At 45.5% G+C, this 144179-nt stretch overlaps 2 protein-coding genes and 1 long non-coding RNA gene across 4 annotated transcripts in view; all 3 read right to left on the minus strand.

Moving 5' to 3' along the window:
• Positions 1 to 53952: 53952 nt before the first annotated feature.
• LOC311236982 lies at positions 53953 to 88789 on the minus strand. Its single transcript, XR_014620270.1, has 4 exons — positions 88473 to 88789; positions 73972 to 74050; positions 61793 to 61848; positions 53953 to 58731 (listed from the first exon to the last, which is right to left on the minus strand). It is a non-coding gene; the product is annotated as an uncharacterized lncRNA (long non-coding RNA).
• A 14678-nt stretch (positions 88790 to 103467) lies between these two features.
• stard4 (StAR related lipid transfer domain containing 4) lies at positions 103468 to 117669 on the minus strand. The gene is made up of 6 exons (XM_084324207.1): positions 117616 to 117669; positions 116357 to 116475; positions 116029 to 116078; positions 111725 to 111851; positions 108525 to 108639; positions 103468 to 108117 (listed from the first exon to the last, which is right to left on the minus strand). Exons 2-6 carry the CDS (start codon positions 116459 to 116461, stop codon positions 107894 to 107896), a joined length of 621 nt encoding a protein of 206 aa, XP_084180333.1. The 5' UTR covers positions 116462 to 116475; positions 117616 to 117669; the 3' UTR covers positions 103468 to 107893.
• Positions 117670 to 135978: 18309 nt separating this feature from the next.
• The window catches only part of LOC311236540 (uncharacterized protein), a 14882-nt gene continuing 6681 nt past the window's right edge, over positions 135979 to 144179 (minus strand). The window contains exons 2-4 of one of the 2 annotated variants that reach the window (XM_084324222.1): positions 141293 to 141433; positions 139410 to 139667; positions 135979 to 136410 (exon numbers count right to left, since the gene is read on the minus strand). In XM_084324222.1, coding sequence (XP_084180348.1) covers positions 139443 to 139667; positions 141293 to 141433 — 366 coding nt within the window. In that variant the 3' untranslated portion in view covers positions 135979 to 136410; positions 139410 to 139442. Of the gene's footprint in view, positions 136411 to 137428; positions 139668 to 141292; positions 141434 to 144179 lie in introns of those variants that run through there. The other variant, XM_084324221.1, reaches the window with a different exon arrangement.

Genomic DNA, 144179 nt, shown 5'->3' on the forward strand with positions numbered 1-144179 from the left:
ACCACAGGCCTTGCTAAGCACACATGACAGCAACCAAACCAATTTCCCTTTAGGAAATAAGTTTCTCCAGCAGATTTAGCACAACCTCAGCAATCAAGCTGAGAGTTACATCGTATCCCTACCACACAAAAGACACAATTAATGCACAACATGTCTGATAGGAGGTGATAAAGTCCCCAGGGAACCGGGGGGGGAAACACAATCCTCCTATTTTACCCTCAATACGGCCAGTTAAAACAGGAAAACCTGTTAATGTGTGAACTCACTGTTCATTGTCATTACAGTCTGAGAAAGAACATTCTTTTACTCACTCGTCACCAAGCATAGCTTCATAGGTTAGTTGCCTTAGTAGTGAGTACACGGTACACATAAACACCATGATGTTTCTCACACAACAACCAGATCAATACATCACGACCTGCACGGAGAAGCTACCTGCCAGTGACAAAAACAGCTCACACACAACCCGCAACGTATCTCAAATGCATTGCAACAACACACGTTTTGGGAAAAAACACCGTTATTCACAATACATTTAGCAAGGTAAAACCAGAAGACGTGTTATGAGGTCTGGCCAACCCCGTACCTGCCCGGAACGCAGATCAGCGAAGTGCAGTCACAAGCCACCGTAGAACACAGCCGTCCCGTGTTGTTCGATCCGGGCAGCGTCGCCGCTCCACCAGTCGCTACAGTCCTCTTTGTTGACGCAATCCCCGTCTAGGCTCAGGCAGGGTCGACGAACATCCCCTGTCAAGGATGACGTCGTGGTCAAGAGTGTAAAACATGTTAAAAATCAAAGCACGTTCAACAGAATAGCATCAAGCTAACGGCTGCTCCAACCGTTCGGGTGCTATTGCTTCCGCTCGCGGGACGCCGATCTACGACGCACGCGATCAGGAGCGAGCTCCCGGCGGCGCGCGAGAAGCCAAGCTACCCCGCGCCAGGCCACCGACCGGCTAACCGTAAGCTATGAACATGTAAACAATGACATAACACTCACCCAGACAGGCCGCCGTTCTGAACCCTCCTCACTTTTTAAGAGAAAAGAGAAAACAAGACGTCAACACCGCTTCACAACGGTGACATTAACACGTCCGGCGGAATCAGCACAGTACCAACTGGTCTGTATAGCTGACTTTGAACATGAATCTGCCGCTATCGCACATTACATGCACATATCCCCTCGTGAAGGAATACTCTCATTTGGATATGAAAGATGGGGTCTTAACACGGTGACAGAGAGAATCCACTCGTCCAGAACACACAGGGATCACCAGTGTCAATGGTCGCGGCCCACTAGTTAAAACTATAATGGTCGCCAGACCAAGGCCTTCTGTCGCCTAGACGGCTAAACAAAGGACCCTAGCCTGGGGCCGGTTTCCATAAACTTTGTCAAGTAGCCCCCATAGCACTAACAGACAAGTGGAGCCCGCCAGCAAACACTACTCACCCAACCTGGAACGCACCGCTCCTCACAACAGCGGCATGTCCGACAGTTCAGCTGTGGCCTGACAGGTTTCACCCCAACAAACACAGCAAAGAACTGCAGTTGAGAAGCATGCAGCGGCGTGCTCCCAATACGAAAACCGGTGGAGGGTTTGTAGAATGATCATCATCTTCTAGACACTCCAGTACGAAGACAATATCGCCGTATTTTCTCGAAAATAGTGAGAGAGAAAATAAAGATATGATGTCAACGTATCCTTGTTTCCCAAGCTGTTCCTAATCCAATTTCTTCCATCATGGTGTCAAGTGTGGGGATCTACCGAGGCACCTCTTCCTTGTGGTGAAAGCGAGAAGGAGGAGAGCAGGTGACCACACACCTGCTTATGAAGGTAAGCTGATGAGGGGTGTGGTCAGACTAATACTGGTATTAGAGGTACATTTGTGGTTTATTCAGTACGCGTGCACGTACGCGAGATAGTGCAGTAGCGATGCCAAGCTAAGCCACTAACGATACAGAACTGATCACTATGACTTTATTGCTTTTATCGTTATATATGCCTATAATTGTGTACAGCACTTTGAGCTACATGACATGTATGAAAGGTGCTTTATAAATACTTACTTACTTACTTACTTACTTACTCTCTCTCTCTCTCTCTCTCTCTCTCTCTCTCTCTCTCTCTCTCTCTCTCTCTCTCTCTCTCTCTCTCTCTCTCTCTCTCTCTCTCTCTCTCTCTCTCTCTAATTATGGTCAATTATGGTCTCTCTCAGTGGGACGCTCATAACCCCCCCTCACTCTACTCTTGTCACGTGGGGACCAATCAGAAACTCACTTTGGGTCCCGACCCATAGTTTAAGAAACCTTTCATTACACCAACCCCTGTATGAATGGAAAGTACCAGAACTCCTAACTTCTGTCTTGTCTTCACTTGTAATGACAGTTCTCTAAAATAAGTTTATAGCAGGATTAGCCCAGAAACCAAAAATAAAAATCCATCTCAGCCAGAACTGATCTTTTAATTGAAGGCTAAACATTAAAAACAAAAGAAAAGAACACGTCAGATATGGTTCCTAGTTGGGCCTATGACACTAAAGCTTATTCAATCCATCTGTGGATTGAACACACACACACACACACACACACACACACACACACACACACACGCGCACACACACACACACACACACACACACACACACACACACACACACACACACACACACACACACACACACACACACACACACACACACACACACACACACACACACACACACACACACACACACACACACACACACACCTGGGAACTGCCCAAAACTTCTACTGTTGGCCATCTAGCAGATCCACTCCAATGTCCTCTCTCTGTGTTCAGTAGAAAGCCATCCGGCTTGGGGCGCCCTCGTGGCGCATACCATAGTGCCTTGTGCACCTACGCGGCCGACCCGGGTTCGATCCCAGCTCCCATCGTTATTTGTCGCATGTCCTCCCCACCTCTCCTCCCATTCGCCCTCTCCTCTGTCGGTCCTGCGTGACCAATAAAGCTGTAAAAATGCTAAAAGATTATTAAAAAAAGAAAAGAAAAGAAAAAGAAAAAGAAAGCCATCCAGCTGCAAGCTAGCCTAGCTTAGCACAAATTAATGGAAGCTGATACAGACCACTAGCCTAGCTGTTGGCCAAAAACACCTCTCCCAGAGTTTTAAGCTAGGCTAATGTAGCTTTCAGCCATAGAGCTTTCTACTGAACGCACAGAGAGGAAATTGGTATTTATCTTCTTGTCTGACTCTGGAGAAGACAGTAAGATCCCATAATATTGGCTTGTTTCTTTAACCTTTAGGCCACCACCTTGAATTGTACTTTGAGCTCTCTGCTCATCTCAAACATGCTTGCATAACTTGATTTTTTGTAATGTCAGTTAAAAAATGAAGTACTCCCACTTTTCTGAAAATTGTTGGTGTTAAATCTGACATTACAAAAAATCCATCAAAATCTGTGTTGCTGCTAATCATGACACATGTCTATAGCCTGTAATAATCCCCCCCAGATTTTTTTGTGTTTTTTTAACAATAATTTGTGATGCCATCACACAAACTGGCATTTAAAGGGTAAACATTCAGAAATGTATTGAATATGTGTTTTCTTTTCTTTTTTACAATAATTTGTGATGCCCATCACAAACACTGGCATTTAAAGGGTAAAATTTCAAAAATTCCTGCACCAGAATGCAGGAAATTAAGTTTTTGTAACAAAATAATTGTGTGTGTGTGTGTGTGTGTGTGTGTGTGTGTGTGTGTGTGTGTGTGTGTGTGTGTGTGTGTGTGTGTGTGTGTGTGTGTGTGTGTGTGTGTGTGTGTGTGTGTGAGTGTGTGTGTGTGTGTGTGTGTGTGTGTGTGTGTGTGTGTGTGTGTGTGTGTGTGTGTGTGTGTGTGTGTGTGTGTGTGTGTGTGTGTGTGTGTGTGTGTGTGTGTGTGTGTGTGTGTGTGTGTGTGTGTGTGTGTGTGTGAGAGAATGACGGACAATTGCTTGCTGTGTGAGAGAGAGAGAGAGAGAGATAGAGAGAGAATTAAGTACATTTGCTGAAATACAGTTGTTCTTAATTTTCTCACTTGCTATGTGAGAATGTTAGTTATTATGTTCTCAATGCCCCTTGCATTGTATGAGTTGTGTGGAAGCGTTTGCTAGTTCTAGTGCTATCCCTTGCCTTTGTACATTGTGGCTGTGTCTGACAAAAGTTAACAATAAATAATGGTATTAGGAATACATTTGCCTCCTGCGTGAACTGTGCATAGCTGAATAGACTGTATTTTAACGCCGGCCATATGGTGGTACTTGGAGAGCCAGCTACGTTCTCAGGTGGTACTTGGTGTAAAAAGTTTGAGAACCACTGCCCTAAAGAGAACAATCATATAGGAACAAATAAAACTCGATTTACCTTCTTATTGCAAGTGGCTGACCTGTCTACGAATGAAATTCCCTGTGGATTAGTCATGCATGACTGCACAGTCCCCGAACCAGACATGAGCCGAAACACAGAACAAAGAGAATAATATAACCAAGTGCAGAACAAGTAGACTTGTGGGCACACACACACACACAATCACATCCTCTTGCTCTTTATCGCCACATCTCTCTCTCTCTCTCTCACTCTCTCTCTCTCACAAACACACAATTGCATCCTCTTCCTTTTTATCACCACATGTCTATTTCTATCTGTCTCACACACACACACACACACACACACACACACACACACACACACACACACACACACACACACACACACACACACACACACACACACACACACACACAATGAGGTGACCTCAGACATGTTTATTGTACGTAAACCCGCATGTTTGCATGTGTTAAGTACACTGAAGAACCAGCATTCTAAAGAGCAGCCATGAGATGACTCTACATCATGAGTCAACTGGCTGTGACTAAGGCCTGTTGTACACAGACCAGAATCTGCTGTTTCAACTCTTTCTGCTGTTGTTTCATAGTCGTCTAAACAAGCAAACGTCAGCTTGCATGTATTTTCTCCCTGTGTAGACACTACAGACATGAGGACATCTGCCAGGCGAAGCGGAGCCTCATATCTCCTTTGGCCAAGAGGGAGCTTTCCCCCGATTTTTGGCTTCTCACTTGTCTCTGACCAGTAGGGGCTTCCTTCTGAAGTCAAGTGTTCCTTTATTAATCCTCTTGGTGAAATTCAGGTGTCATAGCAGCATGGGGAGGGGGGAGGGGAGATACAAACAGAACATATGATAATATAAATAAAATAGTAATAATAATAGAGTAGAACATAGCAATAATAGCAGAATTCAATCAGTAATAATAATGATGACAATAATAGTATACATGCTATATATAGTAGTAGTAGCACACTGTGCCAGAGTCTGTGCAGTGTTTACTATTATTATTATTATTATTATTATTATTATTATTATTATTATTATTATTATTATTATTATTATTATTATTATTATTATTATTATTATTATTATTATTATTATTATTATTATTATTATTATTACTATTGACTAAGAGTCAGACAGTCCTAACAGTTCTCAAGTTCTCCAGCCGTTAGTTCTCCAACTATTGACAGCAGTCCATGCCCACGGTTGTGGAGCCTGATGGCTACTGGCACAAAGGACTTGCTGAGGCAGTAGGTAGGTGTTGTAGTTGTCCACCATCTACACACACCCTCCACCCTCTTTTCTTGATCCTCCAATCACAACTGTTGCTTTCCTCTGAGGAAACACACAAACATACACACAATGAGGTGACCTCAGACACATTTACCTAAACATCTGTTTGAGTGTGTGTTAAGTACACTGAAGACCCTGCTTCACCCTGAAGACCAGCCATGAGATGACTCAAATGAGTCACCTGGCTGTGGCTGTATCCTTCCTGCAGTGCCGTAGGGGTTCTCTGACCTGTAAGGGATTCTCTTCCCAGGCAGGAGGTCCAGGTGGGAACCCAGGACATGTGTTTCACCACAGAGAGTAAAACATCAGACCTCTGTGCTCGTACTCGTCAGTCAACCAACCAACCAACCAGTCAACCAGTCAGTCAACCAAACAGTCAAACATCCCGTTTACATTCGAAGACAACAGCCAGCAACAGTTGACCTCAAATGAACAGGAAAACGTCCCCCTGTTGCTTCCTTCCCTCCTCTCTCCCTCTACCCTTTTTTTTGCCCCCCCTCCTCCTCTCCCCCTCAGCTCTATTCAGGTCATAATGCGGATGCCTGTGTAGCCTGAGGAAAACAATGACTAATAACAACCTTCATGGAGAATTTTAATGTCAGAGAATATAAATCACAACATAGACCTATTATTATTATTAGTCCCCATACATGGCTATTATCAAGCCTGCACAAATCCAACACAAAATTGGACTAACAAGTAGGTACAGTAGTCTAATTAAACAGTGTTCTGTATGAAACAACCCTTTGAAAGGAAAATGCTACCATTTATGATGCAGAGATTCCATGTAATTCCATGTTGCCCATGTCTCCAATGAAAATAAAAAAAACAAGGAATATGGGAGTACTGCTGGGATAGACATAATAAAACATCAACATTAAACTCCAAAACAAGGACCAAGGCACTCTTAGGCAGGGTTCTGTTGCGTCACAGTTCTTTCAATAAAAAAAGTTATTTTGAATCCAATGCGACTACTTGTGTTGTGGCGCTTGAAAATAAATACCTTTTGGAATTCAATACAACTACGTCATACTAACTAAGATTCTCTCTTCTTTTAACACCCATGGAATTCAATACAACTACGTCATACTAACTAAGATTCTCTCTTCTTTTTGTGAGGTTTTGTCCGCTGCTCACCTACTCGCTCTGTTCCTTTAAGCCTGTTGCTCACCTACTCGCTCGGTTCCTTTAAGCCTACTGTTAATCAATTGCATTCTCCTCACCTCACTAGCCCCCACCCTCGCGTTCGTTTGCTCTTCAGCAACCACACCCTTGGACTACCTGTCATTATGTGTTTGATTGGTCTGGTGCCGAACACACACTTTTAGTTTCAAGTATCAATTACCTTCACGCACCTGTGGTGCATTCTAATTAGTTCCCCTGTGGGCTTTAAGTACCTCGCTCTCCCCTCTGTCCCTTGTCGGGTCGTGCCGTTTCATTCCGTATCATATTCTCTATCACCAAGACTCCTTCGGGAGGTCCTCTGTCTGTTTATGCTGTTTTCATCTCCGGCGTGAGATGCGCTCCAGCCTTCGCCTCCTGTCGCCGTTGCCTGAGGGAGACACTGGACTGCGCTCTCTAAACTTCCACGGGAGGTATCCCAGTGTTCCACTTCAGACCTCCGCGCAGCAGACGTCCTGACGCGCATCCAGACCTCCGCGCAGCAGACGCCCAGACGCGCATCCAGACCTCCGCGCAGCAGACGCGCTATTCACTCCAGACGCGCATCGCTTCCTAATACTCTACGGGAGGATGCATCTCTCCGAGCCGGCGCGCTCTTCCGCGCAGACGCGCTCTTCACTCCTGATGCGCATTCAGACGCCCTCCAGATGCGTCCTCCGTACCGGCGCGTACTCCAAGCAGACGCGCACCACTCAGACCTCCGCGCCAGATGCGCCCTCCTTACCGGCGCGTACTCCAAGCAGACGCGCACCACTCAGACCTCCGCGCCAGATGCGCCCTCCGTACCGGCGCGCACTCCAAGCAGTCGCGCACCACTCAGACCTCCGCGCCAGATGCGCCCTTCGTACCGGCGCGTACTCCAAGCTGTCGCGCACCACTCAGTCCTCCGCTTGGACAACCCGTTTCCCGTGGCGACGCGCTCGCCCCGTTTTGTTCCAACGCTCTTTACGCACAGCGCCTGGTCTGCAGAGCGGCTCTGACGTCATCGTCTGCTTCCCCAGACTACCATCCCGGGAGAAGCTGCAGAGCAGCAACATTCAGTAATGCTCTTGTTCCAAGGCCTTACCCTGTTTTCTCTGTCCCAGTATGCAGCTCCAGCCCTCGCCCTGTTCCAAGGCCTTACCCTGTTTTTCTCTAGTCCTCCTAATCCTCCCTGTCTAGTCCTTCCAGTCCTCCCTCTCCCCAGCCCGCCTCCGCGGGCCTCTGTCCCTGTTTCCCCACTCTAGTCCTCCTAGTCCTCCCTGTCCCCAGCCCGCCTCCGCGGGCCTCTGTCCCTGGTTTTCTCCTCCTAGTCCTCCTAGTCCTCCCTGTCCAGTCCTCCTAGTCCTCCCTGTTTACTTCCTTGTCCCTTGCCCCGGCCCTGTTCCGTTAGCCCTTCCGTTAGCCTTCCCTTAGCCTTCCCCTTAGCCAGCTCGCCTCTTAAAGGCACTGTACCTTTCCCTTCTTGTTATCCAGTAATTTGTGTTCTCCCTTAAAGGGACAGTGCCGTTTTTCTTTGTTATTCAATAAATGCCCAGTTCTTGGCTTACTCTCATACCTGTCTTGTGTTGTGCGATTGGGGTCGGTTACAAACCATAACACTTTTAACACCCATGGAATTCAATACAACTACGTCATACTAACTCCTTCTGATTTCTGATTAAATTCTCTGTTGCTAGTGAGTGACCTCCTCTTCTGTATTGACCAACAACAGAGAAACTCTTCAGGTTATGCTGGTGTAGGGTGACCATATTTTCAAAACCAAAAACCGGGACACTTCTTAAAAAAAAATAAGGAAAACTTTCACTTTCACTTTCAACGGGTAACTGAATATTTTTTTACGAAGGTATTCTATTCTATCAGAAAGAGAGCCCATGCGCAAAGCGTCTACAGCAAATACTGGAGCAACAGCCTGACAACGACATTGATTAACATCAATTGTTGAATTCAGAAGCGTGGTGTGTTTTTGATGTTTTTCTATTGGTTAAAGCCAGGACAATTTGGTATTGAATGTTGAAAACTGGGACATATTGGCGTTTTACAGATATTTCCCAGGATATTTGTCAAATAGAGGATAAAACCTTGCTTACATCTCTGCGGCTGGGTGGCATAGCGGTCTAAGCGCTCGTCACCCTCAGCGGGAGGGGAGTCGATGTGTGGTAATCTGGTCGTTGTAAACAGCGACTCCTACAGGTCGGTCAGGGCGCCTGCACAGCAAGGACAGGAGATGTCGAGGGTAGTGTGACCCTCCCACACGTTACACCTCACCAATGAGAGTCCGCGCTGGCAGGTGAAAAGAAGTGGCTGGCTGACTCCGCATGTATCGGAGAGGACATGCGATAGATTCTTCAACCCTCCCTACGACCGACCAGTCGGGGGGCACATGCGAGCAATGATCAAGACAGGGGAGGGGGGAATTGGCACGACTAAATTGGGATGGGAGAAAAAAACTGAAAAAAAAGGAGAAAAAGTGAGAAAAAAAAATTAAAACCTTGCTTACATCTTGTGTTGCCCAACAGCCACCCTTTGCTGTAAGATCACATTTTGTTCCTTTCTAACTCTGTGTACAAAGATTATCTTCATGCTAAGAAGCTTTCAGGAAACTGGACCCCAGTGTTGGACTCGGTTCCAAGGGTTTCCTGCTGACTGATCTGCAGGTATTTAAATTTTAGAACAAGTCTTGCCTTGGTTTTCGTTTTTTTTTCGTCCACCCATATAATAAAGTCTTCAGACTCTTAGAAATCAGAGCGACAAGACAATGTCATCAGGAACAAACGCATCCTGGTGCTCCAATGGCAATGAATAGGAGATAATTTTATTTTTTTAACTTTTTTTTTTAACTTTATTTTTTAGCGTTTATCGCTTTTCTGGTCAAGCATGACCGACAGAAACAGGTTGAAATGGGATGTAGAGCAGGGGAAGACATTCTGAGAAATGACGGCGGGTCCGGGAATCGAACTCGTGTCCCCCAGATCCGTGACGCGCACGGTTTTCCCCGACGCAGAAATGGCGCCGAGATATGCGGTGAGCTACAGGAGCTCCCCAGGAGATCATTTTTGCAGTGTTCAATCCCCCGTTATCTATTGCTGCATGAGTTACTCGTGCTCATAAATACTGATTGAACTGTCCAAAGTCACAATAATATATTTAACATACATCAGCACTGTCTTGTGAAAACATCCTATATGTCCAAAAAGGAATTGACAAAAACTGTCTGGTTTACCTACTGACTGACAACCAAGCATTTTCTTTAAACAACATGTATGAAACTAAAGAATGATCATGGTCATCAATCATCACATAATGAAACAGCCTATAATAAAGGTTGGTATTACTGTAACAAGTTGACACAACAGCAGCGAGCGCTAACTGTTTCTAGGCTTGACTTTAAAGGAACACTCCAACATTTTTGGGGAAATACACTCATTTATAGTCAGACAAGAAGATTTATAGCAGTTTCATCCCTGTGTATCCAGTAGCCCCATGGGGAGATCCAGGTGCATGCTAGCCTAGCTTAGCACAAGGACTGGAAGCAGTAAGGAGCAGCTAGCCTAGCTCTGTCAAAAATACAACTTCCAACAACTCCAGAAATGACGTACAGAAGTTTATATCAATATTCTCGTCTGGGTCTGGGGAAAATGGCAAATGAGCATGTTCCTTTATCACCAGTCATATTCATGTTCAAACAAGTCAATTCGGCACATCCTTTATGGAGATTATCTTTGTCCTGAGATACATGTTGCATCCGGTCTTAATGCCTCGAAGGAAACTGGACCAAGGCCGCTGCTCTGCAGGTATTTCCACTTTCAGTGTTGGATGACAGCGAGAGGCTCAGATCCAGTGTTGCCGGAGACACTTGGGGCATTGAAACCCCATTAGGGAGCAAAGTGGAGAACCAAGGGAGCTTTATGCCATTAGCAGCAACACAAGTTTGATGTGATACTGCAGACGCCCAGGGTATGGATGGCTGTCCTTCCTCGGGTGTATGAGAGAGGGAGTCCGTGTGTGTGTGTGTGTGTGTGTGTGTGTGTGTGTGTGTGTGTGTGTGTGTGTGTGTGTGTGTGTGTGTGTGTGTGTGTGTGTGTGTGTGTGTGTGTGTGTGTGTGTGTGTGAGAGAGATAGTGCATGCATCTGTCAAGGCCAAGCTATGGGAAGTTGTGGTCCAGGGGGATCAAAACCTTTTATAGCCACCACCCTGTGCATGCGTGGAGACAGACACACACACACATACACACACACACACACACACACACACACACACACACACACACACACACACACACACACACACACACACACACACACACACACACACACACACACACACACACACACACACACACACACACACACACACACACACACACACACATTAAATGCTTTATTGATGTCCAGTCCACATAAATACAATGTACATTAACTCATTGGACGCCGACAACGCTTATATAGGTGTTTGTCCGACAACCGCTGAACGCCAACCACGTATATATACGTTATTTGATAATTATTTCTTTTATTCGATATTTCCATTTATTATCCATGTGCGTCGATGAAATGCCTCTAGGCGCTCTTTTCTACTAACCTGAACCTAGGGCTTCACCCGATCGCATTGAATCGTTTTCGGGACCCCCGATTCATTATGCTGTGGTAGGTTATGTCGTGGGCCAAATGGACATACGATCTACAAGATGGCAATCAAATAATTGGAATATTCTTTTTGGAATCCCACCGACCACAGGTAAGAGCAATTTAACGTCAATTTCAGCTTGATTGTGCCTTGTTTTCATAGCCATCGCCCTGATCAGCGTATGTTGTTGTACTAACGAATGCCGTTATTGACAATCAATTAATCAGAATCGACCCCCCCCCCCCCCCCCCCTTTCATGCATTCATGATGGAACATAATACCGATCATATGCATTTGAATTTTTTATTGTAGCGTGTGTAGGGATGAAATGCCAATGGATTTAGTATAATATACGTCGCGGACTATTACTAGCCTCCCAGGAATTACCATGGACCGCTCTAAAACCATACTTATATTCACCACGGTATAAAACGGGAATGAATGAATGTATGGATGGAATTTTTTTTTCTTTTTCACATATTGATCGATAGATACTCAATGTCAAATGGGCCATAGTATTGCATCCATAGCTATAATATAGAATATAGTTATATCCCTGCAAACAAGGTGACGGACTCCATTGGTTTAATGCGTGGCAGCGCATAGCCATATCCTGGAAACAGCGTGGCAGCCAATGAGTTAAGGACATAAACACTAACAGTGCAATTAGCTCATTGGGAGTCATTCAGTTACGTTTTTGTGACTGTGCAGCAACCATCATACACATACAATATTAGCACAGAGAATGTTTCAAATGTGGGTTAACAGATACAATAGCATTACCGTAAAACTATATCTACTATCGATTTATTTCTATATCAAGTCCACAATTCTGTCGTGCCTACAAATGTAAGCCATTTTCCATTTGGCAACCATTTAGGATGTGCGACATTGTTTCACACATGGCCATGGTGTATACAGTGAGGGCTATGACTGTCAGGAAGCCAGATGGAAAGATTCAGCTTAGTTGGTAAAACCTGCAGTCTAGCTTTTAGAGTGAAGATGATAATACTCTCATCGAGAGTTACACTCTTAAACACTGCATGTGAGACGTATTGATCAGCAGCAGGGAGACAGGCAAGCTTCCCTTGTAATTGCAGCTCAGTCCAGTGCTGACGTTGACGTTGCTGCTGCGCCGACATGAGACGACCACGGCCATTGATTGATTGATTGATTGAAAACTTTATTAACAGATTGCAGAATGGGTACAGTACAGTACAGCTCAATACATACAATTGTTAAGGGGATGCAGACCGGGAGAAAGACTTTCGTCTTGTTTACATCAGGGTCCCCCATTTTCAATTCATCGTAACATGACATACATGACATTCAGATAGGACAGTACTGCTACATCTATACATTTATGACATACCAGATTTGCAAATACAGTACTGTTTGTGATACAAAAAGAGTCCAGAAAAAAGAGTATATACATTTGACGTAGAAATGTACATTGGATTGGGTAGGTGGGGGGGGTGGGGGGGACTGTACATTGGAGGTGGTTGGGTGGGGGGGGGGGGGGGGGGGGGGTTGGGTAGGAGTGGGGGGGGAGGTTGGGTAGGAGGGGTGGGTGGGGGACACTGTACAACTGTACAAACAAAACTGTACATTGGAATATTGACAAGACCATACTTGGTAATTTACTGTACATTGGAGGGGGTTGTGTTCGGACATTTACAGGGGCCAGTTTCGAGTTGCAGTCTCCCTTAGGTGTTTTTTGAGAGTGTTTTTGAAAGTGGGTAGTGATTCACATTCCTTTACAGCTTTGGGTAGGGCGTTCCACATTGATGTGGCATAATTGCGAAACGTGTTTAGTCCCTTGTTTGAGCCGAATCTGGGTTTAACATGATTTGTGGAGCTCCCTCTGGTGTTGTGATCGTGGTATTCACTGATCTTTGGGAAGTATTTTGACATGTACATGGGTACCTTGGTCGTGTAGTGTATCTTGTAGACCAGGCCCATTGCAAGTTGCTGTACTCTGTCGTCTACTCTAAGCCATCCTAGGTTGTCAAAGTGGGCAGGGGTGAGGTGGGTTCTAGGAGTAAGGTCAAGCAGTAGTCTGACCAGTTTGTTTTGAGATGTTTGTAATTTTGTTTTTAGCGCCTTTGAGGTGCTTTGGTACCATGAGGTGCAAGCATAGTCGTAGTACCCTTGAATGAGTGCTCCTGCCAGAGTCTTCAGGGTATTCTTGTTTACCAGTGAGGAGATCCGGTACAAGAAACGAGTTCGTTGGTTGACTTTTTTTATTACATTGGATGCCATTTTGTCACAGGAAAGATTTGCCTCTAGGATGGAACCCAGGTAGGTAATATCTTCTTTCCTTGTGACAATATTGTCACCCACTGTAACTGAGAAGCCGTCGGTCTTGCTGAGTTTGTTATTTGAACCGAAGAGAATGGACTCTGTTTTGCCCATGTGTAATGATAGTTTGTTATCAGCGAGCCATATGCAGATTTTGCCTAGTTCTGAGCTGAGAGTTTTTTTAACCTGTAACTTGTTCTTGTCAGAGACCAGCAGGGCTGAGTCGTCCGCAAACAGGAACAAGTTGCAGTCACATGCTGACGACATGTCATTTGCATAAATTAGGAACAGTAGCGGACCTAGTATGCTTCCTTGTGGAACACCACAGCTTACTGTGAGGGGGGGGGGGGGGGGGGGTAGGGTACCGTTTACCTCCACCATCTGCTCTCTCCCCTCCAGGTAGGATTGCATCCAGCTCACTGATAGACTATCAAAACCAATTGCTTTTAGCTTGTCAATCAGAATGGTGTGATTGACAGTGTCGAAGGCCTTTTGTAGGTCCAGCATGACCATGCCGCAATATTTGCCATTGGTAGGTGGGAGTTCATGCTCTGTTCCACAGATGTTGATGGTTGCCCTCACAGATACGTTAGGGTCAGAGATGATCTCTTCAGAGACATTCACAGTCTCTGAATTTGGCCCCACCCACTCCAGGGCCACATTGCATAGGTCATTCAAGTCCAGCCAGTCAGACCACACACTGAAACCTGGGGAGCGACTGTCCAGCTTCCCGCTGGGTTTCCTCCTGTAGCCCAGGAAGCGTGGGTCCAACCCCCGTGCCAGGGGGACCTTGCGCCTCTGCAGGTCCAGGAACAGAGAGCCTCTGGCCTGCTCTCTGACATGCTGGTCGTCACTGTTCAGCATGTTGAGAATATAGCTGAACCTTGTAGCAATGTAAGTCCATTCAAAGTTGAGAACCCTCCCCCCCCCCCCCTCCTGCTTGGTGTGAAATAAGATATCCTGTGTGGTATGAGTGTTTAGTTCAGTCCATTGTCTCACCGTGCGTACAGTCTTTATGATTCATTTCACAAAGAAACTTGCGAGGATGTTTTGAGACAGAACAGATGTTCATTCATGCCTTGCCTGTTAACACTTTCCGTGCCGGCCGTGTTTTCCTTTTTACCCCCTTGAATGCCGCCACCCACTTCAATGATAGCGCTCTCATATTTGTGAATGCATAATCTATGTCTTAAATTATGGCTGTGTCTAATCTGGCCGTCGCTTATCAATGACTTGTTTGCAGTCAACATTGTCGAAACGGATTGTTTTTTAATCGGTTCATTTCCGTTTGATAGCATTTTGAAAACCGCTCGTTTTTTTTGGAAAGTTTCAGGAAAATATAAAGATTCCGTGATAAACAGCCTTTACTGGAATATTCTGGAATACACAAAAAACGTTGTCATTTTTCGGCCTATTTATGAATCGTTTTCAAATAAACACTAGATTTTCGATATGTGTACTTATGCACGCTAGAGAAGCGAGCTGAAAAATCGAATCTCTCATTTCCTGATCAGCACATACACACACACACACACACACACATAGGGCAAACGCTGATATCTCTGTGAAAACAGCTCTGATTATCCCAAGACTGGTAAAATAGATTCCTTACCTCAGATCAGATGCTCCCCAAAAAGATTATTCCAATTCCTGATCGCCATTCCAAATATCGATCGCGTTTATTGATCCAACGCTGCGTACTGGAAATATGTATTCCACGCTGTTCTGATAGTCCACAATGAGTCCGATGGGCTCGGATTACTTGCCTGAGAAGTAAAATGTGGATTCCGGATTTTTCTTTTCTCATCAATTTTCATTGAGTCCATTCCAAAAGGGTGCATTACCATCCGGGAGACGATAGGGGGCGGTATTTTCCCAATGGAGCTCCGAGAGAGTTTGCAGCACTGACGTGGTACTAGATTGATGAAATATGAATTAAAATCGCTAATAAATAAAAGAAAACGCTATATCGCGTCGTTGGCAATAAACGGTCGGCATGAACAAACGACATATAGCGTTGTTGGCAATGAAAGTGTTAATGTAGGCCTTTTGCTTAGGACAGGGGTCAGCAATCTTTACTATCAAAAGAGCCACTTTTCCCTCGTCCCACAAAATAAAATGCTCAGGGAGCCGCACAACCTATTTACCCTTAAAATGAAGATAACACAGTGTATAATGTTTTATATATCCCCAAGCATACCCCACATTTAGCATAAAACGCCTGACAATTGCATACCCAAACTAATTTGCGATTTATTATACTTTATACTTATAGCACACAGTTTGTTGCATTAATGGGATTATAAAGCAACAAAAAGAAAAATTGTGACTTTTTAATTGCTGTTTTTACCTGTTATAACAAAGGAAAACCTCAAACTCTTATGAAGAGGAGAAAAAATACTGGCTGTGTAGACCTATTTTTTAATAAAACACAGAAGAGGAGAAAAACACTGGCATCTGTAGACCTACTTTGAAATAAAACCCTGAACTATGCAGCTCTATTAGAGTCCTTCCCTTATTTGTGGAAAATCTATAAAATAAAAAGTAAAATTTTCGTTGTTCGCAGATTTCGCACCACATATCAGGCATACAGGTAAGCCTTTTGTTGACTAAATATCTTAGTTGATGAAATATTTTTTCATTTCAGTGTCACAGTATGACAGCAATCTCCAAAATAAGATTTTTATTTTTATTTTATTATTATTTTTGGCCAGGGAGCCGCAGCTGATTGGCTAAAGAGCCGCATGCGGCCTCGAGGCCGCAGGTTGCCGACCCCTGGCTTAGGAGAAAGGATGTTTTCATCTACTAGCCAAGGCAAAACACGGGCAAGAATGCATTTCATAAACACCTTGTAGATGGTGGGAAGGAGTGAAATGTCTCTCCAGGTTGATGGGTTGTATTGTCCTTTTTGGGGATTCTGTGAACAAGGGCACCCTTCCATGAGTCAGGCACTCCTTTATTCTCCAAGCAGGTATTAAAGATACCTGGCTGCGTGGTTTTGAGAGACTCATAAGTAACGCTGTCCATGCCACTTGATTTATGGTTGGGGAGAGCACACATCACACACTCTACCTCAGCCTGCGTAAAATGCGCGGTGTCTGGGAGACAGGCTGGCTGTGTGGGGTGCAGCATGGTGCCATGGAGGTGGTGGGAGACAGGCTGGCTCTGTGTGGGGTGCAGCATGGTGCCATGGAGGTGGTGGGAGGAGTTCATCAATAGACGTCTCCCCCCGGCACTTTTGCTGATAATATAACTGCACTTGTTCACAGTTACTGGGGCACGGAGGGGGGTTGGGATATTCACTGTTGTTCAAAATAATCTCTATGGCTTTCGATCGTTTGCATTGCCAGAGGTAGGACAGCTTGTTTCGACTCACCTTCTCCTCTGTTGGTCGCCTCCCCTTGATGTTATGGACGGCTGCACTGTCGCACAGAGGAACCGCAATTGCGATTCAATCCAGGCCGTGGCCAGTGCTGGTGTTGGTGCCTCTCTGGGAATGGTTCTTTCACCGGGAACTTTTTCAGAACCCGAGCGACATATTTCAGGAGAGGGAAGCCAAGCGAGTGTCCACAGTGATTCACTGTTGTAAAGTGAAAAATATTCCATTCAGGAGAGTTATGAGTTGGATCCAGCTTCTAGAATCTAGGGTCTCCGGATGAAGCGTAGTGGCGTTTCTCATTGCGGTGTTCTGAATCCAAGCTTTTCCTGAAAGCTCTCTCACAGGCCTGGAAATTAGACCACTGCTTCTCATTCAGGGGCCGTGTCAAAGACATCTGTGTAGGGCGGCGCCTCCATACCCAACAGGAGGTTCAGCGTTGGGTCGTAGGGAATCCATTGTTGTTGGTAAACTCTCCCACTTTGGTGCTCGTTTGTAGGCACATAGTCCAGAATAATCTCCACAAGTGCATCTTGCACATGACTACAATTACGGTGGCAGTTACGACGGGTGTGTGGTTGTTTAATTGATATAAAACAACACACCCACACACACACACACACATACACGTACACATACTGACAGCATATCAAATTACAGCCCACGGAAAGATCTCTATGGGCTACATTGTAGAACAGCCATGTAAAAGTAATTTTTAGCAGAACCAGATAGAGAGACGTTGGAAAATAATCACTAAGTGTACCATGCCAAGAAGAAGAAGATCCGTGTGGTGTTCGACTGTGGGGCATCATTCCAAGGCACCACCTTGAACAACCAGCTGCTACAGGGGCCGGATCTAACAAGTACTCTCCTGGGAGTCGTCACTAGATTCAGGCAAGAGGAGGTGTGCATGGACAGGACCTTGAGATCCGAGCTGGAGCTCCACCTAAACAAATCTGTGTTCTGGTCCGACAGCACCACTGTGCTCAAATACATCGCAAACAGAGCCAGTAGGTTTCGCGCCTTTGTGGCGAATCGAGTGGAGACCATCTTGAAGCTGTCAGAAGTGGGACAGTGGCGGTATGTAGATACTGCAACAAATCCTGCTGACCACGCGTCGAGAGGACTCAATGTGGAATCATTCCTGCGCAATGAGACTTGGATACAGGGGCCGGAATTCCTCACAAAGCCCAAAGAGGAATGGCCTCGGAACCCAGAACACCGTGGGGACCTAACCCACGGAGGAACCAGAGGTAAAGAACGCCGTGGTCAGCGCTACTGCAGCTGAAGAGCAGTTCGACACAGTTCAGCGGTTCCTGACCAGCACGGGCTCGTGCGCCGGGTCCGTGTCAAGACGAAGACGACCACTTTGGATAGTCCTATCACTGAGATCTGTCTTCTCCAAGAGGCTGCATGAGGCGGTGGTAAAGACCGTCCTCCTACGGTGTGCCATGTACTAGTGACCTCTGGCACCGGGTATTGGTTGTCCAGCAGCAGAGACACTTATCAGTTAAAATAGTGTTTGGTTTAGCTCCTTGTTTTTTAGTTGTTAGTAATTGTCCTTAGATTAGAAGTACAATTAGGGGCCGGTGTAGGAGCCAAAGCTATATATTTAGGTTATTGTATTATATGAATGTTTATATGTTTATGTGTATAACCTTACATTGAAACAGCATTAGGAATATTGATTGGATTTAGATAAAGTCATTGAACCATCTTATTTGTCATAATAGAACATTCTAGAACATTAATGTCACAGTATGATGTCATAATCAAACATTCTATAACATGCTGCTGTGCAGTACTGAACAGGTAGACTAAACAACATAGACTGAAGCCTGCATTTCTCAACCAAGGTGCCAAGCCTACCGTTTTGCTGTGGAAAGAGCCGGCAAGTTGATTTACGGCTTTCCAGTGTGGAGGAATTTTCATGTGTCGAGTCGGCTGTGATTTTGGAGACTGGGAAAATACAGTTTTCTTACCTTGTAGTAGTGACGTGAATATTTAGGAAAATAGCTTTAGGACCACTTCTGTAAAGAAAGACTTCGCTGTGGAAGAGAAATAAACCATTTGGATATCTTTGTTTTACACTGGAGCGGCTGTGGACATTATTTTTCTTTATCAACGAACGTACTACTAATTAATTCATGTTATGCGTGTGTGGTACTCTCAAGAATTATGTGCATATAGGAAGGAGCGGAATCAGAATTAGGCTAAAAAGTTCTGCTTACCGACCGGCGATTCCATCCATTTTACTGGCAAATGTACGTTCGCTGGAAAATAAGATGGACGATCTTCGGGCGAGGGTTCGATTCCAGCGAGAGGTGAGGGACTGTAACATCATGTGCTTCACAGAGACTTGGCTGAAACCAGCGACTCCGGATCACAGCGTCTCTCCTTCGGACTCCTTCTCCGTCTTCCGAGCGGACCGTACAGTAGCCTCCGGTAAGAGCTCTGGAGGGGGTGTCTGTCTTCTCACAAACAGCGGCTGGGTAAGCCCAAAGGAGATTAAGATACTCTCCAGTTCATGCTCCCCGGACCTGGAACATCTTTCCATTCAATGTCGACCGTTTCATCTCCCCCGAGAATTCACCGCCATTATCATGACGGCGGTGTACATCCCTCCACAAGCAAATACCGCCAGGGCTCTGGCGGAGCTACAGGGACATCTCAACATCCACCAGATCAAACATCCGGACGCAGCCATGATCATAGCCGGCGATTTCAATCAGGCGAATCTGAAGAAAGTGATGCCAACCTTTTTTCAGCACATCGCTTGCTCCACCAGGGGAGGAAATACGCTGGATCATTGCTACACCCCGTTCAGAGCCGGGTACAAGGCAATACCGGCTCCGCCATTAGCGGGAGCTACAAGCACATCGGATCATGACTCCATATTGCTCATTCCTGCTTACAGGCAGAGATCACGTGACACTGTCGTGTCACGTGAGGTAAAGAAGTGGTCCGACGAATCAGAGGCAGCGCTACAGGACGCACTTGATGACGTCGACTGGGAAATGTTCCAGGGAAGCGCCAGTGACGTCAGCGAGTTCGCGGATACTGTTGTTAGCATTATAGCAATATTAGCTGATAGCATTGTCCCCACAAAGAAGGTGCAGGTTTTCCCAAACCAGAAACCGTGGGTTGACAGTACTATCCAAGCAGCTCTGAAAACTCGCACCACTGCTTACAACCTGGGCAGAGAGTCAGGAAACATGGAGGAGTATAAGGCTACAGTCTATACTCTGCGTAAGGTTGTAAAGCTTGCTAAGAGGTCGTAAAATCTTCTGTGAATATTGATTTTATTATGTACAGTTTACATTTGTACAATCGTCGTTTCTGTAAATGAGGGAAACCTCAGAAGCATGCGATTTTAAATAAAGGTTGAAATCAAAATAAGCTGACAAGATGGAGGCACAAATGGCACAGAATGACACAAGAGGCTTATGGCGAGGGCTACAGACGATAACTGACTACAAAGTCAGCGCCCCCTAAATGGGGAGTGCCGACGCCTCTCTCGTGGGCCAGCTCAACTCCTTTTACGCTCGGTTTGGTGCAGACAGTAGCGACGCTAGCTCACCGGCTAACGACGTCACTGACGTGCCGGTCGTCGGGGGGGCGAGTCCGCCTACAGGAGGGAGATCGAGAGGCTGCTGAGCTGGTGCAGCTGCAACAACCTGGACCTCAACGCCCAGAAAACAGTGGAGATGGTAGTGGACTTCAGGCGGAAGGCAGCCCCCCCCCACCCCGATCATTCTGGGAGGCATCCCGGTGGCCTCTGTGGAGTCCTGCCGCTTCCTCGGCATGACAATCTCCCGGGACCTGAAATGGGAGCTGAACACCATCGCTCTCAATAAAAAGGCCCGGAAGAGGATGTTCTTCCTACGTCAGCTGAGGAAGTTTAGGCTGCCGAGGACTATGATGGTCCAGTTCTACACTGCCATCATCCAGTCCATCCTCACCCTTTCCATCATCACCTGGTTCCCTGCAGCCATGGTCAGGGACAAGGCCAAGCTGCAGCGGGTGATACGATCAGCGGAGAGGGTGATCAGCTGCCCCCTTCCCTCCCTCGAGTCCCTACATTCCTCCAGGGCCTTGAGGAGGGCGAGGAAGATCATGGCAGACCCCGCCCACCCGGGTCACGACCTCTTCACCATGCTCCCTCACTGCAGGCGGCTACGGCTGCCCAACATTAAAGTCCCGCCATAGACTCAGCTTCTTCTCCTCAGCAGCTCGCCTGGTAAATGAGTCAGGTGTCCCCCTGCTCCCCCCCCTCCCCCCCTCTATGGCGAGGTGCTAGGGCTGGACCTCTGGACTTGAACTCTGCTGCACTGTTTCCATGTCCCCTACCACTGCACTTTACTGTCTTATTGTTGTCTCACTGTTCTGTCCTGTTTTGCACTTACTTATTTATTTATCATTATTATTATCATGTTGTTCCTATTTGTGAAAATATCAATCATGTAATCACTGTAATGTCAAATCACGTTCCATTTTGTACCTGTACAAAATGGCGAATAAAGAAATCTGAATCTGAATCTGAATCCGCGGGGGCGGGGGCACTCTCTCATTGACGGAACACAGTGTGAGAAGAGCATTTATGCGGGTGAACACCAGAAAGGCAGCTGGGCCAGATGGGATATCAGGACGTATACTTAAGTCCTGTGCTAACCAGCTAGCCCCAGTGTTCACCACCATATTTAATCTATCCCTGGTGGAATCCATGGTCCCTGCCTGTTTCAAGGTGTCTACTATAATCCCGGTACCAAAGAAATCCTCCCCAACAGGTCTTAATGACTACAGACCGGTGGCACTCACCTCTGTGGCCATGAAATGTTTTGAGAGGCTGGTTAAGGATTACATTTGTGCCTCCCTCCCCAGCAATATGGACCCTATGCAATTTGCATACAGGCCAAACAGGTCCACTGACGATGCGGTCTCCCAAGTACTGCACAGCACCCTCTCTCACCTAGACTGCCAGAAGGGGGGCTATGTGAGACTGTTGTTCATTGACTATAGCTCAGCGTTCAACACCATAGTCCCCACCAGACTGGTGGACAAGCTGATCGAGCTGGGTCTGAGCTCCGCTCTGAGCGCCTGGATACTGGACTTTTTGAGTGAAAGGCCCCAGGCGGTCAGGGTGGGGGGTCAGACCTCCAACACCATCACCCTGAGTATCGGTTCCCCCCAGGGCGGTGTCCTGAGCCCCCTGCTGTATTCACTATACACACATGATTGTGTGGCAAAGTTCAGCTCCAACTCCATAGTGAAGTTTGCGGACGACACAGTGGTGGTGGGGCTGATCTCTGACAACGACGAGAAGGTCTACCGGGAGGAGGTTGAGGTACTGGAACGCTGGTGCCAGGACAACAGCCTGCTCCTGAACATTGGTAAAACCAAGGAGCTGATCGTGGATTTTAGGAGAACACAGCAGGACACACACACACCACTGAGGATAAACGGGGCTACCGTGGACAGGGTGAGCAGCTTCAAGTACCTGGGGGTCCACATATCAGAGGATCTGACATGGACAACACACAGACTCAGTCGTAAAGAAGGCAAAGCAGCGCCTCTACCACCTGAGACAGTTAAGGAAGTTCAGAGTATCGGGGAAGATACTCCAGTCCTTCTACTCTGGAGCTGTAGAGAGCATCTTGACTGGAAACATCACTGCCTGTGTTAACAGAATTCGGCTATAGGGCGACAATAATGTGGTCAAGTGGCATGGTTTCTATCTTGAGCCTTAACTGGCGTGGTTTATTTATTCACATGAAGAGCAGCAGTTCTACAGGTCTTCTCTCACTGAGAGACATGTGGGGAGAGAAAGAAGTGGGAGGAGACAAAGCTACTTATACTCGCCACCTGGTAGTACTCCTGAGTGTCTCCGCCTAGGGCGCCCTCTAGTGGACACAGTTATGTATGCAGGTAGACAGTTAATAGTATGAACAGTTATATATGCAGTTAGACAGTTACTAACAATCCTACACAGAACCTCTGCCTTCAACACTCCCACTTAGGGTGTAGCATACTGGCTGACTTCTTAGAAAAACATTTTTACAAAGGAAATAATATAATCCCAAAAACATCAACAGGGTATGACAGTCAATATCTTCACATTAAACATAACCCTTGCAAATCCCTTCAATTTTCCCTTCTCTGATGACATACCTGATGAGATGATATTTCCTATAATGGCATGTTTACATCTATGTTGACACATTGGGTTCCTAGCAATCACAATGGTCCCCTGGTTGTCCTCATAAACAACAGTCTCCATATATACACAATGTCCATCATTTAAAAACGGTTTTGACAGAACGCCCATTCATCAAAAACACCATATTCGGTATAGAGCAGACCTGGGCATTGTACGGCCCCGGATACGGCCCGCGGGATGATTCTGACCGGCCCGCGAAATATTACATGATAATTAAAAAAGAATTAAAAAAGAATTAAAAAAAAATCTTTTAATATTTTTTTTTTTTTTTTTTTACTTTTTTCTTTTCATGTCAACGTTCACACGCACAATATACGCTTACCTAGGATTTGACTTGATTCAACAACAAAGCAGTCAGGGCAAGCCGAAAACGGTCGAAAGTGTGGTTATTTGAAGTTTGGATTTCTTTTTTCACAACTGAGGTACTGTAGGTAGATTACATTTTTTGAGACTAAAGTACAGAAAAAAGGTACCGTTGGGTACCGGTATCGATTCACAGGTACCGGTACCGTATCGGTTCAAATGTGAACGGTACCCATCCCTACTGAACACACAACTGCAGGGCAAGGGCATTTTTGCTCATGAAATGCATAGCCATGTGAAAGCCTTCATGACAAAGTTGTAATTAATTTCAAGGCAACTAGGCAGCAACAATCTCAAACACATGAAAACCCTGAAATAAGTCAAACCATCAGCTGATCACCGGCACAAGTACTCATCCATGTTGGGAGCACTGCATGATGAATTTTCAAGGCGTTTTCAAGATTTCAAAAAGGTTGAGGATGAAATGCAGCTGGTTTCCTCTCCCTTTACCTGCAGTGTTGATAGTGCACCCACTGATGTTCAGCTTGAACTCATTGACCTGCAGTCTGATTCACTACTGAAAGAGCACTTTAAGTCAGCATCACTGCTAGAGTTCTACTCTGCTCTCAAGGAGGAGAACTTTCCAAACATGAGGAGACATGCTCAGAAGATGTTGGTTCTCTTTGGATCCACCTATATGTGAACAGACATTCTCAGTCATGACGTTTACCAAGTCCAGGTACAGATCCTCTCTCACTGATGAACATCTGGCAGCTGTGCTTCGCATCTCCACCTCAGACATGCAACCTGACTTTGATGGACTTGTTAAAGCTCAACAGAGACTGTATTTATCACACTGAATGAAAAAAAAAAGAGCTGAAGAACACTAAAATGTGGAAATATAACAAGTGAAATGGGACACTTGATCTTTTTTCTTTCTTTTTTTTGCACAGTTCTGAAAACATTAAATGTTTAATATAGGCATGTAAAGTAAAAAAGGCTACTGGGACACTTTTCTTTACACAGTTCAGTGACATGTCTTGTTTATTTTGGCTATAAGATGATGTGATGTCTTTAGAAAGCTAAGAAAATCCTTGTTTCAATAGTATATGAAACTCAAAATAATAACTTTATTTGTATAGCATGTAGTAAATTCCCACAGAACCCTACAATAATCTGAGGTTATTGTAGTACAGTACAAATGAGATTGCTTATCTGGAAGGAGGAGAAAGGGGTCATATTGATAGAATTGTTGATCTCTTCATCTGACTTAAAGCAGATGAAGAATTAAACGTGTAGCCAGACAAAACCATGAACTATAGTCCAATTCAACATTTATTTGATCAGAGCCAGAGGCCAAGGTGAATAAGACAAAAGATTATCAGAAAACATTAACAGGGCTGTCTGTGTACAGAAATCACAATCAGGTTTGCATTCTCAAACCTCAATATGTACATAAACAGTCACTTGGTAACATAATTTGAACATACATTGACCATACTGCACACATTATACATGAGTAAATCTGGTTTCAGATATTAAGGATTACACTAAACTTAAACAACAAATGGTGTTTCCCATGTATTTACTCACATAAAATGCAAACAGCACAGCATCAGTCAGTCTCTCGGTGGTGGAGCGGTGGAGCCGCAGACCCCTGGGGTTGGTTTGGTCTGGGCTCCAGAACTACCATTTTGTATCCCCTTATATACTATAATTTCTAGCCAATAATGGTACATTTTACTAATACAGTTGATCCAATCAGGCGTCTTCTGTGGGCGATCTCCTGTGGGGGCTGGCAGCCCCCACCTCTGGGTTTCTCTGTGGGGGGGGGCCGGCTGCCCCCACCTCCTTGATCTCCTGTGTGTTCCTGTTGGGTCTTGTCTCACGGGTGGGGGCTGGCATGATGTCATCTGGTGGGGTGGTGTGAATACTCTTTGACCCTTTGGGCCATATTACCATACAGTACTAACCATGATTACATAGTGGGGGTGGAGAATGGCTCTCTGTCACCCCTGTTCCATCCATATTTAGCACTGAAAACCCACTCTGCTAGTTGACAGAGTAGCTGTGATGACTTCTTTAACAAGAGTGTAATCACCCTTCAAACCTTATTTCTAATATTATGGTTTACTCTTTTGATACTAAACAGTTGATTAATAGATCCATGACTCTTCAGCATGTAATCAGCATTTACATACAGTCAGTTTGAGTGAGGGCTTTGTGACCTGTAACTATTCCATTTGGGTAAGCAGCCTTCTCATGAGAGGGGGTTGGTGTGGAATGTCTGTCTCTCCTACATTATGACTCTCTAATTATTCACACATATTATTTATGAAATTCAACGTCAATATTTACCATATTTCCCCATTTTGACGATTCTTATCGTCACATATGATATATTGACTTGATTTTCTATACATACTAACCATACATTTAAATAATAAAATTCATTTTTTCCAAAATTAAAATTCACTTCTTCATATTTTTCCCTTTTCTCTTTTTCCATTTTTCTTTGGTACATATCATCAATTAGCTTTTGCTCCTCATGGCTCCTAGCCAGAGGCCTACTTTTTAAACAACAACTTTTGGGCTTGTTGAAAACAATAAAACAATTTAATCTAATCATTATTGTTGTGAAGGGCCAGATTAAACCGAATATATATATTTATTTATATATATATATTTAATTGTATTTGTATATTCTCTAATATTCCCTGATATCCCTTGTATATTCCTTGTACAATATGCATTGAATATCCATTCTAGCCTACTGAACATCCCATAATAGTCTCCATTCTACTATTGGTCGAGACCTTGGTGCCAGGCTGCCATACCCCTCAGACCCAGTTCAAACGTACCGCTCGACATGTACGAACAAGTCCTAGTTCCGCGTAGGAATTTGGCTACCGCACCACTAATGGGACTATTTGTTCATAGTGCGTATATATACTGCGCTACTAAAGTAGGACTTTCTTTTCAGTCCAGTTTCTTACCCTCCAATAGAGTCACAGACGTAAAGCCTCCCCGCGACGCCACGTGTGGGAGTAAGGCCAAGTTCGCCTACCATCGGTATTGAGACATCGTGTATATTAATATTTGAATAGTCATATTTGGCACTATATCGTCGAGTTGGACGTAGTCTATTAAGCTAATAATAGTCTGTTAATATATAGTGCTTCGTGCGGTGAGAATACTACCGTAGTCAGTACCCCATCGTTTCGGGCAGAGAACTGGCTGCTTACCCAGGGTGGTTGACCCTATGTGAAGCTGCACCCGAGGAGCCCCAGAGCCGACGAGTGAGTGGACCTGTATACCGGATTATTCTACCGACGACAGCCCGCCTTCCCAGGCACGGATTATGCTTTGGATACTTTGATTATTCCATGGATAAAGACCCCCGACACTGCCGTGTGTTGGAACCCCCCCCCCCTGGAGAGGACGCAAGGTGAGGAGATGCTCTGCAAGACGAGGTCGCTTCACGTCTCTCCCCCGTGGACCGGAGAGAGCCGGCCCACAAAGAGTCCACCTGCTTTCATCTGTGGTCCAAGGATCGCCGGCGCATTGAACGGCACTACAGTGGGTTCACCTGGGATACCCTTGGCCGGACGAGGCAGCCGGATTCTACCCTCCCCCCCCTCCTACTCCTGTCGGCTTACAAGCGACCGGATTAACCCCCTCTAGTGTATCTAGTATAATCATTAAAGTATCATTGCTGTTATTCCTTAACTATTCCAGGTCGTATATTTACCACCTGCGCCTTCAGAGATTGGACATTCTCTATTGATATACCGACGAATACTCCTTGCCATAAAAGTGCATACTATTTCAATTCATAAATGTAATTAAGTGATTAAGTGCTTATTCTACACACCATCGCTGTGTAGAAATAAAGACCTGTTTCTAATTCGTACATTTGTGTTGGATCCGTTTCTTCTACGTGAGAGTGTTCATGATAATATATTTATGCCGTGTACTGGGTGGCCGAATATTAAGTACAAAGGTAGTGGTAGTAAGTATCATATCTAGTAATACAGTCAGGGAATTGTACCCCTCAGTTACAATTGGTCCTTCGAGCCGGAGGGTAATTAGTGTAATATTAATATAGTGTTATTAATATTGAAATGGCCTATGATGAACACTCCACGAAACGATCCTCCTAACCAACGCCCGCAGCGCGAACGACGGCTCCCTCAGTACTTAGAGGCTTACGCTGTCAGTCAACAACCTAGTCTTCTACTAACAGTAAACGCGGTAAAACTAGAAAGTAAAAGTATGTCTAACCCCAACGCCCAGACTACCCCGACCATAGAGGCCCCTACGGGCTCTAATGTAACTGACCAAGTTCACGGTGGGGACCAGTGGGAACCAGACATGACTTCACACCCCGCCAGTACTGAAGAAGTAGTCCCCGATGAGTCCCGGGAGGAATACAACGCTACCGAGAGAGAACTCGGCACGGAAGAAGACGGGGAGAGCACCGTGGAGATAGAGCTCCATTGCTCCGCAAGGAGTACCCCGAGGGAAGGCTCCCCTATACAACCGCCTTCTCCCAGCGAGGCAGAGAGGACCCTACAGCAGGCCTTCCTCATCAGCCTGAACGCCGCTGCTGAACGCGACCGACTGCAGATCCAGCAGCGAAGCGAACACGAGCAGATACGTCTAGAAATAAGACGCATTCAGATGGAAGAGAATGTGGCCCGAGAACGAGCCGGTGCTCAACGGGACGCAGCGCGCGACAGACAGCAGTCGCAACTAATAGAACAGCTGATCAGACGGACAACACCCTCTCCCTCCGCCAGAGGCTCCAGGAACTCGTCTAGACACACCTCCAGGGCGGCATCCCCTAGCCGAGTAAACAACCCTGAACTTGACCAACAGACGAGGTCTATACCCCCCACAGACCACCTCCCCCCACCGGTCCAAGCGAGACCTATAGCAACCGGGAAGGAGCAGCATATCCTGTGGAGAGGCTAAACCAGAGACTACAAGCACTGGATGACCTAACTGAAGACGAAGAGGAAGAGGAGGAGAACCACGCCCGAAGACAGCACAGTACTCTACCGGACCAGGAGGCCCGGTACAGCCCAGGCTATACTCCCGCGGAGCTGCGCTACAGACCCCCGACTCTATACACGGGTGAGCACGACGCACGACCCGCACCGAGGAACAGCACCTGGACAAGCGGGCCATGGTACACTACCGGTACCAGCCCATACCAAGGAGCGGGAGGAGACTCGCCTAGGAGGCCTCTCCCCCAACGCTCGCCGATGTATCCACAGTCAGCGTCATACATTGGCACGCCTATGGTACCCGACTTCACCCAAGAGAACCGGGCCCAGTATACAGAACTCCGCATGTGTCTGGAGACCATGTTGGTGGATGTATTGGATGAACGCCACAAATACGCCATCCTACTGAAGCACTTAAAGGTACCCCGCGCACATAATATAGCGCTCGCCTACGCGACTTCCACCACCCCATACACAGCAGCGCTGGTAGCATTGGACCAGAGGTATGGGCGCATATGGGATTACGTGATCCAGGAGATCCGACACATCGACCGCTTACCCCCAGCAATAGACAATCGAGCACTGGACGACCTGTCCATCAGAGTGCAGTCCCTGGTAGGGATGTTGGGAGCGCAAAGAGAGAAGGGGAGGCATGAACTTTACGCCAACTCAAATGTGGAAAGGATCCTGGAGAAGCTGCCGCCCGCTCGTCAGGAGCGCTTTAGCAGAGGGACCACAGAGACCCGAATGGCCCCGAACCGAACCTCCTCGATCTGGCGGACTTCCTGGCGAGAGAAGTCAGCAGCCTACGGCTAGATACATTCGGACGGAGCACCCCTGGCTCCAGAGAAGGAACCAGACGACTAAATGATGGAAGAAGATCGGTGACTGTGATGCACCAATCGGAGTCAGTACCGAGCAGCAGGAGCCACAGTACCCCCTCCAGAACGGAGAAGTGGAAGATAGTGTGCCCCTACTGTGAGAAAGAACACTGGCTAGCGCAATGTGACTCCTTCCCCAAGCTGAACGCGGAGGAAGCAGGTCAATGGATAAAGTCCAACAAGCGCTGTTTTCGCTGTGCGCGCTCACACATGGCAGCCGAATGCCGCTTAAAGAAAAGGTGCACCAAGTGCGATGGAGCCCATCTGGACATACTTCACGACAGTAACAGACGGCGCCCTTCACCTGCACCATCCAGCCGCAAAGCGAGCGTCATGTACATCGATCCCGCCAGCAGCAGTGGAGCCCGAGTACTCCTAAAAGTAGTGCGTGTGACACTAAGCTACCAGAATAAAGTCCTGGACACTTACGCCGTCCTCGATGACGGGTCAGAGAAGACCCTGCTGCTCGCCTCCGCTGCGGCCCAGCTAGGGCTGCGGGGAAGCGAAACCCAAATGACAATTCGGACAATAAGACGAGATTTGAAGACGATAAAGGGCGAGAATGTCTCATTCTCTATCGCAGCAAGCGGCCAGCCTGAGCGACGGTACCAGATTGCAGACGCTTTCACCAGCCAAGAAATAGGACTGTCGCGGTACACATACCCCGTCGCCAAGCTGATGGAGAAATATGCACATCTGCGCAAGTTACCGATCCCGCTCATAGACAATGCTATGCCGACCCTGTTGATAGGCTCCGACCATGCAGACCTCATTGTCCCGATAGACCGGGTTCATACCGGACCCCGAGGCTGTCCTGCAGCAGTCGAGACCCGTTTGGGATGGACTCTCCAAGGCCCGCTCGCCAAATCTCTCAACCGAAGTACAGCCACTAGATGTCTCCACTCCCGAGTCACAGAGGGAGAAACCGCACTCCTGCAACACGTAGAGCGGCTATGGACCTTGGAACAAACGCCCTTTAAGAACGGAAAGAAAGACATTCGCTCTAAAGATGACATTTACGCAATTCACCTCCTCGAGACAGGGACCAAGAGAGTCCCGGTCAACGGCGTGTTGAGATACGCCACGCCACTCCTGCGGCGAGAAGGAATGCCTACTTTCCACGCCAAGACAGACGCCACAGAACGGTACCTGCTGAACACGGAGCGGCGCTTAGCCAAGAACCCCGCTCAAGAGAGTGTATACCGCGCTGAGATTGAGAAGCTCATCACAGCGGGACACGTCACAAAGATGGACATTAAAGAGGCTGACCAGACCACTGAATCGTGGTACGTGCCCCACCACAAGGTCCATCACAACGGTAAAGACCGCATAGTATTTAACTGCAGCTACCAGATCGGATCCCAAAATCTGAATAAAGAGTTACTGCCCGGTCCCACACTCGGCCCCTCCCTACTCGGCGTTCTACTCCGCTTCCGCCAGGAAAAGGTGGCCATCAGCGGGGACATTAAAGGAATGTTCCTGCAGGTGAGATTAGTAGAGGCGGACAAGCCCCTGTTACGGTTCCTATGGAGAGAGAAGCCAGGAGATGAGCACCCAGCCATCTACCAATGGGAAGTCCTCCCCTTCGGAACGACGTGCAGCCCCTGCTGTGCGACATTTGCACTACAGAAACATGTAGCAGAGGACCCAGCAGCGGACGAAGAGGTCCGACACAGCGTAAAGAACAGCTTCTACGTAGACAACTGTCTACAAAGCCTTTCAACCCAGGAAGAAGCCGAGGCTCTCCTGATTAAACTCCGCGCCTCATTGATCAAAGGCGGCTTTGATCTCAGGCAGTGGGCCAGCAGCGATCCGCAAGTACTGCGCAGCCTCTCCTCCGAGGACAAGGCAGCCAGCAGCGAGACCTGGATGGCTACAATCCCGGGAGAAGCCCAGGAGATGACCCTGGGATTGGTGTGGCGATTCAAAACAGATTCGCTTCACTACAGACACAAGCCCCTGACTACGGAGCAGGGAAGGCCGGCGGCGGCGCCGACCACCAGACGGAGTGTGTACACAACACTCGCTCGACAATATGACCCGCTAGGATGTATTCTACCGTACACCACCAGGGCAAAAATGATTGTACGAGCATTGTGGGACAAGGACCAGGGCTAGGACGACCCCATTCCCGCACACCTTGCATCCACCTGGAGAGAGTGGGAGATGGAGCTCCACTCACTCCCAGGCGTTAATATGCGCCGAAGCTACTTCCCACCCACGGTGAGGCCAGAGACATGTAAAATGGACTTACACGTCTTCAGTGACGCCTCAGAGGTCGCATACGGATCAGTAGCCTACTTGCGGGCCCAAGACCAGGGGGGAGAGATCTACACAGCATTTGTCCTCGCCCGCTCGAGAATAGCCCCACGCAAGCAACAATCTATCCCACGTCTAGAGCTCTGCGCAGCCCTAGCCGGAGCGCACCTAGCCACGCTCATCCAACGTGAGCTCACCATACCGGTGTCTAGAACAATCCTGTGGTCAGATTCCACGACGGTACTCGCCTGGATCAAATCGGACTCATGCAAGTACAAAGTCTTCGTGGGAGTCAGAGTCACCGAGATTCAAGACTTAACCGAAGAGTTAACCGGAGAAACAGAGTGGCGCTACGTTGATACAAAACAGAACCCAGCTGACGTCATCACCCGGGGGATGCCCCTGGATGACCTCACTTGTCGCAATGTCTACAGTGACGGCCCCGCATTCCTAAGACTCCCGGAAGGACAGTGGCCCATGCCTATCCCGAGGGAAGCAAGTCCAGAGGAGGTGGAAATTAAGAAGTCTGTGTTCTGTGGATTGAGCACCGTAGCCTCCACCGACCCTAACATAGACGATTGCACGTCCATAGAGAGTGCACAACAAAGAACATTCCTGCGGTACCACCCGGAGTGCAAGTCCCCCGCTGATATGTCAGCAGCTAACTACGAGGAAGCAGAATTGCTTCTACTGCAGCGAGCCCAGAGAGACTCGTTCCCCGATGAATTGGCCTGTCTACAGGGAGGAAAGCCCGTCCCATCCGACAGCAGATTAATTCATCTGGCCCCCGAGAGCGACGCTCATACCCTCATCAGAGTGGGTGGTCGCCTACGCAGAGCCCCCAATCTACCGGATGACATTAAGCACTACCTACCGTCTCTACAGACCCGCCAGAAGTGGGTAAAGGAGAGAGACAATTTGACAGAAGGAACAGTCGTCATGATTATTGATCAATCACTGCCCAGAGCTATGTGGCCGGCCGGCCGCGTAAGCAAAGTGATCACCGGTGCCGACGGCAAGGTCCGAGCAGCTGAAGTGCTCGTCCAGGGTCGCACTTACACCCGTCCCGTGGCAAGGCTCATAGAACTGCCTCGACTCCCAGACACAATCGATGATGACCATGACCCTACAACCCTATGACTTTGTGAAGTTGACTGACCCCTACAGCAAACCCTTATGTGTAAATAGACAACGCGATTAATCTGTCTCTGTTTAACTGATTAGGTCTGGGACCTATTCAGGGGGTGGCTGTTGTGAAGGGCCAGATTAAACCGAATATATATATTTATTTATATATATATATTTAATTGTATTTGTATATTCTCTAATATTCCCTGATATCCCTTGTATATTCCTTGTACAATATGCATTGAATATCCATTCTAGCCTACTGAACATCCCATAATAGTCTCCATTCTACTATTGGTCGAGACCTTGGTGCCAGGCTGCCATACCCCTCAGACCCAGTTCAAACGTACCGCTCGACATGTACGAACAAGTCCTAGTTCCGCGTAGGAATTTGGCTACCGCACCACTAATGGGACTATTTGTTCATAGTGCGTATATATACTGCGCTACTAAAGTAGGACTTTCTTTTCAGTCCAGTTTCTTACCCTCCAATAGAGTCACAGACGTAAAGCCTCCCCGCGACGCCACGTGTGGGAGTAAGGCCAAGTTCGCCTACCATCGGTATTGAGACATCGTGTATATTAATATTTGAATAGTCATATTTGGCACTATATCGTCGAGTTGGACGTAGTCTATTAAGCTAATAATAGTCTGTTAATATATAGTGCTTCGTGCGGTGAGAATACTACCGTAGTCAGTACCCCATCGTTTCGGGCAGAGAACTGGCTGCTTACCCAGGGTGGTTGACCCTATGTGAAGCTGCACCCGAGGAGCCCCAGAGCCGACGAGCGAGTGGACCTGTATACCGGATTATTCTACCGACGACAGCCCGCCTTCCCAGGCACGGATTATGCTTTGGATACTTTGATTATTCCATGGATAAAGACCCCCGACACTGCCGTGTGTTGGAACCCCCCCCCCCTGGAGAGGACGCAAGGTGAGGAGACGCTCTGCAAGACGAGGTCGCTTCACGTCTCTCCCCCGTGGACCGGAGAGAGCCGGCCCACAAAGAGTCCACCTGCTTTCATCTGTGGTCCAAGGATCGCCGGCGCATTGAACGGCACTACAGTGGGTTCACCTGGGATACCCTTGGCCGGACGAGGCAGCCGGATTCTACCCTCCCCCCTCCTACTCCTGTCGGCTTACAAGCGACCGGATTAACCCCCTCTAGTGTATCTAGTATAATCATTAAAGTATCATTGCTGTTATTCCTTAACTATTCCAGGTCGTATATTTACCACCTGCGCCTTCAGAGATTGGACATTCTCTATTGATATACCGACGAATACTCCTTGCCATAAAAGTGCATACTATTTCAATTCATAAATGTAATTAAGTGATTAAGTGCTTATTCTACACACCATCGCTGTGTAGAAATAAAGACCTGTTTCTAATTCGTACATTTGTGTTGGATCCGTTTCTTCTACGTGAGAGTGTTCATGATAATATATTTATGCCGTGTACTGGGTGGCCGAATATTAAGTACAAAGGTAGTGGTAGTAAGTATCATATCTAGTAATACAGTCAGGGAATTGTACCCCTCAGTTACAATTATACCTTTAAATAAAACACAATTTTTAAAAACCCATTTTTCTTAAGTTACAGCACTTTTGATTCTCCATTCTTTCATAAGATCTGAGGAAAACACAGAAATTAGTATTCATTTTTACATACATTTAGCTTTTTCTCTCTTGTTAATTCCTTTTCCAAGACAGCACAATCACATCTGCATAATCAACTCAGTTGGTCTTCTCACCTCTCCCCCCTTTATGAACATACCATGGACATAATACCTACCACCTCGGCGCACAGTCGGGCAGGGAAGGCGGAGCATCACTCAAGGAATTTTTTTTTTTCACCACCTCATTTTGGCCATAATCTACGCCTAATATTCTACCTATGTGCATGTGTTTAGTACTCCTGCGTTGTGTCATAATCTATACCAGTCGTTACCGTTCAGTCACCTCCCGTTCAACATACCAATCACGCCACATCCCACAGAGGCCCTTGCTCAACTCCTTGCACAGTCTCTGACCGTTTTCGCCCCCCTCCACCCCATGCTGGCCACTGTTTGTAGGCCTGCGACCTCGTCATATTTTGACCCATGACTGTACTTCCTTGGATCTACAGACGACTCTGTCAGCCTGGCGGTTTGTCCCAAACCTCTGGCCACTGTTCTTGGGGCTATTTTGAAGCAGGGGCCAGCGTCCACAAGCGACCTCTCTTCACAATCCAACAATCTCCCACAGGAAATGACTGAACGGGTTCACACCATTGTGTCATAATCTAATGAAATGTATTCCTACACATCTTCCATGATCCCTCTACCTGTGACGGTCCGTCCTCCCCCCTCGACTGAAACTGCGAGGGAACAAAACACAAAACAAATTTTCTTTACATAATATGTCAAATATCCTCAAGAGAAGCCAAATGTTAATCATTATGCAAACGTGATACTTAGCTCTTGTCGACACTCTGTTGACGTTTCGACACCACTTCCTCCAGCCTCCAGCTTTCTCCACTCACTCAGACCATGACAGATGAGAATATAAGAAACAAAAGGCAAATAATCAAAAAAAAACATTCCAACAGACCTCACATGTAGACCACCTCAATGGTTATTTAAAAAGAAAAGAAAAGAAACCTAAAACCCTACATCTAAACCTCATCACACCTATCATTGTGATTTTGACACCTTTCAAGCCAGCACAGTCACCCCCTACAGGCTACATTCACACCCATTCAGGCCACACAATCATAGATTAAAAATAGAAAAGAAATCTAAAAATTTAAATTCAATACCTCATCCATACAAAACATTCAAAAGAAATCAAATCAAATGAAAGTAATAAAATAAACTCCTTCAGTAAAACAAATGATATGAAACAAATGACAAGCGACAATAATTCCCAGGTCTATTTGTGGTATAACCCAAGTGGTTTGATATCCTTCTTATCCTGATAGACAAGATAACAGCCTTACTACTCATTAACGTCATTATTGTCTTATTTTACCTAGATATGACTTATACTAAAAGTGGTCTGCTGGCTCACCCAGCTGACATCTGATCCCGACACAAGATCTAACATCCTGTCTATTGTTAGGCCTTACTAGATAACAGAATCGGTTTACGATGTCATCAACAGCTCAATCATTCACTGAAATCAAAAGGACATAGACAAATACTCTTAAACTCTCTCTCATACACTCGTTAATCAACCACAGACAGACAAACAATGTTAGTTTGTTTCTCCCTTTCCTGCTCTTAACTTTTCTGCTCTCAACCTTTCTGCTTTTAACCTCAGGCTACTACAGCCTCTCCTCACATCAGCTCCTCTACTCTCACTTCAAAGACGGACTGGAGTCCATCTTTAATTCAGACCTATCCATGCCCTCCAGTGCACAGACAGACCCAAATATTCCCTTATCAAAACAGTTAACATTCATAAGTCATAACCCCAAATGAATGCCTACTTTCCTGATTGTCTCACTCACTCACCCAGCTGTTCCCTGACAAACCTTCCCCTGTCTCACCTTCCTGTCACTTCCTGGCCCCCTGGCCCATTACCCCCACTTCCTGTCCTCTACTCTAAAAATAACTCCATCTGTTATCTCACTTTGACTGTTCTCTCCTATCTCCACCTGTGACCTCTTGCGTCTAATCTTACCAGGCCTGCTTCGTCATCCTGTCATAAAACCAACAGCCATTGTAACAGCTGTCCTCCTTGCCCCCGCCTGAGCATACAACGTTATCACCTTCCTGCTGTAAAGATCTATTCGAGGTCCCTCTCATGAGCTGTAACAGCGATCATAAATAACAGGCGCTACCACCATATGCAGGCCCCCTGCAACTTCATCAAAAGGTTAATCATTTCATATACCTCACCCTGGGGGCAAGCCGCCCCCCCAGGTTTGAATAAAACACACATTCCTACTGCCACCAGGGGAGGCTAAATCCCTTCCCCCCAGAGGTCAAGTAGCACATATTTGCAATTTCACCTAGTCACAGACAGTGTCCTAAGTACAGATAACCACGGAATAAAAACAATCATTTCAATCCCTGTAAACACAACCATATCAAAATTTGCCATTGCAGCAATAAAAGTGTTTTCCAACACAGCAAGCCTCCATCAATAAATTATAATTCCCTATGATTCAGAGGCTTGTATCAAGCATTAAATGTCCTAACCATATTAACAGTGTATTAAAGATTTAACAATCTAAAACAAGCATAAACACAACCCCATTCATCTCAGAACAATTGCACTCTAAACAGATTTAAAAATCACATCTTTTCAAAACAATATTCATGCATATTATAAATACAAGCATTTTTATCAAAAGCCACCCTTTAGCAATAAAACATCATTAGTGGTTAGTTCCAACATGCTAAGACACATAACTGTAAACAGAATATTCTGGAAACACCTAGCCCTGTACACAGGCGACATGTGAAAGTAATGTAGATGTATTACTCAAAATATGACGCAAGCGATATGCCACCCCCTTGGATAAGACACCCCCTGTGTAACATATTTATTGCCCATTTATTACAAGTACAATGTGTATCTGGTTTATGAATCCCAGTGTAAGTTAAGGGTCATGTATTCTAAATCATCTAATCCTATTTTAACCGCCTGTCTCATCACATGCTACCCCTACACAATTTGCAGTAATACCCACTCCCAGAACATTGTCTACAATTACACAGAATGCACAATACACAACATACAAGCACAACCACTTACAAAATGCAGAATGTCCACTAGAATGCACAATATACAAACACAACCATTTTACAAAATGCAGAATATACCCTTACCCGTTATCCCTGGCCCCTGAGCGAATTACCACGAATGTATTAGACCCAATCCACGTTGTACCGCGCATGCGCAGTGGCCAACGTTGCTCCCCGGACGATGTATTACGGCAAAGCACAACTAATATCATAAACGCCTTGTTCCAACATAACACACCACCACGACATCCACCATGTTCTCTAACCCTTCCCAAACATCATTCTCAAAACTCGAAACGTAACATATGTCGCTCACAAACGCCACAAAACAACGGCATGCAAGCTAACTAGCTTAGCCAGCTCTAATGCGACGTTCAAGGCCCTCACGGGAGCCGTGCCTTTCAAGATCCGTTCATCCACGCAATTTGCTCAGTACCAATCCAAGCATAAACAATTCACACAAGCCTAAAATAACCAACCACTTTAAAAGAAAATAATTTTTAAAACATTCTCACCATCCACCATCTCACCATTCTCACCATGTGTGCGGACACATAGTCCAACACGAATCCTCTCTCCTACCCTTCTCTCCGCCTCACTCCATAGTACCGCGAACGTTACACACTCTCTTCAACACCATGACGTCATCAAGCAGCGACTTCTCAATATCATACACAATCGCTACCGCATCAATAATAACCCTCAAAACGGCCACAATCTCGCCACCCTACGCCTCGATTCGCTTCTTACCTGCAATCGCCGCCACAGTGTTTAATCAATTCTCTCATAACGCCATCGTAACGTCCCCAGTTTCACCGCGGACTTTTCCACAGAGCTAAGCTAGCTAGCCCCCATCACCAGTATGACTCGCCCCAGACCTATGTTCGTTGGTCATTAAAATATCATAACAATACAACAATAAGCTTCCACGTTTCCTCAATCATTCCTAACCATAGCCATAGTACCCCCACACAATCATTACTGAATGTTTGTTACAGCGTAACGTAGTTAACTAACATAGTGTTGTGCTCAAAGTCAAACAAGACCCGACGGGTCTGCTTGGCACGGCTCTAACCACGAACACGCACCTTCGTTTAATTCGGCCGGATGGTTCCCGCAGACACGTCCAGACTATCACGCGATTAGACAGTAAACCATCCCTATTGGGCCCTTCAAGCACGAACACACCCCGCTTCTATCAAAAACCACGTATCTATACCCATAACCTCACACGCCATTTCCCCGATTCACGAAGGTTCCCACTCATGCTTACCACACCTGATTTGCATGTTCTCAATAGCAACAGAGCTCAATCTATACTGTACATTGAGCCCGACGCATTTATGCCCATACTGTCCAGTCACTCACGGCCCCACGTCCCGCGTATCTGTGACCATAAGCAGGGTCATAATGCTCATCGGACACAGCTCTTTTTCCATTCAGAACACTCAAATTATCATTCATTACCGCGCTCCATTTCCCGAGAATACGTTTCTAGGGTTCTGGTATTACTCAGGAAGCGCCACCCTATCGTACGCCAAAGACCACCGTGGTTCCCTGGCCAGGAAAACCTGTAGTCAGTCGCCATACGACGCTTATAACCTGTCCCGTAAACAGATAGGCTGTGAATCTCCAATGTCTCTTCATGTTTCCATGAGGCTTCTTGGTGCAACCCCCCTCGTATAGTTCATAAAGTATATTCCATACGAGGCTCAACCCCTGTGGCCCGCATAGGCCGCGACCGGCCTCCTGAACAAACACACAAACATAAAAAGCCCACGTTTGCATGTTCACTGCACAACAAGCGCGATCCTCATACCTCCGGACATCCTAACCTAAGTCACCGCTCCCCCATCCCTGCATGCAAAAGGCATATTCACCGTGGGTCCCAACAAGTGGCGTACACAACCAACCTTCATCCTGCCCCTCTCTCCTCCATTTCAGACAACAAGCCCCTCGTCTATAACTTCAAACGCAGCAACCCCCAGCTCTTTTCCCCGTATGTCCCCAACACACAGCAAGGTCCAGAGACCTCACCGCACCTCTTCAGGGGGGGACACAACAGGGTGGGAAGAACGGCACCATTTCTGTAGTAAATTCCCACAGAACCCTACAATAATCTGAGGTTATTGTAGTACAGTACAAATGAGATTGCTTATCTGGAAGGAGGAGAAAGGGGTCATATTGATAGAATTGTTGATCTCTTCATCTGACTTAAAGCAGATGAAGAATTAAACGTGTAGCCAGACAAAACCATGAACTATAGTCCAATTCAACATTTATTTGATCAGAGCCAGAGGCCAAGGTGAATAAGACAAAAGATTATCAGAAAACATTAACAGGGCTGTCTGTGTACAGAAATCACAATCAGGTTTGCATTCTCAAACCTCAATATGTACATAAACAGTCACTTGGTAACATAATTTGAACATACATTGACCATACTGCACACATTATACATGAGTAAATCTGGTTTCAGATATTAAGGATTACACTAAACTTAAACAACAAATGGTGTTTCCCATGTATTTACTCACATAAAATGCAAACAGCACAGCATCAGTCAGTCTCTCGGTGGTGGAGCGGTGGAGCCGCAGACCCCTGGGGTTGGTTTGGTCTGGGCTCCAGAACTACCATTTTGTATCCCCTTATATACTATAATTTCTAGCCAATAATGGTACATTTTACTAATACAGTTGATCCAATCAGGCGTCTTCTGTGGGCGATCTCCTGTGGGGGCTGGCAGCCCCCACCTCTGGGTTTCTCTGTGGGGGGGGCCGGCTGCCCCCACCTCCTTCATCTCCTGTGTGTTCCTGTTGGGTCTTGTCTCACGGGTGGGGGCTGGCATGATGTCATCTGGTGGGGTGGTGTGAATACTCTTTGACCCTTTGGGCCATATTACCATACAGTACTAACCATGATTACATAGTGGGGGTGGAGAATGGCTCTCTGTCACCCCTGTTCCATCCATATTTAGCACTGAAAACCCACTCTGCTAGTTGACAGAGTAGCTGTGATGACTTCTTTAACAAGAGTGTAATCACCCTTCAAACCTTATTTCTAATATTATGGTTTACTCTTTTGATACTAAACAGTTGATTAATAGATCCATGACTCTTCAGCATGTAATCAGCATTTACATACAGTCAGTTTGAGTGAGGGCTTTGTGACCTGTAACTATTCCATTTGGGTAAGCAGCCTTCTCATGAGAGGGGGTTGGTGTGGAATGTCTGTCTCTCCTACATTATGACTCTCTAATTATTCACACATATTATTTATGAAATTCAACGTCAATATTTACCATAAGCACTTTTTCATACATGCCCTTTGTTATTAATGTTTCACATTTTGTTTATCATTTTGGAAATAAATTCTATTTGAATAAATGATATTTTTGAAAGCTAACCTCACCTTTTAATTGCCAAATAATAACATACACTCTTACCAGGGGTCAAAACAATGCCATTTACTGCTTTTTATATAGAAATAAAATGTATATTATGCATAATTGAGTTTGGAATTTTGGCCCGGCCCTCCAACATATTTTCAGTTGCTCATTCGCCCCCCCGGGAAAAATAATTGCCCACCCCTGGTATAGAGGATACATTTCAATTACCTACTGCATTTTGAGCAATATATTCCTAACCTTATCTCCATCACTTCGAGCAGTTGCTCTAGATAAACACATTTTGCATTGTCATAGCTAGAAACATATACTCAGCTTCACAGGCTGATAGTATCACTGTAGGCTTTAAGCCTTAAACCTTTGTTGTCTTTTCTGAAACACCGCTGTCCGTCTGCAGCACCTCTGGGATAACGAAAAACATATTTTTGACGTAGTTCAATGCTTCTCTGTGGGGTCAGCAAAAATACTATGACACTCTTACTCACTACAAAACATAGGTCAGGGCGAGTACAGGTTGTCTAACAAAATGAGCATACCCACAGTTTTTCTATACATCTCTTCAGTCAAAACATCTCAGGATATTTTCCACATATCTCTTCTGGGATATTTTTACACAATTGGCAGACTGTTCGAAGTCCATATCTATAAAATGGTTTAACCTGCCTAGGTCTTTCTATTGTTGTCTGGTGCTGTGATCAAATCCTCCACTTCTGTACTTAAACATAGAATTAAACATAAGATTAATTTCAGTATTTTAAACATGGTAACTCATCAGACATTCAAACCTGGATTCTGCTCCTCCTTCAGCACTCAAGCAATTAGTCACCCTTCTTCATTATTTAAACATGGGGTGCCCTCCTTCAGCATTTAAGAAATTTTCTACGAACCATACTTTGTATTTGCCGTGGCCTTCAATACCCTCCTGGTTGAATACACCCATTTCCCTCCCACTGTATGTCTGCCCTCTTCGGGGGACAATGTGGCCTCTTTAAAGGTCGGGTTTACCCCACTGACTACCCTGTAGTAGTACTCAACGGGGGTAGGTGTACTATCCTCCTCGTCACTCCCTTTCCTGGCAGAGTCTGTCAGATATTTTGGGGGTTTGTGTTCCCTTGAGGGATACCTCCCACTGCTTGGGGCACTTGACGTCACCCTCGGGTGCTCCTCGTCATCGCCCTCTGGGGGTTGCTGACTGTCTGTCTGCACGACTGTACTAAGTACACTGGGTTGATGTGTCTCTGTTTCTACACACCTTGCTCTGGAGTCCAGCTCTGGCTCCTCTGTCTGTGTCTCGCTCTCACAGGTTGTCTTCGTGACAAACTTGACTAGCATGTATTTCTGCACTCTCCCGTTACCGGGATGATAAACTAGGAAAGCAGGGCTTCCTTTGTCGTGTCCTACGAAAAATCCTTTTACACCCTTGGACTTGGGTTTTCCCCTGTCCTGCAGGTACGCATAACACACTGATCCAAATCGGTGCATTCTGGCTAGATTACACTTCTTTCCTGTCAGTGCTGTATACGGGGTGGTGCCCAAGTGCTTATTAAAGCATCTGTTTCTGGTGTAAGCGGCTTCTTGCACCGCATAATGCCATAGGCTCTTAGGTAAGTTACTATCTGCTACCTTACTCTTAGCCATTTCGAAAAGGGTATGCCATTCCCTCTCTGCCACCCCGTTCTGGTGTGGGGGATATGGACGTGACGTGACGTCTCGTGTCTTATCTTATACCTTCTCAACAGTGATTGGAACTCTCTGTTTGTGAACTCGGTTTCGTGGGCGGACCTCAAACATCTTACTGTACCATAAAGGGCTACGTCTGCCAGGAATTTCTCTGTGGCCTGGAGTGTGTCACTCTTTGCTTTGAGAAAGTAAACAAACACTGCCCCTGTACATACGTCTGTAAAAGACTGTACATATCTAAAACCTCCTATGGACTCGTTGCTTACTGGGCCTGCTAGGTCCATGTCAACTAGTGCAAGTGGTACCCTTACTCTGTCTGTGGGATTTCTGTATCTCGGTTGAGTAAACTTCCCCGTTTTGCACATTGCAAATTTTTGTCAGGTCTACGCTTTTCCCCTTCAATGTGCATGCCCTCTGACACTACTTGCAGTTTCAGTAAATCCTCGTAATTACAATGACCCATAATCTCGTGCCATGTCTGAATATCGTGACTGGCCGTCCCGCTACACACATCATCATTATCGTTACACTGGTCGTTGTCATTACACTCCGTTTTCAGATAATATATTCTCTGGTACATCTTTATGTCAAACCGGGTACCGTCAGGTTCTACAAGAAATGTTTTACCTTTATCGAAGAATACCTTGGCACCGCTTGCGGTAGCAGCTATTACAGAGAATAGTCCTTGTGGGAACGATGGTACGTAGAGAGCGTTCTTTAACGTCACCGTACGCCGGCGCCCCTTACTGTCCGTGAGGCATACCTGTGCGTCTCCCCTCTCTTGCGCCAATCCGTAGGTGCGTCTCCCGCCTGCCAGCTCCATGCTGTGCCTCTCCGGGTGGAAAGTGTCGTCAAAGTTCTTGAACCGACTCCTGTCGTTGATGATATTGGACGACGCACCTGTGTCCGCGATCAGTCCCCTTCTCTGGGCCCGCTGCAGCTGGGCCGGTCCGGCGGTGCCCGCCGTCTGCGCCCCGAAAGCGCAGTCTTCTTGTCCCATTATTCTCCGGGCGTCGTCTCGGTCCGTCTCACGTCGACGTCACCGCCATCGTGTCCGCTGTCGTCATCCTGTCCACAGCCTGCTTCTTGTCCGTAGCCGCCATTTTGTCCGTGGCCTCCGTCTCGTTCATGGCCGCTGTCTCGTCCGTAGCCGCCATTTTCGTCTGTAGCCGCCATTTTTTCCATGGCCTCCGTCCCGTCCATGTCATCTTGCCCCAAGCGCGAATCGCGTGCTCTGGTTGTGTTTCTTCATGCACGCTCTGTCTGTGTGCCCCGTGGATTTGCAGAAGCTACACCAGACAGTCTTTGTGCAGTCGCTTCTCCGATGGCCTTTATCTCCGCATCGCCAACACGCCAGTTCCGTCGTGGTCCTGGTTCTCTCCCTTGGCATCGCTCTGGCCTTTAGCACCCTCTCCCCCTCCTCCGTGGCGGCTGGGTGGGTGTCTTCTGAGGCCTCGAAGTTCCTTAACTTAGCCTTGAACTGTCCCAACGTCATGTCCGTTGAACCGTGTGTTACCAGGAGTGTGAACGGTTTGTACAGCTACGGTAGTCCTCTCATTATCATCGCCATCATTAGCCCATCGCTTGGTGCTTCTCCGGCACTCCTCAATGGTGTCGTGATCTGCTCTGCTCTGTTGACGTACTCGGTCACAGTCTCGGTGGGCCCCTTCCTCAGGCCCGTTAGTGCTATGTAGAGAGCCACGACTCTGGGTCTTCCTCGCCCTATGTAATGCTCTCTCAATACCTCCAGGCTTTCTCGGCCTCGGTCTTTAGTGTCGCGGAATATCAGCCCCAAGCTGGTGTCGTCGAGCAGCGGCGCTAACTCACAGTACGCGTTTGCGTTACGCTGGTCGTCCAGGGCTTGCTCTTCCTCCGTCAGTTCTCCCGTGGGGGCTGCCAGGATCGTCTCCTTAAGTCCCGCTCCGTGCATGCAGCATAGCATGCGCTCTTCCCAGAGCTCATAGTCCTCTGCTTTTCCATTGAATGTCGGCCATTTGCCCCTTCTCTTGTTTTCCATCTTCTTCGTTAGTGGTATGCTTAGCTTTTACTCTTGTTGGCCTAGCGTCTAGCCATGCGGTGCTCCCGGCGCTAACCTAGCCTATACTTCAGCTAAGCTTGCTACAGTACCCTTATTATTTCGCCCCGGCGTTATATGGGCCCATAACCTGTTAACAGAATTCGGCTATAGGGCGACAATAATGTGGTCAAGAGGCATGGTTTCTATCTTGAGCCTTAACAGGCATGGTTTATTTATTCACATGAAGAGCAGCAGTTCTACAGGTCTTCTCTCACTGAGAGATATGGGGGGAGAGAAAGAAGTGAGAGGAGACAAAGCTACTTATACTCGCCACCTGGTAGTACACCTGAGTGTCTCCGCCTAGGGCGCCCTCTAGTGGACACAGTTATATATGCAGGTAGACAGTTAATAGTGTGAACAGTTATATATGCAGTTAGACAGTTACTAACAATCCTACACAGAACCTCTGCCTTCAACAGCCTGGTATGGAAACAACACGGCACAGGACAAGAAGGCCCTACAGAGAGTGGTACGCTCAGCTGAGCGTACTACGGGTATTGCACTACCACCCCTGCAGGTCTTATATAACAAGAGGTGCAAATCCAGAGCCTGCAGAATAATGAAAGACCCTCACCACCCCAACAACAGCCTGTTTAAGCTGCTGCGGTCAGGCAAACGCCTGCGAACACCAGCAACTAGGACAGAGAGACTTCGGCTCAGCTTCTTCCCCCAGGCCATCAGAGTCTTGAACACTGAACTCTCCACACACAAGCACACATGAGCACACACACAACACACACACTGTATACGCTCACACACTAGCAGTCACTTTAACATGAACACACACACATGCTGCACACGCTCACACTTATGGTCACTTTACACAATGAAAGGTCACTTAAAAAAAAAAAAAACGGGAGTGGTTCTTGTATAGTAAACAGATGGATAGCAAGCTAGCATAAGGACACATAGTATAACTGTAGATTGTATAGTATAGCATTGTAAAGTAGTGTACATAAGACCCAGTGCCTCATCCGTAGCTAACAGTGTATTGCACTATCACACGACCTAGCATGTCTTACCATGCTTTTGTAAAATCATGTACATATACCTGATATGTCTTTACTCTTATTACTTGTATTATTGCACAAATGTCGCATTCTCATCCTATTGGATTCTTATTATTGTATTATTGTATTATGCACAATCGTTGCGGGCAAGACCCCCCGCATTTCACTGTATACTTGTATGCCGTGACAAATAAAACTCTTGACTTTACTATCTTGTGTAATTGTTTATATCTGATTATTATTATTAGAAGCATTGTGGTAGACGTTATGTTGCCAGCTGCCCGCTAACATATTTAACTAATTTCACATTTACTGTGAGGAGAAGCCATAGGTTATTAACTCATCCAGCGCCATCGCTTAATGAGCCAGGGGGGGCGCTAGAACGCCATTGCTTTAATCAATGGGGAGACTGCGAGATTTGCGAGTGCTTAAAATATTTCTTATATTATAGCTATGGGTCTAATACACCCGTCGATTGTCAGTGAGTTGCTTCCAGTCAACATGCACAAAACAGATAGTTTTTTCATCCGTACATTTCCGTTTTATACCGCTTTGAATATGAGTATAGTTTTGGTGATTCTTAGTAATCCCAGGAAAAGACGCGATAATAGCGTTTTAGTGGAATACACTAAACACGTTGTCATTTTTCGCCTGATTATCGAATCTTCATGAAATCAACGCTAGATTATCATTATTATCCTTCCTTGTGCATACATGAAATGGCCCTCGTAGCGCGGCGCTCCCCCCCCCCCCACCTCCTGCACCCAACGGTAAACAGCCACACACACACAAACAGCTTCGATCGCGGTAGAAAGAAATATCAGATCAACGCAAGATTTTATATATAGAGTCCTTACCTGGTCTCTGATGTAATGCAAAAGAAAGAATCCAATTATCTGATCGCCATTCCAAATACTGGTCGTGGAGGTCGGTCCCACATTGCCCGGCATTGCATATGAAGGGGGGGGGGGGGGGGGGGCAACATCGCAGATGTAACGTTGTAAATGCTAGTCCTGCCGGAGTATTTAAACCCCACCCGCACGGCTCAGATCAGCCCAGAAAAGAAACTACACCATTTAGAGTGCAATACCGGCTAGAAGGCGGCGGTATTTGCCCTTTTGCGAGCTCAGGCCCATTCCCAATGATAACATCAGGCTGGATGGATGAGAAATGAATGGTTATAGCTAATAAAAGAAATAACGATTAAAACCCAAGTTTTCTCGTGATTGGCGCTGAACGGTTGGCGAGTTAACCCGACTTTTCTCGTGACTGGCGCTGAATGAGTTAAAGAACAGTGGTGCAGTGGTGATTTCATAAGTGGTTGCACTGTGTGTTTTTTTTTATTGATCTTTTTTCCCCTCCTTTTTCCTCCGATTTTCTCCCATCCCAATGTTAGTCGTTATGCCAATTCCCGATCCCCTTCCTGGTCGCTGCACACTTACCCCCCACAGTCGGTCTGGGAGAGTGGAGGCTACCACGTGCTTCCTCCGACACACGTCCAGCCAATCAACCGATTCTTTTCACCTGGCAGCGTGGATTCTCACTGAGAGGGCGTAGCGTGTGGAAGGATCACACTATCCCACTTAGATCCTATCCGCGCTTAGCAGGCGCCCCGACCGAACTGTAGGAGTCCCTGTTTACAACGACCCGGACCCACCCCGCCAGCTTCTCCCACCCTCTAATACTGCCAATTGTATTAGTGTGAACGGCCAGCCAAGCTGGTGACAACCCCGGAGCTGTGAGAATTCGAACAGGCGAATCCAGCCGCTCCGGGGTTGGTGACGAACGCAATCTCCGTTACGCCACCTGACCGCCCTGGTTGCACTGTGGAGGGGAAACACTGACATCTGTAGAAGCAAGACTGTACATTGGAATATTGACAACCATACTAGGTAATTTACTGTACATTCACACAAAATCACACAATACTTAACTTAAACATATTTAAATACAAGCGAGTGCTAGAAAATAAGGTAAAAATAAATAAATATATATATATAAGGCACAGTGAGTTACATTGCACGTTCCGATCAGTATTAATGTACATTGTAAAATGTTTATTCAATGCTGGGGCCCTGAACACTTGACAATGATGTGGAATAAGGTTAATTGTTATCGGTGAATTGAGTTCTAAAGTTGAAGGAAGCCCATGTCACAAATGCACCAGTCAGAGCTTAAAGCTAGTGAGACGCCATTTTGTAAAGTTTGGGTCTAGCTAATATGTCGGGTTAATGAATATTCTCTATGAAGTTTAAGAATAGTCTTAAACAGGGGAGCTCCAGTAGCTCACCACGTACCGCGAGTGCTATTTCAGCGCCGTGGACAACCGTGCTCGTCACGGATCTGGGGCTGAGCGCGTTCGAATCCCGGACGGCAGCCGTGCCTTTCCCAGAGTGTCTTCCCCCCCATCTGAACCCTTTCAGCCTGCTTCTGTCGGTCGAACTTGACCAAGTATAAATGCGATGAAAAAGCGATAAACGCTAAAAGAACCAGCTGACTGGTCAAAGTTTAAAAAAAAAAAGAATAGTCTTAAACTATACTGCAAGTTAGTTGAATGGTAAAAGTAGTACGTTTATCTATGGTGCTCATTGAACTAGTGGGATTTGTGAAGTGTGACTTCTATCTCGACGGCACTGTAAATGAGTTTAATTACTCAGTGTATTATCGAGTATAAATAAAGATTGAATGAATAGTTGATTCAATTGCACCATGTGGTAGTACATGCACTACTAGTTGTTTTTTTGTGGAGGACATCTTCGGTTTTGCAGGATTTTTGGAGAAGGCATGGCACCTGAGACAAAACACACTGTATCCTATATAATTGTATTTGAATTCACCTTGTTTTTCTGTTTATTTACATTGAGTACAGCTTGTGTTATATTACGTTTTATTGTATTTTCTTGTATTTTTCTTTTTTTTTATGGCCATCTTGGTCTATGTCATTTGTTAAGTAATTGGTAAAGTATATTATTATATACTTATTGTTATGTGTCTTGTAAGCCCATATGGGCTGGGCATACATCTGTATGTAAGACACGAAAATAAAAAATATCAAATCAATCAAATCAAATCAAATCACTAGTACTGTATACAGGTGGCAAAAACGCCCCAAAGGAGGACTATGGCTATCTCTCTCCCATCATCTCTCTCTCATCTCTCTATCCCTCTCTACCACTCTCTCTCATCTCTCTATCCCTCTCTACCACTCTCTCTCCCCCTCATATCTCTCATCTCTCCCTCTCAATCACTCCCTCATCTCTCCCTCTCTACCACTCTCTCTCTCATCTCTCTATCCCTCTCTCTCTCCCCCTCATCTCTCTATCCCTCTCTACCACTCTCTCTCATCTCTCCCTCTCTACCACTCTCCCTCTCACTCATCTCTCTCTATGTCTCTCCCCCTCTCTCCCTCACTCCTTCCTTCAAAGGTGTGATCTTGCGCTGTCATTTATAAGGAGAACCCACACATGCACGTGCATAGTGAACGGTATTGATATTGAAACAAAGACACTGAAACCAAGGAGAAATATGTATATGATTTAAGTGAATGTTTTGATAACCATTATCACTGATGTAGTCGGACAAATGTAAATATAAGAATAGAAATGAATATTTTGGTAACGATTGACATTGATAACCAGAGACACTGAAGCAGACGGACAAATGTAACAAATGTGTATATGATGTAAATATGATGTTTTTGATAAAGAGTATGGAGAGTTTTGTGAATAAAGCTCTCAGAGGAGATTTGGACCGTGAAGCGAACAGTTTGTTGTAGGGGTGGAACGGTTAACAAAATCGACGGTTCGGTTCGTATCACGGTTTTAGGTTTACGGTTTTTAGTTCGGTTCGGTATATGTTGTTTTTTATTTTAAAACAATTTAACACTCCAAAAATACCATACATCAACATAAGATATATAGCCTAATAATAATCCAACTTTTCAGTTATTCTCAAGGACGTAGTCATGCAAAAACTGAAAGAATGAGGCCATTTGACATCAGGCACATTATTTTGACAGTGACGGTTAGAGCTAGGAGAGATTTTGGTACAGCAAGAGGGGAGGCATTGCTGATTTAAACTTGCTTCTCATTTATTTGGTTAAAAAAAAAGTTTACCTTTAATAATGTTTGGCACACAAAGACCGAACTGACTGAAAAATATAGGCAATATTTGTCAAAGTATTAAGTGCAAACAAAAAATTATTAAACCTTTCCATTTTTGTGGCCACATTATAGACAAAGGCCAACATAAAGTATGCATAATGCTCAACCAGCACTAGACTTTCTTATCAAAAAGTAAAAGTCACAGAAAAGATGATTAGGGTTTTAAATAAGGACGTTTATGCGGTTTCTTGTATTAATAATAATTTGCACTAAGGAATGTTGTAAGTAACTGTTGTTATCTTAAACATTTTAAAAAAAAGGAGATGTTACAAGGGAATGGGGAATATAAACCCTGCCACACAGTGGTGTGTGGAGTTGGTACGTGACGTCCCAGCAGGGACCAGGATGTTACGAGTTGCAGACGCAGTTGACACACACGCTCTAGTCTCCTGGCTCATTATTGAACACAAACAGTTATCTTTGAACCTCTTTGAAGCCTCGTCAATATACCCCCCTTCCCCACTAATCGAACTGGTGTTGTGGAGTCACTTCTCTTGCGGCAAACATTAGTTAGCTCGCGGCTAAAGTTAGTTAGCTCGTAGCTAACGTAATGTTAGCCTAGCTCGAGGCTACAATACACACATGCCCCGAACCGTGTATGATTCGAATGCGTACCGTTCTGTACGACCTCCGCGGTTCGGGGCATGTGTGTATTGTTCGGTACACGGTTCGAATGCGTACCGTTCCACCCCTAGTTCATAGTCTTCATTCCATGTGACAATATCCATGTGTTTCAGGGGGGGAAGATGACATCGTACGCACATGATTTGTGAAGGTACCCGACAGCTTTGGGACCCGTAACACGTACAGTATACAACTATATGTCTAGGGCTGGGAGTTATGGATTTTTACTATACAGTAGGCCTACATATATTTATGACATTCAACATTATATAGAAATCATAGAATTACATGTATTTCTTCAAATTAATCGAAAAGTGTATCCTTGCAACAGCATTATAACGATTTTGGGATACATTTTATTAAATCCCAATACGGATATCAGTGCCATGGAAACACACACCGGTTCATGAAAACACTAAATTGAATGTTAAAATTGTTATTATATTTATTATTTATGTTATTTTGGCTTAAATGTCAGCAATAGCGTCATGTTGTATATTGAGAAACAGAGAGGGGGACAGAGAGAGAGAGTGAGTGAGAGGTGGAGGGAGTGAGTGAGAGAGAGTGAGAGGTGGAGGGAGGAAGAGAGAGGTGGAGGGAGGGAGAGGGTGAGAGAGGGATAGAGATAATGAGAGGTGGAGGGAGGGAGAGGATGAGAGTGAGAGATGGAGGGGGAGAGAGAGAGGTGGAGGGAGGGTGAGTGAGAGATAGAGGTGGGGGGAGAGAGTGAGAGTTAGAGAGACAGTGAGATGTGGAGGGAGGGAGGGTGAGAGATGGAGGGAGAGATGGAGGGAGAGAGAGGTGGAGGGAGGGAGAGAGTGAGAGGTGGAGGGAGGGTGAGAGAGGTGGGAGAAAAACCATGTGAGAAGTGGAATGGAGCGAAAAATTAAAAGAGGAATGGAGTGATAAGAAATGAGAGTTGGCATTCGGAAAAAACAATGAAAGGGCAGAATGTGTGTGTGTGTGAGAGCTCCTTCTCAACCTGTCCGTCTGCTCCACAGATAGTGGAACTAATGTGCTTTGCAGGCCTGTCTGTCTCAGTCTCACCTCAGTGACCTGCACTGACCACTAGGAATTCTCTCACATAAACACAAGTGCACATGCACACACATGCAGTGACCTAAACACATGCATATGCACATGTGCGTGACAAAAACACACATACACACAAGTGCACACCTACCAGTCATTCTGACTCACACACACACACACACACACACACACACACACACACACAGACACACACACACACAAACACACAGAGTTATGGATTCAGGTCCTTCAGGATGTGTAGCTAATGGGCCATCAGACAATATATCCCTTCTGTAACTGCGAGGAACCTCAGGGATCCTGACCTGGAAGCAAAATAAACCAATTTAAAGGTAAAGACAGTGTACATTTCCTGGTATCCCGTTCTCACTTTATCCAATCAGGAGAGATAATTTTTACTATATTTTTCATTCATTTAAAAAAAGATATTGCCAAGCTAAATTAGCTGGCAGATTATTGTACTCGTTTCAAGCACACATTTATTTTTATTTCTTATTTTTGTCAGACAATTTTTGCAGTGTGGAGTTCTCTCGCCTGATTCAATAAAGTGGGTAAACTTTCTGTTTACAGCAGAGCTGAGGGACTGGAGGACCCATGTTACTGACCAAACACTCTATATCAGTGATGAGTGATGGCTATCGTCACTGTAGAGCAATTTTAACATGTAGACCACTTATTTTAACAAAGAGAATACCACTTACAGGGATTTGCTTACATTTGTGGAGCCTGTGATTGGTCTAGGAATATATATTTACTATACATGTAATTCTCAGAATTATAGTATCTTAAATCAATAATTTTGAGGCACTGTGAACCAAACATAAACCTAGAACATACTTAAACACAAATATTCTGCTTTCTGGCTTCAAACACTGTTCTAGGGATCCAAAATGAAGATGCACTGATCACAATAAAATAAAGGGGTTGGGTTCAGAAATCTTGACCATAGAATTCTGACAATGCTCCCATGCTAGAATGATAGGACCATATCAGTAACGCTCCTGTAGCCAAATGACCACATGCCCTTCTCACAGGTGCAACCAGATATAGAACTATGTGATTAAGTGGAAAGCATGAAATTCGGAAAGTTCAATGCAAGAACATCCAGACAAACGGTGGCTTTGCCATGGCAACTGCAGCTTTCAGAGCCTCTGCCCAGGCCTATTTCAATGACATCATCAAATATTAGAATTGATCAGGGCGGTCAGGTGGCGTAGCGGAGATTGCGCTCGTCACCAATGCAAGAGGCTGCGGTCTCGACTCCCGGAGTCAGCATTGCCTTGGCTTGGGCTGATCGTCATACTAACTCGTTTGGCTGAGTTAGGGGGAGGGAAGTCATGGGTGGGAATCTGGCGTTGTGGACAGCGACGCCTACAGGTCAGGTCTGGGCGCTTGCTCAGCGGAGGCAGGACTTGATGAAGGCAGCGTGACCTCCCACGCGTTACGCTTCATCAATGAGAGTCCTCGCTGCCAGGTGAAAAAAGAGTCACTGGCTGTCGCCGCGCGTGTCGGAGGAAGCGTGCGGATGACTTCAGGGTTCCCTTGTACCGACCAGTAGGAGAACATGCGCACAACAACCAGGCAGGGGAGGGGGGGAATTGGCACAACGACTAAATTGGGACGGGGAGAAAAACAGAGAAAAATCGGAGAAAGAGAGGATTAAAAAAAATATATATATATATATATTAGAATTGATCATATTCACACAACAGCCAAGGATTTCCAACCTGAACCTGAGCATCCCACCATCTGCTTTTCCATGGTGTTATTCCAACAAGAGTTTCCCAGAGCACCAGTCAGGGGAGATTAGCATGAATATGAACACTGAAGATATGAAATTAGAAAGCGAAAAGCGATCAGGGTGCTGGCTAGCCTAGCTTAGCACAAATTAATGGAAGCAGATGCAGACCAGCTAGCCTAGCTGTTGACGAAAAACACCTCTCCCAAAGTTTTAAGTTAGGCTAATGGTCCATATCCATTAATTTGTGCTAAGCTAGGCTAGCTTGCAGCCGGATAGCTTTCTACTAAACACATAGAGGAAATGTATCTGATTCTTCTTGTCTGATTCTGGAGAAGACGGTAAGCACATTTCCCATAATGTTGGCGTGTTCCTTTAACACTGTGCATTTGTGAAGATGCAATAAATTCAGTGTATACCCATTATGAAAGTGTACCTGGTTACCTGGTCAATTAATGACTTAAGACTTTTAAGTACTAAAAGACGTTTTTTTTTAAAACCCAACTGCAGAGAAAGAGGCTGTAAACAAGAAGACAGGAGACGTTTTTTTCTCTTTTTTTCAGAGCTTGCGAATTTATTTAACTACTGATAAAATCGCCAACAGAAAAAAGGTACATGTACAATATTACAATATACTGTAAGTGCTTCATCATTAAGTCACAAAGCTACATACATACATACATACATACACGGTAAAATAGTCAATACTTCAGACTAAAGCAGGCCTTTCTAGGCTATTCACTGGCTATGTACAATACAACAAAACAATCCCTACTCAACACAGGGAAAGAAGAGAAAGACAAAAAGGAGAGATACAGATGACAGGAGAGGGGAAGGAGAGCAAGAGAGCATGCAGGAAATGATTCCATTAATTGAGGTAATTAACTCCTAAACAAGCTAATGGAGAGACAGGGGGCCTCCTCGCTACAGGACAAGGCCCGGAATACACAGGGAGACTAACGTGGGCTTTCAAGTTGGTTACCGTGTTAGAATTATATTAGAATGTGGAACATTTAGGATTGAATGGGAAGCAAAGACAAAACTGCAAATACCAACGTTGACTTTGATGTTTAAAAACCACTACAGCCAAAAAAGAAAAACAACTTAAAAAATGTTATTAAAAAAATGTTATTAAAAAGCTTTTTGGTTTTAGTTTGTTTTATAACAAAGAAAGTGTCATCTTACTAAAATGTTTACAAAACAATCACTCAAAAAAGACATCAATGAAAAAAGATTGTTCTTCATGTTGTTTTATAACTCATATGCTACATGCTCGCAGTGTTTTTTGGAAATTGTATTTCTTCACGTGATTATCTGTATTGTGTGTTTTCCTGTCTTACATTAACTACGTCAGGTCGAGACTCAGACGGACTGAGACGAGACCAGCTGGTGAATAAAACCTGAACCGCAAACCCTGCGGGTTGGGATGTGAATCCATAAGTACTGGGGTGAAGTACCTTTGGAGCTGCCGGGCTGTGAACCCATCGTTTTGGGGATTTTAATACGTGCTCAATTTAAGACCAGAAAAACTGGGATTTGAAATTATGGAGGCCGAGGCTGAAGCCCAAGCCTTGGGTGGCTGGGATGTGTCCACAGAAAGAACATGACCCACACACACATGAGGATGTGGTTAAGAACAGTGGATACAGTGGAAGCTGCTGCAGTTATTAAATACTGAACCCAGACTGCACAGGTTGACATTATAAAACCCATGCGAGAAGATAAATAATAAGGTCACAACCCGAGGCTAGTATGGGATGTAAACTCAGGCCATGGAAAATGCCTGGTTGTGAATAGAATGTAAACCCATTAATGTGTGCTTGGAGGAGGCCTGGGGTATTGACCCAAACCACACAGGAACACATGGAACCGTGAGAGATAGAAGAAACTGAACCCCAACCTTAGAGGCTGGGATGTGAACCCCAAGTCACAAATGCTACTGGGATGTGAACACATTCTGGATGATATGTGGCATTTGATCATAGTTCAAAAGCTGAGCCTAAGTAGCAGGTACTGTTAAAACCTTTGTGCCGTGGAGGCGCTTTGAGACCAATATATTAACCGTGTAGGGAAGAAAACACAAACAGAGGCCCTACAAAGCACTCTTTGGCTAGAGATTGTCAGTCTGTTTAAAAAGAAAGTGCCCTGTGCCGGGGGGGGGGGGGGGGGGGGGTTGGGACTACGACTCATCCCTTTTACCCCTTTCAGGTGTACTATTTTACACACGTTGAGATTAGAATTTGAGAACTGAGCATTCTTATGACGACGTCACAACGGCTAACAGGCCACCGGAGAGCTCTGGAGTTGGAATTCTGAAACGATTTCCCCCCTCAAAAAGCATACACGTTGAAAGGGTTAACGCCCACAGGGACGACAACTCACCCCTTTAATAATAATACTCACTCTAACTATTAAAAGGACACTGGTATTTTTGCCTTTCATGTCTTTTATTCTTTTTTTGTTATCTAATGATTGCAGTTTTGTGATTGCTCCCATCGACAGGATGTATATATTACTGGTGAAACTTTTCCCTTTTTTTTTTTAATATAAAACATTTCACTCTACCATGAACGCAGATTCTTCCTTCCTAAAAAGCCAATGAGAAAGCCGCACAGAGAAAACAAACGTCAGGGGGGGGGGGGGGGGTTGGGGAGGGGGAATAAAAGTAGCCAATCCAGGGCTCAAGACTTCCAGGAAGCGTTTTAGTGCTGAGAAAGATCACCCATGCCCAGTGAAGGGATGCCATTTAGCTTTTTTGGGTCAGATTTATACGGTTTCTGTAAATTATTCATTGAAGATGTTCCTACGTCCTACTGTTTTGTGTTATCTTGACCACACCACTCCGTTGGATTGAAATGGAACCGACGTCATCTCGTCGCTGCGCTCGTTGTCATCCGGCGGCTTAAAGCGGAACTTAAAAGATGACCTCACGTGTTCAAATGGGTTTTTCGATCTCGGCACTAAAATTGCTTCCAGGGAAACCGTGAGGGACCCGGACCAGAGCTACAGACAATCCAGACAACAAAGAACCGACACCCTCTCGGGGAGGGGAACCCATCTCAGCTACCTTTTATACCCAGGAGGAGATTAAAGTCCAAAATAGCACCATTCATCAGTGTCTCATATCCGTGGCAGCATCTCTGTCACTTACCACAGGGAAACTATAGCCGTTTTCTACAGCTAAAACACTACATAAAGCTAACACAGCACTGCGCACATAATAATGCCTACTGAATAATAATGAGTTGTTATACCCAATGCAAAACAGCGAATACTACTACTAGCACTACTACTAGCACTACTACCACCTAATAAAGCAAACCTACAAAGCAAACCTACTAAAATGTAAAAAAAAAAATAAAAAAAATAAAGAAAACAAGTTTTAGTATCTAGATAGGAGCTGGGGACTCTGAGCCTTAGCAAATACTGTAGTGGTGGTGAGATACTGTAGACATGATCTGAGCTGAACCAGAATGAGGAAAGTCATGGGGGAACAAACACCTGGTCTGAAAAAGGATAGGCGAGAGGAGGTCCTCATGTTCGAGACCCGCCTTTGAAATGCATAGTGTGCGCCAGTCCACATGTGTAAACGAGGTAAACAGACCAGTAGGGTTCTTGCATCAGTTGCACCAGACTGTCTCTGTGTCTTTTCTGGGACTGAGGTGGAACAAAAAACGACTAACATTTAAAAACCCGCTTGGACATCTAAGATGCAACATCAGAGATTAGAAAAGTTTACATTCTCTCTAAATGCTGCCTCAAAGATGTCCATTAATATGGGCTTCAATGAAAGAATTCAAGTGTAACATACAGACCAAGATAAGAAATTCTGGTAGCAACACCACTAGTCTAATAGTTATATGCTGCTTTTGGGAAAGCAGGTCGATTGTTTTACCAATACCAAGCCACTGGGCTGAGCTACATACATAATGTGTCTTAAGAGAGATTTACATCCAGTACAGGGATAAAACTGAGAGCAAACGTATAGGAGAGATATGGAGAAAGAGGAGTGTGAGAGAGATTTCAGCTGTTTCTTTTGTGAGTGACTTCTGTGGCAGAGTGGAAGACATGCTGCGTTAAGTTACTGTCCGAACCAGGCATTGAGACAGCCAGAAAACCAGGCAGAAAGACAGTCGGAAAACCAGACAGAAAGACAGTCTGCCTGACTGATGAGCTGACCGACTGACACTCACCACCTGTCTGTTCAGACTGTTTTCCCTGTCTAACAAAATGACCGCGTTGACTAGTCTGACCAACCGCCTCATCCGTCCGACCTAACGGTCCCGTCTGTCTTGACGGGCCGTCTCTATTGCTGTACAGTTTTGCTTTGTCATATCCAGTGCTTTCCTCCCCTCCTTTTGTAAACGTTTCAAACAAATCATCAAGGCTTAGAGTCCCATGGAAACAGTTAGATAGATGGCTACTCTAACAGGAGAAGAACAGCGTGACGCACACATGGAAGGTAACAACCTACAGTCATGGCCTTCAGGCAGCAATCAGACCAGCAAGCCCACGCAGAAGCACAAGCTCACACCTTCTCCCTGGCCCCTTTTAACCCTTTCACTACCACTACCAAATAGTTAACCCTTTCACTGCGACAATACAGAAGGTTAACCATTTCACTGCCACGCGGCAAAGGGTTAACCCTTTCACAACCACACTACAGAAGGTTAACCCTTTTACTACCACACTACAGACGGTTAAGAGTCTGTAGTGTGGTAGTGAAAGGTTAACCTTCTGTAGTGTGGTAGTGAAAGGTTAACCTTTTGTAGTGTGGTAGTGAAAGGGTTAATGCTTTCTGAGCACACGTGCTTGGATCATTGTGGCTTTTCTTTTCTTATTGTTATTATTAATTTATTGATACGCTAGCATAGCAAAATCAGCTGGGTGGCCAACACAACAGTGCCAGTGTTAGCTGGTGTCCCGGAACGTTGCACCTCACACTTTCTAAGCCTCAAGTCCGATCACTGCCTTTGCTAAACCCTTCCCACATACTTACAGTATGTACACACAAACACACATACACGCGCATACACACACACACACACACACACACACACACACACACACTCAATCAGAACTAGGTGACTAAGTGTGATTTAGAGAAAATAATATGTAGGGGGAGGCATTCTGCGTTTGCAGTTCCGGGTAGAGAGACAGTCTCTCATAGCGGAAGGAGAGAGTGAGGGAGGGATGGAGGAATGAGAGGAGGGAGAGAGAGAGGGGTGGAGACCACCATTGTTGTTGTTGTTGTTGTTGTTGTTGTTGTTGTTGGTGTTGTTGTTGCTGCTACACCTCATAGGCAGGGGATGACACTCAACTCTGAGAGAGAGAGAAAGAAATAGAAAGAGAGGGAGAGAGAGTTAAAAAATATGTTTCAAATAATATTATTCTATTATATTCTAGGGCTGCTGTTTAATTTTTCAACCTTTGAATTTCTTTTAAATTTGTTCTGACAGAGAGAATAAACCAGTGGGATATTGGTCCTGTATCCTCTTTCGTGAGACAGCCTCAGACCCACTTACTCACCCAGAATCCCAGGACAATGTGTTAGGTTTAAGCATGCACCACTGCAGTGAATCATTACTTGGTAGACTTATTCTGTGTGGTATAATTGTACCGACCTTCTGCACAACTTTGTAGTTTGTTGACTTTAAAACACTGTGTACGGATAAACAGCTTGTTCCACACGTATTCACAGGTGTTCCACACCATATTTTTGTTGACACAACTTAGGAGAAACAAGGGAGAAAAACAACTCTCATTTGGGTCCCTGACTTGAGAGGTGTAAAGAAACCATTGACCATATTCACATGGTAGCCATTTTGCTTTCATGTCATGGTCAGGTTGGGATTCCCTATTCCCCACCCAGGGTGTGAATATGCCGTGTGAATATGGTCAATGAACTACTGTATGTGATTCACAACAACAACACTGGGAAATGTTGCCCATCAGACTCTCAGTGTTTCCCAGACTGTTTATTTGCCGTGGTTCATCACAATATCAAAATAAGCCACAAATGCATTCCCAAAACTGATACAATAACACATAATAATAATGTCTCGTCTTGCATGCACACACAGTCCTGTCCACTGCTCTACACTGTGTATATTACCCATCCCAGCGTGTCACCACCATAGATAACCACTGCTCTACACTGTGTATATTACCCATCCCAGCTTGTCACCACCACAGATAACCACTGCTCTACACTGTGTGTATTACCCATCCCAATGAGCAGCTCCAACTGCGCAGTCGGGGTTGAGTGCCCTGCTCAAGGGAAATTAAGTTGCAATTATAATCTGTTGTTTTTCTTCACAGTGAGAACGTAGCACTGCTCTCTTTTTTTTTTGATCCACTTTTTCTCCCATTTTTCTATATTTTCTCCCATCCCAATTTCGTATCATCCAATTCAACCCTCCCCTGTCACGAACGCTGTTTCTTGCCTCCCACAAGCCGGCTGCAATGTGGACTAAGTCATACATAGCACAAGTCCCCTCCGGTACTTGAGGTAACAGCAGTCGCATCTTTTCACCTGCGCAGCTCGACCTCTCAGTGTCGAGGAGTAACGCGTGGGAGGCTCACGCTGCCCCCGACACTTCCTGATTCTACTGCGCAGGCGCACCAACCGACTTGTAGGAGTCGCTTGTTCACAACGTTCGATCCCCACCCTTCAGTTTTCCCTCCCCGTAATACGGCCAATGTGTATTACTGCGGACGACCAGCCAAACTGAAAAACAATGTGGAGAGCTGGATTCGAACACGCGAATCCTAGCGTCTCCACACTGGTGGCGAGTGCCTTAGACCACTACACCACCTAGCCGCCCCAACGTAGCACTGCTCTCGTTAGCTTTGTGTGTATTTCTCGTTCAGACAGGACACTGTCTTATCACTGCATCAATGTACTGTAAAACGTGTTGTTCTGAACCATGAGGACACCTTGAATAGAGAAATGAGTTGTCTGCAGACTGTTACTCCCCACAGCACTGTAGACTGTGCCGCTGACACCTCACTTCATCAGGCATTACTCAAACCACTGGGTATCGCAAGCTGCAAGGCCAGTGTCCCAATATGGAGCTGTTTGGTTACTCTGCAACACACTATTTCAACACACTCATTTCTACAGTGTATATATGTGCTGACCTAATCTACGGTAATTTATCTCTAGCCACAGAATAGGCTCATGTTTAGGGTTGGGTATCGTTTGAATCTTTTCCGATTCCGGTGTCAAAACAGATACTTGAAAACAATGCCGGTTCCTAATTGATGCCAGAATCTATGCTTTTCCTCTTTTAAAAGGAGCTGTAAGTGGTATTTTTTGTTCAAATAAGTGTTAAATAGCGACTAAAGTCTGACAGCCATCACTGATATATAGTGTTTGGTCAATAACAAGGGTCTCTCAGTCCCTCAGCTCTGCAGTAAACAGACATTTATTTTTCTAGTATCCCATTCCACTTCATACAAACAGGAGAGAGAACCCTTTTCTTTTTTTTTTATACTTATTTCAAGAAAACTCGCCAAGCCAGATTTGCTTACCTGTTTAAAGCACATATTTGAGAGTTGTCTACCCTGATTGGATCAAGTGTATCTTCTGTTTACTGCAGAGCCGAGGGACTGGGAGACCCATGTTACTGACCAAACACTCTATATCAGTGATGGCTGTTTACTGCAGAGCGGAGGGACTGGGAGACCCATGTTACTGACCAAACACTCTATATCAGTGATGGCTGTTTACTGCAGAGCGGAGGGACTGGGAGACCCATGTTACTGACCAAACACTCTATATCAGTGATGGCTGTTTACTGCAGAGCGGAGGGACTGGGAGACCCATGTTACTGACCAAACACTCTATATCAGTGATGGCTGTTTACTGCAGAGCGGAGGGACTGGGAGACCCATGTTACTGACCAAACACTCTATATCAGTGATGGCTGTTTACTGCAGAGCGGAGGGACTGGGAGACCCATGTTACTGACCAAACACTCTATATCAGTGATGGCTGTCAGAATGTAGACCACTTACAGCACCTTTAACCCTTTCACCGCCGCACTACCAAACGGTTAACCCTTTCACTGCGACAATACACAGAATGTTAACCCTTTCACTGCCACACAACAGCAGGTTAACCATTTCACTGCCACACTACAGAAGGTTAACCCTTTACTATCACACTACCGACGGTTAAACGTCGGTAGTGTGATAGTAAAGAGTTAACGCACTGCTTGCAGTATGAGTACATGGATCCTCATGATTTCGGTGCTCATTTCAGCGTCGCACATGATTGGGTTGGGGCAGTTGACCATGTTGGAACCGGAACCACTCGGTAGGTACCCAACCCTACTCATGTTTCCAGTTTAGATCATACGTTTGGTCCAATACATACTTCAGAGAGGACTCCATACTGGGCTCTGGCTTCTCATCCACTGTTAGCATAGGATCCTGGAGAGGAGAGGAGAGGAGAGGAGAGGAGAGGAGAGGAGAGGAGAGGAGAGGAGAGGAGAGGAGAGGAGAGGAGAGGAGAGGAGAGGAGATGAGAGAAACAAAACTCTTCACTACTGGGTACTTCCCCATTGCATTGCCTTAAAGCAATATTTCAGTTTGGTACAATGTGTAGTCTGTAGATTTCAGTACCATCTTCAGATACATCAGTATCAATCAATAGTGATGTGACGTCACACACACCCACCTTTTATTGTCCTGCCAGTAGTCTGAAAATCTAAATTCTCTAAATCTAAAGTGTGAGTGAGTGTGTGTGTGTGTGTGTGTGTGTGTGTGTGTGTGTGTGTGTGTGTGTGTGTGTGTGTGTGTGTGTGTGTGTGTGTGTGTGTGTGTGTGCAGGGAGAGCAGTGTGACTTTAATCTGAACATCTGGGGGTTATTATACAGTTATACTAAGGTCGCTTTCACACAGGGGCTGTTTGGTCCGGACTATCGGACCAGAATTCGATAGTCCGGTTTTTCGGGTTCGTGTGAATGCGAGTCGAACTCGGTCTGCGGATCAAACACGCAAACTCTGGTCCGCCTGAAAACGTAGGTCTCGGTTCGGCTTCATCGAACCAAACGCGGACCAAAACGTAGGAAGTCACCTGATAAACTGCATCTTGGGTAGAAGGAACACCGCAACTTATTATTATTATTATTAATACCGCAGTGCGCAGCACACTGCATCTATCTATCTATCTATATATCTGTGGATCTTGGATAGAAGGAAGAAGAAAAAAACACGGCTTATTATTAATACTTTTATTTATTTATTTTTCAGCACCTTTAAGGCACTCTGAACCCCTTGAAATGTGGCCTCTGGCAATTGTATCCATTTCTTCAATAACATTTTGCAGCCCTAGATTCCTAGAAGACCTAGAAGTAGAAAGGCATACAGGTAAAATAACATGACTGATGTTGTTGTTCTGCCTCAATGCAATGTAAGAATCAATCACAGAACAAAGACAATTATGCCACTCTTTTGTTTTATACCACCAGTAGTAGGCAGTCAGTCAGTCTCGCGGCGGATCTCTCAAATGTGGTATTCATTACTAATAAAACAGCGGCTACCAGAGAATAGCTGGCTACTAATGCGATGTCTTTGTGAGCCAGCATGTTTACTCACTAATGCGATGTCTTTGTGAGCCAGCATGTTTACTGCCTAAATTCAATTAAATTAGAAACTCTTCACAGATCAACTCAGGCCTCACAGCGTGTGTGCTAAAGCATCACCCGAACATATTCACCATTGACTTGTTGTGTCAAAAACGTAGGCAAACAGCCACACACACAGACACACACACGCGCGCACACACAGGCTCGCAGCCACACACACACACATTTCCACTCTCTATCAGCCACGCCTCTGCTACTATCACGCCTGCTCACGGCTACGCAGTTTGTGTATTTCCGCATTTCACTTTCTGAAGGGGAGGGATTTCCACTCTCCATTGTGTCCAATGGACGAGCGCTCTTTTCGACCGCGTGACATTGTTCAGAAAGTTCGTTGCGCTTGACAAATTGCTATGTGAATGCAGACGAACCAAATGATGAATGCAACAATGTTGCAACTTCACCACCAGAACCGCACCGAGTCCACCAAAACTATATGTGAAAGCGACCTAACCCTCTGGCCTCTGCACTATCCTGACCTGATAACCTCTTGCCTTCCGAACAACATGATGCAAGTCTGTGCCAGTTACACACTGAGAACCAAGATTCCTGTTCTGTTTGACAAATGATTACATAGGTCAAGCGCCTGGCAATATACAGTGCAGCCTGCTGACTGAGGCTTACTACTTAATTTCTTGCTCTGTTTTTTTAACTTTTTATACTAAAGAGCAATAGTCTGGAAGAGACAGGCGAGCGCTGTTGAAAAGATTGACTTGCTCCAATGACTTTCTGATGCCACATTAGTGGTGGTACAGTAATAGCGACGGCTGAACCCTCTCCTCCTGTTTCTCCTGTACTTTCTAAACGCCAGTAGCTACACACACAACATAAGGGCATGCAAGGACAAACACAGCCTGCCATCCATTCAAAGTCACTCTCTCTTCCTCTGTCCCCCTGCCTTCTCGATTCCCTCTCTCTCTCTCTCTCTCTCTCTCTCTCTCTCTCTCTCTCTCTCTCACACACACACCCTCCTGTATCTCTCTCTCTCGCACGCTCCTGTATCTCTTTTTTTATTTTTTTATTATGTAACCTTTATTAACCAGGTGGGTCCCATTGAGATTACAAGATCTCTTTTTCAAGGAGCCCCGGCCAAGATAGCAGCAATATAGTGTTTGCAAACAGTAAAAGCAAATATAGCAAAGCATTACAGTAGCAACAATAGCAAAGAATCATAGACAGAAATTAGCAAATGGAATCTAGCTAAGAAAGCAGTTACAAAGTCCAATCTGCCTCCAAACCCTTCACTACATTTTTGAAAGTCCTAATTGGCATCAGCTCGTCTAACTGCAAATCTGTCTGCAAGTGGTTCCAGGCTGCAGGGGCAGCAAACATAAAGGTTCAGTATGAACCTTAGGGACGGACAGTAAGAGGGTGTCGTTTGAGCACAAACCATACTTACTATTTTTGTGTGAGACCAAGGATGGACTTATAAATAAATATGTGTGTCAATGAGTGAGTCTGCATGAGGATCACCATAGTCAAACAAGGGAATTACTTTATTTCCTGCAAACAAAGGAAAAGCAAGATTTGTTTCTCAAATAAAAACCTAGCTTGAGCTTCAGTTTCCTTACTAAGTTTTCAGTGTGAAAGACATACCTAGATACGTGTACTGTGACACAAACTGCCCTGCAATGTGAATGTTAGGAAGAGAAGCTAATAGGCTTGTTTGAGATGAGCTAGGCCTGCGCAGTTTTGACTACGGCCTTGCCAAGCGCGTTGCATGACGGTTAGAATGTTGTCCGACTTGCTCTGGAAATCTGACTGCGCAAGCCGCGGAAAATCGGAAATCTCACGGTAATCTCGCAGTTTTCAGGGCTAGGCGACGCAGTTGCTCTCCACCGACTGCTCAACCTCATGCATGATGGGAAACAGCTTGCTCTGGTTTTTGCGCAAAGCACCCATTGGCTCAGAAAAGTTGTCACCACCCACAAGGAAGTTATGAGACGTCTATCTTATCCATCATTATTCCAAGATAAACTTCATGAACTGTCAGACAGACACCAAATTATTTTGATCAGAATAGTGAGAATACTGACATTCACAATTGAACGCTTTTTACACATTCCTCATAAATGCTGTCTTAATAAACATCTCTGCAATGGAGTTTATATCGAAATAACAGTATCAACCCCCCTGAACAAAATATAATGAGAAAGTTATTTGAAGAAGCTCTTGGTACACAAACTCCTGTATCGAATAATAATAATAATAATAATAATAATAATAATAATAATAATAATAATAATAATAATAATAATAATAATAATAATAATAATAATAATAATAATAATAATAATAAATGAAGCAGGGTATCTGCAGGTTTAGCCCAGTCAGATTTAAGGCTTTTTAAGACTTTTTAATGCCACTCAGAATTAAATTTAATACCAATTTCACGATAACAAAATGGCAAAAATCATGGGTACTCTCAGTACTCATTCAAGGGTACTACGACTATGCCTGCACCTCATGGTACCAAAGCACCTCAAAGGCACTAAAAACAAGATTACAAACATCACAAAACAAACTGGTCAGACTACTGCTTAACCTCACTCCTAAAACCCATTTTTACCCCTGCCCACATTCAAAACCGCTCTTAAAGAGCACCTACGGGAGACTGCAATTCGAAACTGGCCACCGTAAATGTCCAACCCCCCCCCCCCTCCTAATGTACAGTCTCATCCCCATCATATATATATAATATTTTCTGTTAGGATCTCTGGGTAACAGTACTGTATATTATTTGCATATCGTATATGTCACAAATGTAACAGTACTACAGTATATACCTGTATGTCATCATGTATGTCCCTATGCCATAAATGTCATGATGTCATGTATGTTTTTACTGTATTTATTTCTGTATATTTTATTTCATTTTTATTCTATTTTACTCTACTCTTATCCTAGGCAACTTGATTGATTTGTGTTATTATTCTAATTCGTGACCTGTCCTGTCTAAATGTTTAAATGTTGAGCGATTTGCAGTGTCAAATTTCCCACGGGATAATAAAAGTATTTCTATTCTATCTATTCTATGTTGTGTATGTCAATATGAATTCAAAATGGGGGACCCTGATGTAAACAAGACAAACGTCTTTCTCTGGTTTGCATCCCCTTATTATTGTGTGTATTGAGCTGTACTGTATTGTACACATTCTGCAATCTGTTAAATAAAGTTTTCATTCATCCAGTTGTTTTGTTTTTGTGGTTTGGTTGAATGAATACTTTATTTAACAGATTTCAGAATGGGTACAATACAGTACAGCTCAATACACACAATAATAAGGGGATGCAGACCAGAGAAAGACGTTTGTCTTGTTTACATCAGGGTCCCTCATTTTCAATTCATAGTGACATTTATGACATGCACAACATACATGACATCATGACATTTATGGCATAGGGACATACATGTATATATTACTGTTACATTTGTGACATATATGATATGCAAATATACAGTACTGTTACCCATAGATCCTAACATATATATATATATATATATATATACATATAAATATGATGGGGAGGAGATGTACATTAGGAGGGGGTAGGTGGGTGGTAAAAAATAACATAGGGTGGGGTGAAGCTCTCACTCTCATCAACACAAACGTGTCCTTGCCCTTGTTTACATCCGTGGAGAGATTTTTTGGATGCAAGAAGCCAATCCAAACCTGGCTATGTAGGACGTTTTATCTTTTCCACACGTGAATGTTTTAGCGACTTCAGAGTCAGGGAACATCGCTTGAAACACCTCTCCTAGTCCCTCATTTCCATTGTAGGACTGATGCTTTGCGACCGTATTTAGAACCCACAGTACCTCAGCTTCAAGGGTTGGCGTGGAGCCGAACGTTACCCGGACAGGTGCAGATGTAATTGGTGGTAGACCTACCTGTCCCTCAGCAGTTGATGTGGACAGCGTCGCCGTCGAAAATAAATTTGATATTGAAGTTGTCTGCAGGCGGGTTTTTGCAGAGGTAAACATGCTTAGCGCTGTGCATGTGTGACTCGACTGCTTTTATTCCCATCGTTCCCAGTTTAAAATCCTTTTTGCGGAGTTTGCAGCGGGCCTCGTAATTATCTTTCACTGGGACCAACCACGTTCATTTCCCATGTTAAATTAACGAGTGCAAATAAATACAAATCAATTAAACTAAACTAAGCGTCAGCGTTATCGCTACGGCTTGAATAACGTGTTACCTATGCTCAGGTGTTCTGAAATAGCTCCCGACGGCGACACACATTAAGGACCACATTAAGGTTCCGCCCCACTGCGTACCGTTTGCGTGAAAGAAAGAAAAAAGCCTGATTTATCTCCCGTTAATAGTTTCCCCCCAGATTTCACAATGAAACATAAGATGACATGGCATGTTTTTAAGACCTCCGAAAGTCGGATTTAAGACATTTTAAGACAAATTAAGGCCTTAATAGTTGATAGTTGAATTTAAGACTTTTTAAGACTTTTTAAGGTCCCGCGGACACCCTGTGAAGACTTGATTCACATCAATTTGTAGTGAGTGTTATACAGTAGTAGTTCTACCTGTTCTCATATACCCCCCACATAAAATCCAAAGGATAATTAGCTGGCCAAACATAATTTATCAGTGCTCTCAAAATTATAATTAGCCGAAACTATAATAAAAAACAACCTGGAAATTTCCTAACAATCAAGTATGGCATAATCACACTCCCATATTCAATAACAATGCTCTCTTAATGGGAAAACGACCTATAAGATTCCCTGTATGGGAAGAAAGAGGCATACACTCATTAGGGGATATTTTTAATAACAAGGGCCTCTGTAGTTATGTCGAAATATGCATAAAGTTTAACCTCACCGAGTCCACATGGCTTTTTTACATACAGTTACGACTTTGTATGAGATCTCACGGTGTTCCATTACACATACCAATTGAACACCACAGATACCACAAATTTTTCTATGAAAGAGATACATTGGGAGGTTTTGTATCAGGTTTTTATTATCAATTACTAACGTCCTCGTACGAAACCCTTCAACTAGACAATGTCTGGAGGAGGGATATACCAGACCTGGAAAATGACTTTGATTGGCAAGGAGCCTGGGCAAATGTCCGACTTACATCAAGGAACCCGGATCATCAACAAATCAATCTGAACTATATTCACAGGACATACTTGACTCCTATAAGGCTGTGCAAAATGGGGCTTATACAAGACTCCAAATGCTCCCAATGTACAAATGGGGACGAAGGAACATTTATGCACATGTATTGGGACTGCCCACCAGTTAAGGCATTCTGGAAAGATGTGTCCCAACAATTATCAATACTCGTATTTTGGAATATACCTGTACACCCCGCGGTATTGCTATTGAATGATGTTTTTGAGTTTGCAGTGAACCCACAACTAAAAAGATTGGTTTTATCGGGTATCACAGTAGCTAAAAAACTGATTGCATCACGTTGGTTTCAACCGGAAAAAATGTGCCGGAAAGTGTGGTTTCTTACATATCTTGATGTGATATATCAAGAAATATCAACAGCAAGAATTCTGGGGCTCAATGAATCCAAAATGTTAATGTGGTTAGAAGTGGTGGAGAGAATAAAAGCTAGCCTATAATGGTGATGTCTGGTTAGGAGTGAGGGATAATGGAGGTACTATCCAAGAGGGGGTCCGGGAGGGGGGGATTTGAGCTGGAGCATATGTGTGTAGGGTTTTAGAAAATAGGTATTAGGGGTATATTATATACTAACATTTATATAATTGTAACTTCGCTGGATATACACGGTATACGGTTAAAATGTTATTATTGACTATTTTTGTTTTATCCTGTTTCTGTACTTGCATATATTTTAACCACCTTTACTGAAAGTTTCATTATACATTGTGTGTTGAGTACTGACTTTTAATAAGTTTTGTTTTGCAATAATAAAAAAAATTTAAAAAAATAAAAAATAAAAAACAACCTTTAACTCATTCAGCGCCAGTCACGATGATAGTCGGGTTAACTCGCCATCACTTGAGCACCAATCACGAGTATAGTCGGGTTTTAATCGTTGTTTCTTTTATTAGCGATATTCATTCATTTTCATCCATCCAGCCTGATGTTATCGTTGGGAATGGGTCTGAGCTCGCAAAAGGGCAAATACCGCCGCCTACACCTTCCAGCGCGTATTGCACTCCACTGGGAATGGTGGTTTCTTTTCTGGGACGATCCGAGCCGTGCGGGCGGGGTTTAAATACTCAGGCGAGGTATGCCTCAACAACGATGCATTGGAACAGTAACCTAGAGCCATATGAAATCCGCGTTCACGGAATCGCGGACGGAATCGCGGAATTGAGCAATAAAAATGGAATCAACTGTAAACGTGGAATATTGCAGAATTTGCCCTAATCTGGACTGAAATTCCGTGTTCGGGAGAACATGGAACGTTTGGTGCAACGTGAACATGACCGGGGACGCTACAGCGTGTTACACACAACACGCAGCAATTTCCAAGCACAGTATCCTAATGACTTGTATATGACCGGCGATAAGGTGTTTTGCAAATTCTGTCAACATGCCGTGGACTGGACTTGCAAAACACGTGCGAAGATCACTCTCCAAAAGCCATGTCAGGAACACGGAAAAACACTGTGCTTCAAAACAGAGTAGGGTATATCTGCAGTGCTGCAGCCCCATACACACCAGCTCTCTAACGATGATCCCTGGTGATCACAATAGATACAGCTAGAGGGCGAGGCTAATCACTGACACTATTGTGATGAAATAGCTATGTAACGTTGCAGTACATAAAGTACACAGGACTAGAAATTATAGCTTCTTGCTAAATCTGGTGCACCCATCTATTTGTTTAATGCAAATGATTGTCAGTACACACTGTCCTTTATAAACTAAACTAAAGGTGCCTAAATTATGCATTACTATATTTCATCACAATAGAATAGATATAGCTAGGCTGCTTACATTGTGATGTCAGTAGTAGCTAGCTGTATCTATTGTTTGTTTACACTTGAAATGTGTATTTTTATTTTGTCACAATATTATTTAAAAAATATTGTGTAAAATTGAACTGTATTTCTGAGTTGCAGCACTTAAAAACATTAAATGGACTGTTATATCTTATTAAATTGTGGACATTTATTCATTCCCACTTATTAGACACTATTTCTGATGGTAAATGAGCGTACAAAGCAAAATACAGAATTCTGAAATATTCAAACGGAAAAAACTGAATTTGGGAAAAAGAATTATGGAATTTGGAAACAAATTAAACAGATTTCATATGGCTCTACAGTAACCCCGCCCGTCATTGTGAAACGATCGGTAATGTGGTACGGACCTCCACGAGCAGTATTTGGAATGGCGATCAGATAATTGGATTATTTCTTTTGCATTACATCAGATACAAGGTAAGAACACTATATATAAATTTGATCGTTGATCTGATATTTATTTCTACCCTGATCGACGCTGTCTCTGTGTGTGTATGTGTGGCTGTGTGCCGTTGGTTGCAGCAGGGGGGGGGGGGGGGCGCGCCGGTCTAAACCACATTGCATGCTTGCACAAGGAAGGATAATAATGATGATCTAGCGTTGATTTCAGGAAGATTCGATAATCAGGCGAAAAATTACAACGTGTTTATGTTTAGTGTATTCCACTAAAACGCTATTATCGCGTCTTTCTCTGGAATTACTCAGAAGCACCCAAACTATATTCATATTCAAAACGGTATAAAACGGAAATGTACTGATGAAAAAACAATCCGTTTTGTACATGTTGACTGGAAGCAACTCACTGATAATCGACGGGTGTATTAGACCCATAGCTATAATTTAAGATATATTTTAAGCACTCGCAAATCTCGCAGTCCTCCCATTGACTTGGCGCTGAATGAGTTAAGGTGCTGTAATGGTACCGTGTTGCTTCTTAACTGCCTGTAAGGTGCTGTGACGGTGCTGTGTTGCTTCTTAACAACCTTTAAGGTGCTGTGTTGCTTCTGGACAACTTTTAAGGTGCTGTGGTGGTGCTGTGTTGCTTCTTAAAACTACCTTTAAGGTGATGTGATGGTAGTGTTGCTTCCTGAAGTCAGACTGCTACAGTGAAAGGATATTATTAGCAGCACTCAGGAATTCCTTCAGTTGATCATTTACCAATCTTTCAAGGACCTTCGACAAGACAGTCAAGTTGGAAATAGGCCTATAATTGTTTAGTGACGTAGGGTCTCCCCCTTTTAACAGAGCATTTTTTGGGTTGACATTTTGAGCAAGAGTGATACTCAATATTCAGGGCCAGAAACTCCAAATTGTTTGCCGACAGATTTAGAGAGTGCAACATTTACAAGAAGCTACACCACCTCCTCTTGGGGCGATCAGTTGTAAACATTATACCTGCCAACAGAGATGACTTCATCCGCAAAAAAGATTTAGTGAGCCAGGTTTCAGATGATACAATAACGTTGGCATCAGTTGATTTAGCCCAGATACTTAACAAATCAAATTTAGGAAGCACACTAGTAGGTATATTCAGATGAATAACACCCAGACCAGACTGGAGTAACTTAGCTATTACACATCTTGATGTCAGCTGGGCCAGATGGATAGAAAGATTATATCTACTGTCTCTCCCCATCTCCCCTTTCCCTCTCTCTCTCTCTCTCTCTCTCTCTCTCTCTCTCTCTCTCTCTCTCTCTCTCTCTCTTCCTTCTCACTTCTTCTGTCTCTGTCCTTCCTTTGTTCTTTACCTTTCCTTTGTTACCTTTCACCCCCCTCTCTCTCTACTGTGTCTTTTACCTCTTCCTTTTCTCTGTTAATGGTGTGTTTCCTCTCCCTCCCTCCCTCTCTGCCTGCAGTTTGGATTGTCTCCAGTCCCACTCCAGTCAACCAGGTCACATATTTTCCTTGCCTCACTCGGCTGCACTGAGCGCTCCCAAACCCGCTGAACCCATATCCCCCACCGCCCCCACCACCACCCAACCCCCCTCCGACTGGCTGTAAGTCTAGAAACACACACCTCCACAGAGACACACACACACAGACACGCACATACACACACACACACATGTACACATAGATACATCTGGAGCAGCTGGGTAGTAGCAGTACACACTGTAGCATTGTAGCACCCACTACTAACACTAACATCAGACGTGTCAATAGTCAAACTGTGCTTCATGAGAGTCAGTGAATCAGCCTGTGTTTTTGGCATCACAGCCAGTGCTCCTTTGACATACTGTAGACATTTATGTTGCAGATGCAATAGATAACGTTAAAATCATACCATAGACAATTATGTTGCAGGTAGGGATGGTTAACCAGGCAGTTAACCAGTCGTTTTAAATTAACCGGATATTCTTAACACTTTGGTTGCCACTTGTTAACATGGTAAAACGTGGGTGATTGCCAGCACCCACTTCAATGATAGTGTTGTTAACGCATAATCTCTGTCTTAAATTATGGCTATGTGTCTAATCTGCCCGTCGTTTATCAATGACTTGTTTGCAGTCAACATTGTCGAAACGGATTGTTTTTTAATCGGTTCACTTCCGTTTTATAGCATTTTGAAAAGCCCTCGTTTTTCAGGAAAATATATAGATTCCGTGATAAACAGCATTTACTGGAATATTCTGGCATACACAAAAAACTTTGTCATTTTTCGGCCTATTTATGAATCATTTTCAAATAAACGCTAGATTATCGATAGTATATGTGTACTTATACACGCTATATAAGCAATCTGAAAAATATATTCTCTCCGCATCAATTCACATTAATGTTCACATTAACATTAAAATCATACCATTAAACAATTCTTTTGCAGGTGAAATGATAACATTAAGATCATACCATAAACAATTATGTTTGAGCTGGAGCTCACTAATATGAAACTAACTTTACCAACTTATACAATAGGTGTGGTAGGAGGTAGGGACCCTGTACCACTGTATGTGGGAATGTGACAGGATGCAGGAGTATTGGAAAGAGATTCTGGAGCTCATCTCCGAGCTGACGGCGATAAAAGTCCCGATCAATCCTAAGTTATGTATACTACACATGTACCCAGAGAACTTTCCAGCTAACACTAGAAAGAGGAAATTGATCAATTTGTGTCTGTTACAAGCCAAGAGAGTGTTTGCTCTAAACTGGAAGGAGATACAGAGACCAGGATCTAAACAATGGTCAATGGAAGAGAATTTGGCAATGGAAACGCTAACCTACATACAAAAGGGAAAAACAGAACAATTTGAAAGGACGTGGGCGACATTTAAAAGGTTCTTGAAAGGTGTGAAAGTTTAAAGGAAGGATATAGGGGAAATGAGTTTGGGGGCGGGAAAGGAGGACAGATGAAGGTGGAGAGGCCGAAGAGGGTTTTTTGTTTTTATGACTTCTTATAGTTCATTTTACTGTTTTTTGTTTTTTTTTAAGGTTTATGTGAATGTCAGTTTGAATTATAGTTGGGGAATGGAGGGGGTTGAATGTGTTTTTTGTCATGTATTTCTGTCTTGTATGTGTAAAAGAATATATAATAATAATACAATAAAAATATTGTTTAAAAAAAAAAAGTTGCCAACTTTGCTCCACTATGAGCAGCTCCAGGATTAGTTTAACTGTTTTGGGACCAGCCTAGTTGACATTAGCAGCTAACATTAGTTTAGGTCATTGAACATGGAATTTGTAATGTCCTTCCACCACTTGCTTTTACCAGACATTTCTGTTGCAGGTGCACTGATTATAAAAATCATACCAGACATTTATGTTGCAGATGCAATGACAACATTAAAATCATAAGTCCCAGAATATGTGCATTTTACTAGTATCCCTAATTAAGTACTATACGTTTAAAAAATGGCTTTGAAGTAGTAAGCCGAATAAGCCACACACACACCTCTCTCTCTCTCTAATGCAGGGAGAATAGAATAAATCTTACCATGATTCTGTCTGTACTACTACTCCTTCACTTCAGTGTGGGTCTGGCTTGGCAGAGGAGAAGAAGAGGTACAGGAGGGCTGGAAAAGAGGAAGGAAACCACTCGGTGGTTTAATAAACATGCTGCCCTACTCAGAGTCTGAGTAACATAGCTGCCCTACTCACATGATAACACTGTCAGTCAAAGTAACATACTGTAGATGCCCTACCCACATGATAACAGAGTCAGAGTAATATAGCTGCCCTACTCTACTCAAATGATAACAGAGTCAGAGTAACATACAGTAGCTGCCCTACTCACATGATAACAGAGTCAGAGTAACATACAGTAGCTGCCCTACTCACATGATAACAGAATCAGAGTAACATACAGTAGCTGCCCTACTCACATGATAACAGAGTCAATGTAACATACAGTAGCTGCCCTACTCACATGATAACAGAGTCAGAGTAACATAAACAGTCTGAGTAACATAGCTGCCCTACTCACATGATAACAGTCTGAGTAACATAGCTGCCCTACTCTACTCACATGATAACAGTCTGAGTAACATAGCTGCCCTACTCACATGATAACAGTCTGAGTAACATAGCTGCCCTACTCTACTCACATGATAACAGTCTGAGTAACATAGCTGCCCTACTCACATGATAACAGTCTGAGTAACATAGCTGCCCTACTCTACTCACATGATAACAGTCTGAGTAACATAGCTGTCCTACTCACATGATAACAGTCTGAGTAACATACAGTAGCTGCCCTACTCACATGATAACAGTCAGAGTAACATAGCTGCCCTACTCACATGATAAGAGTCAGGGTAACATAGCTGCACTACTCACATTAAAATGAAAGGTTTATATCACTTTAGTAGAACTTGTCAAAATGTAGTAGTCCCCATCTAAGGTAATCTGCAAGTAAGCTAGCAACCACAGCATCCGCTGTCAACACCACCATTCCTCCCAGGTATCAGGCTCCTCATTCACTTCCATTCATTGAGGACCAAGTCTGACTAAATATCATACTTCTTTTTTTTTTTTTCATTTTTCTCCCCTCCCAATGTTAGTTGTTATGCCAATTCCCAATCCCCTTCCTGGTCGTTGCACACTCTACCCCCTACCGTCGGTCTGGGAGGGTGGAGACTATCACATGCTTCCTCCGACACATGTGTACCCAGCCCACCACTTCTTTTCACCTGGCAGCGCGGACTCTCACTGAGAGAGTGTAACGTGTGGAAGGTCACACTACCTCTCTTAGATCCTTCCCTCGCTGTGCAGGCGCCCCGACCGAACTGTAGGAGTCACTGTCCACAACGACCCAGACCCACCCACCGGCTTCCCTCCCGCTGACTCTGCCAATTGAGCCAGTATGACGGCCGGCCAAGCCGGAAGCAACGCTGACAGCTGGATTCGATACCAGTGTCTCATGCGTTGGTGACGAGCGCCTTGTCCACTGCGCCACCCAGCCGCCTAAATATCATACTTCTGAAGTATAAACAAAGTATACAGCAATATCATTTAGTTTAATATATTGTCAAATGTACTTTTTTCTTATGTTGCCATTTTCAAATGATCAGTAAAGGAACTATTTCTCACTTAAAGGGGAGATGAAGCATTGAACAATGTGATCCTAGTTTGTTTGTTGTGTACCTTGTGTAAGACAGGGTCCTATAATCAAATGTGAAATCCTGCTTATTTGTCTGAAAAACCAAATATAATTTCCCTGTTTTCCCCATGGGCGCCGCCATTTTGTTGCTGACGTCACTGTGTTGGTTTGGTCTGGCTCCTGCCTAGTAAACATGGAGTGTCAGTAAATGCAACGTTGCCTACCAAACAACGGGACCGCGGTGGTTCTTTTTGTATTGCTCCTGGCTGTTAAAACTAATTTTACCGTGTGAAAGAGAGGAAAGTTGGTTCATTTCCACAAACTACCAGTGAAAAAAACAGTGTTGTTCAACCATCGTCGCGGGGCATTTAGCTACCTGGCTACCTAGCTCCAGTTCAACCACCGTCTCGGGGCATTTAGCTACCTGGTTACCTAGCTCCAGTTCAACCACCGTCGCAGGGCATTTAGCTACCTGGCTACCTAGCCGCAGCCGGGATTCAAAGCCAACTAGCCGGCTAACCCAGCTCGCTAAATGCTGCATGTAGCTAGTTAGCTGAACTGGAGCTAGGTAGCCAGGTAGCTAAATGCCCCGCGACGGTGGTTGAACTGGAGCTAGGTAGCCAGGTAGCTAAATGCCACGCGACGGTGGTTGAACACTGTTTTTTTCACTGGTAGTTTGTGGAAATGAACCAACTTTCCTCTCTTTCACACGGTAAAATTAGTTTGAACAGCCAGGAGCAATACAAAAAGAACCACCGCGGTCCCGTTGTTTGGTAGGCAACGTTGCATTTACTGACACTCCATGTTTACTAGGCAGGAGCCAGACCAAACCAACACTGTGACGTCACCAAACAAAATGGCGGCGCCCATGTTGATAAATGCTTCAAAAAAGGACATAACAAATCGTTTTTTCTTAGAAACTGCTTATTTTTATAACGTGATTTTTTCTGTGGCTTATCTAAATACTAATTTGATGCTCCTATGACTATGTTTATATCGCTATGCTTCATCTCCCCTTTAAGTTGTAGTTTGACCAACTGTCAACTTCACCAAATGTTTAGAATCTTTCTTCCAGCAAGGCAGCAGGTAGGGTGGGCAACTGGGAATCACCAGAGGCCTCATGATACAATATTATCACGATACTAGTCATCATTAGGTGGCTTCTTTGTTCCGAAGGTTGCCTATCACTCTCCAACCCATTATGTCCCCACTTCATCTCTCCAACTCTGTGACTCCGCCTCTCACTCCGCTCCAATCACAGACATCGTCTACCCAGCCTCTTCTTGGTCTTCCACTTCCTCTTTTTCCATCCACCTTCCCCATCACCACCTTCTTGAACATCTCGCCGCTGGATCCTCTCAGAACATGCCTGCACAACTCCATCTTTCTCTTTTTCAACCTCTCCAGCAGCTGTCCTCCTTGCATCCGCTCTTCTCAGTACCTCCTCATTCTTGATCTTATCCTTCCATGTTATCATCAGCATCTTCCTCAGCGTCCACATTTCAAAGGAGTCTATCATCCTCTTTGCCTCTTCATTCAGCGTCCATGCTTCTGCTCCGTATGAAAAGACTGACATAACATACGTATCCAAAATCCCTGGGCCCTCATGCATCAACGTGTTCTACGCACAGATCTGTGCGTAACCCGTGCGTACGATCATTTCTAAGCAAAGAGTGGGATTCATCAATTTGAACTTGAACTTGACTTCGTGCGTACATCTACGCACAGGTCAGACCTGGCGTACCTAGCTCCCAGTGGTAGAATATATTATTACAACAAGGAAATGAGCTTCTGTGCATAATAACACTGGATGTTCTGTATGAACCGTAGTTCATTATAGTTCATTGTAAGATAGCAACAGTAGTGTAATTATGGTCAAAACCCTATAAATAGCATTTGGAATAATAGATCTTTCTCTCAGAATGAATGCAGCATGGTTTATATAGCGTTATCGGAATATACGGGGTGATATACTGACTGACTGCGCTCCGCGTAGCTTGATTGATTGATTGATTGAAAAGTTTATTAACAGATTGCAGAATGGGTACAGTACAGCTCAGTACATACAATTGTTAATTGGGGATGCAGACCAACTTTCGTCCTGTTTACATCAGGGTCCCCCATTTTCAATTCATCATAAATCATAAAGCTCAACTCGTTATTATTTTGCACACAGACCGCCGAAACACGGGAACGTTTTGATTATATTTAAAAGGCTTTACGTTAAACGAAACAAGTGGAATTTCGAAGCTGTAAGCAGAATAAGTCATATGAATATAGTGTTCTTCCCCCTTTTTACTGTACAAGAAATAATAGAAAACGCATTGCAATGACACCATGCAGATAGTGGACAGACTATATGATGGGATTCAAGTTCGCGTTTTTGCCTTCGCCTTGAGTCCCGCACACAAACATGATGGAATTCAAGTTCATGTATTGAAAGGCAGGCTACATCATACATGCAGTGAGATTCATTGTTCTTGTATATGCTCTCGTATTATATTGTTTATATAGGCTACCCAATACTGACATCAAAATAGATTGTAGTATGCCTCTAGAAATCATATGCAGCAGGTAGAAAATTGACGGGAGATCCATCGCGATTTGGAATAGAATTGAGGAGAACTTTAATCCGTGGGTATTAATCAAACAACACGGGAAAAGGCAGTCATATTCCAGCGCGGTCTTTATTAGCCGACAACAAAATAGATGCCTCTAAAAATCATATAGCCAATCGAACACAACTAATAAAGGCATTCATATTACAGCACGGTTATAATGACACACAACCAACGCCAAACAGTGGTCAACGAACGGTCTTTATTAGTATTTTGAGCTGTCCAGGCAGAATTGCAGCAATGGTCTTAGGGAGCCGTTGATATCTGACATCACCGTTTACGAGTCCGCCTTTTATTTATCCCATAAATCATAATACGCGATAGTGTCTTCTTGGTTCGACAGCAGTGAATTCTCCGTGGAGTTTCTCGGAGTCCCGCTCGCGTGTTGCTTCTTCCCAATCCAACAGTGCAAAAATGCGGAAGCATTCGTCACCGCACGCCACTACGGTAAAGCGCCTTTCTTTTCAGGCCCGCTTAGACAAATGCTATGGCATTTCCGCGTACATTGCAACGAATCACTTGAAACCTCGGCTGGCTGTCTATTGCCATTCTCTAAGTCAAACTCTAACCTTAACCAGCTCCTTAACAGCGCCTAAACTTAACCCTTCTAACCTTAAGCAACTCCGAAACAATGCCTAACCTTAACCAACTCCGAAACAATGCCTAAACTTAACCGGCGAAATGAAACGGCGAAAGAATGCCGAATGCACGTTAAAAAATAAAAAGAAATTGAAGGGAATCGAACTCGCCAGCAACGAGCCGTAGGATCCACAGCCATGCAGTCTTGCCAATTGAGCTATATTTCTGGATATTGAATAAGGGGCGGTTACTGGGATATAATGAGCTCCGCTCGTGTCGAACCAAGGCGGGATCTCATGCGCATGCGCGGGCACCTCGCGAGCACGCCGGCGCACGCACGCACCTGAGCGAGCACGCCGCCGCCGGTGCACGCACCTGGGCGCTGGGCGAAGGAAAATGAAAGGCGCATTACCGCACGCCACTACGGTACCTGCGGTGACGAATGCGGAAGCATTTTTGCACTGTTGGATTGGGAAGAAGCAACAGGCGTCCCGCTCGGGTCGGTCCATTATTTCACATCCCATGGGGGGTGTTTCCTCATTTTCATGACCATATATGGATAATCATGCACGAGCATTGACGGTAGAACAAAGTGGTATTCATCAACACGGCAGGGCATAGAGCCTGCGTACGCACGTGTGATGAATGCCGACTTCCCTGTGCGTACGCTAGTTCTACATTCCGTGCTTACGTGTGGAAGTAGGTCAAGTTCTACGTCCACGTTGATGCATGAGGGCCCTGGTCTTCGTTTTCCAACTTATGTTTCTTCTCAATAATTCCTTATGGTTCCAGAATGCGCCCTTTGCAATTCCGGTTCTTCTCTTAATGTCCATGTTAGCTCTTCCACCTTCACTGATCCAGCTTCCAAGGTACATGTACTCCTTCACTTGTTCAAGTTTTTCTCCATCCACCTGTATTTTACAAACAGTTCCTGGTGTTTTTTCAATGATCATTACTTTAGTTTTCTTTGTGTTTAGCGACATTCCATAGTTTTTGCATTCGACATTCAGCTTATTCATCATGTCCTGTAGATCTTCTTGACAGTTACAGACTATAGCAGTGTCATCCGCGTATCTTATGTTGGTGATGTTCTCTTCGCCAAGTTTTACTCCTTTCCCTCCTCTCAGACCTTTTTTCATCAGTGATTCACTGTACATATTAAAGAGTACAGGGGACAAGATGCATCCTTGTCTTACACCCTTCTCCACCGGGAAGTCTCTTGATTTCTCCTTTCCTATTCTAACATTAGCCTTCTGCCTCCAGTATAAGTTGATAATTATTCTTCGGTCAGAAACTGGTATTTTGAACTCATCAATGTTGTATGTTCAACTCTGTCGAAGGCCTTCGTGAAATCGATGAAGCAAATATACAGCTTCTTCTGTTGGTCTATCGATTTTTCACCAATGATTCTGAGTTGGCAGATTGCATCTCTTGTTCCTTTTCCTTTGCGAAAACCCATTTGGCTATCCGAGAGCTGATGTTCAATTATGGGTTCTATTCTGTTCTTGATGATTTTGAGGAGTACTTTTGATGCATGAGATATCAAACTGATAGTCCTGTAATTGTTGCATTCTGTGGCTCTTCCGGTCTTTGGGATCGGAATGAACATTGATTTTAGGAAATCATTTGGAATATTTCCTGAGTTATAGATGTTGTTTACCAGTTTCACAAGGAGCTTGATGCATCTGTCACCAGAGTTCTTAATCAGTTCAGCAGGGATCTCATCCTCGCCGGGCGATCTGTCTGTGGCCAGTGACTTCACAGCCTCTTCAACTTCTTTTTTCGTGATCTGGACTTTTTCTATCTCTTCTAGACTAATTCCTGTGTCTGATGTTCTGTTCTGGTCTTTGTATAGTGTTTCCACATACTCTGCCCATCTATTGATTATTTCCTTCTCGTCAAGGAGCAGTTTTCCTTCTTTGTCTCTGACACCTTGGGTTGTTTTTTTCATCACAATATATATATATAGTCACAATATTGTAATATCACGATGTTGCGATATGTTACAATATTGACATATATTGCGATTTATTACCTTTTTTCAACAGCAAATTATGTCCCCAATGGAATACTTTGTTAACATATGCAGTAAAGATATATACACATCTATTTTATCTAATAAGATAACGTTTTCAGTCTGTTCACCTCATTCCAATAATTGTATTGCAGTAAAATGGGATTGTCAAGCAAAAAAAGAGATTCCAAGGTGCCAAGACACTTGCCAATACCATCACAGTGCTGTCCCTTGAGCGCACTGTGCTAAATAGCCGGCCTCCGCGGGAAGTCTGTGCAGCATCCCAGAGTGAGCACCGAAAATATAAAGAGAAATTATCGTTCAATGTAGGCTTGGGCGGTATGACTTTTTTCATACCGTTATACCTTGATTACCTAATACCCCGGTATACGGTATATGACGGTATGCCTTTCATTATCATCAGCGGGGGGGGGGGGGGGCGGGGGGGGCAACCTGTGTTACCAAGTAAACAAATCACAGAGATGGCCAGTTAGCCCGCAGCATCTAGTGCCAACGTTAAGCTCTCAGAATGGTAGCAGTCCTCCCGCAGCATCTAGTGCTAACGTTGGCTCTCAGAATGGTAGCAGTTAGCCCGCAGCATCTAGTGCTAACATTAGCTCTCAGAATGGTAGCAGTTCGCCCGCAGCATCTAGTGCTAACGTTAGCTCTCAGAATGGTAGCAGTTCGCCCGCAGCATCTAGTGCTAACGTTAAGCTCTTAGAATGGTAGCAGTTAGCCCGCAGCATGCTAGTGCTAACGTTAAGCTCTTAGAATGGTAGCAGTTAGCCCGCAGCATCTAGTGCTAACGTTAGCTCTCAGAATGGTAGCAGTTCGCCCGCAGCATCCTACACACAACAACACACACTATCGTCACAACGCTTTACGGTATTTTCACAGCACTGTCGCAACATTACCGTAAAGCGTGAACACCGTTGTGATCATACACAACACTACAGTTAGCTCTCAGAATAGCCAGTTAGCCCGCAGCACCAGCAACGGTAAGCGTGTCTCATTTAATTTCACTCACTGAAGCGGGGTTCCCCTCCTCCTCCTCCTGTGTGTAGAGACAACCAGCTCTGCATGGCTCGCCCCACTAGTGAGGACTAGTCTCGCCCTCTGCTGGCGCGTGTGTGCACTACAACAAAACTCCGTTTAGACGGTATTGATTTTCAATACCGTCGGTATTTCGAAATACCCCGGTATACCGTAATACCGTCATACCGCCCAAGCCTAGTTCAATGCCTCATTCTGTGAACTCTGAGGTGTCGAGACACCAGAAGATCAGTCTCTTTTGCTGCTGCTTTCACAGTGATCTCTCTTGAGCGCAACATGCTTTCTTCACTTCACTTAGGCCTTTAAATTCCCAAAGGGATATAGGCCGTCGACGAAGCTCCTCCATCCTCTGCGGTCTTGTGCCCTCCGCCCCAGATCTTGCCAGGACAGCCCTTCTTTCTTCATCTCCTGTTCTGTGGTTCTTCTCCAGGTGGTTTTTGGTCTGCCTCTCTTCCTCCTGCCCTGTGGGTTCCATGTCAGCGCCCGCTTTGTGATTGATTTCTTTCTTCTGAGTGTGTGACCTATCCACTTCCACTTCCTCCTCCGGATTTGAATTTCTATTGTGTCCTGTTTGGTGAGTTCCCACAGGTTGGCGTTAGAGATGGTGTTGGGCCAGTATATTCCCAGGAGGCGTCTGAGGCACCGGTTGGTGAAGGTCTGCAGCTTATTTAGTATAGTGGTGGTGGTTTTCCAGGATTCTGAGCCATATAGTAGAGTGGTCTTTACGTTTGAGTTAAAGATTTGTAGCTTGGTCCTGAGTGACAGGTTTTTTGCCTTCCAGATAATGTTTAGCATGTTGAATGTTGTCCATGCCTTTCCAATCGTCTTCCGTACGTTGCTGTTGATAAGCATTACTTTGGTTTTGGATGAGTTTATTTTGAGCCCGAGCAGAGCAACAGTTTCTTCCAGTTTTCCTGATTTTTCCTGCATCTGTTGATGTGTGTGAGCCAGTAGTCCACAGCATTTCCATATCCACGCTGTCAAAGGCTTTCTCAAAATCTATGAAATTCACATAGACAGAAGAGTTCCATTCAATGGACCATGCTTTCTGCCGGTGTAGAACCCTGTCCCAGTTTTACGCTGAAACATCCAAGTAAGTATCCAACTATGGTGATATGAAAAACAAGATTGCTCTCCTTTACAAAAGGAGCCTCATCCGTACCGAGGTGCAGCACTGCTACCCCGGCCGAGAGATGAGCGCGGCCTGGACGCCGCCCTCATGTGACGTTTGCTTGGGATCACCTCACAGGCTCACAAAAGAGAAACCCTATGGCTGCATGCAAATGCTACTATCCTTTAATCCCAGTATGTCTTGAATAAATTGACAACAGGGGAAAGGAACAGCCCAGCGGTGATGGAATGGAATTTCTGCTTTCCTATCTGTGGCTATGCCTATCACATTATTCTATAGGAAAGTGTGAAGGCACTATATTGAGCAACTACTGAAGCAAAGTAAACAAACACTTTCTGAAAATATTTTATTAAAAGTCTTCAGATAGGCTTATGTCTCGAACTCAAACCAAAAAACCATCTCAAGACTCTATAAGGGATTACAACAGACGAAAGGTAATTCATTGTATGTAAAACAGAAATGGGAAAGGGAGGGAAACCTAAATATAACAGAAGAGGAATGGGAGGATCTATGTGAAATACAATGGAAAACATCAAGTTCACCAGTATGGAGAGAATTTTGTTGGAAATCCCTGATTAGGTTCTTTAGTACTCCAGCTCAAGGGAGCCACCATACCAAATCTTCCAACTGCTGGAGACAGTGTGGCCTCTCAGAGGCAAATCATTACCACATATTCTGGTCTTGTCCATTGCTGATACCTTTCTGGAGGGAGGTCCATACAATTTTTGAAAAAGTATTCCAGGGGGACATCCCATTTAAGTTGGAAAGTCTATATTTGGGCACCAGGCCATCAGAAAATGGGGATAGATATATATTTCAGATATTAAGTGCGGCTAGCAGGAAAGCCATTACTAGAAAGTGGTTAAGAACAGAAATTCCTACAGTGGATGATTGGATTGATATTATTTATGATATTTTTAAGATGGAAATAATTACTTTTTCTTTTAGGTTGCAACAGGATAAGTTTCGGAAGAAATGGGAAAGATGGATAATGTACATTACACCTTTACGATCTTCATTTGTTTAAGGTATATAGAAATGATCATTCGGGATAATTGTTAAGTGAAACTTGTGTAAAGGGAGTAGAGTATCAGGAAGTATCAGGAATGCAGTAGTATCTGCATTTATGGTAAATGCAGATGTATTGGAGAGGTACCATAACATATCATTTTGTTATCTATTATTTCTTGTTATTGTTTTTGTTTGTCTAGAGAAAAAAAAGTATAGGATGTTATTGACTGTATGGGTCCTCATGCATGTAATGGTACTTCTGCACTGCAACTTTTAAGTAAAGTAATAATTATTAACAATTGATGCAATTTGTACAGCAGAAGGCGAAGTCAAGATATTGTTTGTATGGACCATGGTGAAAATCAATAAAAAGATAATAAAAAAAATAAAAATAAAAAAAGTGTGAAGGGAGCTCCACAATATTCTTTTTTTTTATCCACTTTTTCTCCCATTTTCTATATTTTCTCCCATCCCAATTTCGTATCATCCAATTCAACCCTCCCCTGTCACGAACGCTGTTTCTTGCCTCCCACAAGCCGGCTGCAATGTGGACTAAGTCATACATAGCACAAGTCCCCTCCGATACTCGAGGTAACAGCAGTCGCATCTTTTCACCTGCGCAGCTCGATCTCTCAGTGGCGAGGAGTAACGCGTGGGAGGCTCACGCTGCCCCCGACACTTCCTGATTCTACTGCGCAGGCGCACCAACTGACCTGTAGGAGTCGCTGTCCACAACGCCCGATCCCCACCCATCAGTTTCCCACCCCCTAATACGGCCAATGTGTATTAGTATGAACGACCAGCTAAACTGAAAGCAATGTGGAGCGCTGGGCTCGAACAGGCGAGCCCAGCGTCTCCGCATTCGTGGCGAGCGCCTTGCCCACTACGCCACGTAGCCGCCGCGAGCCCCACAATATTCAATGGCTCTTTTGTTGCGTGAATTTTCAACTGTATGTCCACCATGAGTGCATGTTGGAAAGTCTCCCATACCATATTTGTGATTAATAATGGAATTTTTATCAAGCAAAATAATCACAATTATTAGATTTGTCATAACCGTGCAGCCCTGTGAGACGCTTTGCCAGCAATCATATAACTAGAGTTATAAATAATAATAACTATCAGTCACTAGTTTACTTTCATAGAGGTAAAGATAGCTGTAGAAGTTATATTAAAGTTAAATATCCCTTTTAAGTCCATAGAACACAATCTGTAGGCTGGGACATCTCTGCAGCACCACAATACTTCATTTAGAATAGTATTTTGACAGACATTTTGTCTTTAACAAATATTGCACCTCCTGTATTTTGATATTGAAAGTTTGAAACAGATCACATTGCATTTCGATACAATTTTGATTCATGTAATTGTTCAGCCCTAATATTCAATACAAGTTCAAACTTGGTTTGTACAGGGTCTAAAATAAATAAATGAACGTTGTGCATTACTCTAAAGGAGAAACAGATGTTATCCTGCGAAAACCAAATATCATTACTTAAATATAGCCCCTTTCGGGACGGACGGTGATGCACGAGTGAATACACCGTCCCTTATACCTTCATAGGAAAATCTCACAATTAACTCTGAAGAACTGGTCCTCAGCAAAACGCTCGGTGTACAAGTATCGCACAGAAATGTCAAAGGTACTCAAAGTTGCACAAGGGCTTCGGACAGACAAACGCTAGGGTTTGAAAGCTCGGCGTTGCTAATAAACATTTTAAATACTTTTTTTAAACTGGTCAACACTGCTCAAAACTGCTTTATTTCCGGCTCTGGCTGCCTGATGCGCCACATCAGGCACCCAAAGCCGGAAATAAAGCAGTGTTGACCAGTTTATTCAGAATTTGGCATACACACCGGTCACCCAGGGATGCGGCAGACAGCTTCAGCAAAGATAGTGGATAAGAAAAGATAACACAATCAAGGCAGCGCCAGTGGGTTGAAAATGGAACCGATCCGGTCTCTTAGGTGGGCGGGACTTTACACTAGTGGCGCTATCCCTATTCGTTCACTCTGTGAGATCGATGGACTCCTAAAGTGTGTGTGGGGGGGGGGGGGGGGGGGGGGGGGGCAATGCCGCGCCTTGTGTCTGAAATGAGTCGGAGTTGCGCCGTCTTCCTTTCTGAATAGTATCTGGCTTCACCAAACGCATCTGTGCTGCGGTAGACAAAGAATGACTTCACCTCTCTGTGTGAGAAGCATCCATCTGCAGAACGTCAGCGCAGCACTCTCAGTCCCCGCACTGTCAGGCCCTGCGCTGTCAGGCCCCTCAGAAATTTGGGTCACGAGACCGTCACAGGCCCGCTCAGCAGCGCCACCCACCCAATGGCTGAATTGGAGTATTACACTGTGCGGGCAGATCCGCGATGCGTTTATTTAAACTTTATTTAACAGATTGCAGAATGGGTACAGTACAGTAAAAAACGACCTGTGGGTTGTCCAGCTTTGACAAATCGCTAATGCAGTTACTGGTAAGATACCGACACACATCCCAATGCTTTTGTCCTCCAGACACACGCCGTTCCAAATATTATTAAAGATATTTCCACTACTCCAAATCAATAAAAAACAAATTAATACAAATAGACATAGTGTCAGTGTAACGATCAGATCCTAACCCAACCCCCTCCAATGTACAGTAAATGTCCTAACCCAATAATACACGAGACCCTCATCTTGGGACCAAGTAAGGTTTCGTCGATAATCCAATGTACAGTTACCCCCCCCACCCCACCCGCCTACCCAACCCCCCCCCCCAACCACCTCCAATGTACAGTTTGCAGTTTGCCCCCCCACCTACCCAACCCCCCCCTCCACCACCCCACCTACCCAACCACCTCCAATGTACAGTTTGCCCCCCCACCTACCCAACCTCCTCCAATGTACAGTTTCTTCGTCAAATGTATATACTCTCTTTTTTAGACTCTTTTTGTATCACAAACAGTACTGTATTTGTAAATCTGATATGTCATAAATGTATAGATGTAGCAGTACTGTCTATCTGTATGTCATGTATGTCATATATGTCCTGATGAATTGAAAATGGGGGACCCTGATGTAAACAAGACAAAAGTCTTTCTCTGGTCTGCATCCCCTTAACAATTGTGTGTATTGAGCTGTACTGTACTGTACCCATTCTGCAATCTGTTAAATAAAGTTTAAATAAACGCATCGCGGATCTGCCCGCACAGTGCAATAGCAATACTCCAATTCAGCCATTGGCAATTCAGCCATTGGGTGGGTGGCGCTGCTGAGCGGGCCGCCTGATTGCTTTTACCAACGCGTTCGTGTTTCCGCGTCTCTGATTGGCCAGGTCATGTGACATGTACGCCCAATCGTGGGACCGCAAGTTTCTACACTGGTTAAGCTTAGGCACTCTTTCGAAGTTGGTTAAGGTTAGAGTTTGTCTTAGAGCAGGGCGATAGAACGCCTGCCCTGATTCCAAACTCTAACCTTAACCAACTGCGAAAGAGTCGCCTAAGCTTAACCAGTGATAAACTAGGCGTTAGGTAGTTTGCACGAACGCGTTGGTAAAAGCATAGACGAGAGCGGACCTGTGACGGTCTCGTGACCCAAATTCCTGAGGGGCCTGACAGCGCGGGGACTGAGAGTGCTGCGCTGACGTTGTGCAGTTGCATACTATTGCTCTGTGTGCCTAAATATAGAACAATCCCTGGATGGGGAAACTCACTGCCGGCTCGCAATTCAAACCGACCAGACACTGTACTGTATAACGTTAAATGACAACTATGGAAGATGTTGTAGGTAGAGGAATAATGTGTCAATCTATTTGCATAATAGGGTCGCTGGAATTAATTATATTAAATAATTTAAGGTGTTTGGTTTGGTTTGTCAAGCATACATATCTGCTGCATGATAAATCTGAAAATATTTGAGACATGCATCTTCCAGATCTCACCCTGTGAAAACATAATCCAAGTGTTGTTTAGTGTTAAAATCGACGCTTCTTTAGAACTGTAAGGTGTGCGGTAAAGAAAGACATCACAGTTTATTGTGAGTATCTTACCTAACAACAAGACGTTGCAATGACATTGTCACCAAATGAATTCCAACATCAATATCACTACACGTTTAGAATTGTGTGAGTACCGGTAGTTAGTTGTCACGTTATAATAACGATATATGACATTTAATTATAACACAATAATTAAAATGTGAAGATCGTGTCGGTTAGCAGTTATTATCCCAGCTAAACTGTAACGATTATAACACAGTCTGTGAAAAGACGCATCATTTTATAACGTTAGAGTTTGTCTGGTTATAACACGAGATAATACACCTACACACACACACACACAAACACGTACATTGACTATTATTAGCCACCGCTAGCTAACGTGGCTAAGACAGCGTCTTCAATATATAATCATTAGCATTGATGGCAGCTGTCGACATTTGTAATCATTAAAATAAGCTAAGCGTTAGGTATTCATTTGTTTTGCTGTCAGGAGTTATCTTTGCTACTTACACAGAATAAAGTCCCGTTGGAGTGGGACTGGAGCCCGCTCTGTCCCCCTCTCTCTTTCTCTCCCTCCCTCTCTCTCTCTCTCTAACCACAGCTAGCTCGGATAGTAGCAGCAGTTGTGGCTGAACAAGTTGAATTGTCTTGGTTGAAGCCAGGCAGCCTTGTTGTGGGGGAATGCTCCCCTGTCCAAGGCTGCCTTGTCGAGTTCAACACAGGCGAGGCAGAGCTGACTAACGTTCTACTGTTAACAATGAGCTAATTCTGCGGGTTCCTGGCGAGGGGCCATTCCAGCCGCTGCAACAACCCACTGAACCCAGAGCAGACGAGAGTGTCTGCGACTGCGTGCCGTGCGGTGACTCAAGGTCCTCCTGTCTGGGCTGCAAGGGCTGCTTTGCGCCTGATTGCTTTTACCAACGCGTTCGTGTTTCCGCGTCTCTGATTGGCCAGGTCATGTGACATGTACGCCCAATCGTGGGACCGCAAGTTTCTACACTGGTTAAGCTTAAGCTTAGGCGCTCTTTCGAAGTTGGTTAAGGTTAGAGTTTGTCTTAGAGCAGGGCGATAGACCACCAGCCCTGATTCCAAACTCTAACCTTAACCAACTTCGAAAGAGTCGCCTAAGCTTAACCAGTGATAAACTAGGCGTTAGGTAGTTTGCAGGCTGTTCGACCCGGAAATAGGCGCAGAACTTGCCGTCCCACGATTGGCGCACATGTCACATGACCTGGCCAATCAGAGCGCAAAACGGGAACCCGGAAACACGAACGCGTTGGTAAAAGCATAGACGCGGACGAGACACGCCGCGGGCGCGTCTATTCGAAAGGCAACCGGTTTATGCGTTTTGCTAATCTGATTGGCCACTGACGTTTCTGGTCATGTGACATGTGCGCCCAATCGCGTGACGCGCCCATTTCCGCCTCGACCAGCAGCAAACCACCTAACGCCTAGTTTATCACTGGTTAAGCTTAGGCGACTCTTTCGAAGTTGGTTAAGGTTAGAGTTTGGAATCAGGGCTGGCGTTCTATCACCATGCTCTAAGACAAACTCTAACATTAACCAACTTCGAAAGAGTGCCTAAGCTTAACCAGTGAAAGAACTTGCCGTCACACGATTGGTGCGACCAGAAACAGCAGTGGCCAATCAGAGCGCAAAACGCGAACGCGGAAGCATAAACCGGTTGCCTTTCGAATAGACGCGTCCCGTCCGCGTCTATTCTTTTACCAACGGATTTCCAGTTCCGCGTTCTGCGATCTGATTGGCCACTGACGTTTCTGGTGCGGCCCAATCGTGTGACGCGCCCATTTCCGCAAACTACCTAACGCCTAGTTTATCACTGGTTAAGCTTAGGCGACTCTTTCGAAGTTGGTTAAGGTTAGAGTTTGGAATCAGGGCTGGTGTTCTATCGCCCTGTTCTAAGACAAACTCTAACCTTAACCAACTTCGAAAGAGTGCCTAAGCTTAATCGGTGAAAGAAACAGGCGAGGCAGCCTAGTAGCTAACGTGAGGTCGAGCTACACTCAGTGTATGTAGCCTAGTAGCTAACGTGAGCTCGCGCTACACTCAGTGTATGTAGCCTAGTAGCTAACGTGAGCTCGCGCTACACTCAGTGTATGTAGCCTAGTAGCTAACGTGAGCTTGCGCTACACTCACTGTATGTAGCCTAGTAGCTAACGTGAGCTCGCGCTACAGTCAGTGTATGTAGCCTAGTAGCTAATGTGAGCTTGCGCTACACTCAGTGTATGTAGCCTAGTAGCTAACGTGAGCTCGCGCTACAGTCAGTGTATGTAGCCTAGTAGCTAACGTGAGCTCGCGCTACACTCAGTGTATGTCTCAGTGTATGTAGCCTAGTAGCTAACGTGAGCTCGCGCTACACTCACTGTATGTAGCCTAGTAGCTAACGTGAGCTCACGCTACACTCACTGTATGTAGCCTAGTAGCTAACGTGAGCTCACGCTACACTCAGTGTATGTAGCCTAGTAGCTAACGTGAGCTCGCGCTACAGTGTATGTAGCCTAGTAGCTAACGTGAGCTCGCGCTACACTCAGTGTATGTAGCCTAGTAGCTAACGTGAGCTTGCGCTACAGTCAGTGTATGTAGCCTAGTAGCCAACGTGAGCTCGCGCTACACTCAGTGTATGTAGCCTAGTAGCTAACGTGAGCTCGCGCTACAGTCAGTGTATGTAGCCTAGTAGCTAACGTGAGCTCGCGCTACACTCAGTGTATGTAGCCTAGTAGCTAACGTGAGCTTGCGCTACAGTCAGTGTAGCCTAGTAGCTAACGTGAGCTCACGCTACACTCAGTGTATGTAGCCTAGTAGCTAACGTCGAGGCGTAAATGGGCGCGTCACGCGATTGGGCGCACATCTCACATGACCAGAAACGTCATTGGCCAATCAGATCGCACCAGAAACGTTAGTGGCCAATCAGATCGCAGGACGCGACCTGACGTTTTTTTCAGCGCCAATCGCGTTAACAATCGCGCCACCAGGCTGTTACCCTAACCCTAACCTTAACCAACTAACCCTAACCCTAACCTTAACCAACTAACCCTAACCTTAACCAACTAACCATAACCTTAACCCTAACCTTAACCAACTAACCCTAACCTTAACCAACTTCGAAAGAGAGCGACTTCGAAAGAGTCGCCAAGCTTAACCAGTTTGTTAGGAGTAACGCGATTGGCGCTGAGAGAAACATCAGTGGCCAATCAGATCGCGCAAACCGAACGCGGAAGTGAAACACCGTTGGGGAAAATATACAGGCGGCCGGGCGGCGTCATTACTTTTACCAACCGATTTCCAGTTCCGCGTTCGCGTTCTGCGATCTGATTGGCCACTGACGTTTCTGGTCATGTGACATCTGCGCCAATCGTGTGACGCCTGTTTCTATCACTGGTTAAGCTTAGTCACTCTTTCGAAGTTGGTTAAGGTTAGAGTTTGTCTTAGAGCAGGGCGATAGAACACCAGCCCTGATTCCAAACTCTAACCTTAACCAACTTCGAAAGTGTCGCCTAAGCTGCTTAACCAGTGATAAACTAGGCGTTAGGTAGTTTGCTGCTGGTCGAGGCGGAAATGGGTGAGTCACGCGATTGGGCGCACATGTCACATGACCAGAAACGTCAGTGGCCAATCAGATCGCACCAGAAACGGCAGTGGCCAATCAGATTCGCAAAACGCGAACGCGGAAGCATGAACCGGTTAGGCTTCGAATAGACGCGACCCGGAAGCTTCTATACTTTAAGCAAGTGGCTTGTCCTTCCACGTTCCCGTTTTGCGCTCTGATTGGCCACGCACGTTTCTGGTCATGTGACATGTGCGCCAATCGTGGGATGGCAAGTTTTTGGACGGTTAAGCTTAGGCGCTCTTTCGAAGTTGGTTTTATGCCACAACAATGTGGAATGCCCTACCCACAGCCGTAAAATAATGTGAATCCCTACCCACCTTCAAAACTGCTCTCAACGAGCACCTACGGGAGGCTGCAATTCGAAACTGGCCCCGGTAAATGTCCAAACCCCCCCCCACCCAACCCCCTCCGATGTACAGTTTCTTCCCCCTCAAATGTATATATTCTCTTTTAGAAACTCTGGGCTAGATCCACAAAGAATGGATTGCACGGTGCAAGTTGCACCCTTACTTACAATTCAATATGAATTGAAATGGGGGACCCTGATGTAAACAAGACGAAAGTCTTTCTCTGGTTTGCATCCCCTTAACAATTGTGTGTATTGGGCAGCTAGGTGGCGCAGTGGGCAAGGCGCTCACCACCAACGCAGGATATGCTGGGTTCGGCGTTGCTACCAGCTTGGCTGGTCGTTCATACTAATACAATTGGCAGTATTAGGGGGTCGGAAGCTGGTGGGTGGGGATCGGACGTTGTGGACAGCGACTCCTACAGGTCGGTTGGTGCGCCTGCGCAGTAAAATCAGGAAGCGATGAGGGCGGCGTGTCCCTCCCACGCAGACATTCGCCGCTGAGAGATCGCGCTGTGCAGGTGAAAAGATGCGACGGCTGCCTCGAGTACCGGAGGGGACACGTGATGCAAGGCTTCGTCCACATTGCAGCCGGCTTGTGGGAGGCATGGCCTAACAACGTTCGAGACAGGGGAGGGTAGAATTGGACAATACAAAATTGAGGACGGGAGAAAAAATAGAAAAATGGGGAGAAAAAGCAGATAAAAAAAAACAATTGTGTGTATTGAGCCGTACTGTATTGTACCCATTCTGCAATCTGTTAATACAATTTTCATTCAATCAATCAATCTGCGCGGTAATTTTAGGGAAGAATAACGCTCCTATTTCTCAATTCCTGTCACAGTGTAATAGGAAATGCTGCTTGTCTCCACCTCACCTTGTGAGCAGAGTGAACACAGCCTGTCCCCTTCCCCTCTGTCCGTCTTCTTGTTTCTACTGTCAGGATGCATTCACATAGTCTGTATATGATCAGCGTCTTCCTCAGTTTTGAGTCAGTAGAAGTGGTCAGATAGTCTGCCACTGTGTGCTCTCATTTATTGTATTTTCTCACCAGGTAATGTCATTTAATTTTTCTTTCTTTTTCTGATAATTAGGTTAGTCTAGAATCTAGATTGTCTGAGGAAGGCTGATGGAGGTCAGGAACATAGCTACAACTCTTTTTTTGTAAGAGTGAGTTTGTAAGAGTGTGTGCATAGTTTTTCTTCACATTTTTTGAATATATGCTAAACTCAGCGTGTGTGTATAGAGTTTAGACAGCAGCGCCAGGTCATCTGGAAATCTGAGGTAAAAGAGCTCTGTGTTGTTGTTGAGGGTGTCTAGATCCCATCACTGGAAGGACCTTGGCTGTGACCTGGAGGCGTATAGCTTATCCGCAACAGTAAGTTACTTCCGGGGTAGGCCTGATTGGCCCCGACAGGCACGTGACGCGCAACTTTCTCTGCCGCGCGGCACGCTCGGCAGAGCTTGTGGAATTACGTAACCGTCCAAATCCGCTATGACTCTCATTCGGCGCTTTAGCTCACCTGGCATAGCAGCGGTCCGTGGTCCTGCGGTTCGTTGTTGACGCGAGTTCAAATCCCATGATTTTTTTTTTTTAACGTGATTTTTTTTTACCGTGTATTCTTTCGCCGGTTAAGGTTAGGCATGGTTAAGGTTAAGGTTAAGGTTAGGCATTGTTTCGGAGTTGGTTAAGGTTAGAACGGTTAAGTTTAGGCGCTGTTAAGGAGCTGGTTAAGGTTAGAGTTTGTGTTAGAGAATGGCAATATTCTTTCTATGGTTAAGGTTAGGCATGGTTAAGGTTAAGGTTAAGGTTAGGCATTGTTTCGGAGTTGGTTAAGGTTAGAACGGTTAAGTTTAGGCGCTGTTAAGGAGCTGGTTAAGGTTAGAGTTTGTGTTAGAGAATGGCAATAGACAGCCTATTTCGCGCGACAGCTCTCAGCAGCCTCGTTGCGCGTCCTGAGTTTGCCGCGTCACGTGCCTGTCGGGGCCAATCAGGCCTACCCCGGAAGTAACTTACTGTTGCGGAACAGGTACACGCGACCTGGAGATGGGTCATCACTTGTTGTGGTGTCTTGTTGACATTTGTCTTGTTCACATATTAACATATCTCTTACCCAAGCCAGTAGTCAAAGCCAAGGTCCTTCCGGGTGATGGTATCCATAGACATTGCCTGCCAGGAGTCCCCTCTTTCTCTAATTGACATGAGGGATGACTGACCCCTGGAGGCCAACTTACAGAAGTGCAGACAGGAGTTGAGGCTGCAGTTTCACCTTGTTTCCCCAAAATGATAAAAAAATAAATTAAAAAAAATCCATATATCACACTAACAATTGAACAGATTTCAAACACGCTCTCCAAGCAAATTCATTAATCTCTTACCCCACAAGCATTTTCTGGTTTCAATAATTTTTCAGCTGTACATTGCAATACCTGCAACAGGATATGAAGCATGTCCTTTGCTGAGTAAAAATCTATATTTATATATAGCACATACAGTAATTAATCTGAATCAGGGATACAGATGGGGTGGTTTAAGAAGTGATGATGTCGTTTCCTGTTATGCAAGGTTTCTCTCTGTTATATATACTGTACTTGTTGGCTGTTATTTAGTTTTGGGAGTGGAGACCAGAAGGTAAGTTATTTCCACCTCCATGGACCGGTTATAGTACTAGAACTATACTGTTTTACATTAAAAGTAATACTGTATAATAGCTGTTATACTGTACCTAAACTAAACAAGTTATAGGGACAGCTCAGAAACATCTCAGTGACCATCACTGTTCCCCTGCCCCGCGTTTATGAAACACTGATCTACATATCTATCCCCCAATCTATACCTATCCATATATCCATACATCCATACATACATACATACATACATACATACATACATACATACATACATACATACATACATACATACATACATACATACATACATACATACATATGTTAGGGATTTCCTATCCCTCGTGAATTCTTAATTGATTTGCCAGTGGGCCAGTCGGCCGAAAGACGAAGCGGAGGACAGAGTATTTCTCAAACGGAGCTTTTATTCATTAGAGAAGAAGACAGACAGTCACCCCGCGCGGGCACATCACCAGTAGACAAAAGAGAGCCGGAGAACAGAATGTCCATATTACATGTCATTTTATACACTCTTGAGACATGATTTTGCATGTATAACTGCCAGAGAGAGAGAGTGAACTAGGATTTTGCATGTTCTGCTACATGATTTTGCATGTGTGTGCACGGTCATCAGGTCACGCCACATGGAGGGGAAGAGAGACACAGACTTCTAGGCATATTCTTCATTAAGGCCTTTAGATATATAGAGGATATTCGTCATCAATGAACTGAAAAACCTATCAATTCCCCCTTTTGACGTTAAATAAAACGTCAACACACAGTTCATTGATCTGTATCCGTCGATTGTCACCTCATTACATGCATCACATCCAATACCAGACGGGATAATCAACATCAGGAGAGCAGAGAGAGAGATAGAGGGAGGGGAGAAAGCGGGAGAGAGAGAGAGAAGAAAGAGAGAAACACAATTCTGGCAACTTAACAGAAGATAGCACGTAACCCCGCCGGATCCCCCTTACTCATCACCTAACCCAGAGGAACCCCCCCTCTATTACAGTGCACCCCTGGTCCCGTCTTCTAGGGGACGTGGGTCTCCTCCTGAGCTGGTTCCCGTAGGCACACACAACGTCCATCAGGGCGCTTCCTTCCCTCTGTCACAGTGCACCGCCCACCTGGGTCGGCCCCGTCTTCTGGAGGGCAAGGGCTGACCTCCTGAGGTTGGTCCCCGTTCCAGGGTGCGGTCCCCTAGACAAACGTGCCTCCTCCGGTCCGCTACCTTCCCAGTGTCTCAGACTGTCCTCTCCACCTCTCGCCGGCCGGCCCACCATCACTCCAACTCAGCTCAGTGTCTCTCCTGCGGCCGCTTCCCCCGTTCTAGTCGTGGACGAACTGCGTGTCGTAGACGACGATCAGCGGTGATTGATCTGCGGTGCCTGGCTGCAGTGTTCCTCTCCGGCCTCTCGCACAGCTGCCATCTCCTCCGGTCGCCTCTCATCCTGGCCCGTCTGTCCTTTGTCTCCTCCTGCCTGTCATCCGGTCGTCTGGTGGTCTGGTCACGGACGTCTGAGGGGCTGCCGTTGGTAGCTCACCCCTGGGTCAGACGCGCTGCAGACAGCTGGTAGTGAAAGTCTATCCCTCTGCACCATCTCCTCCTCCTCCGCGTCGTTCCGTCCTTGGTTGCGGCTGGCCCACATCAATTCTCACTCTGGAACCTCCATTTGTTAGGGATTTCCTATCCCTCGTGAATTCTTAATTGATTTGCCAGTGGGCCAGTCGGCCGAAAGACGAAGCGGAGGACAGAGTATTTCTCAAACGGAGCTTTTATTCATTAGAGAAGAAGACAGACAGTCACCCCGCGCGGGCACATCACCAGTAGACAAAAGAGAGCCGGAGAACAGAATGTCCATATTACATGTCATTTTATACACTCTTGAGACATGATTTTGCATGTATAACTGCCAGAGAGAGAGAGTGAACTAGGATTTTGCATGTTCTGCTACATGATTTTGCATGTGTGTGCACGGTCATCAGGTCACGCCACATGGAGGGGAAGAGAGACACAGACTTCTAGGCATATTCTTCATTAAGGCCTTTAGATATATAGAGGATATTCGTCATCAATGAACTGAAAAACCTATCACATACATACATACATACATACATTTTTCATCTCTGTACATCATGTGAAAATATCCTTTTCATTCAAATCCATAATTCAACACAGAGGACAACATGATGTGACGAGACACAAGGATCAAGATTTCATTATGCCAAAAACAAAACAGAATTACAAAATTCCATCAGAGAAAATAGAACATAACTGCACAACTGGCTGTTCTTTCTGTCAAATAAAACCAAGCAGGTTATATGGATTCCAAGAGATTGCAGTTTAATCCAGTGGTTTTCACACTTCTTCTCAGCGGACACACATTTAAAAAAATACATCTTTTATGATGAAAAAAAAGAAGGTGTTAGACTGTAGTCTATCTTTATACTTACAGTATTAGATAGACAGCATGTTTGATATCTATTTCTCAGAAATTATACATGGACTTGTAAATGGACTGCATTTATATAACATTCGCGTTTTTATCCAAAACGCTTTACAACTTGTGCCTCACATTCACTCATTCATTCACACCAACGGCGGAGGCAACCATGCAAGGTGCCAATCTATTCATCGGGAGGAACCAGAATCAAACCGGGAACCTTCTGAATACTAGATGAACGCTCTATACCTCCTGCTGCGCCACTGTGTATTTGGGGATAAATTTTTTATCTTCCCGCATCTCAACTTCAGGTACCGAGCCAGTGCTTGAAAACCACTGGTTTAACATACTGACAAGAGAATCACATAAAAAAATAACTGAATAAATACATCACTCACACATAAACTAACGAGTTTCCTTGGTCACTTGGTTCAAAAGTCAAGTTGGAGTAGTAACTGTACTGTACGATCGACCTATCTCAAACCCAGCCCTTTTTTCTTGATCCTGCAATCACAACTGTTGCGTCCCCAGGTCAACACTGCACTCTGCCAATAGCATAAAACTGCAGTGCCGCAGCCCCATACATAGGAGGGGCCTGTACTGTGCGTTGGGGGCCTGTACTGTGCGCATGCGAGAAACTGTGAGGTTTTGCCCGCTGCTCACTACCTTTTCTCTGTCTTCTTTAAGCCTACTGTTAGGAATTCCCTATTCTCTGTCTTCTTTAAGCCTACTGTTAGGAATTCCCTATTCTCTGTCTTCTTTAAGCCTACTGTTAGGAATTCCCTACTCACTCTCTCTAGCCCCCACCCTCTCGTTCCTTACCCTTAGTGGCCACACCTGTTTGATATTCTATTATCTCTCGCACCTGTGGTGGCAGGCTAATTAGTCCCCCTGTGGGCTTTAAATACCAGGGCGCTTCCCCTCGTTTCGGCGTGGGGTCGTGTTGTATTCATGCCGAGTCATATTCCTAACATCTAGACTCTTTTCGGGAGATCCTCTGGTCTACCAATGCTGTAAGATGGACCTCTCCAGCCTTGAGATGTTTGCTCCAGCCTTCGTCTGCTGTCGCCGTAGCCTGTGGAGGAGACTGTTCTGCGCTCCCTGTAACTTCCACGGGAGGCACCTCAGCGTTCCACTGCAGACCCCAGCGCAGCTGTTCGTCCTGACGCACATCTAGACCAACGCGCATCTCCCGGACCCTGGAGCTTGGCACGCTCCTCCGTTCCAGCGCACTGACGCGCATCTCCCGGACCCTCGAGCTTGGCACGCTCCTCCGTTCCAGCGCACTGACGCGCTTCTCCCGGACCCTCGAGCTTGGCACGCTCCTCCGTTCCAGCGCACTGACGCGCATCTCCCGGATCCTCGAGCTTGGCACGCTCCTCCGTTCCAGCGCACAGACGCGCATCTCCCGGACCCTCGAGCTTGGCACGCTCCTCCGTACCAGCGCACTGACGCGCATCTTCCAGACCTTCGAGCTTGGCACACTCCTCCTCGCAGACGCACCCCGAGGCGTCTCTCGGTTCCGACAGCGGCTACCCGGTGGACGACGCTCTCGCCACCGCCACTGTCCCGACGCGCACACCAAGGTGTGGCGCGCACTCTGTTCCTCGGCTCCGACAGCGGCTACCCGGTGGACGACGCTCTCGCCACCGCCACTGTCCCGACGCGCACACCAAGGTGTGGCGCGCACTCTGTTCCTCGGCTCCGACAGCGGCTACCCGGTGGACGACGCTCTCGCCACCGCCACTGTTCCGACGCGCACACCAAGGTGTGGCGCGCACTCTGTTCCTCGCTCCGACAGTGGCTACCCGGTGGACGACATCCTCGCCACCGCCACTGTTCCAGCTCCCTGTTCCGACGCGCACACCAAGGTGTGGCGCGCACTCTGTTCCTCGCTCCGACAGTGGCTACCCGGTGGACGACATCCTCGCCACCGCCACTGTTCCAGCTCCCTGTTCCGACGCGCACACCAAGGTGTGGCGCGCACTCTGTTCCTCGGCTCCGACAGCGGCTACCCGGTGGACGATGCCCTCGTCACCGCCACTGTTCCAGCACTCTGATCCTCGGCTCCGACAGCGGCTACCCGGTGGACGATGCCCTCGTCACCGCCGCTGTTCCAGCGCTCTGTTCCTCGGCTCGGACAGCCAGCCACCCGGTGGCGATGCCCTCGCCCCGTTGCTGTCCCCGTACCATTACGCACACGCCTGGGTGAGTTTTGATTGTGATGTCACTCACCCAGCGTAGTGTCCTTGCCCCCGTTCCCGTTGCTGTCCCCGTACCATTACGCACACGCCTGGGTGAGTTTTGATTGTGATGTCACTCACCCAGCGTAGTGTCCTTGCCCCCGTTCCCGTTGCTGTCCCCGTACCATTACGCACACGCCTGGGTGAGTTTTGATTGTGATGTCACTCACCCAGCGTAGTGTCCTTGCCCCCGTTCCCGCTGCTGTTCCTGTACCTTTACGCATACGCCTGGGTGAGTTTTGATTGTGATGTCACTCTCCCAGCGTATTGCCTCTGTTAGTTTGTTTGGACATTTCATCTCCCAGCGTATTGCCTCTGTTAGTTTGTTTGGACATTTCATCTCCCAGCGTATTGCCTCTGTTTTTGGTTCTCACTTAGAATAGTATTTTTGGACTTTACATCTCCCCCTGTGTGTTTGTCACACGAAGATATTATTACTTTGTTCACTTTGTTATTTGGACTGTTCTGCACCTGCTCTGTTTTTTCCCTTTTGTGCATTAACTATCTCCTCTGTCCTGCAGAGCGGCCCAGATGATTTCCACCAGTCCTCCCAGTTCCTCCCTGTTCCCCAGCCCGCCTCCGCGGGCCTCAGTCCCCTTTCTAGTTCCACCTAGTTCCTGTTCCCTAGTTCTCCCCTTTCTAGTTCCACCTAGTTCCTGGTCCCAAGTTCTCCCCTTCTAGTTCCACCTAGTTCCTGTTCCCTAGTTCTTCCCTTTCTAGTTCCACCTAGTTCCTGGTCCCAAGTTCTCCCCTTCTAGTTCCAGCTAGTTCCTAGTCCCTAGTCCTCTATCCCTAGTTCTCCAAGTCCCTAGTCCTCTATCCCTAGTTCTCCTAGTCCCTAGTCCTCTATCCCTAGCTCTCCTAGTCCCCAGTCCTCTCTCCCTTGTTCTCCTTGTCCCTGGTTTACCTAGTCTCTAGTTCCCCTTTCCCAAGGCGTTCCCTTAACCTTCCCTTAGGCGTTCCCTTACCTTTCCTTAGTGTTCCCCTTTTCCAGCTCGCCCCTTAAAGGCACTGTACCTTCCCCTCTTGTTATTTCCAGTATTTTGTGATTCTCCCTTAAAGGGACAGTGTCCTTTTTCCCTGTGTTTCCCTGTTGTTCAATAAATATCTGTTTTCTTGGCAAACCATCATACCTGTCTTGTGTTGTGCGATTGGGGTCGGTTACAAACCATAACAGTACGACCCCACCAAGTCTACGACCCCAGCCAGCACAGACTGTGTATGTTGAGTTTGCCTTTTTTTTTTCTTGTTCCCTCTTGCTCCCCTGTTAGCCCTGTTAGCTCCCCTGTTAGCTTGTTAGTCTTCCCTCTAGCTCCCCTGTTAGCCCTGTTAGCTCCCCTGTTAGCTTGTTAGTCTCCCCTCTAGCTCCCCTGTTAGCCCTGTTAGCTTCCCTGTTAGCCCAGTTTAGCTTCCTTGTTAGTCCTGTTTAGCTCCCTTGTTAGCCTGTTACTCCCCTGTTTGGCTTGTTAGTCTCCCCGGTTAGCTCCCCTGTTTGACCCCCCTTTAGCTAGCCATGCCCTGGCAGCTAACCCAGTCCCTCAGCAGAGCCCCAGTCTGCTAGCTTGGCCCCGGCTGCTAGCACAGCCTCTTTGTTAATGCAGCCTTGCAGCTGGCATAGGCCCTGTAGCTAGCCAGGCCCAAGCAGCTAACCCGGTCCCTCTGCATGGCCTCCACCTTTTTGTGTAGTTTATCCCACTGCTAGGACTGCCCTTTCAGCTAGCAAGGTCAGTTTTTCTCACACAGCTAGGACTGTCCTTCCAGCTAGCTTGTGCTCTCTTGCTGGTCCAGCCCTGTCTGCCAGCCTAGCTCCGGCAGCTAGCGCAGCCTCTATGTTGATGTAGCAGTACAGCTAGCGTAGGCCCTGTAGCTATCAGTGCCCTGGCAGCTACCCTTTCCCTCTGCTAGCCTGGCTCCGGCAGTTTGCGCAGCCTCTATGTTGATGTAGCAGTACGGCTAGCATAGGCCCTGTAGCTATCAGTGCCCTGGCAGCTAACCTTCCCTCTGCTAGCCCTTTCCCGGTGCTTCCATGGTTACCCCTTAGCTACCCTGCTTGCCCCTCAGTTCTCTAGACCAGTGCTCTAGACCAGTTCTCTAGACCCAGTTCCTCTAGACCAGTTCCTCTAGACCAGTTCTCTAGACCAGTTCTCTAAACCAGTTCTCTAGACCAGTTCTCTTGCCCAGTTCGCTAGACTAGTTCTCTAGACCCAGTTCCTCTAGACCAGTTTCCCCCAGTTGCCCCTCTGCTACCCTAGTTACCCCTCGGCGACCCTGTTTCGTTTGCTAGCCCCACTCTTGTGGTGGCTTCCCCTACTGGCTTGGCCAGTGCCTTTGTTTTTGTCTTGTTTTGCCCCCTGCCACTCTGTCTGTATTTGTTTTGGGTCGCCGGGTGGCTCCCGTTGGAGGGGGGGATACTGTGAGGTTTTGCCCGCTGCTCACTACCTTTTCTCTGTCTTCTTTAAGCCTACTGTTAGGAATTCCCTATTCTCTGTCTTCTTTAAGCCTACTGTTAGGAATTCCCTATTCTCTGTCTTCTTTAAGCCTACTGTTAGGAATTCCCTACTCACTCTCTCTAGCCCCCACCCTCTCGTTCCTTACCCTTAGTGGCCACACCTGTTTGATATTCTATTATCTCTCGCACCTGTGGTGGCAGGCTAATTAGTCCCCCTGTGGGCTTTAAATACCAGGGCGCTTCCCCTCGTTTCGGCGTGGGGTCGTGTTGTATTCATGCCGAGTCATATTCCTAACATCTAGACTCTTTTCGGGAGATCCTCTGGTCTACCAATGCTGTAAGATGGACCTCTCCAGCCTTGAGATGTTTGCTCCAGCCTTCGTCTGCTGTCGCCGTAGCCTGTGGAGGAGACTGTTCTGCGCTCCCTGTAACTTCCACGGGAGGCACCTCAGCGTTCCACTGCAGACCCCAGCGCAGCTGTTCGTCCTGACGCACATCTAGACCAACGCGCATCTCCCGGACCCTCGAGCTTGGCACGCTCCTCCGTTCCAGCGCACTGACGCGCATCTCCCGGACCCTCGAGCTTGGCACGCTCCTCCGTTCCAGCGCACTGACGCGCTTCTCCCGGACCCTCGAGCTTGGCACGCTCCTCCGTTCCAGCGCACTGACGCGCATCTCCCGGATCCTCGAGCTTGGCACGCTCCTCCGTTCCAGCGCACAGACGCGCATCTCCCGGACCCTCGAGCTTGGCACGCTCCTCCGTACCAGCGCACTGACGCGCATCTTCCAGACCTTCGAGCTTGGCACACTCCTCCTCGCAGACGCACCCCGAGGCGTCTCTCGGTTCCGACAGCGGCTACCCGGTGGACGACGCTCTCGCCACCGCCACTGTCCCGACGCGCACACCAAGGTGTGGCGCGCACTCTGTTCCTCGGCTCCGACAGCGGCTACCCGGTGGACGACGCTCTCGCCACCGCCACTGTCCCGACGCGCACACCAAGGTGTGGCGCGCACTCTGTTCCTCGGCTCCGACAGCGGCTACCCGGTGGACGACGCTCTCGCCACCGCCACTGTTCCGACGCGCACACCAAGGTGTGGCGCGCACTCTGTTCCTCGCTCCGACAGTGGCTACCCGGTGGACGACATCCTCGCCACCGCCACTGTTCCAGCTCCCTGTTCCGACGCGCACACCAAGGTGTGGCGCGCACTCTGTTCCTCGCTCCGACAGTGGCTACCCGGTGGACGACATCCTCGCCACCGCCACTGTTCCAGCTCCCTGTTCCGACGCGCACACCAAGGTGTGGCGCGCACTCTGTTCCTCGGCTCCGACAGCGGCTACCCGGTGGACGATGCCCTCGTCACCGCCACTGTTCCAGCACTCTGATCCTCGGCTCCGACAGCGGCTACCCGGTGGACGATGCCCTCGTCACCGCCGCTGTTCCAGCGCTCTGTTCCTCGGCTCGGACAGCCAGCCACCCGGTGGCGATGCCCTCGCCCCGTTGCTGTCCCCGTACCATTACGCACACGCCTGGGTGAGTTTTGATTGTGATGTCACTCACCCAGCGTAGTGTCCTTGCCCCCGTTCCCGTTGCTGTCCCCGTACCATTACGCACACGCCTGGGTGAGTTTTGATTGTGATGTCACTCACCCAGCGTAGTGTCCTTGCCCCCGTTCCCGTTGCTGTCCCCGTACCATTACGCACACGCCTGGGTGAGTTTTGATTGTGATGTCACTCACCCAGCGTAGTGTCCTTGCCCCCGTTCCCGCTGCTGTTCCTGTACCTTTACGCATACGCCTGGGTGAGTTTTGATTGTGATGTCACTCTCCCAGCGTATTGCCTCTGTTAGTTTGTTTGGACATTTCATCTCCCAGCGTATTGCCTCTGTTAGTTTGTTTGGACATTTCATCTCCCAGCGTATTGCCTCTGTTTTTGGTTCTCACTTAGAATAGTATTTTTGGACTTTACATCTCCCCCTGTGTGTTTGTCACACGAAGATATTATTACTTTGTTCACTTTGTTATTTGGACTGTTCTGCACCTGCTCTGTTTTTTCCCTTTTGTGCATTAACTATCTCCTCTGTCCTGCAGAGCGGCCCAGATGATTTCCACCAGTCCTCCCAGTTCCTCCCTGTTCCCCAGCCCGCCTCCGCGGGCCTCAGTCCCCTTTCTAGTTCCACCTAGTTCCTGTTCCCTAGTTCTCCCCTTTCTAGTTCCACCTAGTTCCTGGTCCCAAGTTCTCCCCTTCTAGTTCCACCTAGTTCCTGTTCCCTAGTTCTTCCCTTTCTAGTTCCACCTAGTTCCTGGTCCCAAGTTCTCCCCTTCTAGTTCCAGCTAGTTCCTAGTCCCTAGTCCTCTATCCCTAGTTCTCCAAGTCCCTAGTCCTCTATCCCTAGTTCTCCTAGTCCCTAGTCCTCTATCCCTAGCTCTCCTAGTCCCCAGTCCTCTCTCCCTTGTTCTCCTTGTCCCTGGTTTACCTAGTCTCTAGTTCCCCTTTCCCAAGGCGTTCCCTTAACCTTCCCTTAGGCGTTCCCTTACCTTTCCTTAGTGTTCCCCTTTTCCAGCTCGCCCCTTAAAGGCACTGTACCTTCCCCTCTTGTTATTTCCAGTATTTTGTGATTCTCCCTTAAAGGGACAGTGTCCTTTTTCCCTGTGTTTCCCTGTTGTTCAATAAATATCTGTTTTCTTGGCAAACCATCATACCTGTCTTGTGTTGTGCGATTGGGGTCGGTTACAAACCATAACAGAAACAAAGTAAAGTAATTCTAATCTAGTCTAAGGGTTAAGTTTAGGCCCTCATCCAGAAGAGGTTAAGCTTAGAGTAACAGTCAGAGCTGGTAATTCAATTGATATTCAGTTTAAGATAAAAATTCTAGTCTATAGACAATTGGTTGCATTGAATGCTTTATTTGGTTACTCCTAATCCAATTGATATTCAGTTTAAGACAAAAATATTTTGGACATTAGGTCCTATTTTCCGTATGTTACTTTATGTTCTGTATGTTACTTTATGTTTCTAGTGTCCTATATTATATGTTACTTTGTTTCTCGCACGCGCAGTAGTGCACCGCACAGTACAGGCCCCCAACGCACAGTACAGGCCCCTCCTATGTATGGGGCTGCGGCACTGCAGTTTTACCCTACTCCACTCTGCTGTACACTGTTCATACATTTCACTTCACAATGTGAAATTCATTCAAAAGAAGAACAAAAAAAGTGATGAAATCAAAGCTATTAAAAGATAAAACATCATTGTCGACCTACATTGCACATGCTGCTGTACTTTGCCTTGTACTTTCCACTCAGTCCCTTATAAGATAACATACATTAACATTTAAAAGAAATAATAATAATAATAATAATAAATATGCCTCTCAAGGCACAGGCAACATTCTGAGGCAATGCAGATGAGAAATGTTACTGACAGTTATCACCCAACAGTATTATCACCTTTATGATCCTCTTAACACACCACGTTATTCACAACACTGATTTTGTCCCATTGCCAATTTGTATCCCTGCTCAAGGCAACATTGCCCCTTTGCCTCCAAACTTTGCCCACATATTCCTTAAAGGGGAATTCCACCCTACAACAAACTACTAAACTACTGCGCATGCTAAAGGCTTCCGGCTTTACAAAAGACTACATGGTGAAAAAGGGCGTCAGACAACGGCAAAGGTTGCTGCTCCTACCAAACACACATAAGGAGTGGAGGGGGTGAGCGTTTACTTCTGGGTCCTCCATTACCCGGTGAGAGAGAGTGGGAAGCTGATCGAGAGAGAGGATGCGGAAATTGAAATCACTCTTCAAAGTTGCTGGTGGGTAGAGCTAAGTGTCATTATGACGTCTGGCTCCACCGAATTAGCACCTTCTGCCGCCGGTGTTTCTGAGCAGAGATGGCTTTGGCCACATAGAGAGCTGGTAAAAGAGTTTGATCTTGCTTCGCAGTGGAATTCCCATTTAAAATAATAAAGAAAAAAAATGCCTCTTGTGAAAAAAATGCAATTACATCGTCACATGAATGACAGTACTATACCAACAAGGCTGTGTGTGTTATACTGCATTGTGCAGCTATGGTTCAACAATATTGGAGGTAGTGTTTATTATTCTGTGGGAGTGCACCATAGTGGGTCAGTCAGTCAGTCAACCAATTAGTCAGTCAAGCAGCCCATTAACCAGTCAGACAAGTCAGCAAGTCAGAAGGTTGAGCATTTGATTTGTACCTGTACTGTATTGGAGTGTAGTGTTAGGTAGGTTTACATAGGGTCGATCCCAATACCCCTCCTTGGCCCTACCCCTCTGTTTTGCGCGTGGCTGTGTAGTGTAGTTTGTCCCGATTCTTTTGTGGATCATGGGGAAGTAGTTATCTAGCCCTCCGACTAGCCCTCCAAACGGAGTGTTTTCAGATGCTGACTCCAAATGGAGGGGTAGACGGGTGAACGTAAAGGACAGGACTTAGGTGTCGTTTGCCTTTGAGGGAATCACATGTTGCTTTCTCACACCGTCCCAAAGATGATTACAACTACCACTCCTCCAAATCAAGAAAGAATTAATGGTTTAAAGTATCTTTTGACGGCAAACACGATGGTTATGTCAGTTTAATGATCAGATATGGCGAAACTGCTCAACCAGACACACCAAGCAGTAATGTTCCTCATTGCGGGTTTGTTTTCTCCGCAGCTGGGGTCATTGAACACCAGTCCCTGTTATAGAGACCCACCCAGTTATAGAGAACCGGTGGTGATTTGTAACTCGCATGTGTGGCGGAGATATTGAAGAAAAACGCAGAATCTTCTCTCCAGACGCACATCGTTCCAAAGATTCCAGTTCCACTACATTTTGACTGACTACTATTGTAGGCACACAATTAACCTATTCTCAAAATACGCTGTAAATAAAGTGCTGTTTGATACATACAATAAGCATACATAAAGTACATAATATAGTACGTAAGTCATCAGTACATTATTTTACTACTGATGACAAAACGAGGGGTGTCCCAAATCCAAGGTAAAGATTTCAACTCCAAACCCTTGTAGCTTTGTTTTGAAGGGCCACTACCCAGTTGAGGGGACTCCAAAATGAGGGGTAGGGCCAAGGGAAGGAATTTTGATTGGGCCATAGTACAATATACCCATCCCTTTCATTGGACAATAAAGAGGTGCGTGAACTTGGTCAAGGATTAAGTCATCCAGGTGTCTAAGACAGTCAGGTGTCTTTTAACACCCTCAAAGTCTGAGCGGAGGTTTAACTGAACACTGGCCATAGATGATGCTGCACAGCCAGCCAGTCAGGTAGTCAACCAACCGGACAGTCAGTCAGAAACCCAACCAGCCAGTCAGTCAGATAGCCAGTTAGGGCCTGGCTACATTGATCCATCACAAAACGGAGGTAAAACAGACAGAAGGTATTACTGTCCACTGGTTTGTTTTTAAATTGGGCCAGAATGTATATGTGTCTGCAGAAATAACAGCTTTGCTGACAGACGGTGACATTTCCATCAGTTCCAAAGTTTCATCCTCTCCAAACCTTTCTGTCCGTCAAAATGGACACAAATCTGGCGGACATCATCAGCCCTGTCCAACAAACAGATACTCTTGAAAAATAATTAACATAAGGGCGGCTGATTGGCGCAGTGGGCAAGGCGCTCGCCACTAACACAGGAGATGCTGGGTTCGAGCCCAGCTCTCGGCGTTGCTACCGGCTGGCCGGTCGTTCATACTAACACAATTGGCAAGTGTTAGAGGGTGGGAAAGCCGGTGGGTGGGGATTGGACGTTGTGGACAGCGACTCCTACAGGTCGGTTTGGTGACGCCGGTGCGGCGGAAGCAGGAAGTAGCGGGGGCAGCGTGAGCCTCCCACGCGTTACTCCTCGCCACTGAGAGTTTGAGCTGCTGCTGTGAAAAGATGCGACAGGCTGCCTCCTCGTGTACCGGAGGGGACACGTGATGCAAGGCTTCTGTCCTCACTACAGCCGACCAGTGGGAGGCATAGTCTAGCAACGTTCAAGACAGGGGAGGGAAGAATTGGATACTACAAAAATTGGGATGGGAGAAAAATAGAAAATAGGGAGAAAAAATTGATAAAAAAAATATATATAATTAACATAGACGGAGAGACACAACGGATCCTTGTAGCCGAGCCCCAAGTCAGTCAGTCAGTCAGTCAGTTAGATAATCGGTCAGTCAATCAGTCTTTCAGTACTCTCTTCAGATCCGTATAGAAGTTAAGCAGTGTACTGGCCATCGCCGTGTCCACAGCAGCCTGAGGAATCCTGCCTCTCAGATCAGTCTGAACATAACCGGTCAGCAGGCTCCCGCTGTCTGCTTCAACGGGCACACAGAACCAGCCGCATGGGTGGTTGAAGCCCCGCACAGACCCAGGCTGCTGCTCTTCATAGTCCACGCTCATACCTGGGAATAGAAACAAACGCACCCAGAGATGTTACCGGGGCTAGTTCTAATGTATAGATTTATGTATATATATATATGTGTGGTTTATCTTTATGAAGACATATAATGACATTGGTTGTATTAGTTCATTTTCAATGCCACATGGACTGCATTTATATAGTACTTTACAACTTATGCCTCACATTCACCCATTCACTCCTGATGGCAGAGGCAACCATGTAAGGTGCCAACCTGCTATCAAAGTATCGAACCGGGAACCTTCAGATTTCCAGACGACAGCTCCTGAGCCACTATTGCCCCTAACTCAACTCAACTCAACTCAACTCAACTCAACTCAACTCAGGTCAGCTCAACTAAGATCTGTAAACAATACTAAACTGAACAGCTGTTACGTTGTGGCCACTGACCGCAGGATAGCAGTCCATCCTGGTAGTTGGTGGTGAAGGAGAAATCAATGAACTCCCTGGCAGCGATAATGTTCCACAACTGTCCTGCTGTTGTATAACGCATCACACAACAACTCTGGAGAGAGAGAGAGAGAGAGAGAGAGAGAGAGAGAGAGAGAGAGAGAGAGAGAGAGAGAGAGAGAGAGAGAGAGAGAGAGAGGGAGCGTGAGTGAGTGATTGATTGAGAGAGAGATAATTGCAGAGACAAGGACTAATCTACTCTATTGGAAACCACTATTGAAAAGGCATTTTATTACAATATATGACTTATTATAATATATGATATTGTATAATGACAGACAGATGAAATTGGATGACATAATTAATGCTGCAGTGCAGAACCTTTACATTTAAGCCCTTGCCACACAGGTTCACGCGGATTATAAGGCCCAATCCCAATTCCCTTCCCTTGGCTCTACCCTAGTTGTAGAGTGCCCTCTACTGGGTAGTGGCACTTCAGAACGGAGCTACAAGGAGAAAGGGTTGAAATATTTACCTAGGAAATGGGACACCCCTCGTTATGTCATCAGTAGTAAAATAATGTAAAGGACTTACATATTTCTGTAGTGATATGAGTATGAACAGCTTATTGGTTTTCTGCAGGGCCTAGAAACGTAACCTACAGTGTAGTTACATCACCCAAGATGTCGGTGCATTCACAACGTGTCTCTCGAGTTTTTCTTTTTGTATCCACTTTTTCTCCTTCTTTTTCTGTATTTTTTCTCCCATCCCAATTTAGTCGTGCCAATTCCCCCCTCCCCTGTCTTGATCATTGCTCGCATGTTCCCCCCACTGGTCGGTCGTAGGGAGGGTTGAAGAATCTATCGCATGTCCCCTCCGATACATGCGGAGTCAGCCAGCCACATCTTTTCACCTGCCAGCACGGACTCTCATTGGCGAGGTGTAACGTGTGGGAGGCTCACACTACCCTCGCCATCTCCTGTCCTTGCTGTGCAGGCGCCCTGACCGACCTGTAGGAGTCGCTGTTTACAACGACCAGATTACCACCCATCGACTTCCCTCCCGCTGACTTTGCCAATTGAGTCAGTATGATGGCCGGCCCAAGCCGGAGGCAACGCTGACAGCCGGATTTGATACCGGTGTCTCACGCGTTGGTGACGAGCGCTTAGACCGCTGCGCCACCCAGCCGCCCGTGTCTCTCCAGTTTTTGTAAATTAGTTCTAATATACCTACTTGTTTTAAGTCCTTTGTTCCTTCTACCCAAGTACACCCCACACATTAAATGTGTAAAGCCCTCAGTTAGAACAGTCAAAATATGGCCTGAGGGGGCACTCTGAGCTGCAGCACCGGTTTCAACACACAGAGAGTGTGTTTGCCACCCAGGCCCCCCTGGACTCCCATACTGACATTAGTCCTCATTCTCGAACAGACTTACAAGAAAGGTTAAGAGCAAATTTCATCGTAACTCCACTTACGAGCTTTTCGGGCCAATTTTGGCATTCTCGAATGGTTCCTTTTCCAGGATTCGCTCGTAGCTATAAGAGCAGGATTTACGAGTGCGGAAAGGCAGTGGTAAGTAGGACAGACTGGTGTGCGCCCGTGTTCTTAGGGGCTTCATTTGGGAGAAATCATTGGCGATTGCGTTCACGTCGATTCTACAGACATCCTCGGAAATAAATAATTATAATAATAATAAATACAACAATATTTGTATCATTAACAATTACGTTTTATATTTATAGTCATGACTCAACGAGGCATTGTGATGTCCGAAAATAAATAAAAACACTACACAAACACTACAAATGACAGCGAATAAATAAATAAATAAATAAAAACTAAACCCAAGCACATGGATATAGCTATAGTGGAATAGACTGTATTAATATTCCATATATACCGTCTTGTTCTCTATTGTTATTATTTATTGTTGGTTTTATTTATTTCTTACATTGCTGTAAGAGCCAGTGGAGAAACATTCCATCTTACTGTTCACGAGTTGAACCCACACAAAATACAACAGACACAAAGGATTTGTTTAACGACTTCCATATAAATCTATAGCCAATTAACAACGATGCAACAGGCGGCGTGGTGAGGATGCATACGGAGCGCTCCTGGGCAGCTGCGTTCAAAACACACACACACACACACACACACACACACACACACACACACACACACACACACACACACACACACACACACACACACACACACACTCACACTCACACGCACACGCACACACACACGCAATATGGCATATCTACTGCTACTGGAAGATATCGCTGATTGTGCACTGAGGAGCCGGACCAGACGCTCAAACCCTGTGCCACCACACGTCCAGGTACTGTCCACCTTGCATCATCAGCATCTCTCTCCTGTATTTTGCGATTCTTTTTTTGGACTCTGATTTCACATGAGCCCATTTCTTTTTCACTTCAGCCACTGTGCATTCGTCTCCTGACACCACGTTAACCTCACCTGTCATCTCGTCCCATGCCGCTTTTTTGGGTGGCCTTGTACCCGTATTGAAACTACGAAATAAGATGTCACGCTAAGATGTCATGTTCTACAATATGACTTACTAGTATCACTGTTCATATTAATACTATAACTCTGTATGCATCTGTATGCATATATCTGAGTATAATGACAATACATTTGAATCTAATCTAATCTAATCTAATCAGTCGCAAATTTATTTTGCCAGAAGCCCAGGACAACAAGAAGCACAACAATAGCAACGGAGTGAAAATGGAGGAAAAACCTAAGAAGTGTCAGAGAAAGTTTCTGGAGTGGCCACTCCAGTAAAAAAAAGAAAGCATGCGATGGCGAGGACGACAGTTTTGCGTAATGACTCTCACTGCCTGTAGTTGGAGACAAATGTTCTGCACCATAGCTTTAAGCGTTTCACTCTGCAAATCATTATTTATGAACTACTCCTAATAAATTAAACTGGATAACGTATAATTAAGTGTTTCATCACTTGGCTCTGACTATATCTTACATTTCCTGAGGTGCCAGCCATGACTTGACTTGTATCGTGATCTGTTTCTTAATTTAACCTACTTTTTAATCGTTAATCTGTTTTGTGTGAAGCGCCTAATAAACTACGTTTTAGGAAATATTTTACAATTTTGATTATTATAATTTCTAACACACAGACACACACATGCACACAGATAAATTGGAGTTACCTGGTCGATATTTCTGACGATGTCCATGGAGGTCATTAGACTGTCCCAGTCCAGTCTGCATGGTCCTGGTCTGATGTAGTCTACGACTCTCTGAGGGCTGTCTTCCACCAGACCCTCTGCTTTATAACTGAACACACATGGTAACTGTCTGTTACCAAACAGGGCTGGGCCACAATCTTTCCTGTTGTATCATGTTGTTTTTATATCACAAATAATGATATGCAACGTTGTTGTCTATATTTAATGACTGCACACACACACACACACACACATGGATGCATTCACATGCACACACATACAGTGCACGCCTCACAAATTCCTAACATGCATTTGGTACAGAGCCTTAAATTCAAGGGTCACAGCAAGAATCGTATGACCAGTTACACATGACATCACATAGCAGCATGCAGTAGAGTAGATAGTTAAATATTATGTGGTATAGCAGTATTATTATTATATTATACAATATGATGTGATATCTGTGTAATATCCTAAACAAACCCCAACAACAGGCCTATAGTGTTCCTCCCTGTCAGGGTGTAATATCCTAAACCAGCCCCGACATGCCTATAGTGTTCCTCCCTGTCAGGGTGTAATATCCTAAACCAGCCCCGACATGCCTATAGTGTTCCTCCCTGTCAGGGTGCCCAAGTGTCACCCTTCCAAAAATAATTACAGTACAATTGGTTTCAGTTTAAATTTCAGTGTCATGATGTCACATGCTCTAATTACTGTTTTACAGAACATTATTAGTATTGGTTTCATATAGGGATTTATAGTGTCACGTGGTCTAAATGCTGTTTGAAAGAACTTCATTAGTATTGGTTTCTACTTGGAACGTGGAGCCGCAGCAGGTGGCAACCTGTCCTAGCAGCTCCCATTCCTTTCCCTATTGTACCCTATTTCTCCTTTTCGTACCTCCCCTCCCCCACGCTGCCATGACGCCTGGATCTCCCCTAGGGGATCAATAAAGCAACACTTGACTTGACTTGTTTCATAGGGAGTCCTAGTGTCACATGGTCTAAATTCTGTTTGTAAACAACTTCATTAGTATTAATTTTATATAAGGAGTCCTAAGTGTCACATGGTCTAAATGCTGTTTCAGAGGCTCTTTGAGTCCATCAAGATGAAATGTCTGAGGGGAAACGCTGTACTGAAACACACTATTACCTGTACAGCAATATTATTTTCTAATTCATATAGTACTGTATATCAACAGAGGGTCACTTGTTCAAACTTAAAGGTGGACAGGCTAATCTAAATGGCTTGTTAAATCACATGTTTTCTGACCTAGGCAGGTTTGTTTGTGTGTTAGTAGGCCCACGAGTGACCCAAATATAGTATATGTGCACAAACACTGACATTTAACGAATGATAATGGCCAAAATGCAGAGTGACAGGGAAGTTAGCCTTCACTTCATCGTGAGGATGACAAATGAGAAGAAAGCTTTATGCGGTCATGGACTCTGAGGTGGGAATGCGATGCTTTTAAAATCTATGATCATTGTTAATTGTTAAGGAAGCATACTAGGACCGCTACTCTTCCTAATTTATGCAAATGACATGTCGTCAGCCTGTGACTGCAACTTGTTCCTGTTTGTGGACGACTCAGCCCTGCTGGTCTCTGACAAGAACAAGTTGCAGGTTGAAAAAACCCTCAGCACGGAACTAGGCAAAATCTGCATATGGCTCGCTGATAACAAACTATCATTACACATGGGCAAAACAGAGTCCATTCTCTTCGGTTCAAATAACAAACTCAGCAAGACCGACGGCTTCTCAGTTACAGTGGGTGACAATATTGTCACAAGGAAAGACGAAATTACCTACCTGGGTTCCATCCTAGAGGCAAATCTTTCCTGTGACAAAATGGCATCCAATGTAATAAAAAAAGTCAACCAACGAACTAGATTCTTGTACCGGATCTCCTCTCTGGTAAACAAGAATACCCTGAAGACTCTGGCAGGAGCACTCATTCAAGGGTACTATGACTATGCGTGCACCTCATGGTACCAAAGCACCTCAAAGGCGCTTAAAACAAAATTACAAACATCACAAAACAAACTGGTCAGACTACTACTTGACCTGAACCCCAGAACCCACCTCACCCCTGCCCACTTTGACAACCTAGGATGGCTTAGAGTAGACGACAGAGTACAGCAACTTGCAATGGGCCTGGTCTACAAGATACACTATACGACCGGGGTGCCCATGTACATGTCAAAATACTTCCCAAAGGTCAGTGAATACCACAACCACTACACCAGAGGAAGCTCAACAAATCATGTTAAACCCAGATTCGGCTCAAACAAGGGACTAAACACGTTTCGCAATTATGCCACAACAATGTGGAACGCCCTACCCAAAGCTGTAAAGGAATGTGAATCCCTGCCCACATTCAAAACCGCTGTGATTATGTGTGCACTGTGCACGTGCCACATTTCTTGTTTTGTTTCCTGCTGAGCTGCCTGAAACTTTACCTAATAATCCTCTATCACTCTCTCTCCCCTCTCCAATACATTTTTATTTGAACGGAAATGTTGAGGAATTTTATTTTTGGAACAATTCCTGCTCCCCCAGGTAATGCCACTGTTACCCATTACTAACCTCGTTCCCAGTTTTATCTCCTCCGTTGGTATTTTTATAGCTAAGTTTTAACATTGAAGTGAACGGGCACCTCCACATCCATACCTCACATTACATCAAACTTGGTGAAGTGAATGAGAGGTGAATAGGCGTGTAGTCTAAAAAAGTATTCATTATCAAGGTCATACATTTTGACAAAAGTGGCCAGGGGAGGTATGAGGGCCGACGTTCCACTCTACTGGTTAAAGTTGCTTACTCGTGAGTAGTACGTTCGTTGATAAAGAAAAATAATGTCCACAGCCGCTCCAGTGTAAAACAAAGATATCCAAATGGTTTATTTCTCTTCCACAGCGAAGTCTTTCTTTACAGAAGTTCAAGTGATCCTAAAGCTATTTTCCTAAATATTCACGTCACTGTATACAAGGTAAGAAAACTGTATTTTCCCAGTCTCCAAAATCACAGCCGACTCGACACATGACAAAAAAGTCAACCAACGAACTAGATTCTTGTACCGGATCTCCTCTCTGGTAAACAAGAATACCCTGAAGACTCTGGCAGGAGCACTCATTCAAGGGTACTATGACTATGCGTGCACCTCATGGTACCAAAGCACCTCAAAGGCGCTTAAAACAAAATTACAAACATCACAAAACAAACTGGTCAGACTACTACTTGACCTGAACCCCAGAACCCACCTCACCCCTGCCCACTTTGACAACCTAGGATGGCTTAGAGTAGACGACAGAGTACAGCAACTTGCAATGGGCCTGGTCTACAAGATACACTATACGACCGGGGTGCCCATGTACATGTCAAAATACTTCCCAAAGGTCAGTGAATACCACAACCACTACACCAGAGGAAGCTCAACAAATCATGTTAAACCCAGATTCGGCTCAAACAAGGGACTAAACACGTTTCGCAATTATGCCACAACAATGTGGAACGCCCTACCCAAAGCTGTAAAGGAATGTGAATCCCTGCCCACATTCAAAAGCGCTCTTAAAGAGCACCTACGGGAGGCTGCAATTCGAAACTGGCCACCGTAAATGCCCAAAACCCCCACCACCTCCTAATAGACAGTCTCCTCCCCACCGCATGTATATATTCCCTCCCCGCCGTATGTATATTTCCCTCCCACCCACCCACCCCCTCCTAATGTACAGTCCCCTCCCCATCATATGTATATACTCTGTCAGGATCTAGGGGTAACAGTACTGTATATTTGAATACCGCTTATGTCACAAATGTATCAGTACCAAATACCTATATGTCCCTATGCCATAAATGTCATGTATGTTGTGTATGTCATAAATGTCTATATGAATTGAAAATGGGGAACCCTGATGGAAACAAGACAAACGTCTTTCTCAGGTCTGCATCCCCTTAACAATTGTATGTATTGAGCCGTACTGTATTGTACCCATTCTGCAATCTGTTAAATAAAGTTTTCATTCATTCATTCATTCATTCATTCATTCATTCATTCATTCATTCATTCATTCATTCATTCAAGTGTGTTGCCACTTTCACAGAATCAAACTCGGATCTGAAAATATTGGGAAAATTCAAAGTAAACGTGTTGCTTTTCTTTCCCTTCATTCCTGAATCTATATAGGAGATGGAGGTGTTATGGATTATTAGTGCCAACAAAAGCAATGGCTCCACCCCTCTCATTTCACCATGTGTCTAAATCAGAGCGAAAATCAGACACTTACAGAAAGCCATGGAATTCTTCTGATGGTTTTCTCCACACTGTCACATCTTTCTGAAACAGAAAAGAGCATGCGCACACACACACACACACACACACACACACACACACACACACACACACACACACACACACACAGGGAATCAAGGGAAGCATAATTTACATTTACAATACAGTATAAGGAATTAGAAATAGAATGTCTTTATTTGCCAGTGCCTTGCTCAAGAGAGTATAGCTAGCATGCATATTTTCCATGGTGTGAGAGAGGAAACCCATGCGAACACGGGGGGAGAACATGCAAACTCCACACAGAGAGCCCCCTGTGTACTCACACTCTTCTTGGCCACCCTCCATTCAGTAGCATCCAGGCTGTGGTACGAGAGGAGCGTCTTCTCCAGTGAGACGGTCAGGGTGCTGTGGTCCTCCAAGCCTCCCATGCTTTAGCCTGGAACTATACGGCCACATCATGATAATGAATATAGGGACGCTTTCAAAGTGACAACAATAATGTCCTAAAAGGACCAAAGTGTATTTCCTGTTGCCGTGTTTCCTAATGCAATAGTTGACAGGAAATACATTTGGGTCCAAACCGTTACCTATAGCAACAGAGTTCCAAGGAAACTGTCGTAATCATACTTCACACACCAGGGTCCTCCATACCTAAATCATCACGCTGAAATAATACTATTATTAGTACAGTACACCTGCTATTATCAGTAGGCTACTAGTACTACTACTACAAGGGGCGACAGCACAGTCGTCTGGTAGTCCGTAGGTTCCCGGTTCGATTCCTGCTCCTCCTCCCGGGCAGCGTGTCGAAGTGTCCTTGAGCAAGACACTTAACCCTAAACTCCTGATGAGCAGGTTGGCACCTTTCATGATTGCCTCTGTCGTCGGCGTGTGAATGTGTGAGTGAATGGGTAAAATGTGAGGAACAAATTGTAAAGCGCTTTGGATAAAAGCGCTATATAAATGCAGCCATTTACCATTTACTACTAGCCTACTACTACTACTAGCCTACTACTACTACTACTACTACTACTACTACTACTACTACTACTACTACTACTAGCCTACTACTACTACTACTACTACTACTACTACTACTACTACTACTACTACTACTAGCCTACTACTACTACTACAGTACTACTAGCCTACTACTACTACTACTACTACTACTACTACTACTACTACTACTACTACTACTACTACTACTACTACTACTACTACTAGCCTACTACTACTACTAGCCTACTACTACTACTACTAGCCTACTACTACTACTAGGATACTTATTATCAGTATAACAGGGAAAGCAGTACCCCCCCCCCCCAAACAACTGGCTGGCACAATGTCATACAGTATCCTCCTGTGGACTCGTGTCAATAGCTCATTCAACAGACTCCATATCAGATTTCTTTACAGATAGCCTATCAAAATGAATGAAGCCTATAAAAGTAAGTAAGTAACTACCAGTCTATAAGAGCACTTATATGACTAAGTAGCCTAACCAATAAGATGTATTCATAATAATAGTAACCGATTAAACACGTTAAAAACCCGCCACAGTAAACATAAAAGCACTTACCGGGGTATTTCTATTACAAATGATGAGATTCGTGGCTCATCTCTCCGCCGTACAGAATGAACGGGGCAAGAGTACCCGCCTCCTATTTTTCTGGCCAATCAGGGGTTAAATTAGATCCGCAACGGATGTTTTCTACTCTCCTATTGGCCAGAGTCCGTACGGGAGATCGGACCATCATGTGAAGCGTGAGGAATGATTGTGTGCGTTCGTTTTAAGTACCCATGCGTCCCAGTAGGAGCTGAGTTGGCACAGCTGATGAGAAGCATTGACTTGCTACCCAATTTCAATTGAGACTGAGAGCCAATTCCAAGTTTTGTTTTGTTTCGTTTTGTATCTATTTCAAATAGATTTGGGTGGAATGTATGCTACTGTACGTGTCATTATCAAGTTCAAGTTCAAGTTCTTTAATAGTTGTCATACAGAAGTACAGAATACTTTCATACAAAATGCTTCTTACTGTTACGCTCCAGAGACTGTGCTAGACAAGATAGTATCAAATAACATAATAACATAATATAGCATGAATTTAGAAGAAGAAAATGAGGTCACAGTGTTCGGTATAGACATATGTACAATGTTCTGAGTTACCATATAATATACAATACACAATACTATGCAGTGTACTAATGTACAGTACTATCTAGTGCAAAGCAGAAATGGGATGAGGTACAATTTTAGGTACAATTTACAGTAAGGTGTACGAGTTGTAGTGCAATCCTTCATCCATAAATATAAAGTGTGGGGAGTGGGTGCTACAGTGTGTTTGTTTAAAGTGGGTGTGTGCTATAAAGTGTGTGGAGTGGGTGCTACAGTGTGTTTGTTTAAAGTGAGTGTGTGCGTGTGGATGTGTGTGCTATGTGCGTTTGGTGGTTGTTGTTGTGTAGTGTTCATTCATTGTTCGTTTAGCAGCCTGATGGCCTGGGGATAGAAGCTACTTCTGAGTCTTTCTGTGCTCGCCTTGAGACTCCTGTATCGCTTGCCTGACCGCAGCAGTTCGAAGAGGCAGTTGTTCGGGTGACTGGAGTCTTTAATGATTCTCTTAGCCTTGCCCTTGCAACGCTTGTAGTAAATGTTCTGGAGGGTGGGGAGCCCCCCTCCAATTGTGCGTTCGGCTGAACGTGTCACTCTTTGTAGTCTGCTTTGGTCTTTTGCAGTGCTATTCCCAAACCAGGAGGTGATGTTGCCGGTCAAGATGCTCTCTATTGTACATGAGTAGAAGTTCTTAAGGATCTTCTGGCTGACTTGGAACTTCCTTAGGCGCCTGAGGAAGTAGAGGCGTTGTCGTGCCTTCTTCACCACACTGTTAATGTGTGTGGTCCATGTCAAGTCCTCGGATATGTAGGCTCCGAGGTACTTGAAGCTGTTGACTCTCTCAACCGGTGCCCCGTCGATGCTGAGGGGGCTGTAGTCCTTGACCCCCGACCTCCTGAAGTCCACTATCATCTCCTTTGTTTTGCTGACGTTCAGGGAGAGGCTGTTTTCCTGGCACCATCCCGCCAGGACCTTGACCTCTTCCAGGTAGGCCCTCTCGTCGTTGGCAGAGATCAGGCCCACCACCACTGTGTCGTCAGCAAATTTGACGATTGTATTGCTACTCCGCTGAGCCACACAGTCGTGTGTGTACAGGGAGTAGAGGAGGGGACTCAGAACACAGCCCTGGGGGGCCCCTATGTTGAGGGTGATGGATGAGGAGGTGCAGTTGCCTGCTCTCACCACCTGGGGTCTGCCAGTCAGGAAGTCCAAGACCCACTGGCAGAGGTCATAGCCCAAGCCCAGGTCCCTGAGCTTGGCTATGAGTATGGAGGGGACTATGGTATTGAATGCCGAGCTGTAGTCGATGAATAGCATTCTCACATAGTTCCCCTGCCTCTTGTCCAGGTGTGATGCTGCTGTGTGCAGCACATGGGATATGGCGTCCTCCGTGGACCTGTTGGGGCGGTATGCAAATTGCAGGGGGTCCATGTTGATGGGGAGGGAGGAGCAGATGTAGCCCTTTACTAGCTTCTCAAAGCACTTCATGGCTATGGAGGTGAGAGCTACAGGGCGGTAGTCATTATCTATTTCAGATTCTTATACAGATTCTAAAACTGGAGTGGATGAAATCAACAATGCATGTAATTGCAGGGATTAACATAATAAACTATCTGCTAAACTATGTGAGAAATGCACTCAGGGTGGCTATCACCCATGGGTTGTGACTGGCCATGTCATGACTTCATTTCGGTTAAATCTTTCACTTCATGAATGGTTTTAAATGGGTCCTGGACAAAAGACAGTCCTGTTGGATCCAGCAATGGAAACTTTTGGGAACCCCTATACCAGAGAAAGAGGTTAATAGCCTACACTGATAGTATAGTATACTCCAATAGGCATTTGTCTAGACTCTATAGTATAGTATACTCCATTTGTCTAGACTCTATAGTATAGTATACTCCATATGTCTAGAGCAGGTGCGTTTCAGGACTTATAAAGATCAGGGAGCTGAGTCCAGGTGGAGTGCTGTGATTATGTGTGCACTGTGCACGTGCCACATTTCTTGTTTTGTTTCCTGCTGAGCTGCCTGAAACTTTACCTAATAATCCTCTATCACTCTCTCTCCCCTCTCCAATAAATTTGTATTTGAACGGAAATGTTGAGGAATTATATTTTTGGAACAATTCCTGCTCCCCCAGGTAATGCCACTGTTACCCATTACTAACATCGTTCCCAGTTTTATCTCCTCCGTTGGTATTTTTATAGCTAAGTTTTAACATTGAAGTGAACGGGCACCTCCACATCCATACCTCACATTACATCAAACTTGGTGAAGTGAATGAGAGGTGAATAGGCGTGTAGTCTAAAAAAGTATTCATTATCAAGGTCATACATTTTGACAAAAGTGGCCAGGGGAGGTATGAGGGCCGACGTTCCACTCTACTGGTTAAAGTTGCTTACTCGTGAGTAGTACGTTCGTTGATAAAGAAAAATAATGTCCACAGCCGCTCCAGTGTAAAACAAAGATATCCAAATGGTTTATTTCTCTTCCACAGCGAAGTCTTTCTTTACAGAAGTTCAAGTGATCCTAAAGCTATTTTCCTAAATATTCACGTCACTGTATACAAGGTAAGAAAACTGTATTTTCCCAGTCTCCAAAATCACAGCCGACTCGACACATGACAAAATTCCTCCTCACCTGAAAGCCGTAAAAAATCAACTTGCCGGCTCTTTCCACAGCAAAACGGTAGGCAAGGCACCCGGGTCTAGAAATGCAGGCTTCAATCTATGTTGTTTAGTCTATCTGTTCAGAAGTGTTCAGTACTGTTTCAAGACGCACACTGACCTCTTCTTCTTCTTCTTCTTCTTCTTATTATTTGAATTTCCGGCAGTGTTCTTCTTCTTATTCTTATTTGAATTTCCGGCAGTGTAGACGCATCGTGGCGTATTACTGCCCTCCACAATTCTTGCTTCGCCCACACTTGAGAAAGTTTACACTCCTCTTCTTCTTCTCATCTTCAAAACACATTTCTATCGTCTCTGTCTCCTTCTTCTCTGCTCCTCTTGTCATACAATCACAATACAAACATCATCTCCTCTCTTGGAGGGCCCCCCCAAGAGGGGGAACCCTCCATCTCATCGCCAGAATTGTTGAATATATATAGATACACAAATGTTCTAGAATGTTTGGTTATGACATCATACTGTGACATCACAAATGTTCTAGAATAGGGTGGCTACGTGGTGCAGTGGACAAGGCGCTCACCACGAATACTGGAGCGCTGGGTTCGCCTGTTCGAGCCCAGCGCTCCACATTGCTTTCAGTTTAGCTGGTCGTCCGTACTAATACACATTGGCAGTATTAGGGGGTGGGAAACTGATGGGTGGGGAATCGGGATCGGGCGTTGTGGACAGCGACTCCTACAGGTTGGTTGGTGCGCCTGCGCAGTAGAATCAGGAAGCGATGGGGGCGGAGCCCCTCCAAAGCGCAGACCCCTGTTAGGTTTAAAACTGGATTCGTAGTTGAAGGAAAGACGATTGGTCAGCTGGAGACTGAGTAAGATGACGAACAATTCTGCCAAACCAATTGAAAAAGATGAGCAGAGTTCTTTCTTGAAAAACGACGGTCTGATCAAATCAAATTGAGACTGAGTCAGGATGAACAAGCAATTCTGCTAAAAGGTTTACTCGAGTCTGAGTCTGAATTCACACACGAAAAGCCCCAGAACAGATCTGGACTTCACAGCATGGACCCTTCACGCAGGAAGAGCCAGTTGCAAAATGAAGTCCAGCATACTCGTTTTCACACATATTTATACATATTGGTCGGTCACTCCCCGTACTGTGGGTTGATAATTGATGGTAGGGCGTAAATTAGCACACAGTACCTAATATGGGTATCAAGGTGCGGTTTATGTGTTACATCATTTATTGGGAAAGTACAATTGGTCGAGTTATCGTTGGGTGGTCCTGGGGAAGAGAGTGCTTATATCATAAGATTCTGTCATGCTGTGATATGAAGAGCTGTCAGACCAGAGATGAGATAATAAGGTGGCTCAGAGAAAGGGCATAGTTTCAGAGTTACTGTTTAGAGAGAGAGAGGCGAGGCGCAAAAATGTGGATTAAGCAAGTTGATTATTTATAGGTGTTTCAAAGTAAGAGATGGGTCGCCGAGGCGTAGAGCAGGGAAAACCATATTTAGGCGTGGCGTAGATATGTTCTTTTATTTATCATACTGTGTTGTGTTTGTGTGAGGCAGAGAAATATCATGACACAGCAAAGAGAGAGAGAGAGAGAGAGAGAGAGAGAGAGAGAGAGAGAGAGAGAGAGAGAGAGAGAGAGGGGATGTGTGTGAATGAGAGAGAGAGAGAGAGAGAGAGAGAGAGTGAGGGAGAGAGAGAGAGAAAGAGAGAGAGAGAGGGAGAGGAGGAGGGGGAGGAGGAGACGTTTAGACTTCCAAAATCCAAAGAAGAAGTAGGCCTTCGTGTGTGTGTTTCAAGTTTCAAGTTTCTTTAATAGTTGTCATACAGAAGTACAGAATACTTTCATACAAAATGCTTCTTACTGTTACGCTCCAGAGACTGTGCTAGACAAGATAGTATCAAATAACATAGTATAGCATGTAATTTAGAAGAAGAAAATGAGGTCACAGTGTTCGGTATAGACATATGTACAATGTTCTGAGTTACCATATAATATACAATACTATGCAGTGTACTAATGTACAGTACTATATAGTGCAAAGCAGAAATGGGATGAGGTACAATTTAGGTACAATTTACAGTAAGGTGTACAAGTTGTAGTGCAATCCTTCATCAATAAATATAAAGTGTGGGGAGTGGGTGCTACAGTGTGTTTGTTTAAAGTGGGTGTGTGCTATAAATTGTGTGGAGTGGGTGCTACAGTGTGTTTGTTTAAAGTGAGTGTGTGCGTGTGGATGTGTGTGCTATGTGCGTTTGGTGGTTGTTGTTGTGTAGTGTTCATTGTTCGTTTAGCAGCCTGATGGCCTGGGGATAGAAGCTTCTTCTGAGTCTTTCTGTGCTCGCCTTGAGACTCCGGTATCGCTTGCCTGACCGCAGCAGTTCAAAGAGGCAGTTGTTCGGGTGACTGGAGTCTTTAATGATTCTCTTAGCCTTGCCCTTGCAACGCTTGTTGTAAATGTTCTGGAGGGTGGGGAGCCCCCCTCCAATTGTGCGTTCGGCTGAACGTGTCACTCTTTGTAGTCTGCTTCGGTCTTGTGCAGTGCTATTCCCAAACCAGGAGGTGATGTTGCCGGTCAAGATGCTCTCTATTGTACATGAGTAGAGGTTCTTAAGGATCTTCTGACTGACTTGGAACTTCCTTAGGCGCCTGAGGAAGTAGAGGCGTTGTCGTGCCTTCTTCACAACACTGTCAATGTGTGTGGTCCATGTCAAGTCCTCGGATATGTAGGCTCCGAGGTACTTAAAGCTGTTGACTCTCTCAACCGGTGCCCCGTCGATGCTGAGGGGGCTGTAGTCCTTGACCCCCGACCTCCTGAAGTCCACAATCATCTCCTTTGTTTTGCTGACGTTCAGGGAGAGGCTGTTTTCCTGGCACCATCCCGCCAGGACCTTGACCTCTTCCAGGTAGGCCCTCTCGTCGTTGGCAGAGATCAGGCCCACCACCACTGTGTCAAGTTCAAGTTCAAGTTCTTTAATAGTTGTCATACAGAAGTACAGAATACTTTCATACAAAATGCTTCTTACTGTTACGCTCCAGAGACTGTGCTAGACAAGATAGTATCAAATAACATAATAACATAATATAGCATGAATTTAGAAGAAGAAAATGAGGTCACAGTGTTCGGTATAGACATATGTACAATGTTCTGAGTTACCATATAATATACAATACACAATACTATGCAGTGTACTAATGTACAGTACTATCTAGTGCAAAGCAGAAATGGGATGAGGTACAATTTTAGGTACAATTTACAGTAAGGTGTACGAGTTGTAGTGCAATCCTTCATCCATAAATATAAAGTGTGGGGAGTGGGTGCTACAGTGTGTTTGTTTAAAGTGGGTGTGTGCTATAAAGTGTGTGGAGTGGGTGCTACAGTGTGTTTGTTTAAAGTGAGTGTGTGCGTGTGGATGTGTGTGCTATGTGCGTTTGGTGGTTGTTGTTGTGTAGTGTTCATTCATTGTTCGTTTAGCAGCCTGATGGCCTGGGGATAGAAGCTACTTCTGAGTCTTTCTGTGCTCGCCTTGAGACTCCGGTATCGCTTGCCTGACCGCAGCAGTTCAAAGAGGCAGTTGTTCGGGTGACTGGAGTCTTTAATGATTCTCTTAGCCTTGCCCTTGCAACGCTTGTAGTAAATGTTCTGGAGGGTGGGGAGCCCCCCTCCAATTGTGCGTTCGGCTGCACGTGTCACTCTTTGTAGTCTGCTTCGGTCTTTTGCAGTGCTATTCCCAAACCAGGAGGTGATGTTGCCGGTCAAGATGCTCTCTATTGTACATGAGTAGAAGTTCTTAAGGATCTTCTGGCTGACTTGGAACTTCCTTAGGCGCCTGAGGAAGTAGAGGCGTTGTCGTGCCTTCTTCACCACACTGTTAATGTGTGTGGTCCATGTCAAGTCCTCGGATATGTAGGCTCCGAGGTACTTGAAGCTGTTGACTCTCTCAACCGGTGCCCCGTCGATGCTGAGGGGGCTGTAGTCCTTGACCCCCGACCTCCTGAAGTCCACAATCATCTCCTTTGTTTTGCTGACGTTCAGGGAGAGGCTGTTTTCCTGGCACCATCCCGCCAGGACCTTGACCTCTTCCAGGTAGGCCCTCTCGTCGTTGGCAGAGATCAGGCCCACCACCACTGTGTCGTCAGCAAATTTGACGATTGTATTGCTACTCCGCTGAGCCACACAGTCGTGTGTGTACAGGGAGTAGAGGAGGGGACTCAGAACACAGCCCTGGGGGGCCCCTATGTTGAGGGTGATGGATGAGGAGGTGCAGTTGCCTGCTCTCACCACCTGGGGTCTGCCAGTCAGGAAGTCCAAGACCCACTGGCAGAGGTCATAGTTCAAGCCCAGGTCCCTGAGCTTGGCTATGAGTATGGAGGGGACTATGGTATTGAATGCCGAGCTGTAGTCGATGAATAGCATTCTCACATAGTTCCCCTGCCTCTTGTCCAGGTGTGATGCTGCTGTGTGCAGCACATGGGCTATGGCGTCCTCCGTGGACCTGTTGGGGCGGTATGCAAATTGCAGGGGGTCCATGTTGATGGGGAGGGAGGAGCAGATGTAGCCCTTTACTAGCTTCTCAAAGCACTTCATGGCTATGGAGGTGAGAGCTACAGGGCGGTAGTCGTTGAGGCAAGCAGGCTTGGATTTTTTGGGTACAGGGATAATAGTGGACTTCTTCAGGCAGGTGGGGATGACAGCCTGTTCTAAGGACAGGTTAAATATGTCAGTGAATACTGGGGCCAGTTGGTCGGCACAGACTTTTAGGACGCGGCCGGGGATGCCGTCCGGACCTGCTGCCTTCCTGATATTAACTTTTTTAAAGGTCCGCCTCACCTCATGCTCTGTTACCCTGAACACTGCGCCTCCATCAGCAGCCGACCCCCCCCCCCCCCATTGCCGTGGCTTGTGAGCTGGTGTTGTTATTACCAGCATCAAACCTTGCATAGAAGGTATTGAGGTCATTTGCTAAGGAAATGTCACTGTTCAGTTTGAGGGAGGCGCCTTTGTAGTCTGTCATCGTTTTGAGCCCCTGCCACATAGCTCTAGAGTCAGCTTGTTCAAACTGGAGTTCAATTTTATCCCTGTAGCGCCGTTTGGCCTCTGACACTGTCCTCTTTACGTTGTATCGCGCCACCTTGTGGTCATTCATGTTGCCTGCCACTAGGCCGTCGTTGTATGCTTTGGTGCGCTCTCTCAGAGCTTCACGGACGGATTTGTCTACCCAGGGTTTTTGATTTGGGTAAACTCTCATTTTGGTAGTGGGGATTGTTTCTTCCACCAAAGTACAAACATAGTCCAGCACTGTCTCCGTGTAGACATTAATGTTATCTGTGTCGCGGAACACATTCCAGTCTGTGCAGTCAAACGCAGACTGGAGCGTCTCCTCTGACGTCAAATCCCATTTCTGCACCTCTCGCGAGACTACAGGAGTACTTTTGATTCTCTGTTTGTACATTGGTGCAAGAAAAATGGACGCGTGATCTGATTTACCAAAGCCACTATCAGAATGAGCCTTGTAGCCACCTTTAAATTGCGTGTAACAGTGATCTAGGATGTTACCGCCTCTGGTGTTGCAAGTCACATGCTGATAGAAGTCAGGTAATACCTGTGTGTGTGTGTGTGTGTGTGTGTGTGTGTGTGTGTGTGTGTGTGTGTGTGTGTGTGTGTGTGTGTGTGTGTGTGTGTGTGTGTGTGTGTGTGTGCTAGAGAGAGAGAGAGTTTTGCTGTGTGCTTGGGATGCAATTGCCTGAGAGTGTGTGTCTGTGTGTGTGTGTGCACATCTGTGTGCATTCCGGTGTGTTCATGTATTTCTGAGAGGGTGGGTGTGTGTGTGTGTGGGGGGGGGGGGGGGACATTGCAAGTGTGCGGTCACTGTACTCTTACAAGTGTGCATTTCTAGATGGTGAGATAATCCTGTTGTAGTGGAGTTTAAATGTCACTGAAGATGTACCTTTAAGATATGTTATGTTGGGAGAGCGGGACAATAAAACATGCGGGAGGATGTGTCACTGAACTCTTACAAGTGTGCATCCTAGAGGGATGAGATAATCCTGTTGTAATGGAGCTTAAATGTCACTGAAGATGTTCATTTAAGATATGCTATATTATACGTGTAACTGAGGGGTTACAAAACCCTGACTGTATTAAAGATTGTGATAGATTAAACCACTGCTAATTATTATTATTATTACTTGCCAGAAAGTACAGTTATAATATGGCAGACACTCAGAATAAGACGGCACGGTGACAAAGAAATATCATTTATAGTATTTATTATTATGCAGTAATTGTACAGAATGGGAATTAAGGGTCGCGCTTGTATGGCGAAGAATATGAATAAAGTCAGTCAGTAGCAAAGTCAGTTGGAATGAATAATTCCTAAGCTGGGATACTAGACTAAACGCCGCCTGGCGTGGGATGGCACTATAGGGGCAAACGATGGTACCGCTGGAGACAGGGGGTGTCCTCCCAGAGATGTAAGCTCTGGAGGAAGGAAGAATGTTCGGATACTCAGTCTGTTCACTTGAAGAAAGGGGGTTCTCGTACGGAATCCAGTCCTTGTAATCCAAATGCTCAGCAACAAAGCAATAGCTGTAATCCAATTGCTCGATAGCAATGACGATAGCCAGCTAGCTTCGGTCCTCGAAGCTAGCCCGAGGTAAGATCTTCAAGGTGGTTAAATCCAAACGACAGTGGGTATTAACGAGGCTCTTCTCCACAGTAGTACGTTCCACAATCACTATATAATCCAACCAATACTGGTTCTGCAATCGCCGCCGTAGGTTCCAATATGCACATGTCCAGTAGTTCCACGACTAGGCCCTCCTCGTGTACTGGCACTAATTACTAAGTCCACGCACACTTGCTAAGGTTTCACTAGTTACTAAACGAACGAACTGCTTGTAATGCTACATACCGAACGAACTGCTGTAACACGATTCACACTAAATGACGACTCTTTACTTCACATTAAGCTAAGTCGAACTTGACGTTACTGCATTAACTCTGACACTTTTACTATTCACTTCGCACGTTAGGTTCACAACACTCTGTTTAGACGAACTGCTTCACACTACATTAGAATCACACTACTGCTGCTGCGCCTTCCACGATATATATACTTAAGTGGCTTTCTAGTGCCAAGCCTCAGCTCTCGTCTCGAATCAATGCGCCGGCACCAGGCATGTTCCAACATGCCCAGACTCGCCTTTGAACCTGACTTCAGGGGCGCGTTGCCTGGCGCCGAGAACGTCAAGGGCATTATCCAATGAGGAAAGTGAATATTACTAGGATTCAAACGCAGGCTTAAAGGGATATAGCTTATATATATAAATAATATTCAAGGTATATAAAACAATAAAAACGTAGATTCTCAGCTTTAATCTGGCCCTTCACAACAATACGTAGCTGTTGGATGAAACTTTTAGAGGAGTCGAGACGAGGGAGACACTATATCATTGAGGGATGTCATGCTGTTGTGTGAGAGATATTACTGAGAGGAGAGAGAGACGAGGTGCACAGATGTAACGATTTAAACGAATAGCTTATGTGTGAGGGAACGTGAATTGCAGGCCGAGGGGTGAGTGTGCTAGGTCAAAGAAAGAAACTCCTTAATGGGCTTAAATGTGAGAGAGTTGGGGGATCAGGAAAATGGGAGAAAAGGATCTACCTGTGGTTATTGGGTTCAATTCCAATACCCCTGACGCTGAAAGATCGCGCCGCGCAGGTGGAAAGATGCGACTGCTGTTACCTCGATTATCGGAGGGGACTTGTGCTAAGTATAAGTCCACATTGCAGCCGGCTTGTGGGAGGCAAGAAACAGCGTTCGAGACAGGGGAGGGTTGAATTGGATGATACGAAATTGGGATGGGAGAAAAATAGAAAATGGGAGAAAAAGTGGATAAAAAAAAAAAATCTAGAATGTTTGATTATGACATCATACTGTGACATCAAATGTTCTAGATTGTTTGATTATGACATACTGTGACATCACAAATGTTCTATAATGACAAATAAGGTGGTTCAATGACTTTATCTAAATCCAATCAATATTCCTAATGCCGTTTCAATGTACGGTTATAAAAATAAACATATAAACATTCATATAATACAATAACCTAAATATATAGCGTGTTGGCTCCTCTACAGGAGGATTAAGATGTCACTTGACGATCCCGACTCCACGCTGGCATAGCCCAATAGGGTCCTGCTGCAGATCCGGAGAAGCAATAACCAAGCGCCTGGCAGCCTCAAGCCTTTGTGAGCCCTACTTGTACAGCGCCTCCTGCTGTAATATCATATTTTCACCACCAGATGCCATAGTAGCACAATGAGTTGTTCACAACTGCAAGCTTTCCGGGTGGCGTGTATGCTTTTACCAACCCAGTTGTGTTTCCGGCTTCCCGTCTTGCGCTCTGATTGGCCACTGACCTACACGCATACGCCCCCCTCGCTATCGCCTTTGGTTTGATTGATTGAATTGATTGAAAAGTTTATTAACAGATTGCAGAATGGGTACAGTACAGTACAGCTCAATACATACAATTGTTAAGGGGATGCAGACCAGAGAAAGACTTTCGTCTTGTTTACATCAGGGTCCCCCATTTTCAATTCATCATATTCATTGGGGCGTGAGATATAGGAAGGCAGTAATAATAAACACACTCGAAACAGCTATTACCAGACAATTACAACAGCAGTGGTGCCTGCTTCAAATGTCACGTATTATAGGCTATAAGCCCGTGTAGATCTATTCGGAATAATAAACATCGCCACCCTCTAGCAAAACATGACACAATGTGATCCTATCTCCGATAGAGCGGCTGGTTGCAGAGACGCGAGTTGAACGAACACATCGGGAGGAGAATGAATGAATGAATGAACCTGATGTAAACAAGACAAAAGTCTTTCTCTGGTCTGCATCCCCTTAACAATTGTGTGTATTGAGCCGTACTGTATTGTACGATAGAGCGGCTGGTCGCAGAGACGCGAGTTGAACGAACACATCGGGAGGAGAATGAATGAATGAATGAATGAAAACTTTATTTAACAGATTGCAGAATGGGTACAATACAGTACGGCTCAATACACACAATTGTTAAGGGGATGCAGACCAGAGAAAGACTTTTGTCTTGTTTACATCAGGTTCATTCATTCTCCTCCCGATGTGTTCGTTCAACTCGCGTCTCTGCAACCAGCCGCTCTATCGTACAATACAGTACGGCTCAATACACACAATTGTTAAGGGGATGCAGACCAGAGAAAGACTTTTGTCTTGTTTACATCAGGTTCATTCATTCTCCTCCCGATGTGTTCGTTCAACTCGCGTCTCTGCGACCAGCCGCTCTATCGGAGATAGGATCACATTGTGTCATGTTTTGCTAGAGGGTGGCGATGTTTATTATTCCGAATAGATCTACACGGGCTTATAGCCTATAATACGTGACATTTGAAGCAGGCACCACTGCTGTTGTAATTGTCTGGTAATAGCTGTTTCGAGTGTGTTTATTATTACTGCCTTCCTATACCCAGTTAAATCTGTCTTCATATCTCACGCCCCAAAGGCGATAGCGAGGGGGGGGCGTACGCGTGTAGGTCAGTGGCCAATCAGAGTGCAAAACGGGAACCCGGAAATACAACTGAGTTGGTAAAAGCATACACGCTTCCGGGTCATTGGTCATCATTAATAGTTAGTTGGGTGTTGTGCAACTATTGGGATAATTGGGTGTCGCTCTAACTGTTACGGTCCACCTGTCTATTGTTCTTGGCTGTTGCTTCATGTTCCTATTCTGTTTTTGTATCTTGTCTCCCGTGAGCCTCCACCCTTTTGTCAGTAAGTGTTAGTGTTTTTGTTGTTATCTACCATCATTGTTTTCGTGTACAGTTTGTCTCGTTTCGTTAGTGTTTTATTTGTAGTTAGATTGTGTTTGTTTTCCCTACCAGCTCTGCTGTGGTTTTTAGTTCATTGTTTTATGTTTTGCCCTTTGCCAGCCATTGCTGTGCTCCCTTGTTTTGTTACTGAAAGTAAAGCTCTATTTTTGAATACCGGTACTTCACCCCTGGCTCCACGCCTCATTGTGCCTATTGCTTTTCTCCTCGTCCTGTTCTGCGTTTGGGTCCTCCGCCAATACACTAATCCTTAACACTAACGTTACTGCAGCAAGTGTCTCGCTTTTTGGGGGTGGTTCAAAGGTCAAGGTGGTTGTCAAGGTCAAAGTCAGCACTAGGTGCCACATACAAGTGCCATACAACATTGGATAGCTGGGACACTAAGGAATAATTTGAGATCAGCATTGTATGTCAATATTTGATGACTATTAATATGCAATAAACATTGTGTTTTGTATCTGGCCTATTCAAATGATTACACGTCTGAGTATATAGAGGATGGGGACATCTCATTTATCTATGCATACAGATTTGAGTTGATACCATCTGTGAGACATATTAGGTGCAAAATCTAACAATTTTTGACCATTAGAGAATTGATAAACATGGACAAAAAGCCCTCCGAAATACCACAACAAGACAACAAGACCTTGGAGAACATTATAGAAAAATCCATGCTGTGATTTGGTATCACAAACATTTGACATTTGGAGATTGGATGGCGAGCACTGCTGTTCTGAAAATGACTCAGAAACCCCTGTTATTATCAACATACCTAAGAAAGCCATATGTCTGAATGCCCTAGATCTCTTAGCGTGTGGTTGTAACATGGCATGAGGTTGTTATTATCCTAGAGGTCAGGTCACAATAGGTTATTTTTTTCAGTGAGTTCAATGGTCTCACTATAATGAAATGGCTACTTTGGGGACAAACATCTTCACACATGAATACAGCGGGGCTCATTGAATGTCTCATTGAGTGTCTCACCTTTCCAGCCTCAATTCATGTAATTCCAAGACTGTTTAAGAACCACACAGAAATATGCAAATACACCATTTTAAAAATAGGCAGAAATAACACATCTGTACGGCATGCAAAAAGCTGCACGGTCTTTTGCCCCAAAACTGCATGGGATTAGCATAAAGTAGCCAGGTCTGTAAATAGGAGAACCTTAGAACCCATCTTCATTCAGATATCTTGAGGTGAGGTGTCAGGGACCCATTTGGAAAAAAGAAATAAAAGCATTTAGCCCCTTCCCGACAAGGTAGCATGAAGCTACCAATGGATTCCTTAGGTCGTCTATGATACCACTACCTACAGTGGCTTAAATAATTAACAAGCTGGAGCCCGCAAATGTCGGCTAATCACCTGTCTGGCCTAAAGGCATTTCATGGTTTGGGGCATGGTTAGCAAGAAGACATTCGGGGCTGTAGCCCCAGAAGACCATGGCTAACAACACTCCTGGTCTAGAGAAAGGGATAGTCTATTCAGAAAAATACCAAGACATGGGTAGGCTATATTTCATATGCCCAGTAGGAGAAACCTACAGTACCTCGTCCTATACCCTGTAGGTAGGAATGCTCAGCTCGGAACTAGGCAAAATCTGCATATGGCTCGCCGACAACAAACTATCATTACACATGGGCAAAACAGTCCATTCTCTTCGGTTCAAATAACAGACTCAGCAAGACCGACGGCTTCTCGGTTACAGTGGGTGACAATATTGTCACAAGGAAAGATGAAATTACCTACCTGGGTTCCATCCTAGAGGCTAATCTTTCCTGTGACAAAATGGCATCCAATGTAATAAAAAAAGTCAACCAACGAACTCGATTCTTGTACCGGATCTCCTCTCTGGTAAACAAGAATACCCTGAAGACTCTAGCAGGAGCACTCATTCAAGGGTACTACGACTATGCTTGCACCTCATGGTACCAAAGCACCTCAAAGGCACTAAAAAACAAATTACAAACATCTCAAAACAAGCTAGTCAGACTACTGCTTGACCTGACTCCTAGAACCCACCTCACCCCTGCCCACTTTGACAACCTAGGATGGCTAGGAGTAGACGACAGAGTACAGCAACTTGCAATGGGCCTGGTCTACAAGATACACTACGCGACCAAGGTACCCATGTACATGTCAAAATACTTCCCAAAGGTCAGTGAATACCACGATCACAACACCAATGTGGAACGCCCTACCCAAAGCTGCAAAGGAATGTGAATCACTACCCACTTTCAAAAACACTCTAAAAAAACACCTACGTGAGACAGCAATTCGAAACTGGCCCCTACAAATGTCCTAACCTAGTTGTACAGTAAATGACCAAGTAAGGCTTTGTCAGTATTCCAATGTACAGTGTAAAATGTGTGTGTCCCCCCTACCCAACCCCCCCCCCCACCCCCCCCACCTCCAATGTACAGCCCCCACCCACCCACCCAACCCCACCCCACCCACCCAACCTCCTCCAATGTACAGTTTCTACATCAAATGTATATACACTCTTTTTCTGGACACTTTTGTATCACAAACAGTACTGTATTTGCAAATCTGATATGTCATAAATGTATAGATGTAGCAGTACTGTCTATCTGTATGTCATGTATGTCATATATGTTATGATGAATTGAAAATGGGGGACCCTGATGTAAACAAGACGAAAGTCTTTCTCTAGTCTGCATCCCCTTAACAATTGTATGTATTGAGCTGTACTGTACTGTACCTGTGAGGATTTGCCTGTCCCTGGACCTTTTTCCTGTGTTTTCCCTGTTTACTCTCCTCTACTCTTCACCAGCCCCCACCCTTGGACATCCTTGATCCTCTACCTTCACGCACCTGTTGGGAGTTTGCAATCACCTCGGGAGAGTACATAGGTTGCAGACTCCCCTCCAGTCCTTTGCTGGTCGTTCTGTGTTCTGGATTCTGTGTTCTGGACTCTGTGTTCGTTCTGTATCTGTATCTGTGTCTGTGTTCATGGAGTTCTGTACGTTACCATTCTGTACGTCACCATCACCTGCCGCGTCTCCGGCGTGAGACGACGGCCCAGCCATCACCACCTGTCGCCGTTTGCCTGGAGTGGGACACCGTCTTCGCTCTCTAATTCTCTACGGGAGGTTTTCCAGTGTTCCCACTCCAGACGTCAAGGCGGCACGCCATCGCTCCCGATTCCACGGGAGGAAGGCGTCTCTTCGTGATCCTCGTTCCTGGGGGTGAGGCTCGTCGTCGCTCCCTAGTATTCCACGGGAGGACGGCGTGTGCCCATCCCGTTCCCCTTGGACCCAGGCTCGTCGTCGCTCCCTAGTATTCCACGGGAGGACGGCGTGTTCCCATCCCGGTCCCCTGGGACCCCCTTTGTTCTGCGCTGCCCGTCTGCAGCATCCGAAGAGGAGGAGGAGGATCTCCGTGCCAGGCCCCGCTGTCGGGCCCCTGTTCCCGTGCCAGGCCCCCGCCGTCGGGCCCCTGTCCCCGTGCCAGGCCTCCGCCGTCGGGCCCCTGTTCCCATGCCAGGCCTCCGCCGTCGGGCCCCTGTCCCCGTGCCAGGCCTCCGCCGTCGGGCCCCTGTCCCCGTGCCAGGCCTCCGCCGTCGGGCCCCTGTCCCCGTGCCAGGCCTCCGCCGTCGGAACCCTGTCCTCATCCCTGTAAGCAGCTCTGGCCCTCGCCCTGTCCAAGGCCTTAAGCCTGTTCTCTGTCCCTGTCCCCCTCTCCAGTGCCCCTGTTCCTGGCCCTGACACTTAGCCCTGGTCCTTAGCCCTGGCCCTTAGCCTTAGTCCCTTAGCCTGTTCGCCTCTTAAAGGCACAGTGCCGCATTTTCCAGATTTCCTTGACTCTAGTGTTTTTGTGTTCTCCCTTAAAGGGACTGTGCCGCTTTTTGTTCTATAATAAATATTTGCCCTGTTTTGGCTTACTCTCATACCTGTCTTGTGTTGTGCGATTGGGGTCGGTTACAAACCATAACAGTACCCATTCTGCAATCTGTTAATAAACTTTTCAATCAATCAATCAATCCCTCCCAAAAATCCCGACAGGAATTTGGCCCTCGAGGGCCAAATTCAAAATACCTGCTGGCGCCATCTTGAAAAATTTGAACCAGAGCACCTGGAATCATGTATGAATGAATACACCTTTTTTTTGTGTAAGTCGACCATGAGGATTCCGATTCTGACATCAGTTTGACGTTATGACATAATTTCCTCCAGATATCCAAGATGGCCGCCACCCAGTAGAGCAACATTTTTACTTTTAATGTCAAAACCAATTTTACCCAATTTAACCCAACCCCCTCCAATGTACAGTAATTTACCTAGTATGGTTTTGTCAATATTACAATGTACAGTTTTGCTAGTTCGTACAGTGTTCCCCCCCCCCAACCCCCTCCAATGTACAGTAAATTACCTAGTATGGTTGTCAATATTATAATGTACAGTTTTGCTTGTACAGTTGTACAGTGTTTCCCCCTCCTACCCATCCAACCTCCTCCAATGTAGAGTTTCTATGTCAAATGTATATACTCTCTTCTCTGGACTCTTTTTGTATCACAAACAGTACTGTATTTGCAAATCTGGTATGTCATAAATGTATAGATGTAGCAGTACTGTCTATCTGTATGTCATAAATGTCATTATGAATTGAAAATGGGGGACCCTGATGTAAACAAGACGAAAGTCTTTCTCTGGTCTGCATCCCCTTAACAATTGTGTGTATTGAGCTGTACTGTACTGTACCCATTCTGCAATCTGTTAATAAAGTTTTCAATCAATCAATCAATCAATGCTCTATCTAGTCCTACCTTCAACTACACAGCTGTATTTCAGGGATACAATGACTGTTATTACGTGAAACAGCATTAGACTGTAGCTGTGTTGTGGCAACATGTTTAATGACAAGGACAATGTCAATGACCTTTGGTTTTAGTAATGCCAATGTGAACACCAGGTGTGAAATATGGACGGGTCTTAGACCACTTGATTGACACCTGAGACCCCCTGGAAGCCTCAGCAGCAACATCAACAGGGTCTCTGGAAAAGGTCCGAAATGTCAAGCTCATGTCCACTATACAATGGACTGCATTTATTATGGCATTATTCAATTTGCAAAACGTTATTCTCACATATGAATACATAAAAAGAAAGTAAGAAATAAGTGTTGCCTCTTGGTGGTGTGGATTCTGTTGCAGGGCGTAGTTACCTCATGGTGTACTGTACGATGTTAGCCTTGGTCACGTGTGTCCAAAGTGTGTATAGTCTAGTCCAGTGGTTCTCAAACTACGGGTCGCAACCCAAATTGGGGTGGCGGGTAGGTTGCGCATTGGAAAGTAAAAAAAAAAAAAATTAAATACATTATTATTTTTTATATTCTGGCAACATATTTTGGCTAAATATGCCTCGTTTTATAAATGTGTATTGATAACATAGTGATGTAATTAGATTTTCTATAATAAATAAATATACATGATCAAGTTCAATAACATGGGCTTTTATTTTGATATTCCTCAATTCCACATTGAAATTACGCAATACATTAAGTGTGGGGTCCCCAGAAAAATCCTAAATAAAATGGCGTCTCGGTATGAAAAAGTTTGAGAACCACTAGTTAGGTCTAGTCCATTGCCTTGCATGCATGAAATTCTTGTTTTCATACTGAATCTAGGCTGGTAAAGCTATGCCTCCTAAAGTGTGCAAACGGAAGTACAGGAAGTACCGGCTACAGGCTTTCCGGTTCCGGTCAGCCCAGATCTGAAACAAAGAATGAAGCAGACGCTCGTAAATCTCGAAAACAAGAAAATGGAGTTATCAGCGGACATTTTCAACAAAACAATTATAGAAACGTGTGAAGTGCACAATATTTCCTCGTTTAAGCCACTGCAACGGCTTTGCCTGAAGAATTTGCTACATGACCGGGACATTCTCGCTTGTCATGTCTGAATCTTACAGGATTAATAAATGAAAATGAAATAATTATTCAAGTTAATTAACGTTCACTTTCAACGAGTGTGTCCAAAGGGACAGTCTCCTAAATCTCCCAGCCTTTTGTACATGTATCGTGAGGCTGGACGAGGCGGCGATAATGAGGTTGTTTCTGGGGGGAATGCATTTTCATGAACACCGTGTCGTGATTGGTACGTTCGGAGGCAGCTTCGAGGCACACTTTCAGCCGTAGTGCTTTACCAGTCTTTATCTCACGGAGGAAATAAAACCGGGAACGAGGTTATACTGAATCTGTGGAAGACTTCAGTTTAACACTGAAGCACTAGCCCTATGTCTAGGCAGGCAGCACTAGCCCTATGTCTAGGCAGGCAGCACTAGCCCAGTGTCTAGGCAGGCAGCACTAGCCCAGTGTCTAGGCAGGCAGCACTAGCCCAGTGTCTAGGCAGGCAGCACTAGCCCTGTGTCTAGGCAGGCAGCACTAGCCCTGTGTCTAGGCAGGCAGCACTAGCCCTGTGTCTAGGCAGGCAGCACTAGCCCAGTGTCTAGGCAGGCAGCACTAGCCCAGTGTCTAGGCAGGCAGCACTAGCCCAGTGTCTAGGCAGGCAGCACTAGCCCAGTGTCTAGGCAGGCGGCACTAGCCCAGTGTCTAGGCAGGTAGCACTAGCCCAGTGTCTAGGCAGGCAGCACTAGCCCAGTGTCTAGGCAGGTGGCACTAGCCCAGTGTCTAGGCAGGCGGCACTAGCCCAGTGTCTAGGCAGGCAGCACTAGCCCAGTGTCTAGGCAGGCAGCACTAGCCCAGTGTCTAGGCAGGCGGCACTAGCCCAGTGTCTAGGCAGGCAGCACTAGCCCAGTGTCTAGGCAGGCGGCACTAGCCCAGTGTCTAGGCAGGCAGCACTAGCCCAGTGTCTAGGCAGGTGGCACTAGCCCTATGGTCATCACGACACTGTATGGTGCGTGAACGCACATCGATGCCAAGTGTGGAAACGTTCAATTCGGCCGACATTGAGTTGAATGGCTGGCGTCCATATCTGCTCATCTGCATACAGTGTTTTCTGATCTCGGTAAATACTGCACCTATGAACACCTTGTGAGGTCATGACTAAGATATTAACATAAATAAATAATTCTAAATTATATATATGCCCATACATTTCGTCCATACCATTTCTATTATGCCACAGTACAGCCACTTCCAGGGGGCTGTTCGGCTAGATCAAGGAAACTGGATAACAACTGTGCGTCTCTTGGAAATACACACAGTTAAATAGTTAAATATTCATCGATTTAAGCAGAATGATCGACACAAAGAATGTTTTCAAGTTGACCCAATGTTGTACATTGAAAAATATCACATAGTAAACTATAGGAGCCTTTGAACCAGGGGGTGGGGACAAAATGCGAGGTCACTTCTGCGGTCTATTATGGCCCTGCTCTGATCTGGAAGATTTAACAAGTTCATCGGAATAAAATAGCTTATCTGGAACTAGTGATGAGATTAGATTCATTATGATCTGTGATGGAAAACTGCTTCTAGATCAGAACTCTCAGAGGTTTCAGATTAAGCTTCGCTAATGTACCTCAGACACAAAGGTCCACTCAGTAAGCTATTTGATAGTTTGGATTGTCCATTCAGCTCATTCAGCATAATTCTATGTGGTTTGAGTCTTAATATCTCACTGAGGGGACCTTTAATAAAGCAGTATTGTCCTTTAAATCATCACACCCATTCTCTCTGGATGGTATTGTCTCTTATTCAGATGATTCCATATCCCTCTAAAATAAAAAGGCATCTCACACATCTCAAGCCAGAACCACTGATACAAAATGTTTGGCCATTGCAGTTCCCAGAGGAGCCATGTTACAGTATAGTTTCTTGGGTCCAGAGGGACAAGAGGAGCAACATGACTGTCAGCATGTAGGGCAGGAAAGGTCAGTATAATGGACTGCAGCAGAGATCGTGGCTCAGGGGTAGAGCGGGTCGTCCAATGATCGAAGGGTTGGTGGTTCGAATCCCGCTCAAGCCCATGTCCATCCGACTGCCGTTGTGTCCTTGGGCAAGACACTTAACCTACTTGCCTCGTATGAATGTGTATGCATGTGAATGAATGTTGGTGGTGGTCGGAGGGGCCGTAGGCGATGATTATTCGCCACGCTTCAGGGCACGGTATGACTGTGTATGAACGAATAATTTACTCTGTAAGCGCACTGGGGTGTCACGAAGAGCGCTATATAAATCCAATCCATTATTATTATTATTATTAGTTTGGCCATCACAGTTTTCAGTGGCAGCCATGTTGGCTCCTCAAACCTGCTGCATGACCATTGCTAAAAACTGACAATTCTATCAAAGATGTGGATATGTGGGATGATCATACATTCAAAGATGGCCAATGGGATACAAATGGAATAGTCTTCCTGTCTCCAGTAAGCACATCAAAGCGGAAATTAAATTGTCTCGCTTGTTTGTTAAGTCTCTGGCTCCATGTCAATTGATTTTAGAATGTTGGACATCTCACTATGAATTACGAAGGGAACTGTTACGTATTTAGAGCCAACCAGGACAGGAAACCAACCGCTTCCTCCTTTGGCCACATGTGGCTGATGGATTCATAAATTCAGCACTTTTGTTATTCTAGTGGTCAAACTGATTTTTAAAATAGAAAAAAATGTCTGTTTGTTCATCTTCCACATAGGGTAGACAAACGTATCAGCCACAGGTGGCTGCTGTTAATTTCTAGAACATCTTAATGGCACACATAAAAACGCTATTCATCAATGGCTTTCGGTCCTGTTCTCTAAGTTCTCACACTTCAACTCTTCAACTGTACTAGACTTCACCGCTATTTTCCTAGTCCCGCGGTCGTTGCCGTCGTAGCAGTGAGGCCTTTCTTCTGCGCCGACGAGAGGGTGTTGGATTTAGAGATCTGCATGATGATCACTACGACGATGATAACGACGAACATTCCAATTACTACGGCGATTAGCTTCTTCTTGTCCTTCAGGCTCTGAACCCAGCTGGCTTTCTTCTTCTTCACCTTAGTGGAAGTCTTCTCGAAGTTCTTACTCTGAGAACACACAAGACATGCATTTATTAAACCAAGCAAAGGTTTTCACATTCATGCCATTGTCCCAGGAAAGGCTTTTACTTAGATTTCATATGTTTCTTGTTTGATTGTTTGTTTATTTTTCTTGGTAATAGGCTGACTACATTTGTGGAACCTCTGGGAACCAACAGCCTGATATGAATATGAGTGTTTGGTCAGTACATCTCCCCACCCTCCGCTCTGCAGTAAACAAAAAGAAATGTCTGGTATCCTGTTCCCACTTTATCAGGAGCGAGAACTCCACACTGAATGGTCTGACAAAAATAATAGTTTTAAGCAAATAATGTGCTTGAAGCAAGTTTACTAAACAGGTGAAGCACGTATAATAACCTGCCAGTACAGTAAGCAAATTTGACTTGGCAAGATTTCTTGAAATAATAAAAAAATTAGGGCGGCTGGGTAGCGCAGCGGACTAAGCGCCTGCCTACCACCGCAGATACTCTGGTAATGAATCCAGCTGTCAGCGGTACCTCCGGTTTGGTCGGTCGTCCATACTAACACAATTGGCAGTGTTAGCGGGTGGGAAGCCGGTGGGGTGTGTAACTGTGTATCCTGGTCGTTGTAAACAGCGACTCCTACTGGTCGGTCGGGGCGCCTGTTCAGCAGGGAAAGAATCTTGGGGAGGTAGTGTGAGCCTCCCACGCGTTACACTCCCCCAGTGAGAGTCCTCGCTGTCAGGTGAAAAGAAGCGGCTGGCTGACTCCACATGTATCGGAGGAGACATGTGATAGTATCTATCAACCCTCCCTAGGCAGCGCGGTCAGGTGGCGTAGCGGAGATTGTGCTCGTCACCAATGCAAGAGGCTGCGGTCTCGACTCCCGGAGAGTCAGCATTGCCTTGGCTCGGGCTGATCGCTATACTAACTCGTTTGGCTGCGTTAGGGGGAGGGGAGCCGTGGGTGGGTCCTGGGCGTTGTGGACAGCGACCCCTACAGTTCGGTCGGGGCGCCTGCTCAGCAAGGGTAGGATCTGGAGAGAGGTAGTGTGACCTTCCACACGTTACACTCTCCCGGTGAGAATCTGCGCGGCCAGGCTGGTTGCCGGCTGGCTGCACATGCGTCGGAGGAAAGCATGTGACAGTCTCCGGCCTCTCGGACCAACAGTAGGGGAAAGTGCGCAAAAACCAGGAAGGGGGTTGGGAATTGGCATAACGACTAACAGTGGGATGGGAGAAAAATCGGAAAAAGAAGGAGGGGGAAAAAGATAAAAAAAAAATAAAAAATCCCTAGGCCAGCAAGTGGAGGGGAAATGCGCGCAACGACCAGGAAGGAAATTGGCATAACGACTAAATTGGGATGGGAGAAAAGAATACGGAAAAAAAGGGGGAGAAAAAATAGATTAAAAAAATTATAATAATATACAAATTAAATATATATATATATATATTTAGGGTTCTCTCTCCTGATTGAGATTTTCTTTATTTTCTGTTTACTGCATTCACCTTCAGTGTGTGAATGTGTGAGTGAATGGGTGAATGTGAGGCATAAGTTGTAAAGCGATTTGGATAAAAGCTGTTATATAAATGCAGTTCATTTACCATTTGATTTGGCTTTTAAACACATGTGAAAACACACATTCTCTTTCACCTTCTCTTTGAGCTGCTCTGCCCTCTTGTCCAGCTCAGTGAGTTTCTCAGACCGTTCTTCCGTCTTCTGCAGGTTCTCAACCATCAGCACCTTCACCTCCTCTGCAGCCTCCTGCACCTGCTCTACTCGACCTCCACCAGACTGAGTAGGAAATGTAAGAATCAACATTATCCTTTTTATGACCATGGTTTAGGAGGACGGCCCAAATCAGTTTTTGTGAACACAAACTTCCGAAATTGCCTTGCTCCGCTATGATCAGTGGGGGAGACACAAGATGAAAATAACTTTAAAATACAATAATTCACTTGTGATTTTTATGGCCCAATCATAAAGTAGACATTGGTAAACACAAACTTCAAAAGCTGCCTTGCTCAAAATTGTAAAATACTATTACATTTAAGAATTGTATGTAATAATTCTATGATATTCAGTATGGTATTGTATTCTATTTAATATAATGGTATTCTAGGTGGCAGAGAGGAGGATGACACACCACAAACCACCTTAGCCAGTCCTTTGTGCCAGTAGCCATCAGAACTTGAGAACCGTTAGGACTGTCTGACTCTTAATACTAAACACTGCACACTTGACGTGTTACATTCATCTAGTCTTTATTTATTATTTATCACCAACACTGCAATGACTTCAAAAATATCTGAGAAGTAATTATGCTAATTTTAGGTCACAAGCTGCGATTATCAATTGCATATCATGGTTTATGAAAACAGGAATGGATGGAGATTGTACAGTATAGAAACACCAACTGATGAAACTCACCACATCATCAGCATTTCAATCAAATGTGCTGACTTTCATGGGTTTATGTGGCATTTTTAATTATACATTTTCAGATATACAGGAAGTGGTGAATCTGAGGGAAAAAAAGGGTCGGCTACCAAATACTTCAGTAATTGTAAAGGATTATGCAGAGTAAAGCATCACTTTTGTATCAAGGCAAGAATAGTCTGGATCACAGGATATAGACTGTGGCTATAAGCATGCCATTGACCGACTATTTCAGTCAGACTTCTCCCCTTCCGCTATCTGTGACATTGTTTTGCAAGGGCCCTGTCGCTGCATCCTGGGCTTAGTATCAGGATGATTATGATTGGTTTAACCCTTCGTCGGTAGTGTGATAGTAAAGGGTTAACCTTCTGTAGTGTGGCAGTGAAAGGGTTAACCTGCTGTTGTGTGGCAGTGAAAGGGTTAACCGTTTGGTAGTGCGGCAGTGAAAGGGTTAAAGAAATACAAACAAGCTAGAGTGTTTCCCCCCCTATACTATAGCAGAATGATAACAGGTTCAGCCAGACCTCTCTCTGATCTCTACCTTATCATTTAATTGAGCTGTAATTAACACAACACATGTCCCCGATGACATCACTGGTGGCCATATTCAAACTCATTCACTCTCAGTAACTGTCAAACTAAATGAATGTGCGCAAAACAAATTTTTTAGACGTGTGTAATAAATAATAAATCTGCATTGTTTTTGGTGAAGTCTATCCAAGTGTGACCCATTTCTGTTTTTCCTACCCAGACTTCGTGGCTGAGCTCCGCAGGGTTTTCCACCACCCAGCCCGTGGCCAGGACCCTGGAGCCCGGTTGGGTACCTTCCGGCAGGGCAGTGGCGGGGTCACTGACTACGTGCTGGAGTTCAGACTGGCGGCAACGGAGAGCAGTTGGAACGATCAAGCACTTCGTCTCACCTTCATGAGGGGGCTCAACGACGCAGTCAGGGACCAGCTCGCGACCCGTGAGGAACCTCAGTCCCTCGAGGACCTGTTCAGCCTCGCCATTCGCATCGACGGACGCCTCCAGGAGAGACGACGTGAGAGAACCCGACAGGGACCTCCAGAGGTACTCCGGACCCCCCGTACTCGTGACGGTACTGCGGGTCGCCCTGCTCCCAACACGACTGGTGGCTCTTTCCCCTCCCGTTCGGTGCCCGGAGAGGAACCCATGCAGCTGGGACGTTCTCATCTTAGCCAAGCTGAACGGGAGGCGAGGTTCAGGTCCGGCCTTTGCCTCTACTGCGGTCGGGATGGACACGTATCGTCAACTGCCCCACCCGGCCAAAAGACCAGGCTCGCCGGGACCCCGGGAGATCCTGGTGAGCCGTTTTTCTCGTTCCCAGAACCGTGCACCACCTAGCTGTCTGATGAGCGTCACCCTGGCCTGGGCGGATCAACGGGCTACGGTGGAGGCACTCATTGACTCGGGGGCTGACGAGAGTTTCCTAGACATCGAGTTTGCTACCCGGGCCAACATTCCACTTGAGGACCTAGTGAGGCCATTGGAGGTATTCGCATTGGACCAACACCGCCTGGCTGACATCACTCAACGCACCTGCCCTGTCCTGCTCACCATTGCTGGTAACCACGTAGAGAGACTCCAGTTTTTTATCACCAGATCCCCTCTTGTCCCAGTAGTCCTGGGCCGGCCCTGGCTCGCGCTGCACGAGCCCCACATCGCCTGGTCCTCCGGTACCATCAAGGGGTGGAGCTCCTCCTGTCATGCCCAGTGTCTTCAGGCGGCGTCCTGTCCCTCGCCCCGGAGATCCGTTTGTGAGCCGCCTCCGGACCTCTCGACCATACCCCCCGAGTACCACGACCTCATGGAGGTTTTCAGTAAGTCCAGGGCTCAGGCCCTTCCGCCTCACCGGCCTTATGACTGTGCCATCGACCTCCGCTCAGGGGCTCCCCTTCCCGGCAGCCGCCTCTATAGTCTGACCGTCCCGGAGAAGGCAGCGATGGATCAATACATCTCTGAGTCCTTGGAAGCAGGACTCATTCGGCCTTCCTCCTCTCCTGTGGCGGCCGGTTTCTTCTTTGTTGGGAAGAAGGACGGAGACCTTCGACCCTGCATCGACTATCGCCAGCTCAACGAG

The sequence above is a fragment of the Notolepis coatsorum genome, assembly GCF_963971535.1.
Source record: "Notolepis coatsorum genome assembly, chromosome: 11".
Taxonomy (NCBI): Eukaryota; Metazoa; Chordata; class Actinopteri; order Aulopiformes; family Paralepididae; genus Notolepis; species Notolepis coatsorum.

Excerpts from the sequence above, each read along its gene's own strand:
- stard4 (XM_084324207.1), bottom strand. The coding sequence starts at position 116,461 with ATGGGAGGCTTGGAGGACCACAGCACCCTGACCGTCTCACTGGAGAAG. Across the intron at positions 116,079-116,356 it reads GGAGGGTGGCCAAGAAGAGT|AAAGATGTGACAGTGTGGAG; the intron begins GTGAGTACACAG and ends TTTCTGTTTCAG. Across the intron at positions 108,640-111,724 it reads TCGTCAGAAATATCGACCAG|AGTTGTTGTGTGATGCGTTA; the intron begins GTAACTCCAATT and ends CTCTCTCTCCAG.